Source organism: Oncorhynchus keta, chromosome 1 (genome assembly GCF_023373465.1).
Source record: "Oncorhynchus keta strain PuntledgeMale-10-30-2019 chromosome 1, Oket_V2, whole genome shotgun sequence".
Taxonomy (NCBI): Eukaryota; Metazoa; Chordata; class Actinopteri; order Salmoniformes; family Salmonidae; genus Oncorhynchus; species Oncorhynchus keta.
The window spans coordinates 55833979-55942008 of NC_068421.1; the positions used below are offsets into that span (position 1 = coordinate 55833979).

Consider the following 108030-nt stretch of genomic DNA (forward strand, 5'->3'; position numbering starts at 1 on the left):
AGTACTAAACCATAAAGCTGGTATGTGTCTCTATGGACGCGGGCCTTACTTTTTCTTAACCATTAATCAATTTTCGAGCAAACGGAATGAGCAGCAGCTACGTTTGGTTACATATGGACTGTTAGTGGAATTCCCGCAAGAAAATAATGGTTAATGTGATTGGATGTTAATTATTTGACTAGGGTACCTGTATTGGACATTGTGTTGTTATTTCGCTGAAAACTAGATGGTTTAATTTTATTTTTGGCAGTGAAACAAGGCTACTGTCATGGCTGTTGAAGGAACTGGACCAAGGTGCAACGTGGTGAGTGTACATTTTCTCTCTAACTCAAAATGACGCCGACAAAACTATAAACAAAACAATACAAACCGTGACGCTTCAGGCTATGTGCCATCAAACAACGTTAACTTCCCACAAACACAAGTGGGAAAAAGGGTGCCTAAGTATGGTTCCCAATCAGAGACAACGATAGACAGCTGTCCCTGATTGAGAACCATACCTGGCCAAAACATAGAAATTGAAAATCATAGAAGCACCAAACATAGAATGCCCACCCCAACTCATGCCCTGACCAAACCAAAATAAAGACATAAAAAGTATCTCTAAGGTCAGGGCATGACAGCTACTCAGGCAAGACAAAAAAAACTCACCCAAATGTATAGCCCCATTGGAAAATATAAATGGACTGTTTGAAAATGTGAAGACATTTAAAAAAAAAAAGATATATATATATTTTTTTGTTTAAATGTGAATTACATTTTTATTTGGCGTACCCCCGATGGCATTGTGCGTACCTCCAGTTTGGGAATACCTGGTCTAGGCTATAGATTTGATTTTTGGTCTTCAATGTTTTTTTAAACTTCTGTCATGGTAGGGTTCTTGCTTTTGTTTCACTTTAAAAGTGAATTCTTTGATATGCCTTGATTATGTACTTGATTTATCAGGACTTTATCAAAGCAATCCAATGTCTCCATTTTAGGTGTTCGGAACTTGTACATTGTGAAAATTAAGAAGTGTACAGAGCACTTTGTGCATTGTTAAAGGAAAGAACTGTACAAAGTGAAGAAGTGTACTAAGTGCTCACCAACATGTGTTTGTGCTAGAAAATACTGGTAGGCACTCTGATAACAAACCTAACTGTAACATTGTAAATCTTAATCCCTGAAAGTCTGTGTGGTGTTTAGCAGGTGTCCTCCATGAAACCTGTAGAGATTAAGACCCAATGCTCAGGCACTCGCATGGACCCCAAGATCTCCTCTGGGGAACCCCCCCTTCTTGGCCTTTATCAACAACAATGACCTGTGGGTGGTCAGCATTGAGACCGGGGAGGAGAGGAGACTCACCTACTGCCATAAAGGTTGGTGGAACAGTATTGCTTCCATCCCTCTCCTCGCCCCTACCTGTGCTTGAACCAGGGACCCTCTGCACACATCAACAATTGCCTCCCGCGAAGCATCGTTACCTATTGCTCCACAAATGCAGACCAAGGAAAACAACTACTTGAAGGTCTCAACGCGAGTGACGTCACCGATTGAAACGCTATTAGGGTGCACCCCGCTAACTAGCTAACCATTTCACACCGGTTACACTGGCACGGTACTAACACAATAAACAATTTTGAGACGGATGCTGATTCACTTTCAGAGTTCTGTTATTTATCAATTTGATTGATTTCTGTTAAATGAAAGGTCTACAACTTATCTGAAAGGGTGCTCTTTTAGGTTAATACCGAGAATACACACAGGCCTTCATTTCGTTTGCATTACATTCTCATCAGATATCGCTGTGCGAATATCCTAACAAGAGTGTTCTTTAAAAAGTATGATGTAGTGTTGATATATATATTTTAATCAAGTTGATTCTTGTAAGGTCAAACGAAAGGGCAGCATAATTTTTTAACATAAAGTGGACAGCAGGGGGCAGTTTTCTGACAGTGCATACGTTTCTACCTTTCTTAGGGCTTAGTTTGACTGCTTCACGGGCTACTGATGGACGCCAGCTGCTCCTGAAGGTGACTATCTTTATTTTTCTGGGATGCGTGTCCTTATTCTGCTTTGTTTCCCTCTACCAGAGATATATATTTTGACTGAACAGGATCTTTATTATTGAAGACCAAGTCCACTAGGTTAGGCCATTCTACAATCCACTGTAACACAAAGCACGTTGGCTTTCGGGCATATATTTGCTGTTGAATAAAACGGCCAACTCAATAGGTTCGTCTCGTATTCTTTCAGACCCAGGTGGATGGGGGAGGTGGATGGGGGAGACCCTCCAGTTACTGTACGAGGAGGTGGATGAGTCAGAGGTAGAGAGAATTCATGTTCCCTCCCCAGCCTTGGAGGAGCGCAAGGTCCGCACAGGTCCTCTGTCTCACCCCTATCCCAAATGGCCTTGTTTTTTGGTACTGATTCATAACTTTTTCTTGAACTGTATTAGTTACAATCTACATTTTCATGTGGGGGATATTGTGGCTAGGCAGAGTTGTACCTTGTGTCGTCCTGCTCTCAATTTTCCTTCTTAGGGAGTAAGAATGCTCAAATTACCCCCAAAATGGCAGAAATCCAAACCAACCATCTTGGCAGAGTAAACGTATCTTCATAAGTTGTCATGGTTTTGATCTGTGTTCGTATGTTTGTCTATTCATATTCTGTATGTCTACCTGTGTATTCTGTATGTCGCTTTCTGTTTATATATTTTTGGTCTATGTATTCTGTATGTCTACCTGTGTATTCTGTATGTCGCTTTCTGTTTATATATTTTTGGTCTATGTATTCTGTATGTCCCTCAATGCCTATCTGCCTGTGTATTTTCACCAGATTGTGAGCACCCAGGACAAGGAGCTGGTCCTGCCGGTCACCACCCTGTTCCCCGGGGTCGAGTACATTGCCCGCGCCGGCTGGACAAGACGGCAAATAGTTTGTTCTAAAGACTGGGACAGACACAACTAACCAAACCTATCTATGTCATGGAACGGATTGTATCTGTAATGTAAAGGTGTAATTATCCCTATATATATATAAACCATTGAGTAAAGTGCTTGTAAAGATTAAAAAGGCGCCAAGCCTTGTGGTTTCATCTGCTAGATTTTTGTTTATTTATTGTAGCTTTATTTAAACATGTGAGTTATTAAGGAATGCATATTTACAATGATAGCCTGATCATGTGACTTAGGCCAGCACCACCTGGAGTTCCATTCCATCCCACACTCACCAGCAATCTGGACTAGTCCTCACACAATTGTGCTACCCGCAGGGCTGAAATGGCAAGTTACCCACTCCTGGTGGGCGACAGTTGTCTTGAGGTCTGTGCCAAGGCAAATGACACCACAACCAGAAACCAATAGCCAATCAAGCTCCTCTCCTCTACATGTTTTATTCCATCATGTGTGGGTTGGTTATCTGTTGAACCGCACACATTTCTTCTCTCCAGAAGGGTAGCCTATGTCACGGAGCATGATCAATAAGCTAATTCGACTTACTTTGATTTTAAAAAATTGATTAAAAGTAGCTCTTTCAATTTCAAGACAATCTTTCTCTACGAACTAGGAAATATGGAATTGTTTGAGGATATTTAGAAACGTTAGCCAGCTAATTATTTGATACAGACTTGTAACATATCTCATTGCTCCTCTGTCCAGTGCAAGTCAGCAGAGGCTCCAGCTGGTCCTGCAGCCCCCGGGTCTGTTCATCCCTGTAACTCAGGACCAGGCCCAGGGGGAGGAGAGTGTGGAGGCTGTGCTTGAGGGGGTCCACCCCTTCATCATCTGTGAGGAGATCACTGACATCTGGATCAATGTGAGTTAAAGTAACTCCGGCTTTGGCTCCAAGGCCTAGATTCTGACTTGAGATCTGAGCATGGAACTCAGTATGTAAAATAAATCATCCTGACTGCTTCCAGTGCCCTGATTAGCACAAAGTTGTAGTTACTTGCCTGTATCGGAAATGGCTGTTACTTGTAGTTTTTTGTTGGTTAGTTTGTTGTCACATGAATGTTAAGTTACCTACCTCTCTTCCAGTTATACGTGCTGAAATGAAACGCTTTTGTTGTCTTGAACTTTGAAACCAACGAAGGCTCTTTCATTAAGGGCTCATATTATGTTGGTTCTTTGTTTGTTTCAGGTCTATGACATCTTATCTTTTTGTTCAAACAAGCTATGAGGAGATCACCTTCCTCAGGGTGAATGAGTCCAAAACTTCTGCCATTTCTACAAGGTCACCACACTGTTACAACAGGGCTGTGACCAGTGGGCCAGAGACTACACTCAGACAACAGGCAGGAGAATACACTGTTGTTAGATTTTCTTTCTGGATTCTATTTCTGGCTTAATGGTAAAGATGTGAATAAGGATGCACCTTCCAAAATCATTTTTTTGATAATGGGTAGGTCAACTCATTTAATCTACTCGTTGTTCCCTGCAGATTACTTTAAGTGCCCGATTTAAGGAGGCGGTTATGTTCACTTTTCTACCGGCTTTTCACCCTCACCACAAAAACATGAATGTATCAATGCACAAGATGTTAACATGAATAAGCACACACTTACCTCACAAATTGAGACATCGGAATGGCGCTGCAAATTCAATGTTGCTTCTTCATCGTTTTTGAACGAGCCACTCCAAGGGCAGCTACATATATAACATCAACAGTATCTCCTGTCGCTATTGTGCCCTAAGGGCAAACAAGATCAATAGTATCTGCCCTTACTATACTGACTTCCTAAGAACAACAACATAAATACTATCTGCCCCTTCTGCTCTAGTAACTGCCCCAAGAGCAGCACCATGAACAGTGATATGCATTTGACATCATATTGATGATGTTTTCTTCTCAGGGTGCCAAGGAGATTACATTCTACCAGAGACTTTTAATTTCTCAGGGAAGTCGAGGTTCCCGCTATACGGCATGTTGCGTAAACCACACAACTTGGTATCTGGCAGAGAGCACCACACCATCCCATTTGTGTGTTGAGGGCCCCAGGTTTGTTCAATTAAAATGTTATTATCCTGTAATGTCGTCTGTTTGTGAGAGTTGGGATTTTATATATCTTATTTTATTATTGAACCTTTATTTAACTAGGCAAGCCAGTCAAGAACAAATTGTTATTTACAATGACGGCCTACCCCGGCCAAACCCTGACTCGGACGACGCTGGGACAATTGTGCGCCGCCCTATGGGACTCCCAATCACTGCCGGTTGTGATACAGCCTGGACTCGAGTATAGAACAAGAAGGTCCGCGCAACGTTAAAGCTCCCAGTTCACCGCTTTATTGACAGCGTTTCCATCCGAAGCGGATCTTCGTCGGGTCAAACACACCGAGTGTTCACATCCCAAAATAAACACATTTCACCTCACATGACCATTGCGGACATGACGCATGGTGGGTGCAAACAAACGTTTGTGTATCTCTAATAATTAAATAACAATGAGATGGGTGCATGTAATGGTTCCAGGAAATATGTATTTACAAAATGACCAATTGGGTAACATGGACGGCAAGACAAATCAAAGTTAATCGAGCCAGGGTCTATAGTCGTGTTGCCTCTAGCACTGAGATGCAGTGCCTTAGACCGCTGCGCCACTCGGCAACCCCAAAATGTATAAAAATAGGTTTTCTTAAAGGTTTTCTTATGTATGTTTTTAATGTTGAGCGGGTGTTTTTGTTTGTGCTCCAGGTGCAGTTAGTAAATAACTCGCACAAAGGAGTGAAGTACTTGAGGCTGAACACGCTAGCGTCACTAGGCTACTCCGTCGTTGTCATTTGATGGAAGAGGGCTCAAGTTCGAGGCTCTGAAAAACAAAATGGTAGCACAGTTTTACATCTCCACTGACATCATTGTTGTAGGTATTGACAAAATATGTGATTTCTCTATTGCCAGTTTATCAATCTGTATTAGCAGTGTTGTGTTCAGGAAGGCACAATGTGGCAACATCAAAAAGGACGTTCTTATTGCACAAGCCCAGATGGTACGTTCCCATTTCAACAAAGTTTTCTCCTATTTCGTGCCCTCTGAACAAGACCCAGTCCATGCGAGTCTTAACATTCCTTTCACACTTCTTGTGGGTCTCAGGGCCAGGTGGAGGGGCTGCAGTACTTGGCCGACAAGTACAAGTTTGTTGACCTAAGTCGCGTGGCTATCCACGGCTGGTCCGACGGCGGCTTCCTCTCCCTCATGGGCCTTGTCTACAGGCCCAACATCTTCAAGGTGAGGTGAAAGTTCAAAATCTCCACTGAAGAACTTTAGGGGACTATTCTTTGGACTTGGTCACAATTTCACATCACACGCATTCTGTGTAAAAAAATAAGAATATTGTGATGGCAGGCTGTGCAGTTCTATAACCTCGTACCATGAAAGGGTAGTAATGTGGCCCAGCCCTGGTAAAATCAACAAGCCCAAAATATTGACTCTAAAACTGAATTTAACACTACAAGGTCTTGACTGGTTGTAGCTATGATTACTCCTCACTCTTAACCAGTTAACATTGTAGACTCACAATCTCAAGTGATTTAAGCCTGCTTGACTTGAGCTGTCCTCCAGGTGGCCATAGAGGGCGCCCCTGTGACTGTGTGGATGGCTTACGACGCGGGTTACACAGAGCGCTACATAGACCTGCCTGAGAACAACCAGCAGGGCTGCGAGACCGGCCTCGTCGACCCTGCCCATAGACAATCTGCCCAGCGAGTGAGTCATCACGTTTCATTACAATTGACTGTCGATCTCAGGGTGCTTAACAGGCAGTAAGTAAAAGCAGCAGTAAGCACTCTCCAAAGTGCAGCACTGTCCTGCAGCACTGTCCTGCAGCACTGTCCTGCAGCACTGTCCTGCAGCACTGTCCTGCAGCACTGTCCTGCAGCACTGTCCTGCAGCACTGTCCTGCAGCACTGTCCTGCAGCACTGTCCTGCAGCACTGTTCATCCCTTGTGTTGGTATAGTCCTGATAGGATAGACTTGCTTGGAATGCATTTCAATTAGCTTAGTCCTAGATTTGTTTGTGCTGTAGAGCCCACTCTTATGACAATAACCATAGGAGTTGGCTATACTGCATTAACAGATCAAGGATCAGGCTAATTTTCGATTCGAGTGGAAATACGTTTTCTTTAATATTTTGTTTTCCAATCCAGGCCTAACCGGTTACTTATTTTACACGGATTCCTTGATGAGACTGTGCACTTTTCCCACACCAACTTCCTGGGTTCTCAACTGATCCCCTGGGAAGCCTTATCTGCTACAGGTAGGAGGGTATTGGGTTTAGTTGTTCACATGTACAAGCCCATGTACGATGGGACACAACACACATTATAGTGTTTATTTGCGTGTGAGGCTTGCCTTCAGGGTAGAAAATGAAGAGCGATTGATAAGAGAATTGAATATGTGCGGTGGAACCGTTTCACAGGCTTTAGCTGAAATGTTTGCGAAAACAAACACACTATGAAGAAGAATATGTATGACTCATTTATTTTTCAAAGGAATCTTTTCATAGCATATAAACATCATCTTTGAAATGAGGAAGGACGATGCATCCTTGCCGGGGCTTTCTCTTTCCTCCATATCTGATCCTTTGTCTCTATCTCTTCAGATCTACCCCGACGAGAGACACAGCATCCGCTGCCCAAAGTCTGGAGAGCACTATGAGATTATGCTGCTGCACTTCCTCCAGCAGTACCTCTGAGGTCTGCAGTTGAACGGAAAGAGCCCACCTCTCCTCCCCCATTGCCCAATGTCACCATTCCCCTCCACATACACACACTTTGTGCCCCACCACCTTCCGCCATTTGCATCCGACCCCCCCAACCGTGTCTAGGGTTTACAGAGAATGGTGCGACAAACAGAAATGATCCAGTCAGCGGCAGTCCTGGGGCGAAAACAGCTCGTTGAAGGAGAATGAGAGGTTGAAGAAAAATTGTGCAAGATAACAGGCGAGCCACAAACAGACAAATAACAGCTCAGTACAGCAGTGGGACGCACGACTCGTCGATCCTTGTCACGGATGAGCTATTGCAGCAGACGACACACCGGGTTCCACTCCTATCAGCTAAAAACAAGGAAAAAACGACTCCATTGGGAATGCGATCACCAACACTGGAGAATTGAGTGGAAAAGCATTGCCTGCTCCGATGAATCTCGGTTCTTGTTGCGTCAAGCTGATGGCAGACTTAGGATTTGGTGAAAGCATGATCGACCCATCCTACCTTGTGTCGATGGTACAGGCTGGTGGCTGTGGTGTACTGCTGTCCAATCTGCAGCAACTGTGTGATGCCATCGTGTCAGCATCCAATTTGTAGAATCCACGGCCCGAAGAATTCAGGCTGTTATGGATGCTAAGGAAAGTCCAACCCGGTACTAGATGGGTGTACCTAATAAACTGTCTGGTGAGTGTAGTTGTGTATTATCAGTTATTTCACTAGGGGGAGCTGTAATGTTTGTTTATGATACTGTATTATGCCCTTCTCAGTGCAACCACAGAGTACAACTATATGAACCTGCAGCATCCAGACAAAATAAGTCACAATCGATTTTCTAAGGACTTTCTAAGGCTCAATTTCACCCATACAATCAACCATTTCAAATACAACTCACACTGATATTTTATTTAAGATATTTAGTTTGCGTTATACATTCAAAGCATATATTACTATTGAGGGTATAGATGACGATATGACATTCAGTAACTCACATTTTTACCACAGACTAAATATAAAGAATTGCACAACAGTTGGACCCTTTCAAAGGGTGTAAGTGGTATAACACATCAGTCAGTTTGACTGAAAGAGTATCACTAAAACAGTGAAATATGACATTGATCCTTAGTGAAAGGAATGTTCCTGCAGGATCGCTACACAAAAGCCAAATGTTATTATGAATAATAAGATGTATGATAATTCTGCTAACAAATTGGCAAATGAAGTTCTGAATTTGACCTCACAACCTCAATATTGTTTGTACAATATTGTAAAAAAAAAGTTGAATATTCTTATACTGAAGGTCTAATGAACCTTGACCCACCTATGACTTGACCACCAGTCAATTTGACAGCATCTTTGGTTGTACAGTTGTATGATCTTAATTTGATCACTTTTTTTTTTTTGCAAAATAGTTTGTTTCAAAGACAAATAATCCAAACTAGATATATAAGGTAGTTAAAACATTTCTATCAGAGTAATAACAACTATTGTTACTGTTTTTCAATTGCAGGTCAGTGTGTGAAAGGTAAAGATGATATCAAGTCTTTCATCGTGCACAGCTGGAGTGCTGTACAACTAGTTAGGTCCGATGGCTAAACCCACAATAACAGGTTTTGATGTGTATTCGCATTTACCCTTGGCCATAATGGCCGTAGGATGGAGTAGATTAGGATTTTTGATTAATGTACAAAACAGGGTGATCAAATTAAGATCGTACAACCGAAGATGCTGTCAAATTGCCTGCTGCCATTCACTGACATATTGGATTTTAAAGCATAATAGGCCATTGCCATGAGTAACTACATAAATCTATATTTCAATATGTTTAAAACCTTGTTATTACAGTATTTCAAGTAAAATGTTTAGTCAAAAGTGCCATTGATGGAACAGAACAGCATAAAACTATAGATTGGAACAAATAAACATCCTCTCATCCTCTTTTTTACATACTAGGCTCATCAAAACGAACCCATAAGTGCCTAATGCGTGTCAAAAGCTGTCACCACTTGTTTTGAAAAATGCATCTTCCTCAAAATACCACAATCGTCTGAGCTTGAACTTTACCCTACTTCTCGCACTGCCACTGCTTGTACCACCAGTTTCCAGCTGTGCTAACATAATTGCAAAAGGTTTTGCTAATGATCAATTATCCTTTTAAAATTATCAACTTGGATTGGCCAACACCACGTGCCATTGGAACACAGGAGTGATGATTGCTGATAATGGGCCTCTGTACGCCTACAGTATGTAGATATTCCATTAAAGGTCAGCCGTTTCCAGCTACAATAATCATTTGCAACATTAACAATGTCTACACTGTATTTCTGTTCTATTTTAATGGACAAAAAATGTTTTTTTTTTAAACAAAGACATTTCTAAGTGACCCCGAACTTTTGAACGGTAGTGTACAGTAGTGTACATTAACATTGTTTGTTTTGGTTTTAAGGGATCATTCACTATCTTAAAAACAAAAAATTGCACAAGTTGTTATGCAGCTGAAGAATAGAAGACTGTAGATATACCATTACTATATACACACCATTCCATGAAGCATATGTTTACACTTAATTACTTCACGGAGTGTTGTGGGAGAATTGGGATTTCTGCTAGAACCATACAGCTGTTATTTTCAATGCAGGGGCTAAAAGTCTATTCGCCTCCATCATATCGACCCTTTACCCAGATTCCAAATGTATAGCATCTGTATTCTGCATGTTTTTTCTTTGCTTTCCATAGGCCTTATATCAACTGTATCGTGGATCATCTACTCTAGTCTTTTCAATGTAGAATCCATTTTGTGACCTGACCAAATGTCACAAAAATGTCATGAGCCATGAGATACATGGACTTCCACAAGTCAATGAACACCCAAAATAAAATGTAGATGTGATAGGGACTGCCTCATACCTCAATAATGGATTCAACTGGAATTGTCATACTTCTAAAAGATACGCATTATGAGAGTAATGTCTGCTGGAACAAACGTTGTAATCATCTTGGCTATACACATGTTTTCAAGTCTTGCTCAGTTAATCAAATAGATCATTTTCCCATGATGTTGAAACTGTTGGATTTCTGTGGGATGACATGTAAATACTTTCCTAGTTTCTGCTCTATTTCAGTCACTTTAACCCATTCACCAATTACCTCCAGTGCATTCAACTTTAGTTCACCGCAGCACAGTCCAGACATCTATTTTCTAGGTAAAGTTAATTGATTTATGGTCCTTCCCCACTACTCATTGTCTGGTTGGCCAAGCGATGTGCATGCAACTGTCATTTTACTTTTCATGAGTCTTTTCCCCAATTATAATAAACATAAACCAACATGTAAAGTGTTGGTTGCATGTTTCGTGGGATGAAATAAAAGATCCCAGAAATGTTCCAAAGCTTATTTCTCAAAAATGTTGTGAACAAATTTGTTCCCATCCCTGTCAGTGAGCATTTCTCCTTTGCCAAGAAAATCCATCCACTTGCTCATTTCTCTACCATAAGTCACCTCCAATGTCATTTTAGAGAATTTGGCAATACGTCCCACCAGCCTCACAACCTCAGACTACGTGTAACCATGCCAGCCCAGGACCTCCACATCCGTCTTCTTCACCTGCGGGATCGTCTGAGACCAGCCACCTGGACAGCTGATGAAACTGTGGGTTTGCACAATCAAAGAATCTCTGCACAAACTGTCAAAAACTGTTTTGGTGCCCTGGCTACCACACTGTGAATCGCTTGCAGCAAACCTGTGCACATTACATGCTCTTATCCAGAGCAATTAGGGTTAAGTACCTTGCTCAAGGGCACATCAATAGATTTTTCACTTAGTCGGCTCAGTGATTCAAACCAGCAACGTTTCAGTTACTGGCCCAACGCTCTTAACCGCTAGGCTACCTGCCAAACACAGGCACAGATACTGTGTGTGACGGTGTTAGAGCGAAGTCTTGCATCTCGCTCATCTCAATATCTGCTGCTTGTTGCAATGTCATTTCACTGAGCCGAAATGAAAAACAATTTGTAAAAATTTAAGGGGTCTATTTGTGATATTTATTTTTCTACTTTTCAATATCAAATAATACATTTACATTCACATCTAGCACAATGAAATGCATTTTAGAGCACATGATGAGGTTTCAAATGTCATCAAGATTAAGTTCTTGCCACATATAGATCAAGAGTTATGATGTCTTGCAATGCTCCTGAGGGCCAACATGTAATTAATGTGCCAACTTTGATGAATTATTTCTCAAATATGCTTTTAGATACAGAGTATATTGTTGACATTTGTATCAACAATCCTTCCTCCAAAGGAACATTCTATGGATAATATTTTGTGACAATCCAAAAAATTACGGTCCTTTTTTGTTCTAGTTTTGTTGAGGAATCACCCTATCTGCCATGGTCATTTCAACCCGGGGGTCACCCTCTGACCTGGAGAAAAAGCCAAAACACTCATACTGACCTCGTTTTCTGGCATCCTCCACTCCATCACAGAGGTTGATGGGACTAAGATCTGGCAGATAAGTATTGTGTAAGTATTTTTGCACTGGAAACATTTTGTATTTCACTCAGAACATAGATATACTGTGCATATGTAAGAATATACAGTTAAGGACTTCTAATATCTATCGCTCACAATGTAACTTTCAAGCGCAACTAAATGAAATTGCTTGACAGAAGGAACCCTGGAAATAAAAAAACCTTGGGACACTAGTCAGAGTGGCCTTTGACACCTAACCTACATGAATTTGATTACTCAGCTGACAGACATACAATAACCAACTGTGAATAAACATGGAAGGGACATTTTAAAATGAGATGAGGGAAACTGTAGGTGGTGTAGTAGACATTCTCTGACAGCTCCTCATGCTCTGCCAGTTGTTGTTGATGTTACATTGTGTCAATGTCATGTTGCCATTTTATTTTTGATGGTACTGGGTGTATAGACTGTCGGTGTTGGGCCAAGGAAGTGCGGTAACAGTCCAATGGGTAACAGTTACCCACTGGACCCATAAAAAGGAAGGGGCACACTAACCTAGAATTGGAACAATAAAAACATCTCTTCCTCCTCAGGATGTTGACACAACAGGACATCCCCGGGGGATTTTGATCAGCTTAATATGTTATATCAATATGAATCAAAATGTGTTTGACCCAGCCCCACTTCCTGTCCTTTTCAGTACGGCTAATGAACCATCGCTGATTAACTTTACAGGTCACTCGGTCACTTCTCACATGCAGAAAACAATGCTGTCTTTCAACTGGAAAAAAATAACTATTAGGACACTTTGAAAGATTCAGTGCACTGGTCAGCATACACAGCTAGAGGAAAATCTATATGGCTCAACATAATGACTCAACAATAATGTTCAACATACTTAATAGCAACAGTGAGGATGGGCATTTAACCTATCTCCCTTAAGTGTCACTCGCTCTATTTATCCCCAATAAATCACAGAGAAAGAGTTCTGTGTGCTCACCCTAGTATCCCCTTTCTCCCACTTTTAGCCCTGGCCTCGGCCTTGCGTGCCTTTTGGCAAACTCCGAGCGGGCAAGCATATTTTGGCCCCTTCAGATTATTTCCACTGTACAAACCCTGATAGATGATAGCGGTCATGTTTAAGATCGACAAATCACTTTGCATCCTAAAATAACTATTATTTGTCGATCAGTGAATGTCTCTCTTACTTAAAAGACACATTCTGCTGATTCATCAAAGCAAAGCTGGTTTCAATCAATGTGCATGACAGACCATGGAAGCCATTACAAAACGTTGCTCAGCTATGTGTGACAGTTATGGTCAGCTATATGTGTGGTTCGACAAGGAGAGTTCCCTCCTTCATGTGCTTGTAAAATTGAAAATTTTCTTCAGTGACCAGATTTATCTTAACTCTACCCTTGTAAGAGGTTTTACTGGTCAGTCAGTAGTGCCGTTGTCAAATCTAACTCTGAGAAATGCAGCAACTGTAATGAAATAGGGCCCTCCACTGTTTGGCAATATGGTTGCAGCTAGATCAACAGGGGATATTGTGTTGACATGATGAGTGAAGGAATTGAAGTTTTCCCTCCTCCCACTGTGCAAAACTTAGACTTGGTTAATTCTTTATAGATTATAGTTTAGAGTACATTTCTTTGAACAAATACTGGCAGACTGCAATTTTATCCGAAAATTCCCTTGTTCTCAATTAGTTTTTAAAAGACTAACAGCTGTCTGGAAAACATAACATCTGTCGTTCTTGTTTGTGAAACTGCTATTCAGCAGAATGGAACAGCTACAAGCTCAAGAAGGATGCTCATAAAAAAAGCTGTTGTTTCCCATGTCCCGCTGGCTGCTGCTGTAAACAAAAATAAAACACTCACACACACACCACAGTAAGCAAAATGATGTTGAAGAAACGTCTTTTAGACGTATTTTCCAGACGTTGACATCACGTGCATTCAGGTGCTGAATGAAAGGTTAGAGGATACATTTTTCGAACGTTGAAAAGACGTGTTATACGGATGTCAAAAAATACATATTTTACGGACGTTGAAAATATGATACAGCATTATTCTAAAATGGATTAAATAAAACCTTTTCCTCATCAATCTACACACAATACCCCATAATGACAAAGTGAAAGCAGGTTCTTAGAAATGTTAGCAAATGTATATAAAAAAAACAAAAGTATTCAGACCCTTTGCTATGAGACTTGAAATTGTGCTCAGGTGCATCCTGTTTCCATTGATCATCCTTGAGATGTTTCTACAGTAAATTCAATTCATTGGACATGATTTGGAAAGGCACACACCTGTCTATATAAGGTCTCACAGTTGACAGTGCATGTCAGAGCAAAAACCAAGCCATGCAGTCGAAGAAATTGTCAGTAGAGATCCCAGAAAGGATTGTGTCGAGGCACAGATCTGGGGAAGGGTACCAAAACATTTCTGCAGCATAGAAGGTTCTCAAGAACACAGTGACCTCCATCATTCTTAAATGAAGAAGTTTGGAACCACCAAGACTCTTCCTAGAGCTGGGCACCTGGCCAAAGTGATCAATTGGGGGAGAAGGGCCTTGGTCAGGGAGCTGATCAAAAACCCGATGGTCACTCTGACAGAGCTCCAGAGTTCCTCTGTGGAGATGGGAGAACCTTCCAGAAGGACAACCATATCTGCAGAACTCTACCAATCAGGCCTTTATGGTAGAGTGGCCAGACAGAAGCCACACTAAAAGGCACATGACAGCCTCCTTGGAGTTTGCCAAAAGGCACCTAAAGGACTCTCAGATCATGAGACACAAGATTCTCTGGTCTGACAAAACCAAGATTGAACTCTTTGGCCTGAAAGCCAAGCGTCACATCTGGAGAAAACCTGGCATCATCCCTTCGGTGAAGCATGATGGTGGCAGCATCATGTTGTGGGGATGTTTTTCAGCGGCAGGGACTGGGAGACTGGGTCAGGATTGAGGGAAGATGAGCAGAGCAAAGTACAGAGAAATCCTTGATGAAAACTTGCTCCAGAGCGCTCAGGACCTCAGACTGGGGCGAAGGTTCACCTTCCAACAGGACAATGACTCTAAGCACACAGCCAAGACAACGCAGGAGTGGCTTTGGGACAAGTCTCTGAATGTCCTTCAGTGGCCCAGCCAGAGCCGGGACTTGAACTCGATCAAACATCTCTGGAGAGACCTGAAAATATCTGTGCAGATACGCTCTCCATCCAACTTGACAGAGCTTGAGAGGATCTGCAGAGAAGATTGGGAGAAACTACCCAAATATAGGTGAGGCAAACTTGTAGCATCATACCCAAGAAGACTTGAGGCTGTAATCACTGCCAAAGGTGTTTCAACAAAATACTGAGTAAAGGGTCTGAATACTTATGTAAACGAGATATTTTCATTTTTTATATGTAATACATTAGCAAACATTTCTAAAGAACTTATTTGCTTTGTCAGTATGGGATATTGTGTGTAGATTGATGAGGGAAAAAACAATTTCATAAATTTTAGAATGAAGCTGTAACGTAACAAAGAAAACGAAAAGTCAAGGGGTCTGAAAACTTTTCGAATGCACTGTACACTCTCAATTAAGTTAGCATCATATTACAATAATACCTTCTCATGCCTCTTAATAGGAAAGAGGAGCCGACTGAAGATTGCAGCAGACTATGTATTATTGCTCCCATCTGTTACATGCACTTATGTTAGCTTTTTCAAAAGCTTTAAAACTGGCAGCGATGATGTTTAAATTCGTCCAACATACAGTATAAACCAACAGACCACTTCAACTCCACTAAAATGTTAGTTAAGAAAGTAAGAATTGTTATTTTCTTGCTATTACTGTAATTCAGACAGTTCCTTCAGAAAGCATAAACACCCCTTGACTTCTTCCACATTTTGTTGTGTTACAAAGCGGGATTACATGGATTTAATTGTAATTTTGTGTCAATGATTTACACACAATACTCTGTAATGTGAAAGTGGAAGAATTGTCTTTTTTTAAATAAACACTAATATATCTTGAGAAGATAAGTATTCAACACCCTGAGTCAATACATGTTAGAATCATCTTTGGCAGTGATTACAGCTGTCAGTCTTTCTGGGGAAGTCTCTAAGAGCTTTCCAAATGTGGATTTTCCAACATTATTATTTTCAACATTCTTCAAGCTCTGTCAAATTGGTTGTTGATCATTGCTAGACAACCATTTTCAGGTCTTGCCATAAATTTTCAAGCAGATTTAAGTCAGCCACTTAGGTGCATTTACTGTCTTCTTGATAAGCAACTCCTGTGTAGATCTGGCCTTGTGTTTTAGGTTATTGTCCTGCTGAAAGGTGATTTCATCTCCCAGTGTCTGGTGGAATGCAGACTGAACCAGATTTTCCTCTAGGATTCTGCATGTGCTTCGCTCTATTCCATTTATTTTTTTATCCTGAAAAACTAGCCAGTCCTTAATGATTACAAGCATACTCATAACATAATGCAGCCACCACTATGCTTAAAAGTATGTGGAGTGGTACTCAGTAATGTGTTGTATTGGATTTGCCCCAAACATAACAATTTTTTTTGCAGTATTACTTTAGTGCCATGTTGCCAACAAGATGCATGTTTTGGAATATTTTTATTATGTACAGGCTTCATTCTTTTCACTCTGTCAATTAGGTTTCCTTCCTCTCCGGGAACTGAGTTATGAAGGACACGTATCTTTGTAGTGACTGGGTATATTGATACACCAAAGTGTAATTAATAACTTCAACATGTTCAAAGGGATATTCAATGTCTAATTTTTAAATGTTTCCCCATCTACCAATAGATGCCGTTTTTCATTTTCAATAATTTGTAAACACTTAAACATTTTCCACTTTGACGTTATAAGGTATTGTAGGCCTGTGTCCCCCCCAAAATATGATGTAATCAATTTTAAATTCCGGCTGTAATACAGCAAAATATGTAAATATGGATGTGAATATTTTCTGAAGACTGCATTTAGTTGTTTATCTACCTTAGTTGAATGCACTGACTGTATGTCACTCTGGATAAGAGTGTCTGCTGAATGACCAAAATTGAAATGTAAAAATAAACAATTGCAAAGCATGATGGGTATTATTCTGATGAACTCCACCCCTAAACAAGTACACATTTGGTAGGTGCAGACCAGATCCAAATCTGTACAAATCATATATCTCTAGGCTGTTTCACAAGTTTGAATATCACAGTACAGTATAGCACAGTTTAGAACAGTACAACACAGTAGGACACAGAAGAGTTCAGTACAGTACAATACAGTAAAATACAGCACATATGGTTGGATATAGTAGTTTTATTCAGTAGAGTACATCACAGTACAGTAAGGTATAGTACAACAGAGTTTAATTCAGTAGAGTAAAGTAGGGTACAATACAGTACACTATACTTTACTTTTCTTTACTGTACTCTGTTCTCTACTGTATTGTACTGCACTGTACTATACTCTACTTGTATTTACTGTACTGTAATGTACTCTGTTGTGCTCTACTGTAGTGTACTGTGCTGCACTGTGCTGTCCAAACTTGGAAAACATAGTTTAGTATGAATGTATTGTGTGAATGGTGGTTTCTACAGTGTTATTTTGTATTTCTGTACTGATGTTAATGTCGGTCTGTATTGATGTTTTTGTTCTGTGCTTACACACCAAGATACATTTATAGTAAATTCAATGTCCTATTTCAGTCACCATGAAATGACTTGTAATAGAGCAGATATCCTTTGAACGCTTTGAGGTTAACGCTATTGAATCACATGGAATAAAAACATTATGCAAAAGTAATTCATAGCAACAAAACCTTACTGTTCAGTGATTTATTCTTTATTATGGAGGCATGATTGTTCTAAATACCATATAGCTATTGAACAGAACATATAAGACATCAGGACATCCTTTTCATGGAAAATCAAGGCAATATCCTTTCCTATGCAGGCTGTCCAATTTGTTCTGATATACACTAAATTGGTATTTGACCAGATAAGTGTATATTATTCATACTTTTTTACATACTGTTATCACAAGCTAACTTAATACCTAAACATTCCACTATGCATCAAATAGCTTGAAGGGAAATGATGAACACCTCTTTTTTCAAATAAATAAAGTATATTTCACACTTCATAGACTAACGTTACATTTATTAATTCAAGTGGTAGTGAAACTTTCAAAAATGTTTATGAAAAATGTATAAAGAAGATCTGTTGTCGAAACAATAATAGTTTATGTTCTTATTTTTCTAAATAATAACATATGTTTCTACATTTACATCTGACAATAGACTAGGCCAACAACGTGAGAAAAAAAAATCTTCTCAATTCTGACTCTAAATAAGTATTTTTAGATGTGTTTATAATATATGCAGATATGCAAGTGTATTTCTATTTTGTGTTAAGAAACATAATCAAAAGGGCCTTTATATTATGACTATGGACATGAGACGGTATAAGTAGGACGTCTGCCACAAGTCACTTCCAACCCGTTCTGTCTCCTACTACTTTTATTGGTCACACATCCCCTAGCACCGATTGGATGATTCCCCTGTCTATCATTGATTCAGCCCTTTTGAAGAGTGAGAAAACGTAAGGGTGGCATGTTTTCCTGTCTTCCTAAGTTTATTAACTTATCCCGGGAATGCCATCAGAAGTTAGATTGAACGTTGAAAGAAAGCCATAGAACGTTTGAAAGGTAAGATAAACTAATTTCCTTGATACATATTACTTACATGCACGACTTATTACTCGAATAATAGTCTATCAAGGGGATCAACATTTGCGTAAAGCAAATGGTAGCCTACAGGTAAAGTTGCCGCTGTATTAACCGTATTGAACCATGCCTTGATTGATTTCGATCTCATCTATTACATAGTAACATATTGTGTACAACTTTGATTTTGTGTTTTGAAACTATTCCTCAGAAAATATACTTTTGGGTGTTCCCAACCCATACGAACTCATCATATCCCTGTGTTTCTGTAACCAACTGTATTCTGAAAAAGCTGTAGCCGAACCATATGACACGCAAAGACCCAAACGGCGTTCCATATCTGTCAGAGTTAAAACATCAACTACATACTGTTGTATTTGTGTACGTCATAACGTTGTGCATTTATTTTGCTCACTGTTCAGAGACCGCACATGGACAGACATAATTTATATAATATTTGCGCATAAAGACTGTAGCCTATCATAATGTCTGCCAATAGCCCCATTTGAACAAAACTGGGCTAGTCCAACAACAGCTGTTTTGAATTGAACTAAAATTAATTATACATCGTTTTCAGAGTTAGTTTAGTCCTTAGATGAGAAGAATTGACACACCCCATGCAAGATAACTGTTCAATTAGATATTCCTTTGAGATGTATAGGCTACTGAATGCATAGCATGGATTTATGAAGGTGCTATGTGGATATCTGTTGATTAGTGACATTGGATTTAGACAAGAAGAACACTTGAGATTCTAATCCACTCAGGATAACAAAATCCTTATTTTCCCAAGAAAAAAAATATTTGGAGTGTTAGCGAAACATAGTCATCATCAAACAATGGGACATGACATCGTATGAAAATACCCCATTGTCAGTGGAATACTCCTTTACCCTGTTCATATCACCCCATTAAGAAGTCTGTGGTACTGTCAGCAGCTTTTCTTCACTCTATGGAGGACAAGGGAGTAGTGTTCTGCCTCAATAACACACATAATCATATTATGGTATGGGGATGACTAAAGCCCTATTTATACTTGGTGCTAACATGTGGTTGCCACCATCCGATTAAGATGATCCAATCGGATCAAGAGTTTCATGACTAAACTTGGCATTAAAATGTGTCTTTAACTGTGTTGGCATTGTGACCAGATGTTGTGGTCCCTCTGTATGCAAACTATTTGACAGATTTTGTTTCAAAATAATATATGAATTGAATTGATGTATTTGAAGACTATTATGGTCAATGGTGCCACCTGTCAATGACTTTAGAGGGCAGGATACTGATGATTTAAATGGTTTGACCGCCCAACTCCGTCTACACTTGTGAGATATCCAGACCAGACCAGTGGCGGTGGCACTGACTATTATTTTTCATGAGCGTGGCCTTATTTCTATTATAGCTTATTGGATGACTGTCATTCATATTCCATTCACCCAGTTCAATGTAACAGCGATAGGTTTAAGCTACTACATGATACTCAATTTTCCCTATACCCATCATGAGGTTGCTACAACCTAACCTATGAATGAAAGTTTACAATGTAGGTGCAGGTCGAGAGACACATTTGAGGTGACACATGGACAGACCGTGACATTCAATAGCTCCTTGCACACTCTTGCCTGCATCTAGCTGATTAGTATGTAATCATTAGTCCAACAGTTGTAAAGAGTTTCTATTGGACAAATTCAAGTATGTTTATCCCTGTTTTGTTCTGTTTGCTTACATTTTAATAAATGTTTTTTTTAACAGAACCGGGCGTAATTAATCCCCCCCCCATTAGGCGTAAATACACAGCCATGTTGTATTCCTTTTGTGCACTCTCCTCCTCTCACCTCATCCCTTCGCTTGTGGACTTCAATGCACAACACATCAGCTGTGTGTGACCAGTTAAAAAAAAAAAATCTACACACAACCTACATCGTTACTTTAGATAATATGCTGACAACGTCATCGTCAGCATAGCTAACAGAACTAACACGTTAGTGAACCCACTACAATCATACAGTAATGTTACAGTGTACAGTAAGTAAGCAGTTACACTGGCGCGCCCGGTGGCAATACATTTGTGAAACCAAAAGTTTACCTTGACTTGGAAGAGTTCCGGTGTTGTGTTGGATTGTCATAGCCAGCTAGCTAACATAGCATCCCTCTGTTTGAGCAGGGTGTTTAAGTAGGCTAAACTAGCTAGCTGCATTTGCTAAGTAAGTGAAACTGAAAAGAAAATGACAATCTTTCTTCTCCTTCATTTTGGAAGAGATTAATTTGTTCAAAACTGTTCAACTATTGTCTTTCTCTCTCTTTGAGTCAACTACTCACCACATATTATGCACTGCAATGCTAGCTAGCTGTAGTTTATGCTTTCAGTACTAGATTAATTCTCTGATCCTTTGATTGGGTGGACAACATGTCAGTTCATGCTGCAAGAGCTTTGATAGGTTGGAGGAAGTCCCCCGGAAGTTGTCACAATTGCTGTGTAAGTCTATGGAAGATTGAGAGAACCATGAGCCTCCTAGGTTTTGTATTGAAGTCAATGTCCCCAGAGGAGGACGGACGCTAGCTCTCCTCCGGCTACACCATGGTGCTACCCTACAGAGTGCTTTTGAGGCTACTGTCGACCTGCTTTGCAAAGTAGTCTGTTTAATCAATTATTTGGCGACGTGATTATATTTAGTACAGTTTTATCTAAAAAGGATTACTTTTAAAATGTTTTACCATTTAAAAAAATGAAATTCACTGAGGAGGATGGTCCTCCCCTTCCTCTGAGGACGAGACTCCGCTGATCCAGACACAATACGTGCCTGACAACCTCCGTAGGCGGTCAGGAAGATCTGCTCACAATCAGAAAACGATGTGTCTTTTGATCATCTACACATCATCTACACCCCCTAAAGTGGGCACAATCGGGATAGGGACAACATCTACGTATGTTAGCACCAGGGATTAACAGGGTTTATATGACTACAGCTTTGTGGAATTGGCTTGTTGTGATAACAATTGATTCTCATATGGTGGATTGAGTTGTGCTCTAGACATGGCAGGTCCAGACTGTAATTCATCCACTTGATTGCTAACCATCCCCAAGTTGTCTGTCATGTGATTCTATGCTTTAAGCTGGCTTATTGCCAGTCGGATTCCCCAGTCCATTCTATCTCACTTGACAGCCACGGAATCATTGTTTTGCAACATCCATATGAGTTCATCTTGAGTTCACATGTTGAGAACTGTCACTATGCAGGCTGGTCTCATAGACTAGACTCAACATAGTAAATTAAAATCTGGGCCACTCAAATTAGTATGATATGTTACACTTTTGGTATGGTTACATAAGACAATGTCTAGCAACCCAAAGCTTGTGTTTTCAAATCTCATGAAAAACTTCAGCATTTTAGTTAATTAGCAACTTTTCAACTACTTAGCATGTTAGCTAATTAGCAACTTTTCAACTACTTAGCATGTTAGCTAACAGTTGCCTTAACCCTTTAACCTATCTAAAGTTAGCCACCTAGCTAACGTTAGCAATAGCCATGTAGCTAAGTTTAGCAATAACAAATTAGAATCTGTATTATATATATATATATATATTAGTACGAATTGCAATTCGTAGCAGACAAATGGGAATTCGTAAAATATCATACGACATGGATGATGGACGTCCCCACATTAATACATACCAATCGGAGGGCCTGTTGTCCGGACCTCTACGCAGTCTCTATGGGGGTGCCACAGGGTTCAATTCTCGGGCTGACTCTTTTCTCTGTATATATTAATGATGTTGCTCTTGCTGCGGGTGACTCTTTGATCCACCTCTACGCAGAGGACACCATTCTGTATATATCTGGCCCCTCTTTGGACATTGTGTTAACAAGTCTTCAAACAAGCTTCAACGCCATACAACACTCCTTCCGTGGCCTCTAACGGCTCTTAAATGCTAGTAAAACGAAATGCATGCTCTTCAACCGATCGCTACCCGCATGCCCGACTAGCATCCCTACTCTGGACTGTTCTGACTTAGACTATGTGGACAACTATAAATACCTAGGTGTCTGGTTAGACTGTAAACTCTCCTTCCAGGCTCACATTAAGCATCTCCAATCCAAAATGAAATCTAGAATCGGCTTCCTATTTCACAACAAAGCATCCTTCACTCATGCTGCCAAAATTGCCCTTGTAAAACTGACAATCCTACCGATCCTTGACTTCGGCAATGCCATTTACAAATTAGCCTCCAACACTCTACTCAGACTGCATCCAGTTTGCTGTCACAGTGCCATCTGTTTTTGTTACCAAAACCCCATATGCTACCCACCACTGCGACCTGTATGCTCTCGTTGGCTGGTCCTCGCTACATATTCGTCGCCAAACCCACTGGCTCCAGGTCATCTATACTTCTTTGTAGTTATAGCTCTGCCTTATCTCAGCTCACTAGTCACCATAGCAACACTCACCCGGGGCACACTTTCCAGAAGGTATATTTCACTGGTCATCCCCAAAGCCAACACCTGCTTTGGCCGCCTTTCCTTCTAGTTCTCTTCTGCCAATGACTGGAACGAATTGCAAAAATCACTGAAGTTGGAGACCTATATCTCCCTCACTAACTTTAAGCGTCAACTGTCAGCAGCTTACCGTTCGCTGTACCCAGCCCATCTGTAATTAGCCCATCCAACTACCTACCTCATCCCCATATGTTTTTGTTTTTCTGCTCTTTTGCATACCAGTATTTCTACTTGCACATCCTCATCTGCACATATCACTCCAGTGTAAATTGATAAATTGTAATTACTTTGCCACTATTGGCCTATTTATTTCCTTACCTCCTTACTTCATTTGCACACACTGTATACAGATGTTCCTATTGTGTTGACTGTACTTTTGTTTAACCTATGTATAACTCTGTGTTGTATGTGTTGCACTGCTTTGCTTTATCTTGGCCAGGTCGCAGTTGTAAATGAGAATTTGTTCTCAACTGGCCTACCTGGTTAAATAAAGGTAAAAAGTAAAAATACCAAACGTTACCTATCATACTAATTTGAGTCTCCCAGATTTTGATTTACTCTGTTAGGTCTACCAACGACTGCAGGTTGCCCTATCAGGCTTTCTTTTAAAAAAACGCTTTGGTGGAATTTTCACGTGTGTATGTGGTACATTTTCACAACCCCCTATTACAAAAATCAAAACAGATTATCAAAAAGTCAAAACTATAAGCACATTTTCAATTGACTAAGTACAGCACACAAAATCATAGCCACTTTTTCACCAACCTTAAAACAACCCCCCCCCCAAACCACAAATTCTTATAATTTACAGTGTTAAATAACATGAATATGTGGGAACAGTATTTTTTGTGAACAAATGTTGAATTTTGTCATTATAAAAAGGTTGGTAACTACCATGTGAAAAATCGTGTTGGAAATCTGTTTCAGCTCAAGTCTGCTACAAAACCCACAATGCAATGCTTTCTCTATGGGTTGGCTGGCAAGCTAGCAAACATAGCTACACACAATAATACCAAAGTCAATATCAGGATATGAAGTAGCTAGTTTGCTGTAAAATTGCCTAAATCAATTTATGAGTCGACAATCTCACCATGTTCAACCTGCAGATCATGTGCCGCATAGAGTGGAGTTTGATATAGAACCCCTCAGTGGACGTGTCATAATACCCCATAAAACCGAGTGGTCAAACAGGGAAATGGTTCCAGTCTGTTTTTTTTTTTACCATACATTGTTCCCATAGGGGATTTTAGAAACACTTAAAATAAGGTCTGTGTTTCGTGTAGGCTTACCCTGGCGTGACGTTTTGATAACCATGTAAATCTCTCTCGGACATTATTCAAAAATGTATTGAACTTATTAGAAAATGAATTACATTTGCCCACTAATCATGAACAAAATACATCAGTGATTCATATTTTCCTGCAACTTTCTAAAACGGCACAGGAATGCCTCAAATCAAATGTTATTTGTTACATGCGCCGACGGTGTAGACCTTTATAGTGAAAAGATTACTTACAAGCCCTTAACCAACAATGCAGTTTTAAGATGGGTGTTAAGAAAGTATTTACTAAATAAACTGAAGAAAAAATATTATAATTAAAGAGCAACATTAAAATAACAGCAACAAGGCTATATACAGGGGGTACCAGTACCGAGTCAATGTGCAGGGGTGTATGTCTCGTCTACACGTTGTGTAGCCATTAACGATAATGCTGATGATAACCGTCTGCTGATAGATGGAAAGGTTTTCCCCAAATCCCTTGATTTGAATTGACAATTTTAAGATGCATAAAGAAACTACAACCAGGCAACCAATATGTGTTTCAAAATTGCACAAGATTATATAGACAAAAACTCAAAGGCCAGTAATGTCCTCTATTGGTAGGCAAGTGGCTGCAGTGCAAAACAAGTCTCATACATACAATGTCCACATATTTAGATGTATACAAACAAAAAGCTAAATATACATATCTAACCAATTACTCCACTAAGCGCAGAGTAGCTTTACACTTGGCCAGGAGGCTATCTCAACATTAACCAAGCCTTGCAGAAGTGTTTGAACTTAAGACTGGCAGAAATTGTTTTTATCTCAGCTGGGAGGTTGCTCTACTCTACCACTGCCATATCTGAAAATGTGTTCTGGCCAGTACCGACATAGCACAAAATCTTGTGGCGTAGGAATGAGAGAGCTCTTTAGATACTGAGGGGACTGTACCATACATGTTTTTCTGGCTCAATCCCAGCTTCAGCTGAATGACTCTTTTTATCAACTGATAGCCACTGTATTTCACAGAGTTGAAAGGCCAACAGGGCTAAGATTCAGAATGACCCTTGACATTTTATTCTGAGCTGTCTGTAGCTTGTTCTTGATGAAGTTAGGGGAGCTACTGTACGAGGTAGTGCATGCATGGTCAGTGAGTCTGCACTAACGCTGCTGCAAGTGTTTTCAAGGTCCCTTTATCTAGAAATGTGGCTTTTCTGAACAGAAATGTCACTTCCTGGTTGACCTTGGCAAGTACTTTCTGCCCCATGCTCTCCCCTGTCAGAAAACAGTCTAGTTCACAGCCAAAGTATCTTAACAGTTCTTGGTTGTAACTACTGTCACCAACCGTGGCTCTAAAGCCTGATCTACAGTTGAAGTCGGAAGTTTACATACACCTTAGCCAAATACATTTAAACTCAGTTTTTCACTATTCCTGACATTTAATCTTAGTAATAATTCTGTGTCTTAGGTCAGTTAGGATCACCACTTTATTTTAAGAATGTGAAATGTCAGCATAAGTGATTTATTTCCGCTTTTATTTCTTTCATCATATTCCCAGTGGGTCAGAAGTTTACATACTAATTGAGTGTATTTGGTAGCATTGCCTTTAAATTGTTTAACTTGTGTCAAATGTTTTGGGTAGCCTTCCACAAGCTTCCCACAATAAGTTAGAAGTTTGGCCCATTCCTCCTTACAGAGCTGGTGTAACTGAGTCAAGTTTGTAGGCCTCCTTGCTCGCACACGCTTTTTCAGTTCTGTCCACACATTCTCAATGGGAGTGAGGTCAGGGCTTTGTGATGGCCACTCCAATACCTTGACTTTGTTGTCCTTAAGCCATTTGCCACAACTTTGGAAGTATGCTTGGGGTCATTGTCCATTTGGAATACCCATTTGAGACCAAGCTTTAACTTCCTGACTGATGTCTTGAGATGTTGCTTCAATATATCCACATAATTGTCCTTCTTCATGATGCCATCTATTTTGTAAAGGGCACCAGTCCCTCCTGCAGCAAAGCACCCACACAACATGATGCTGCCACCCCCATGCTTCACGGTTGGGATGGTATTCTTCAGCTTGCAAGCCTCTCCTTTTTCCTCCAAATATAATGATGGTCATGATGGCCAAACAGTTCTATTTTTGTTTCATCAGACCAGAGGACATTTCTCAAAAAAGTGCAATCTTTGTCCCCATGTGCAGTTGCAAACCGTAGTCTGCCTTTTTTTATGGCGATTTTGTAGCAGTGTCTTCTTCCTTGCTGAGCGGCCTTTCAGGTTATGTCGATTATAGGACTCGTTTTACTGTGGATATAGATACTTTTGTACCCGTTTCCCCCAGCATCTTCACAAGGTCCTTTGCTGTTGTTCTGGGATTGATTTGCACTTTTCGCACCAAAGTACGTTCATCTCCAGGAGAAGGAACGCGTCTCCTTCCTGGACTGTATGACAGCTGCGTGGTCCCATGGTGTTTATACTTGTTTACTATTGTTTGTACATAGGACCTTCAGGCGTTTGGAAATTTCTCCCAAGGATGAACCAGACTTGTGGACATCTACAAAAAAAAATCAGAGGTCTTGGCTGATTTCTCTGGATTTTCCTGTGATGTCAAGCAAAGAGGCACTGAGTTCGAAGGTAGGCCTTGAAAAACATCCACAGGTACACCTCCAATTGACTCAAATTATGTCAATTAGCCTATCAGAAGCTTCTAAACCCATGGCATAATTTTCTGGAATTGTTTTTTGATACAGTGAAATAATCTGTCTAAACAATTGTTGGAAAAATTACTTGTCATGCACAAAGTAGATGTCCTAACTTATTTGCCAAAACTATTTTTTTTAACAAGAAATTGTGGAGTGGTTGAAAAACGAGTTTTAATGGCTCCAACCTAAGTGTATGTAAACTTCTGACTTCAACTGTAAATGGTTAATTTCTCTTAAAAAGTTCTAGCATTTCGCAAGTCGGCAATTAGCGTTAAGTGTGTAACCTAACAGTAGAGGCCTTCAACCATAAGTAGCATGCACCCCTACTTAGAAAATGGAAATTGCCACTTTCAATATCCAGACACTCTTTCTGATTGGAGTGGGTTTTTTTTTATTTGCACCTCTACAGAAAGAATTTGATTGTAAGTTAAATTTAAAGTTTGAAGAAACATGCAGGCTAACATTTGTACACTTTCTTCAGTTGCATTTGGCCAACTTTGAGATTGACACAGCATCTCAAAAAGGACTTGTCCTGGAGAGAAGATTTGATTGATACAAGTAGGAACATACTACTTAATGGGCTTTCGTTACACAGGAACTCTACTCAATTGAATCCATCTCGGATATAAGATTGAGTTCCTACTACACTTTCTACAGAGAAATGCTGAATGAAAAATGTCCTAAAAATACCCAATTCTCTAACAAGGTCTGAGGGAGAGAGGCTATTTACTAATTGAATCCAGTGCCTTGAGATGGTGTTTATTCCCCCTCAAAGTATAATCAGCTGCTTCTCACAGGAAGACACAATTTAGGGGCCAGGGCCACTTTTGGAGACACTTAATGCATTTTATGCTGTTGTCGCTGAAGTCCTTAGCTTCATTCATTTACGTTTATCACAGTGAAAGGCTTCCGGGGCCTTTGCACTCCACCTAAGGAAAAAAACAAGGAGAAATACTGTTCTCACTAAAGTCATTTACTTGTATTCAATGTGACTGACTGCTGTAGGCATCAGACCTGAAACATACTGCTATGGTGACCAATGGAAAAGTTAGATTCATAAGAACTGTTTCTGTGTGAGACAGTTGCTTCATTTATTGGACCATTCCAAGTCCATTCCAAGTCTTGTTGACAATATAACAGTTTGAAAATATACAGTTTGAAAAAGTGAAATAGTTAATGTCAGACTGTGTTTTGTATTTGGCCTCCCAAACACCAACCAAAGCCACAGACTTCCCCAATGCCTGATTGAATTCACTTTGTGACATTTTGAACCCAGTAGGGAGTGAGGGGGAAGGGGACTGGGATGTTGAACAAGGAGACCTCAGAAAACAGCATCACCACTGACATGGCATAATGCCTCATTGTGAGGCTTGAATGTGACTGTTTGATTGAGAATCAAGGGGTGTTATGGGATGCATGTGATGTTTGAGACCAAAGTTGATAGTTAAAAGATAGGATTCTAGTCTAGATGCATATTCAAGATTGATAGATTAATATCTAATGTTAGAGCTGAAGCATAACTTGGGATTGCATTGTGTTTATGTGCATCTCGAAATCCCCTCATTGACATCAATGCATGACTTACGAGACAGAGTTATGGGTAAGCGTGCAGCCCAAAGTGCCTAGGGAAACATCTGTATATTTCCAGGTATTTGGGGGTTATTTCCTTAAACTTCCCATGCTCTTGCCTTCATGCTGTTTACACATGTTATATATCCCTGGCTCTAATTGCATGTTTTGCATGAGGTGTCATGTGATAGGATGCTTGTACTCCAGGAAAAGGACAGGACCTGTAGTGGATGTGTGTTTTGCATTTCTGTGTGTTGGTCTTTTGTTATCGTGTCGCAACGAGGTAGATGACGTTGTGTGTTTGTTCAGCTCCTCTTTTTACTTGTTTTTTTTACCTGGCTTTTTCCTCTGGCCTCACAGGAAGCAGCTTTTTGGCCTTAGCGATGGGCTTCCTGGCAGGAGCAGAGCGGCCCTGAGTTCCTGCTGCGAGACAATAGGTCTCCCCGGGGCCGGGGGCTGTTCTCAGACCTGATTCTCTTCAGGAAACAGCAGATTTATCCCAGCAGCTGAACTGGGCCATACAGGGAGTGGGGGAGTGTGGCCCTACCCTATGAGTGTCTCTTTTCTGAATGGGACTTTTCTTATGTTAAGTAGTGTGATGATCAAGATGAGCCTGTGGTTGTGGTGGGGCGGGCTGGAAGGATGAAAGAATAGTCTTGGCCTTGCCCAAGAAGTCCCAATCTGGGTTAATATGTGTGGGCTGAACTGGAGTGACTCATGTATCTGTTGAGTTCGATGCCTTGCTTTTTCTATTGTCAGCTGGACTTGTTGTAGACCCTCCTCTTCCTTTTGAGGGGAAAAGGGAGGTGGTGGCAGGGATGAGGTTACTTTTCCAAATCATGGCTCATGCGATGTAGCCAGCAGCCCTCGACCAGAACATTTTCTGTTGAAAAGCAGTGCTGAAAAAGTCGACTTCAGTGTTAGATTTATGGTGAATGCTGGGGAAACGGCTGCCTCATTGATGACGGTAATAGTAGAGAATCATTATTTTAAAAATGTTAGACAAATATTTACAGAAATCCTCAACACCTATTTGAAATATGTGCAGTTAATTGCATTGCTTAGCTTAAAGTAACTTGGCCTCAATTTGTAGAGTAATCCAGTGTGTCTGTTAACAGTGGGACAGGTTTACAAACTGAAGACCTAGGCCTGCTATTAGTTGTTCCTCACAATGAAATCGGGGAGGGGACTGTGGATGTGTCGCCCTCTGTACGTTCATCACACGTGATATCTCAGACAGCACTGGCACGATTTTGATTAAACTTGGGTAGATGATGTGTCTTACCAGAGAGATCCGGCATATACAAAATGACACTGATGGGCCCAATGCGGGAGCTATAGTAATTAACAGAAATGTGTTAGTCACACGCAATATCTCATTTTTCCCAAGGGGTGGGGGGGGGTGGGACATGTTTACTGTTGCCTTGTTTTGACTTACAGCCATAGGCATTAGTTAAGGTCGTTTATGGGATCATAGTCTACAAGATCGCTACCACAACAGAACGGTGTGTATGTAACAGGCAATTTGTGTGTGTGTGTGTGCTCACTCCTGCTGGTGTGTGTGTGTGTGTGACATGGCTGTGGCTCACTACTGGTGAGGATGAGGGGCGCAGCAGAATGTGGTTTCTCCCCCTGAGTGTGTGGGTTGCCCTGTAATTTGTTGCCTGTCATCAGGACCTGGAAAAAACATATTGAACTGGCCTATTTATGCTGAGTGGGAGCTGGAGGCACTAAGTGAGGAGTAGTGAGGGTGGGATGGGGACTACGTGTTTATGTTACACTCCTCTGATCTGAGGAGCTGGCATCTGGAGCAAATCTGAGGCACTTGGAATTTGGCACGTCCAGTGGGATACTATATTTCAAGAAGCCCAAACGCAGACAGATTCTTTCTGCAACCTAGAACGGAAACATTGTCCACAAGAAGTTATACAACAGCTATTTTGAGTAAATATTCCAAAACAAATCAATGTTTTCCAGTTTACTCAGTATAACTAATGGACTCTAGATAACCACTTGTTCATTATTTTATTGTTCTTAACTGGTGGCTGTGCAGCCGTAGATTCCGTATGTTTTCAGCTAACCTGCGCAGCACCTTGACTAATTAGACTGAATGGTGTGTTCACTCCATTGTGCTAGGGCAAGCGTTCTGCAAACAGCTGGTTTGTATTTTCTTAGCAAGTTGTGGCGAAGTCGTATTAGCCGCTAATCGCTAGTTATCTGGCTAATAAATGTACAGAGTCAGCGCAAACGTAGCTAGCTATACAGCCTAATACCATTGATGGTGTAGGCCTAAATGAGCATGTTGTTTGTGCAACAGTATCCTCTAAATCAAAGAGGAATAGGTGAAGCTTGAATATGTTAGCTACATGAAGTAGCTAAGAAAGAACATTTTAATGTAGCCAATGATTATAGGGTCCCCAAGGAAACACGGACCAACACTTTGGTTCCAACCCTATCACAATAACTTCTCCCTGGCATTTTCATTTGTTGTCATGTCAAAAAACACTGCATTCAAAGTGCCCACTACTATCTTATAACTGTAGAATTAGGAATTTATGAAAATGTAGAAAATTATTTTTTTGAAGTTTAATTGAACAGTATAAAAAAAAATCAGAATGGAGAGACCCATGAAATCACTTAGGATGTATGTGATGCCACCCTAGGGTCACGCACTACTCATAAAGCTAATGTAGAACTTTTATTATTAAAAAACATAAAATACTGTCATAAATGTTAAAAATTCCGTGATTTGATTTTTTTATGGCCCTAGAACCCTGTGTAGGAGGGACAAGGTCTTTCCTCTGGTTGGGGGAACGAAGCAGTGACAGCAGGCATGTCCGGCTGGCTGAAGCTAACCAGAGTCCACTTGACGTCTCACGCTAATGACCAGTGTCTGTGCATGCCATTCTCTTGTGATAAGCTTGCTTTAGTGAGGCAGAGGGCTGGAGGGACTCTCCGCTGCAATCATTTTAATTTGACGCTTTGCTTTGTGGAATATTAACGTAGGCTACGCTGAGCTTTGCTGTCACAGTATCAACAGTATCAACGGCTTCTCTTTGAATGGCAATGAGAGATGTCAGAAAATCCTTGTTTTTGGAGATGTTTTTTTATTTATCCTATGTAATTACAACTACCTTGTAGCCCTCCTCAAGTATCTGAACATGTCCCAGCCTGGTCCATGCTAGCAGGATGTGAGAGGGAATTGTGTGGTGGAATGTGCTTAAGGCTATATGGAAACAGATGTGTGTGTGTGTGTGTGTGGGGTGCTCTGACCCTTTGTCGATCTCTCTTTCTTAGTCGAGCCGTGTATGGAAATGTGTCCCCCAACTGTGAAGTGTGTGTGTGTGTGTGTGTGTGTGTGTGTGTGTGTGTGTGTGTGTGTGTGTGTGTGTGTGTGTGTGTGTGTGTGTGTGTGTGTGTGTGTGTGTGTGTGTGTGTGCGTGCGCCTCTGCATGCATGTGTGTTTCTGCGCTGACCCTGATGTCTATCCATCACTCTCCCTGTCAGTGGAGCTAAGGAGCAGTGACCCAGAACTGGATTGACAGCCAGGAAGACCAAACCAAAGTGAACCCCCTGGCCCAGTGTCAAGACACCTTTATGATTGTTCCACAGACTGTATGACTGAGGTAACTTAACTTCAATACAACTCATTTGTCGATCAGAAATACTACACTAGTAACACTCCAACAGTTTTGAAACATGATGACAGCTGACATAATGGAAGTTTATTACTAAGGAAACCTGTTTGAACAACGTGTTAATTTAACCGTTGGCAAATTCTGTGATTGAGAGCAATAGTTTGGGTTTCCGATCCTAATGTAATATCTGGCTTGTCTGTATTGGCTTCTGTTCATCGTTGTTGTTGCTTTTGTTCTTGGGCCACTTAACTTCGCTTTTATCTGAGCTTTCAGACATAATGCTTGGAGGTATAGGTGATGTCATGGTTAATCCCCTTCTTGACTTCAACACCTCCGACCAAGAAAAAAACTAACCATAGGATTAACCCCTTGTTACCTTCAGTGCCTCTTTCTTTCTAATGGAACATTGGGGAGTGGGTTTCCCAGAGAGTTCGTAGCTAAAGCGCAATGTTATTTCGCTCCACAACCCAGCTGCACAGCCACGAGAGAGTACCAATTATAACATCGATGTTTGTTTGTCTTGTATGTGTGAATTAGCATCATTCGTAAAAATGAACCACTTTGCTCTTCTACTAGAGGTGTGATTCTGGGCTGGTGTGAGAATTAACATACTACTTTAGCGTGAAGGCTTTGAAAAACCCAGACCAATGTGTATTCAAAAACATTGCTAAATAGTCTCTCGTATAAAGGTCTTCAGGTGTCCTTACAGTAAACGCTTTATGGGTAGTTTATAAGAAGGTTTTGTCTTGAATGAGAAAGATTTGCTACAGATAATTTCACCATCAAGCGAAGAGTGTCAAGCTACGATGTCCTGAATAATTTAATTTTAGGCTACAAGCCTCCTTACTTTACCAAATGTCATGCTCTCTTCACCTCTGGGTAACACATGAAAAATTCATACAGGCGTACACTAGCCTCGGTAAAACACATACAGTGCACAGGTATCTGAGTCAGTGTTTCCCTTCTCTTATCAGGTTGTGCGTAGACTCTCTGGGGGCTTCTGCTGAAAGGTCTCAGTCCACAACCATGACTCAGTCTGTGCAGGTCAACCCCAAGTTGCCTGGTAAGCATTTCAGTTCCAGCTGGTATTTATCAAGTCAATATGTGGTAACAATGGATAATGTCTGGGACTTGAAAAACTTAACCAGATTTGATAACTGTTGTTGTAATGTTTTCCTGTGGACTGCAGATCTGGGCGCACCGTTTCTATTCTCCAGTCAGGAAGAGGCGGATCAACAGGGCTCTTATTCGGTCCAAACTCCGTATGGCTTCCAGCTGGACCTGGACTTCCTCAAGTATGTGGAGGAGATAGAAAGCGGCCACCACGTCCGCCGGGCACCCGTCAACTCTCGCAGGTCATCCCGTGGGGTCAAAGTCTCCCAGCGGAGCCCGAATGTGGGGGGAAGAGCCAGCGGCTGGACCTCATCAGAGTCCCTCTCCTCACCCGCCAGCGAAGATGGTCGTGCGCCCCCTCCTCCACCCCCACGGAATCGCATCGGCTCCTCTCCCAGTGAGGGGCAACCCCTGTCCCCGCTATCTGTCCTTAGCCTCCCTCTCTCTGCTGGCGCCAAAGTGCCACCACCACCTCCGCTACGTAACCCCAGGGTAGAGAGGACCCTCCTGGAGACCAGCCTGCGACTGCAGCAGGAGCAGAGCCACCAGCACCAAAATGGCACCTGTTTCCAGCTCTCTGACCCACCAAAGCAAAGCCCCAGGGCTGTGACTACTCATGTTATCCCAGCTAGTGCAGCAGCCACAGTAGATAACCAGCCCTTGCACCTCTTCTCTGCCGCCCCCAGCCCATCTCAGAGTAGTCTGAACAGACCCAGTCCCCATTCCTCCGGTAGGAGCACCCCGGCCTCTAGCACTGGAATGGCTACTCTGCCTCCCAGCCAGTTGCAGACTGTGAGAGAGCAGATGGCCACTGCCCTGAGGCAACTGAAGGAGATGGAGGAGAGAGTGAAGGGCGTCCCAGTGCTGGAGAGAGAGGTGGCCAAGCTACGGGCTGAGAAAGACATGCTCCTACTGGCACTGCAGGAGAAGAAAACCGTGGCGGCCCAACAACAGGCTGCAACAGTAGTGAGCAGTACTACCACCACAATGGTGGACACAGGCACACAGAGTCAGGAATGTCCTCCTTTTCCCCCCAAGAGTCCTAGAAGTCCCAAGAGTCCAAGCAAAATAGGGGACCTCAGAAAGCTGACTGAGAAGTTTGAAGGCAAGACTGTGAAAGATGGAGCACGTTCTGAGAAGGTTGTGGAGAAGAGGTCTGTGGCCGCCGGGGACGACATGTTGCTGGACGCTGGGGTCTTCTACTACAGCCAAGGTGCCAAGGATGCCTCAGAGGGCACGCCTCAGGTGGACGTCTGCGAGAAAGGCGTGGCCACGGAGGCACCGGCCTTCCGTGAGGAGTGGGTGCAGGCTGGGGTGGAGACAGAAGAGGCCTCGGTTTGGGTGACGGAATCCCAGCTGGGGCTGAGCAGTGAGGTCCAGAGGGAGATTGACACCCTACAGGACACCATCAAGTTCCAGCAGGAGTCCATCTTGGCTCTGGAGGGGCGAGTCGGCCAGGCTGACGAGGACCTGGCGGTGCTCAAAGCCCAGGAGGATGAGAGGAAATCCAAAGCAACGTCCGAGAAGGCGGTCCTTGCCAAACCAGACTCAGCCCATGCCCAAGTGGGGACCGAAGCCTCTACAACATCCACGCCAGCTTCACAGCATGTCGCAGTCTCCTGTTGTCCTGAGGTGGTTGACGCTTGTGTAGGTGAGGATTTGAGAGCCGTACATTACGACCAGAGCACTCAGACTGACTCTGTGGAGAGCCCTGCAGAAGAAGAACCAACCCCAGTAGCACTGGTCACCACTGGGAGTCAATGGGAGAATCTGTACGAGGATGAGACTATAGAGCAGAAAGCTCCAGTCACTGCGCTGAAGAAGAGACAGATGACCATTGCAGAGTACAAGGTCACCCCTGAGGAGACGTTCAGTTTAGACGAAGGGAAGGGAGGGAAAGAGGAGGAAACGGCGCCCAGGACACACACAACTCCAACAGTGGTGGAAAGTGAGTGCCAAGTGTATTTATTCTTATACAATAGTTCATATAGAAGATAAATGATTCCTCTACACTAATAAAGCAGGTGTAAACGTAATATACAGGGCCTTTGGAAAGTTTTTAACCCCTTTTTCCACATTTTGTTACGTTACAGCCTTATTTTAAAATGTATTAAATTAATAAAAATCCTCAGCAAGCTACATACAATACCCCATAATGACAAAGTGAAAAAAGGTTTTTTGAAATGTTACATAAGTATTAAGACCCTTTTCTATAAGACACGAAATTGAGCTCCGGTGCATCCTTTCCCATTGATCATCCTTGATATGTTTCTACAACTTGACTGGAGTCCACCTATGGCAAATGCAATTTGATTGGACATGATTTGGAAAGGCACACACCTGTCTATATAAGGTCTCACAGTTGACAGTGCATGTCAGAGCAAAAACCAAGCCATGAGGTCGAAGGAATTTTCCGTAGAGCTCCGAGACAAGGTTGTGTCGAGGCAGAGATCTGGGGAAGGGGACCAACACATTTCTGCAGCATTGAAGGTCCCCAAGAACACAGTGGCCTCCATCATTCTTAAATGGAATAAGTTTGGAACCACCAAGACTCTTCCTAGAGCTGGTCACCTGGCCAAAGTGATCAATTGGGGGAGAAGGGCCTTGGTCAGTGAGGTGATCAAGTACCAGATGGTCACTCTGACAGAGATCTAGAGTTCTTCTGTGGCGATGGGAGAACCTTCCAGAAGGGCAACCATCTCTGCAGCACTCCACTAATCAGGCCTTTATGGTAAGACTGAGTTTGCCAAAAGGCACCTAAAGACTCTCAGACCATGAGAAAGCAGATTCTCTGGTCTGATGAAACCAAGATTGAACTCTGGCCAAGCGTCATGTCTGGAGGAAACCTGGCACCATCCCTACGGTGAAGCATGGTGGTGGCAGCATCATGCTGTGGGGATGTTTTTCTGCGGCAGGGACTGGGAGACTAGTCAGGATCGAGGGAAAGATGAACAGAAGTACAGAGAGATCCTTGATGAAAACTTGCTCCAGAGCGCTCAGGACCTCAGACTGGGGTGACGGTTCACCTTCCAACAGGACAACAATCCTGAGCACACAGCGAAGACGATGCAGCAGTGACTTCGGGACAAGTCTCTGAATATCCTTGAGTGGCCCAGCCAGAGCCCGGACTTGAACCCGATCTAACGTTTCTGGAGAGACCTGAAAATAGCTGTGCAGCAAAACTCCCCATCCAACCTGACAGCTTGAGAGGATCTGCAGAGAAGAATGGGAGAAACTCCCCAAATAGATGTGCCAAGCTTGTAGCATTATACCCAAGAAGACTGGAGGCTGTAAATGCCAAGGGTACTGACTAAAGGGTCTGAATACTTATGTAAATGTCTAATTTTTGTTTTAAATTTGTAATAAATGAGCAAAAAAACTGTTTTTGCTTTGTCATTATGGGGTATTACGTGTAGATTGATGAGGGAAAATGATAATTTCATAGGTTACAGCCTTATTCTAAAAAAAATCTAACAAAATGTGGATAAAGTCAAGGGCCCTGAATACTTTCCAAAGGCACTGTAGAATTCAATGAAGTAGTAGATTAGTTGGGTCACTCACCGAGTATTGTGGCCACAGGTATGCTGAAGTCCATCATGAAGAAGAAGGATGGGAGTAGTTCCGGTGAAGCACGTAGCAGCGGCAAGAAAAGCTTGCAGTTTGTTGGCATTCTCAATGGGGGGTAAGTGGTGCTTTGTCATCAATGAATGAGCAAAAATCTGCACATATTACCATCACACTGATAATACACAGGGCATATTAGAAGAGAAGGATGACCAATGTTAAAGGTAACTAACTAGACATGTACTTCTGTTCAGGTATGAGTCGACATCTAGTGAGGAGGAGGAAGAGGGGAGTTCCTCGGGTGGCAGTGAAGTGGATGATTGCTCGGACAGTAGTGATGGCGAAGATGGAGAGGCAGCTCTGGAGGAGACCTCCGATGAAGAGAGGAACATTAATATGGATGACACCGATAGTGATGATATGGCCTTAGAAGCAGGGACTGGAGCCACTGAGGACAGTCCAGATGCAGTGAAAGAGAAGTATGCTTGATTACAACTACAGCTCATAGACCTGTCATTGTTGGCAGATTACAATTTTAAAGGGATAGTCAACAGAATTTTCAGAATTTGTTGAAAGTTTGCTTCCCTTGAAAGAAGTCTGTTGGTAGTAAAATTTGAATCTTCTATTTTGGTTTATAGCCTTTAGGTGCCCTGAATTCAATTACCGCAGCCAAAGTTATTTCGCAACATCATCTGTGAAGCTATGAATGTGTATATTATTGACATGGAATTATAGCCAGGATGTTTGCACAAAATAATTGTTGAATACGTTATATAGGAGTCTCATCTTACGTTGCACAAGTGTTAGATCCCAGTCGGTCACTATCATAGATAACGTCCATGTCTGATTGCAGTAATCCCTTGTCCTAGATTTGAGCTGAGTGCAAAAATGCATGAGGCTTCTCTCATTCTGAAGAACCACCTGAATGATGATGTCAAAACACTGAAGAGTAAAGAAGTGGTATGTTTCAGCATGCCTCTTTAATTCCTCTGTTTTATTATATCCTGGAAATCTTTAATTTCATTTTCAAAATTAGCTCATACCTGATTTTTGTAAACAAATACCCTGTTAGTTTTTTTCGCAATCCACACAATCTCTCAAGTGTATTTTGAAGTTCCATGACTTGAAGAAGTGGTTGCACGGACATAGTCTCCTTAGTCCAATTCATGCCACACTAAATACGATTATAAACATTTAATACATCACCAAGACTTCTGTTCCAAGTGTTTATAATCATATTAGTATGATAACCTTTTATGTAGCTGTATTCCATCAGTGATCCTATCCCACATCCTCCCTCCATGTAGCTCTCCAGCATTCATACTGTGCAGCTGGAATGGTTCCGCATCTCTAGTGCAAAGATGGCCCAGCCGCCCCGTGTCTCAGACTACCTGATGGCCTTCACTGAGGTCTCCTCTGCCCTGCTGGCCCACGTCATCAACATGACCGATGGCAATGGTAACACGGCCTTGCACTACAGCGTCTCCCACTCCAATTTCACAGTGGTGGGGCTACTACTGGACACAGGTTAGTTGGAGTGAGGAGTGTTCACGTATCTCTGGGAAGTTCTGTTAGGGTCGGGGCTTATGACCTTAGTGAAGAGATCCTGATGATCATAATGAATCATCAGAAGTTTGGTATTCATGGTTTAACTACAGGCATAAAATCACATTAGTTATGCCATGTATTTATCGTCAGGAAGTTTCCATGCCCCGGGGTTTCACCATGGGGTGGGTGTGCTCTGTGCAGGCATGTGTTGTGTGGATAAGCAGAACAAGGCAGGCTACACTGCTATCATGCTGGCGGCCCTCTCATCTGTGAAAGAGGAGGATGACATGGTGGTGGTCAGGAAGCTCTTCAGTCAGGGCAACGTCAATGCCAAGGCCAGCCAGGCAAGTCCTTCTCAAATCACTTCAAATCCAGTCTATCCCCCTCAGTCAGTGTTGCTTGTGTGTGCTTGCTAACACCATGCTAACTGTGCTATATTGTGTTTAGGCTGGCCAGACAGCGCTGATGTTAGCCGTTAGCCATGGACGGCAGGAGATGGTGCGGGCGCTACTGGACTGCGGGGCTGAAGTGAACGTGAAGGATGACGAGGGCTCCACGGCACTCATGTGCGCCAGCGAGCACGGCCGCGCCGAGATTGTCTCGCTGCTCCTGGATCAGCCGGGCTGTGACATCTCCATCGTGGACAATGTGAGTTCCTTGGCTGTCTGTTTACCCTGTACACTCTGTGTCTTTACACGCTTACCTGGCTTCCTCTTTCTGTCCACTTTCTTCATCTTCTACCTCTTTTCCATTTCACGCTGAATTGAAAGAACTAGGCAGGTCAAAGCAAGTACTCAGATAGGCTTTTGCCATATTGTTTTATATGTCCTGTCTTAACATCAGTGCTGCAGATGAAGGAGAGGAGAGCAGGGGAGGAAGCCACTAGATTATTTCGACGCAGCCAAGAAGTGAATACAAAAACATATTACATTTATTTTATAAATCCTTGTTTGTTTCTTTTTTAAGTTAATGCTAATGTTTTAATTCGCAATAAGACAGAATCTTTTTATAATCTGTACACCAGTGTTTTTTCTACAGTATGACTTTACAGTGGATTTTTCTCAGACTAGTTTGAACCTCCAGTCCAGACTGATATATCTAAGAGAGCACATCTGGGGCAAAATGAGTTAGGCATGCAGCACATGGATTGAGTTTCAGTACGATACAGCTAGACTGAGAGGGGCTGGGAAAGTATTTAGGAACATGTTTTTTTCAACCTTGTGACAATTGGATACAGCTAATTCTTCAGGATTGTGAGGCAGACAGAGATGTGGGTTAACCCTTTGCTGGTTTGAAGACCTAGACCAGGGGTGGGCAACCTTAAGGGACACTGTGGGTGCAGGGTTTTATTTCAGCCAACCCGGAACACAACTGATTAATCTACCTGATTTAATCCAATCAAAATTCTGATAAACTACGATTAGTTGGTGTGTTGCTTGGCTGCCTGGAAGAAAAGCCTGTACCCACACTGGCCCTTGCAGTGTAAGATAGCCCACGCCTCACCTTGACTGTATACAGGAAAGACACAGTTCTATATTGCATGAATGGCATATAGCTTCTTATTCTTTCTAAACTGTGTGATGAGGCTGTGAATGGGCAGGAATCTTATCGGTGTCCCACCTCAAAGAGTTTATCGCAAAGCCTGCTGTCCCTTTTGTCTTCCTACCTCTCTAGGACGGCAGTAATGCGCTTTCCATCGCCCTGGAGGCCTCTCACAATGACACAGCTGTGCTACTCTACGCCCACATGAACTACACCAAAGCCCAGGCAGCTGTGAGTTCCCCAGACGCTGGTCTTGAGGCCGAGAGACCTGCCTGGTTTTTATATGACAAACAGCCAGTTTGGCCTTGAATCCAGTATAGGTCACATTCACAACATATCCGTATCATGCGCAATTTTAAGTGTGTAATATTAGCGCCTCGGCTACACTCCAATGTTGGGGTGTGGTATGTTGGCCTAGTTGAAAGATCTTGTCTTGGCATGTGTAGCAGTAGTGACCCCTAGAGCATATTCTTTACAGCTATGTATTTTTACTGTATATTGTAGTTTTTGCCCTGTTTTACTACTATCACTCTGAAAACATTGGTATATTTCTTTCAGGGGACAAACAAGTCTCGAAGCCCCACTAGTCCTCAAAAGACATGGCCTGCTGCGGAGTGATTTACCACCAAGATAGAAAAACAAACATTACTGGACATAAGCGTTGAAAAAGCTCCACTGGAATATTGCAGCTGTCTACATAAATATATGTATTTATATCATGGAATACGTTATTCATTTGTATTGTTAATATAAGATTGTTATTTTTCCATAAATGTCATTATTATATACGATACTAATCTGCATTTGCAACATTTCTAATTCAAGGTCTGCAGCATTTAGTTTTCTATGATAAAGTAAAGCAGACCTCACATTTATTTGCACTCATTTACTGTGTTGAGTTTTAGTTCCCCTCCCTCTTTAACTTACTACCTTCTCAATCTTCATGCCAATGTCATTCAAGTCTGCACTAACTGTCTATGCCTTGTATATTCATGTATTGATTTTCATGTAAAAAATAAACATATATTTACATAACATGTGACACTGCACTAAGCAGATATAGCAGCAGAGGTCCAGATGACTTAAATCGTTTAATGCAAATTAATGTAATAAGATAACATTGTTTAATAGGTAACAGGTAGCACACAGAGATAAATACAATATGTATGTAACTTGTTAGCAGTACAGCTCTATGGTAGCACATTCTGATTTCACATGAGAAACACACTTTTCATGCCACACAGCTACGACCGGAAGTTTTTCTTAGCAGGTTAGGAGACTGAGGTTAAGAAAAGGCTTATTGTTAGCGGAAATGCTCCCCTATCCTGCTACGAAAATAACTTCCGGTAATATCTGTATCTAAGTGGCATGAAAAGAGTGTGTCCCGATTTCACAAACCGGTACTTGATGTATCACTCCAGAACGGTAGGTGTCAGTAATCTAACAACATGGACTGCCTGTCGTGAAAAGGAAAATAAGAAGTATTTTGCCCTTGACAACAACAATGGCGACTGCTACAAGAATTATCCAAAGGCTCAGAAATATTTTATCCGGGGTAAGCCATATAGCTCTTCACAGTGTGTATTTGGTGCAAGTTGTTATTAATTTAACGTTCGCTAACTTATTTCTAGGTCCCCAACGTTACACGTTTGAAGAGTTTATTAAAGCCTGTACAACTTGCTAAGGACGTTATCTAGCTTGTTAGCTACTTTAGTTGGCTAACGAACATTGCATGTTGGCAATATAAGACTCTTTGAAAAGCAAGTTGTTACTTTTAATTTACCTGATCAAATGTACACAGCATGATCTGCAAGCAAAGCTCCAGTTGCGCTATGGTGAGATTGCGAAGAGGTAAGTGGCAAGTCATGCATGTCTTGAATGTTTGCTAACTAAGAATCCATTTAGGCAGGAAGTTTTCTACAGGTTTTGCATGACAAGTACGGATGGTGTTTGCACTGTAGTGTTTGTACTTATGGAATAGGCCTACACTTTGTAAATGCCACACAATCTTAGTTTCAATCTTTTGTGCAGGACCCAACCACCCCCCAAACTTCCAGTTGGTCCCAGTCACAAGTTTGCCTTCAATTACTATAATGGCAGAGATGGGCGTAGAGAGTCTGCACCAGCCACCGTCGTGATGTCCAGTCAAAAGGCCCTCGCTGCTGGGTGAGTGGGACATAAAGTCTGACAGAGTCTATGGCTTAAAGGCTGAGTGGGACAAAGGCTATGGCAGTACATTACATTTTGGGATTCCATCCTCCTCTGGCTAGTCGGGTGGAGGTTGAGAGTGTATATGACTGTTTTACTGTTTGTCCTCCCTCCTATTGCCATAGGTACACCTTCCTGAAAACAATGGCACAATACTTTGAAACCTCTGCCAGTTCATGTTCTAAGACACACTCCAGTCTCCTTTTCATTTGATTTACTTAACAAAAGGCACATCTCAATAGGTGGTCCAGGTATGACAAGGGGCCTTTCCTCTATTGTTCCCACAAGCAAGTGGGGAGGCAGATGAGAGTAAACCCATCAGACCAACTCCTTGAAACTTCAAGAGTTGGCCATTCTAGTTGTGTCAACAAAATAAAAATCGTCATTTTTTAACGCTAAAATGATTCGTAATGCCGGGCATACACAATACGATTTTTGCCACGAATTTGCCAAGTTTTTGCTGTCACAGACACATTTTTGGGGTGAAATCCTATGAACTTGGGCCAGGATCAGTACATCGGGACTCATGTAGTTTGAGCGGGTGAAGGACGCACTGATGGCTGTTCTGTTCTCCAGACCCCAGTTGCATGTCTTGATAATGTTGTGAAATTTTGGTTGTGCATCTTGTAGTATGACCAGTGCTAAGACTCGTTTGGGCAAGGACTACTGCCAATAGGCATGTGAGACCAAAACAATATTGGCGAAGAGGAAAGCAGCAACAGCAACAACAAGCACCATGTGGACCGAGGTGATGGTAGACACATTGGTGGAGAGAACGCCGTTGCCTTTTCAATATTAAAAGTTTTATATTACCTCCAATTCCCTTTGTCGAATAGAAAGTTCATATTGTCCACATCTGCCCAACCATTTGCGGGTCCATATTCTGCCCCTCTGTTTCTTTTTTTATGTTTTTGCACATAAAGAATGTACACACTAATTAAGCAGCTCGCTGTTTGATTGTCAGCATTTTTTTCCTACGACAACAAGAGAAACGCAGGGCAGGATAAACTAGGGAATCATCAACCTGGGGTTGAGGATGGACGGAATTAAGGATTTGGGACAAGGAAATCTGGAAATGTGAGCTAGTCCAAGTTGTTAAAGGCATAATCCACCCCCAGGAATAGACATCATCAAGTTGATGAAAGCCTATGTTCCATCTGTGGGTAAAATAGAAGTTAAGTCATGGTGACCTTTTTTTTTAAGTGGTCCGTCTGAAATCAGGTAATCGTGTAAGTAAGGCATCATAGCTATAGTGTGTTATACCCCATCACATTTCATAACGCTTTTAAACCAATGACTTGCACTCCAAATCATCAAATCAGCCAATAGATGGTATGGGCATACATCCGTCTATATTTTCGTGAAAAAGTAAATATTTTTGTCCAAATGTTCTAAAAGTAGTCAGATCCTTCAAACGTCTCTCGTCTCCTTGCTAGCAGACTCGCAGGCCAATTGCCATAGCAACCACACTGACTCAAACTATAGAGCTAGAAATGCGATCTCTGCCAACTTCAACTTGGTGTAACTCCTAAATTGATAGTGCAGTTTGTTTTGAGTTATTTTACACATAGCTACCTACTTCACATGCTGATATTGACTTTGGTTTTAGTTTTTGTAGAGCCCTGCACAGGCATGATTTTTTTTTTGCCCAAGCTCTACCCATGCTGATTGCTTCTGCCAAATTTAAGGCCTGGTCCTACCAGAAACCCGAAATCAGAAATAACATTTAGTATATCCATTAGCTACTCCTGTCTGTCGCGTGCTCTGCGTAGCCATAGCACCGGCTCTGCTTGGGTTGCTCTGCTCAATGAAGACATATGAGAAAGCAGTTACTTTTCGTAACTCAAGGAACATTATTATTGTCCGTGAAATATATTTTGCAAGGTTGAAGCTCCAAGTGTCTGCAGGCAGCCAGGTGTTCTAGATAGCTACCTTGCTAACCAGCTTGTCTGTCTGTAGAGAGAGCTTTGCATTGTGGGTTTTGTCGTCGACTTGAGGTCAAATATTTCCATAATTTTCACATGTTGCTTCCTACATTATTATTATTATAACGAAATGCACACAAACACAATATTATATTACAATATTATAACGAAATGCACACAAACGCAACATATAATTCTCACATATTTGCATTATATAACTGTAAATCATAAGAATTTCTGGTTTTGAGTGGATTATCGCTTTAGATTTTAGAAGATTTTAGATTTTTGGTGTAGTGTATGCTCAGTAGAGGTCTGCAATGGACTGATTTCATTCATCCGGCCATTCGCACCCGCAGCTTTTCATACCGCACCCGCCCACACCCGCTACCTTTCTGCCCGACTTCCACCCTCTACCGCAAGAACTGGTCCCGTAATCGCAGTCCCGTAATGTTATTTTAGAAGTATGTGGCTCAGCGCTTTAAAATGTTTTAAACTTTTTTGGCGTATATGTGTTTTGTGAGGGCTGCATTATATTTATTTTACCATCTTCTAAATAATGTACCAACATAGTGATTAACTTATGCTTTCATTTTCTTACAGCCAAGCTCTAGAGGTGCCAGCAAAGCGTCCTGTCACACCTGGTAATGTTCCCAGGGAGCTCACACTGTCTACAGACCAGCCATACCTCTGAACAACATCAACAAATGATTTTTCTCCTGACTTACTTTAGGCCTGACATTAGAGCACAATGTTGCTCTCCCTATTGTTCAAAACCTGTAAAATAGTGTGTCGGTGTTAATAAATAAATAATGTAATGTTTGAAGAAATGTTTTATTACCAATTATTCATAGAATTAGCATATTTTGTTTGCCAGTCAATCATAGTTGTGGGTACCTGATTAATATCCCCAAAGTAGTTCATCAACCAAGCCCCACTGCTTCTTGACACAATGGCCACTTAACCTGGAAGCCAGCCGCACCAATGTGTCGGAGGAAACAATGTGCACCTGGCGACCGTGTCACTGTGACGGCCCGCCACAAGAGTCGCTAGCGTGCGATGAGACAAGGACATACCTGCCGGCCAAACCCTCCCCTAATCCGGATGACGCTGGGCCAATTGTGCGCCGCCCCATGGGCCTCCTGGTCGCGGCCAGCTGTGACAGAGCCTGGACTCAAACCCAGAATCTCTAGTCGCACTGCGATGCAGTGCCTTAGACCACTGCACCACTTGGAGGCCCATCACAAAGTGCTTCTATAGAAACCCAGCCCAAAACCCCAAAAAGCAAGCAATCAATGCAGATGTAGAATGCAATGCTTAATTTTCATATTTCGTTTCCTCATTGCTCCTCGTGTTTTCGATGTCAAACACGGTGGGCGGGGTTTTGATAACGTGAGGCAGAAGAGGTTGCCTGATCTTGCTAGCTACGCTCAGACAGAAATACCGGTACTGTTCATTGCATCCACATTAATGTAAAAGTGTTTAGAAAACATTATATTCTTATTTACAATAAAATGACGTGTACATAGTGTCCCCCCCCCCTTTTTGTACAAAGTGCTGTAATTTCTAAATAGTTCACCTGATATGAACACAGACCTGTTTCATGTCTCCCTGTCATCCACAATGTGGCATCCAACCACCTTCTGCTTGATTGTCCACCCGTACGCCTTCTGCTTACCCCCTCCTCGCTCCCAGCCTTCCCAGTTGCCGTGACCACAGGAGGTCCTTCTGAACTCCCTTTTATCCTTGCCCAGTGCGCTAATGCAAGTTTGTCCCACCTTGTCCTCAGTGGCAGTTCCCCACTATCCACCTGCAATGCCTCAACAGGTGTCATCTTGAAGGCACCCACACACAATCTCAGGGCCCTTGACTGTATCCACCTCAGGCACTGTAGTGCAGTTTTGGCTGCCGATCCATTTATAAAGCACCCATAATCCAAAAATGACCTGATCAATGCCTGGTACATACAGCATACAATGTTTGTCTATCTGACCCCCAATCATATCCTGCCACTGCCCTAATGAGGGTCAGCACCTCCCTACACTTAATTTCAATATACTCAACATGTCTCTTCCACATAAGCCTCTCATCAAACCACATACCTTTTTTTGTTCTTGAATGACTTAAATAAATAAAAATAATATTTAAAGTCATGAACTCACTAAATATTTAAACTCACTACCTATATCCTGGCAGTATTGGAAGCCTAACCTCTTTAACCTTCCTCCTAGAAAACACCATGAAGCAGGACTTGGCCCCAGACATCCTAAACCCCCATGTTAGAGACCAATCTTCCACAACTCCCACAGCTTCTTGAATCTTCCTCATCGCATATTTCACATTCCCACCTCTCTTCCATACAGCCTCATCATTGTCATACAAGGCCACACCCACTCCCTGTCCCACCTCCTTAAATACTGTATATCATCAGGGTGAACAATACGGACTAACCACACTTCCCTGAGGAGTAGCATTGTCCACTTCAAACTGCTTTGATAATTCTGATCTAACAAGAAGTACATGATCCAGATATACAGACATCCCGCAATGCACTCAACTTGATCAACAAACCTTCCCTCCATGTGGTATAGTAAGCTTTCTCAATGTCAAAATACACAACACTCATCACATATTTGATTGTCAGGGCCCAGAACCTCCCCAGATTTCATTATGGGAATTAAAACCACCACTCAATATTACCTTCTTACCCCTACACGTTCTATCAAGATTTGCAGGGGTTATAGAAATGAACTAAAACAATGTTACCCCTGTTCCTACATATTTCTATTCCCACACATTCCAATTCCTGTATCTCCAATACTCTGTACCCCATTCCATCTTTAACGAACATAGCACAATACCCACCCCAACCCTCCATTCAATCACACCGTACCGAACTGAAACCTGGAATCAGCTCCAGTTGAGGTTTGAGCCATGACTCTTAGACACACACTACATCTGGCACTACATCCATGTCATATACAAACTTCTTAAATTCCTGCCTGATAGCTATTAAGTTTCTAGTGTTCCATTGAAGGGCGGCAGAAAAAAAACATACTAAATATGATGTTCTAATACTTTATTGAAGAATCTCTACTGTTGACTGAACAATCACCAACGAAGGGGCATAGACTTCTGTTCCGAATTTCGGCTTGCCTCACAAAAACATGTGTGCCCGACCAGCCGGAAAACCCCTCGCCGAAGTCTTAACCGAAAAAAAACATGTCGTAATATACAATGTATGCACAAACTCTGTCAAACTGTTTAGGCTGGGAAGTATGAGGACCCTTTAGACAGAAAATATGTCCAACGCGGCGGGAATATCTGTCTCCCCAAGTGGTACCGCAGCGCCAAGTCGAACTCCAAAAGGCTTCTTAACAGCTTCTACCCCCAAGCCATAAGACTCCTGAACAGCTAATCAAAGGGCTACCCAGACCCCTATTTTACGCTGCTGCTACTCTCTGTTTACGCTGCTGCTACTCTCTCGGATGACACCCATATGGTAAACCCCAGTCAGGGAGATAAATTTAGTGGAAACTTGCCCATTTGTTACACCTCTAATAAGACTGCAATTACCACCAGTTCCATGTTATTACACTGTAACTGAGTTATTACATCTAACTACTTGTTAGTTAATTACACTGTAATAAGGACCCCTTTAAATGAAATGTTGCCGAAAATCCTAACAAATCAGGTAAAGAGCACCATGTGATGCAGAAACATATGTGAGAACTCCTTCAAGAGTGTTGGAAAAGCATTCCAGGTGAAGCTGGTTGAGAGAATGCCAAGAGTGTGCAAAGCTGTCATCAAAGCAAAGGGTGGCTACTTTGAAGAATATAAAATATATTTTGATTAGTTCAAAGCTCTTTTGGTTACGACATGATTCCAAGTGTTATTTCATAGTTTTGATGTCTTCACTATTATTATACAATGTAGAAAATGCTAAAAATAAAGAAAAACCCTTGAATGAGTAGGTGTGTCCAAACTTTTGACTGGTACTGTATATACATATATTTGTGTTGTTGCTTAACAGGTGGGGCTCAAAACAGGAACGACAGGTCTGTTTTGTCAACGAACTCAATGTATTCCAAACACGGGTTGCAACCATGATCCCAATAATTTAGGTAGGCTAGTAAATTATTCACCCTTCTGGTATGTTCTATTGCGAACTACATGGGACTCGTTGTTAACCTACTGACAATTATTTATATATTTTTTTACTTATTAGGTCAAAGACTAAATTAATTGCAATACAAAGCCTGAAATATATTAGCATAACTAGCCTACAAAGAACCACGGTGGACCCAAGGTAAATTGAGAGGCTTTTTCTTCATAATAAAACGTGTCCCACCCAGTGCAACATGCCCACCTCTGCTCACTGGGGCGTGGTTTACGGAGCGCTCTCTGAAATAAACGCTCGTAACGCCGTATTCCAACAGATTGAGTGATCTGCACACAACCTGCACTATCCCGACTCACTAGATCCGCATTTAAAGTGGCAAATGCGCAATTAAAGGGGAATAACACTCAAGTCAAAATGTGTTTGTTTTCTTCCAGACCTAAACATGTTTTTCCTCTGATATGATTTAAGCATGGACTCAGAACCTCAAATTTCGTTGTTTCTCTATTAACAACTATTTTATAACCAGGGAAAATGAAACTGAGAACATAACGTGGGAAAACATAAAAAATAATTTGGGGAGAAAATTCACAGATTTATGTCAAGGACAGTTTCATAAACTGCGTTATTCTCCCTGAAGCAGGTCCTTGCTCCTTCACTGACCATTATATATTGGCTGGCCACGTTCGGCAATGCATGGCAGTGGCAAGCTATTTACGTTACTGCATGCGACTCAACACCAATAAAGGGTTTCAGCTTCACAGACGTGTTCAGTTCAGATTTCGAACACATCGCAACACAACCGTTTTTAACGCTGCTCGTCTTATTATCTCCCGCAACATTACGTCATTCGCATGCGCCTCTGCCTGCAGACAACGAAGGACAGAGCATGGGATATCCTTGTAGAATACTTCTTCTTACTCAGTTGCTAACCTTACATCATATTTGGGGTAAGATAAACTTGCCAGTTACATATTTGCACGTGTTTTATTGGTATTTGTCATTTTGCGTTAGGGGCTCGTGTAACGTTTCCTCGGCTTGTGTAAAGAGATGCACAATATTTCCATCGCCTGATTCGCAGCTGTCTTATGACGTGTAGCCCACATTTCTTACATATCTGCACTTGATAGTGCATGTTATGAAAATACTTGCTTTAAAATGTTTATTGAGTTGCTACTGCACCTTTGGGACTACCCCAAATCGAAGTAATTAATTCAAAGTTTCTGTAGACACTTTTCACATCTCTCTTGCTGTAAGAGTGGGTATAGCCAAAGCTCTCGAAAAACCTTCTCTATGCAGGGTTTTCAGCAGTTAGCTTCTCCCAAGGCTGGCTCCGTGTGAACTACAATTAATTATTAAGAAACTCTTAAGGATCGGCCCCTTTTTAAATGTACATTTTCGTCTAAAATGACACACCCAAATCTAACTGCCTGTAGCTCAGGCCCTGAAGCAAGGATATGCATTGTCTTTGTACCATTTGAAAGGAAACACTCTGACGTTTGTGGAAATGTGCAAGCAATATAGGATATAACACATTAGATCTGGTAAAAGATAATAGAAAGACAAAACCAACTGCTTTTTTTGTACCATCTTTGAAATGCAAGAGAAAGTCCATAATGCATTATTCCAGCCAACATGCCATTTAGATATTGGCCACTAGATGGCAGCAGTGTACGTGCAATGTTTTAGTCTGATCCAATGAACCATTGTATTTCTGTTCAAAATGTTGTATCAAGACTGCCCAAATGTGCCTAATTTGTTTGTTAATAACTTTTCATGTTCAAAACTGTGCACTCTCCTCATACAAAAGCATGGTGTTCTTTCACTGTAATAGCTACTGTAAATTGGACAGTGCGGTTAGATTAACAAGAATTTAAGCTTTCTGCCAATATCATATGTCTATGTCCTAGGAAATGTTCTTGTGACTTACAACCTCAAACACAGGGGTTTGGAGCATGCTAATTAGCACAGGTGGTCGCTTCTGTTTTCCGTAAACGAGCACTGTAAAATGGCCGTGTGAGAACACTAATCCTAACCCTATAAAGGTGTGTAGTAGTTTAACATTTTTGTTTTTTGAAAATGATTTATTGCTGATATCAAAGATCCGTCCCTTATGTTTCCAAAACCTTATCGCAAGCGATGCATGTTAACATTTAGAGCAAGCGTTGGGACTCTTAACCAAAGTCTCCAGAAAGAAGATACCTTAATCAATAATCGCTAAAGGTAGTTATCGTCTATGAATGGGCTTGGGTAGTTTATAAGAAAATTCCAAATTCATCTCTCCATTTGTAGGCATTATAGGGAACACCCTACCGACCTGTGAACAGTCCCAGTTCAAGTGCAGAAACGGGAAGTGCATTCCCGGCCTCTGGGTGTGTGACAGAGACAGAGACTGTGAGGATGGCAGTGATGAACTCCGCTGCAGTGAGTGACAGTGGAGGGGTTTTCCCTGGTCAAAGTCCAGTGGATCATAGAGAGGCTGAATTCCCCAGTACAGAGGGATGTACCTGTACTAACTTGAGAGGTTCCAGTAGCAGGGATGTCAGAGTCCAAAGTCTTTGATTTTGCTGATTTTCATACTTGGCCATATCAGTTGTGAAATTGGATCTGTTTGACCATACTGTAGTATGTACATCTGTGTTATCATTGTGTACTCTGGGTTGTGTTCACTAGACACCAAATATAAGAAAATTATCAAACGGGGAGCGACTGCTTGAACATGTCCTATAAGAAATGCTGTTTTTGCTACAGTGCACTATGAATATGATCCAGATCACATGTACGTAAAATGTATTGATATAAGGGATTAATTGCATATAACAATTTTGTCATTTGTGAAAAGAGAATTTCATTTTGGCTGTGTTTCAGGGGAGCAGACCTGCCCAGGGTTTCTGTGTAAAGATGGAGGCTGCGTTGCCCAGAGTGTTCTCTGTGACAACACTCCGGACTGCCGTGACGGCTCTGACGAGTTAGAAGACACCTGTGGTAAGAGCTATGGGAAAGATGATACCTGCCATGTGGGTTGGGCTCAAGTAACACATAGAACCAATTGCTCTGAGCGTCAGTGTGTGAAGTGCACATTTCTTTATCCATCCGATTTCCTCACAGCCTCTTTCATAATCCTAAACACAATGGGCCACATTCACTAAGCCTTTGCACAAATGCTAACTTTGCTTAAAGCGGCAATCAGCAGTTGAAGCAATAACAAATTTAACTCCCCACCCATTTCTGTAAAAAGTTGAGGGATAGGGATGCAAGGACTGACCATCCAGGATTTAAAATATATCGTTTTAACCATGTTTTGAGGCTATATAGGGTTTGTTTACATCTATTTTGTTTACAAACATTGGAGTGAATCTAGCTTATATTTTGGGGTATGACAGTTGAACAAAGGTCAGGAGGCATTTAAGTTATATTCTTCAATAACCAATGGGTACATTTATTTAATTCACTAGTCCAACAATGGATGAAGCAACTGCAGATTGCCCCTTTAAATTCCAGAGGGATTAAAGCATAACAGTAACCAGCAAATCCAGGTTTACAGAATAAAAAGACCTAAACAGCAATAAGTAAAGCTGAGCTGTGTTAGTACACCAATGACCGAATGTGTAAGGACAGTGTGCAATATGTATGTGGTCGTACGAGACGTGTAGAACATGTATGACTCTGGTAACGTACAATGTATGCATCATGTTATTGAGTGTGTAATGTACAGTCTTTTTATTTCTTAGACAATTTACCCCTTTAGGACATGTTTAAGGTTCATTCTATCCTAGTTTACTATAATAATAATAATAATAATAATAATAATAATAATAATAGGTGCAAACTTTGCGTTTAAAAGCTTAGGAATTATACCCCTTTATTGAAAGTACATGACCACTAATTCCTCTCTATGGGCTCTCACCTTTCCCAGGTTTGCGCCACTGTAAGAAGGATGAGTTTGCCTGCAGCAGTAGCCGATGTGTATCCCTCCGCTTCCGTTGTGATGGCACCGACGACTGTGGCGACGGCAGTGACGAGGCCTCCTGTCAGAACTGTACAGCCGACTTCTTCCTCTGTGAGAGGACAGGGAGCTGCGTTGCCAGGGCCAAGCTGTGCGACGGTCAGCCCGATTGCCCTGACGGGCAGGACGAGGGCGCTGGTGCTTGTCCCTCCGGCCAGCACCCTGCCCCTCACACCTGCTCAATCTCTGAGTTCAGTTGTGGGGACGGCCAGTGTATGCCTCACTCCTGGAGATGTGACCACTCGCCTGACTGTGCTGACGCGAGGGATGAGGATGACTGTGGTGAGAGAGAACGTTTGTCACTTTTTCACATTACATCTCGATCTTTAGGCAGAAAATGGAAGAGTATGGACTGAAACGCGGACCACTTGGACTTGTCTAATTTGAACACAACCATGCACGGCTGTTCTCATCTTTATAGACGAGTAGAGGGCAAAATAGCTTAACCTCTCAAGTTGTAGCCTACTTTAGGGCCCTATAAACTCTGTGATGTGGACAGAATCATGGAATCCAAACAGAATTAAACTATATTGAAAAATGTATTGGCCCTAAGAATGTAATGCTATTGATATTCTATAACTAAGGGCCTTTGAAATATCCAATAAATGTCGTTCCACTTCATGATTGTGTCCCACTTGTTGTTGATTCTTCACAAAATAATACAGTTTTATATCTTTATGTTTGAAGCCTGAAATGTGGCAAAAGGTTGCAAAGTTCAAGGGGGCCGAATACTTTCGCAAGGCACTGTATTTTGGATCTCTGCACTAAAACTAGCTTTGTTTCGTATCCTGTAATTGATTCCCTGATAGCCTATATAGTGTCACATTGTTTGGATAGGTAATGTCCCTTATCACAATAATATCTTTGTGTCTATGCCTTCTGTTTTGTTTGGCATGGTACACCATGTTTGGCTAAAATATTGACTTTTTTAAAGGCACACAGTATTGGTTGACTTATTTGAATGATGCAGGCACATTACGTAAGAAATGACAATGGGCGAATGTTCTCCAACTTGTTTCCGACTATGCTACAGAATGATTATGCAATGTTCCATTGAACTGTCTTGGTCCTGTATTCACTCTTCCCTGTCACTGACCCTGTATCTCTCTCTGTGTAGATCAGGATGAGTGTCTGGTGAACAATGGTGGCTGTTCTCACCTGTGTGTGGACCAGCCGATGGGCTTCCTCTGTGACTGCCCTGCTGGTATGAGGCTGGTGCATGACTCCCAGTGTGAGGGTGAGTGGCCTCTTTTGAGAGACATTGATAGGGCCAAGATTTTTATGGACTGTGTCATGCGAGACCAACAGTCGGTCCCAGGTCATGTGGTCAGGAAAACGAATAACCCAAGTCTTTGGTCACACCAGCACACTACAATGAATCTGTGATAATTGGTTGATTTGATGACTCAAATTACATTTATGGTAGATTCCAATTCAGAGTATGTGACAGAACACCAATGAAACGCAATGAGAGTGAAAAGTGAATGTTTTCCAGTCAGAAATATCCTCTTGAAATAATAAAGAAATACCCCCTTTTTTTCTCAGAAATTGACATGTGTCTCGACTCTGACGTCTGCAATCAGCTATGTGTACATGTCAACGGGACTTTCTCCTGCGACTGCCATGAGGGCTACCTGATGAGCCCAAGGACAGGGGAGTGTAAGGCTAAAGGTGAGGGAAAAATACAGCAAGTTACTGATAGCATATGTTTGCTCACAACGTTTGGAATTTTGTTCACACTGATATGATTGACGTGACTACTTTAAGTTCTGAGATAGTTGAAACATCAAATGGGTAGGGCAGATAACATTTTTTGACAAACTGGCACTTTTTGTTGGAAAATGTATTGTAAGAATATGAATAACAGAGTACACCCACACATACACACACACACAATGGTATGCTTTTTTTTCACCAGGATTTAGGTACATTAAATGTTCAAATATTTTCCTGTCACAATGTAAGCCAGCGCAATTCTTTATCAACCCACCCGCCCAAGGTGGGGGAATTTACACCACTTGACAGCTGTCTTTACCTGACATGATTTTCTATGAATGTCAATGATATACTACAAGTATCTCAACACAAACCTGACCTTCTAAATGTGTGCGGGATAGAGGCTTGAACAAGTTTTTTTTTGTTGAGCGAACAGCATTTTATTTTTGTGATCATCAGAGTAATTAATTAATGATATAGCTTTCTGTTGCTCTAATCTAGTGAATAGGAAGAATAATTACATATTTACAGCCAGTATTCGAATCCAAATGTATTCATGGGAAGGTTGCACCTCCGTCACTCGGCCGCATCACGCCATTGTTATGAACGTTCTAAAGACATCTCAGCCATAGTGACTCCCGAAAGTCGTGCCCAGTCATAACGGGGGCTGCTGATTGCTTTGTGTAAATTACACTATATTGTCTTGGTAATCTGATGATGTTGCTAAAGTAGGCAGATCATTTGTAGGAAGAAACTTTGTCATCATCATCATTATGATGTTGTCAAATTTACTTTAGACGGATAACAATGTCGCCATCCCTACTGCCCGATTTGTGGAATTTGCACCACTTGACAATTTCTATACAGGATTTTATATGAATGTCAATGACTTACAAGTATCTCAACACATACCTGACCTGCTGAATGTGTTCGGGACTGAGGGCTTGAGCAAACAGCTTTTTTGTTGTTGTGATCATCAGAGTAATTAATGATGGAGCTTTTCATTGCTCTAGTGCAGTGGTTCCCAAACTTTTATAGTCCCGTACCCCTTCAAACATTCAACCTCCAGCTGCGTACCCCCTCTAGCACCAGGGTCAGCACACTCTCAAATGTTGTTTTTTGCCATCATTGTAAGCCTGCCACACACACACTATACGCTACATGTATTAAGCATAAGAATGAGGGTGAGTTTTTGTCACAACCCGGCTCGTGGAAAGTAACAAAGAGCTCTTATAGGACCAGGCCACAAATAATAATAATCTATAATTGTCCTCTTTATTTAGTTATTTTACATATAAAACATTATTTGGTCATCGAAAATTGTGAATAACTCACCAGAGGTTAATGAGAAGGGTGTGTTTGAAAGGATGCACATAACTCTGCAACGTCGGGTTGTATTGGAGAGAGTCTGTCTTAAATAATTTTCCACACACAGTCTGTGCCTGTATTTAGTTTTCATGCTAGTGAGGGCAGAGAATCCACTCGCACATCGGTATGTGGTTTCAAAGGGCAATAGTGTCTTAATAGCACGGTTTGCCAAGGCAGGATACTCTGAGATTTGTCAGTGGCTTCTGTTTAAATACAATTTTCACTGAACCTCTTGTTGCAATTCCAATGAGGCTCTCTTGTTCAGATATCGGTAAGTGGACTGGAGGCAGGGCAAGAAAGGGATAATGAATCCAGTTGTTTGTGTCATTTGTTTCGGGAAAGTACCTGTGTAATTGCGCACCCAACTCAGGTGCTTCACTATATCACAAGTTCATTTGCACACAAAAAATTATGTATGATTATACAATGTTGGAAAAACCTGTGTGTTGTCCTTGTTAATGAAGACAACTTCTTAATCCTAGCCTAAATTTTGTACTGTAAATTGAATATAGTTGCAGAGTCCCTGTAATCCTAGATTCAGATCATTCAGGCGAGGAAAACATCACCCAGATAGGCCAGTCATGTGAGAAACTCGTCATCATGCAAGCAGTCAGACAAGTGAAAATGATGAACTTGATTGAACTTCTCTCAATTTAAAGTCTCAATACTTTGCCCCTTGATAACCAGCACACTTCTGTATGTTTTAAAAGCGTTACATGGTCGCTGCCCATATCATTAGAGTGCAGAAACACATGAGAGTTCAGGGGCCTTGCTTTAACAAAGTTAAACATTTTCACTAGTGTCCAAAACGTCTTTCAAGCTGTCAGGCATTCCCTTGGCAGCAAGAGCTGCTTGCACGCGCGTTACTACTCCACTCTCTCCCTGTCATGGCTTTTGCACCATCAGTACAGATACCAACATGAGCAGCAGCTACGTTTGGCCACATACGGACTGTTAGTGGAATTCAAATCAAATCAAACTTTATTCGTCACATGCGCCGAATACAAGAAGTGTAGACTTTACCTTGAAATGCTTACATACAAGCCCTTAACCAACAGTGCAGTTCAATAATAAGAAAATATTTACCAAGTAGACTAAAATAAAAAGTAGTAATAAAAAGTAACACAATAACAATAACGAGGCTATATACATGGGGCACCGGTACTGAGTCAGTGTGCGGGAGTATAGGCTAGTTGAGGTAATCTGTACATGTAGGTGGGGGTGACGTGACTATCCATAGGTAACAAACAAACAGCGAGTAGCAGCAGTGTACAAAAGGGAGGGGTGGTGAATGTAAATGATCCTGTGGCGATTTTATGAATTGTTTAGCAGTCTTATAGCTTGGGGGTAGAAGCTGTCGAGAAGCATTTTTGTCCTAGACTTGGCGCTCCGGCACCACTTGCCGTGCGGTAGCAGAGTAAACGGTCTATAACCTGGGTGACTGGAGTCTCTGAAAATGTTATGGTGCTTTCCTCTGACACTGCCTATTATATAGGTCCTGGATGGCAGGAAGCTTGGCCCCAGTGATGTACTGGGTCGTTCTCACTACCCTCTGTTAGCACATTACGGTCAGATGCCGAGCAGTTGCCTTAAATCAAATCAAATTGTATTTGTCACATACACATGGTTAGCAGATGTTAATGCGAGTGTAGCGAAATGCTTGTGCTTCTAGTTCCGACATTGCAGTAATAACCAACGAGTAATCTAGCTAACAATTCCAAAACTACTACCTCATACACATAAGTGTAAAGGGATAAAGAATATGTACATAAAGATATATGAATGAGTGATGGTACAGAGCGGCCGGCATAGGCAAGATGCAGTAGATGGTATCGAGTACAGTATATACATATGAGATGAGTATGTAAACAAAGTGGCATAGTTTAAAGTGGCTAGTGATACATGTATTACATAAAGATGCAGTAGATGATATAGAGTACAGTATATACGTATACATATGAGATAAATAATGTAGGGTATGTAAACATTATATTAAGTAGCATTGTTTAAGGTGGCTAGTGATATATTTTACATCAATTCCCATTTTTAAAGTGGCTGGAGATGAGTCAGTGTCACGTTCTTTCAAAATCGAACCCAGAAGCAGACCAGGACAAGGAGAGTAGGAAGAAGGTGAGTATTTATTTACAAGTGAATGTGAATGGGTAGATATATCCAGGTGGCGTAGCGGGCAGCGGTGGTGAGTTGATGGGAGTAAATAGGTGGATCCAATGGGGTAGCGGAATCCGACGACGACCAGGCGGGAATGGGGTAAATGATCAGGGTGAGTAACTGAAGACAGAACAAACGGAGGGAAGTTTAAGGCAAGAAATACGTTAAAAAACAACAAAACAAATTCTATCCAACTTGAGGCTGATACTATGGCACAACATACTGTTCATGGCTAACGATCCGGCAGGGAATGGATGTCAGGTCCGGGCTTATGAAGAGGAGAGATGATGATCAGGACCAGGTGTGCAGATAGCTGATGGGATACAGGTGCGGGTAATCAGAACTCCCAACTGGCTACATTGCCCGGCAACCAGACAGGGTGCGTTCCAGGACGCTGGAAAAAACACTCCAGGACAGAACACAGGCAAAAAACAGACTCAGGAAATGGGATTCGTGACAGTCAGTGTGTTGGCAGCAGCCACTCAATGTTAGTGGTGGCCGTTTAACAGTCTGATGGCCTTGAGATAGAAGCTGTTTTTCAGTCTCTCGGTCCCAGATTTTATGCACCTGTACTGCCTTCTGGACGATAGCGGGGTGAACAGGCAGTGGCTCGGGTGGTTGTTGTCCTTGATGATCTTTATGGCCTTCCTGTGACATCGGGTGGTGTAGGTGTCCTGGAGGGCAGGTAGTTTGCCCCCGGTGATGCGTTGTGCAGACCTCTACCCTCTGGAGAGCCTTACGGTTGTGGGCGGAGCAGTTGCCGTACCAGGCGGTGATACAGCCCACCAGGATGCTGTCGATTGTGCATCTGTAGAAGTTTGTGAGTGCTTTTGGTGACAAGCCGAATTTCTTCAGCCTCCTGAGGTTGAAGAGGCGCTGCTGCGCCTTCTTCACGATGCTGTCTGTGTGGGTGGACCAATTCAGTTTGTCTGTGATGTGTACGCCGAGGAACTTAAAACTTACTACCCTCTCCACTACTGTTCCATCGATGTTGATAGGGGGGTGTTCCCTCTGCTGTTTCCTGAAATCCACAATCACCTCCTTAGTTTTGTTGACGTTGAGTGTGAGGTTATTTTCCTGACACCACACTCCGAGGGCCCTCACCTCCTCCCTGTAGGCCGTCTCGTCGTTGTTGGTAATCAAGCCTACCACTGTTGTGGCCACGCAGTCGTGGGTGAACAGGGAGTACAGGAGAGGGCTCAGAACGCACCCTTGTGGGGCCCCAGTGTTGAGGATCAGCGGGGGTGGAGATGTTGTTACCTACACTCACCACCTGGGGGCTGTGGTTGAGATTGCATCGTCTGTGGACCTATTTGGGCGGTAAGCAAATTGGAGTGGGTCTAGGGTGTCAGGTAGGGTGGAGGTGATATGGTCCTTGACTAGTCTCTCAAAGCACTTCATGATGACAGAAGTGAGTGCTACGGGGCGGTAGTCGCTTAGCTCAGTTACCTTAGCTTTCTTGGGAACAGGAACAATGGTGGCCCTCTTGAAGCATGTGGGAACAGCAGACTGGTATAGGGATTGATTGAATATGTCCGTAAACACACCAGCCAGCTGGTCTGCGCATGCTCTGAGGGCGCGGCTGGGGATGCCGTCTGGGTCTGCAGCCTTGCGAGGGTTAACACATTTAAATGTTTTACTCACCTCGGCTGCAGTGAAGGAGAGTCCACATGTTTTGGTTGCTGGCTGTGTCAGTGGCACTGTATTGTCCTCAAAGCGGGCAAAAAAAGTTATTTAGTCTGCCTGGGAGCAAGGCATCCTGGTCCGTGACTGGGCTGGTTTTCTTTTTGTAATCCGTGATTGACTGTAGACCCTGCCACATACCTCTTGTGTCTGAGCCGTTGAATTGCAATTCTACTTTGTCTCTATACTGACGCTTAGCTTGTTTGATTGCCTTGCGGAGGGAATAGCTACACTGTTTGTAACGTCCGGTTGCATACCAGGTGGTGATGCAACCGGTCAGGATGCTTTCGATTGTGCAGCTGTAGAACCTTTTGAGGATCTGGGGACCCATTCCAAATCTTTTCAGTCTCCTGAGGGGGAAAAGGTTTTGTCATGCCCTCTTCACGACTGTCTTGGTATGTTTGGACCATGATAGTTCGTTAGTGATGTGGACACCAAGGAACTCGAAACTCTCGACCTGCTCCACTACAGCCCAGTCGATGTTAATGGGGGCTTGTTCGGCCTGCCTTTTCCCGTCGTTCACGATCGGCTCCTTTGTCTTGCACACATTGTGGGAGAGGTTATTGTCCTGACACCACTGCCAGTTCTCTGACCTCCCTATGGGCTGTTTCATCGTTGTCTGCCTACCACTGTTGTGTTGTCAGCAAACTTAATGATGGTGTTTGGCCACGCAGTCGTGGGTGAAAAGGGAATACAGGAGGGGACTAAGTACACACCCCTGAGGGGTTCCAGTGTTAAGGATCAGCGTGGCAGACATGTTGCCTACTCTTACCACCTGGGAGCAGCCCGTCAGGAAGTCCAGAATCCTGTTGCAGAGGGAAGTGTTTAGTCCCAGAGTCCTTAGCTTAGTGATGAGCTTTGTGGGCACTATGTGTTGAATGCTGAGCTGTAGTCAATGAACAGCATTCTCACATAGGTGTTCCTTTTGTCCAGCTGGGAAAGGGCAGTATGGAGTGCGAATTGAGATTGGATCTGTTGGGGCGTTATGCGAATTGGAGTGGGTCTAGGGTGTCCTGGAGGATGCTGTTGATGTGAGCCATGATCAGCCTTTCAAAGCACTTCTTGGCTACCAACGTGAGTGCCACGGGGCGGTAATAATTTCGGCAGGTTACCTTCACTTCCCTGGGCACAGGGACTATGGGGGTCTGCTTGAAACATGTAGGTATTACAGCCTCGGTCAGGGAGAGGTTGAAAATGTCAGTGAAGACACTTGACAGTTGGTCCGTGCATGCTTTGAGTACACGTCCTGGTAATCCGTCTGGCCCAGTGGTTTTGTGAATGTTGGCTACCGAGAGCGTTATCAGACAGTCATCCAGAAGAGCTGTTGCTCTCGTGCATGTTTCAGTGTTGCTTGCCTCGAAGCGAGCATAAAAGGCATTTAGCTCGTCTGGTAGGCTTGCATCACTGGGCAGCTCCCTAGTTTTCAAATCCTGCCACATCCGTTGAGCGTCAGAGCCGGTGTAGTAGGATTCAATCTTAATCCTGTATTGACACTTTGCTTGTTTGATGTTTCGGGCATTGCGGGATAGAAGGATTTCTTATAAGCGTCCGGATTAGTCTCTTACTCCTTGAAAGCGGTAGCTCAAGCCTTTAGCTCGATGCGGATGTTGCCTGTTATCCATTGCTTCTGGTTGGGATATGTACGTACAGTCACTGGGGACGACGTCATCGATGCACTTATTGGGTCACTGTTCGGTACCTTTTTAAACAGAAGCAAACGAAACAGGGAGGGACCTATCTGAATTTGTCCAATATAAATATTGTTGCAAAACATTCGGTTTGGGCTAATGATTACACCCCTCTTTCTCTTTGCTAATGATGCCAGTGTGCGTTCAGTCTTCAGTCTGTTGCATGTAGAGTATCCTAACCTTAGGCCCTGCATTACTGAAGGTGTGACATTGGAAATTCAAATTGATTAAGCTAATAAACAAAAGTGATATTGGAAAGGGCAGGATACATTTTTTCGTTTGATGTGCATATCTGTTTACTTTCATCACTATTGCCCTTTCCGTCATTGTGCTTGTTGATGTATTTTTGTTAGTCCTGAGTGTCTGGGACTGATTTGAGTGTACTCGCAGGAGACGTGGCTCAGCTGGTGTTGAGCAGTTCTGAGGGGGTGCGCCAGGTCAACACTGCCGGTATGGAGTACAGGGAGATGGCTGCTCACTTACTGGGACCAGGGCCAATTGCTGCCCTGACTGCAAACCGCACTGTCTACTGGGCAAGGCCAGGACAAGGCTCCATCTACAGGTACACATCTCAGAGAGTTAAACACTTTCTGAATCTGGCCCTTGTTAATATCAATATGAATGTTGACCACAGTTCTTTTGCACTGTGAAATGGTACTAGATGTTAGTTCCCATACATTTGATTTGTACTGCGTGCCCTTTAGGATCTCCATGGATGGGAAGCCCCTGGAGCCTGTCCTGCTGTTGAAAGGCCATGGTGCTGTCCTGGGTCTGGCTGTGGACTGGATCCATGAGCTTCTCTACTGGACCAACGCTGATACTCACTCCATCGATGTGGCCCGTCTGGACGTCTCTGCACAACGCCTCCTGATAGGAGGGTTGGCCATGCCCACTGGAGTGGCTGTGGAACCCTTGTTGGGGTAGGCTGGATTGGAAGTTCTCAATATTAGTCGTGGAGACCTATTGTATGCACCGAGGTCATTGTGCTTTAATAAAAAATATTTTAAAAACTCAACTGAGCGTTGGACTAGTAACCGGAAGGTTGCGAGTTCAAACCCCCGAGCTGACAAGGTACAAATCTGTCGTTCTGCCCCTGAACAGGCAGTTAACCCACTGTTCCCAGGCTGTCATTGAAAATAAGAATGTGTTCTTAACTGACTTGCCTGGTTAAATAAAGGTAAAATAAAAAAATGAAAATTAAAACTACATAATCAAATTCTAAATATTAGATATATATATTTGTTTTTACTATGAAGAAATATATGTTTTTTTAAGATGTATTCTCAATTTCAATAAGGGTTTTCAATCTCAAACATGGCCTCCTATTTAAAAAAAATTATAATAAAAAATGAAATCTTATCAGTTCACTGTACCCAAAATGTAAATTACTAGGCCTTTGTAATTTGTGCTCAGTCTCCAGCTTGCACAGAGTTTCATAGGGTTTAGATCAACACTAATTTAGATGGTTCAAAGTCTGTCTTGAATGCCCCCAGTAGAGATGTGGATGTCAAAGCCGGATCCAATGTAGTCATGGAGAGCTCCTGTTTCCCCAGGTTCTTGTTCTGGGCAGAAGGTGGCAGCTCCCCCAGGATCGAGCGTGCTGGCCTGGATGGAGAAGGCAGGCTGCCACTAATCACCTCAGCCATATGGAACCCAGTCGCCATTTCTCTGGGTATGTTTGGCTGTTCTTCTATACATGTGTATTACACCAAACTGGTTTTATATTTCTTGGAGAGTAAGTGTTTTTTATTTTTTTTATTTCACCTTTATTTAACCAGGTAGGCTAGTTGAGAACAGGTTCTCATTTACAACTGTGACCTGGCCAAGATAAAGCATAGCAGTGTGAACAGACAACAACACAGAGTTACACATGGAGTAAACAATAAACAAGTCAATAACACAGTAGAAGAAAAGGGGGAAAAAGAGTCTATATACATTGTGTGCAAAAGGCATGAGGTAGGCGAATAATTACAATTTAGCAGATTAACACTGGAGGGATAAATGATCAGATGGTCATGTGCAGGTAGAGATACTGGTGTGCAAAAGAGCATAAAAGTAAATAAATAAAAACAGTATGTGGATGAGGTAGGTAAATTGGGTGGGTTATTTACCGATGGACTATGTACAGCTGCAGCGATCAGTTAGCTGCTCAGATAGCAGATGTTTAAAGTTGGTGAGGGAGATAAGTCTCCAACTTCAGTGATTTTTGCAATTCGTTCCAGTCACAGGCAGCAGAGAACTGGAAGGAAAGGCTGCCAAATGAGGTGTTTGCTTTAGGGATGATCAGAGAGATACACCTGCTGGAGCGCGTGCTACGGGTGTGTGTTGCCATCGTGACCTGTGAACTGAGATAAGGCGGAGCTTTACCTAGCATGGACTTGTAGATGACCTGGAGCCAGTGGGTCTGGCACCGAATATGTAGCGAGGGCCAGCTGACTAGAGCATACAGGTCGCAGTGGTGGGTGGTATAAGGTGTTTTAGTAACACAACGGATGGCACTGTGATAAACTGCATCCAGTTTGCTGAGTAGAGTATTGGAAGCTATTTTGTAGATGACATCGCCGAAGTCGAGGATCGGTAGGATAGTCAGTTTTACTAGGGTAAGTTTGGCGGCGTGAGTGAAGGAGGCTTTGTTGCGAAATAGAAAGCCAACTCGAGCTTTGATTTTAGATTGGAGATGTTTGATATGAGTATGGAAGGAGAGTTTACAGTCTAGCCAGACACCTAGGTACTTATAGATGTCCACATATTCTAGGTCGGAACCATCCAGGGTGGTGATGCTAGTCGGGCATGCGGGTGCAGGCAGCGAATGGTTGAAAAGCATGCATTTGGTTTTACTAGCGTTTAAGAGCAGTTGGAGGCCACGGAAGGAGTGTTGTATGGCATTGAAGCTCGTTTGGAGGTTAGATAGCACAGTGTCCAAGGAAGGGCCAGAAGTATACAGAATGGTGTTGTCTGCGTAGAAGTGGATCAGGGAATCGCCCGCAGCAAGAGCAACATCATTGATATATACAGAGAAAAGAGTCGTCCCGAGAATTGAACCCTGTGGCACCCCCATAGAGACTGCCAGAGGACCGGACAACATGCCCTCCGATTTGACACACTGAACTCTGTCTGCAAAATAGTTGTTGAACCAGGCAAGGCAGTCATTAGAAAAACCGAGGCTACTGAGTCTGCCGATAAGAATATGGTGATTGACAGTCGAAAGCCTTGGCCAGATCGATGAAGACGGCTGCACAGTACTGTCTTTTATCGATGGCGGTTATGATATCGTTTAGTACCTTGAGAGTGGCTGAGGTGCACCTGTGACCAGCTCAGAAACCAGATTGCACAGAGGAGAAGGTACGGTGGGATTCGAGATGGTCAGTGATCTGTTTGTTGACTTGGCTTTCGAAGACCTTAGATAGGCAGGGCAGGATGGATATAGATCTGTAACAGTTTGATATGGATTTATGGATTTATCGGTGGTGACAGTGTTTCCTAGCTTCAGTGCAGTGGGCAGCTGGGAGGAGGTGCTCTTGTTCTCCATGGACTTTACAGTGTCCCAGAACTTTTTGGAGTTAGAGCTACAGGATGCAAATGTCTGTTTGAGAAAGCTGGCCTTTGCTTTCCTGACTGACTGCGTGTATTGGTTCATGACTTCCCTGAACAGTTTCATATCGCGGGGACTATTCGATGCTATTGCAGTCCACCACAGGATGTTTTTGTGCTGGTCGAGGGCAGTCAGGTCTGGAGTGAACCAAGGGCTATATCTGTTCTTAGTTCTGCATTTTTTGAAGGAGCATGCTTATCTAAGATGGTGAGGAAGTTACTTTTAAAGAATGACCAGGCATCCTCAACTGACGGGATAATGTCAATATCCTTCCAGGATACCCGGGCCAGGTCGATTAGAAAGGCCTGCTCGCAGAAGTGTTTTAGGGAGCTTTTGACTGTTATGAGGGGTGGTCGTTTGACAGCGGACCCGTAGCTGATACAGGCAATGAGGTAGTGATCGCTGAGATCCTGATTGAAGACAGCAGAGGTGTATTTGGAGAGCCAGTTGGTCAGGATAACGTCTATGAGGGTGCCCATGTTTACAGATTTAGGGTTGTACCTGGTGGGTTCCTTAATGATTTGGGTGAGATTGAGGGCATCTAGCTTAGATTGTAGGACTACTGGGGTGTTAAGCATATCCCAGTTTAGGTCACCTAACAGAACAAACTCTGAAGCTAGATGGGGGGCGATCAATTCACAGATGGTGTCCAGGGCACAGCTGGGAGCTGAGGGGGGTCGGTGGCAGGCGGCAACAGTGAGAGACTTATTTCTGGAAAGATTCATTTTTAAAATTAGAAGTTAGAACTGTTTGGGTATGGAAAGTATGACATTACTTTACAGGCTATCTCTGCAGTAGACTGCAACTCCTCCCTCTTTGGCAGTTCTATCGTGACGGAAAATATTATAGTTGGGTATGGAAATCTCAGAATTTTTGGTGGCTTTCCTAAGTCAGGATTTAGACACAGCAAGGACATCAGGGTTGGCAGAGTGTGCTAAAGCAGTGAGTAAAACAAACTTAGGGAGGAGGCTTCTGATGTTGACATGCATGAAACCAAGGCTTTTTCGATCACAGAAGTCAACAAATGAGGGTGCCTGGGGACATGCAGTTGTGAGCTAGCTGTGAGCTAACTGCAAGCTACCTAGCTAGCTGTGAAGATCAGAAGTAGTGGTCCAGGGTATTACGGCAGGAATCCGGCGTTGTTGTGTAGAGACAGTCCGATACTGGTAGACTAGCGAGTATTATCCAGGCTAAAAACAGGGCTGGTATCTGTGCAGAAGGTAAAAGCCGCTAGCAGTGGCTAACAATGACTAAATAGCTTGCAGCTAATTAGCTGGTTAGCTTCTGGAGGTTCTTGAATGTGTTCTAAAATGAAAAATAATAGCGATTCCGCATCACATTGGGTGAGGCAGGTTACCGGAAGGTATAATCGAATTAAAAATCGAAAAGAGATTTGAAAATAAAATGTAAATATATATTACAAAAAATACGAAAAATACAAAAGTACACGAGAGGAAAAAACACGTTTTCACTGCTACGCCATCTTTGGCTTACTAGTTGGCCAAATGTAGTTTTATTTTCGGATTTACAACGACTCTAGGTTATTTTCATAACCCAGGTTATCTGTAATTATGAGTGAGATATCTCACAGTGGGATTCATCAGAATCTATCAAAATTTGAAGAACCAAACACACATCTGTCGGAGACAGACAAGTCCAGTGGCGAATGAGGTGAGCTCCTCCCCTCATAAGGAGCCACTCCCCTGCCCTCTGGTCATTCTCGAGCATGCCTCTTATTCCTTGCTCTCTTGCAAACAGGGAATATCTCACTCATAATATCAGAGAACCTGGGTTACGAAAGTATAAGCTCCGTCAATCCATTAGGGATGGAAAAAGACAATACAGACTCAAAATTGAATTGAATTGATGTTCGACAGCTGACTCGCGACGCAGGTTGCAAAGGACTATAAACTATCACAGACTACAAATGCAAATCCAGCATTATATTTGCATATCACCAGGACATTACCCGAAGCGGTGCCTGAGGAAGGCCGCAGCATCTTCAAGGGCCCCACACACCCCAGCCACGAGTTGTTCTCTCACTTACGGTCGGTTAGACGTATCGGAGCATGAGGTCTGATACCAACAGGCTCAGAGACAGTTTCTATCTAAAATCCATCAGACTGTTGAACACTTGAACTGGACTGACCACCTGCTCAGATTCACCACACCTTAACACACATGCACTCACGCACACATCCACCCAGATATACATACACACACACACCGCAGGTGTCTGACTGACATGTGGTCAACTGTAGCCTATATTCAGTGCTTGACTTGGGCAGGAGCTTACCAGAGCTGAGTACCGACACCTTAAATGTTATGCTGCTTGAGTTCCTGCACCTCTTATAGAATATTAGCTGAAATGTTTTTTTGGAGCTCCTGCACCTAAATATAAACAGTACCGCCACCTATTTCCAGTCCAAGTCTAACACTGCCTATATTCCACATTTTGTTGAGTTTTTTTGGCGCTGTTGCGTTTGATGTAAACACCATGGCAATTATGCACTCCAATAGTAAATATATGCCACATGCATCAATCCACTATAGGCCTATCTAACAATGCATGATCGTCTAGCCCAGGGTTTTCCAAACTCAGTCCTGGGGACCCCAAGGGGTGCACCGTTTGGTTGCTGCACTAGCACTACACAGCTGATTCAAATAATCAAAGCTTGATTTCCTCATTCCTCATGAAGCTGGTTGAGAGAATATGCCAAGAGTGTGCAAAGCTGTCATCAAGGCAAAGGGTGGCAACTTTGAAGAATCTAAAATATATTTTGATTTGTTTAACACTTTTTTGGTTACTACATGATTCCAAAATAGTACAAATAAATAAAAACCATTGAATGAGTAGATGTGTCTAAACCTTTGACTGGTAGGGTATATATTCCGTATTCTGATCTGGACATCCAAATTTTCTTAATTTCTTTAAACTTTCTGGATTATGTGTGTATTGTTTTGTATTGCCAGGTATTATTACTGCACTGTTGGAGCAAGAAACATCAGCATTTTACTTCACCTGTGATAATATCTGCAAATATGTGTACGTGACTAAAAAAACTTTCATTTGATTTGATTTTAATTTGTCTATGATCAACCCCTGATAACTGGGACGTGAAAAACACAAGGCAGGGGCAGAAATATGTTGTTATTTATTCCCGCATTTACGTTATTTTATTGCGATTCCATTGTCCAAACATATTTCTCACTATATGTCTGCTACAGAGGGACAAGAGAGCCATGAGAAAACGAGTTTGATCAGACATGGAAGTAAGTGCTGAAAAGAAATTGGCTCCCTATTTAAAAAGAAGATGGAAAATAAGCTATTAACACTTCCTCTTTGCCTATGTAGAACCATTCTTTATCAGACAGCATATAACTTCTGTTAGTTATAATTCTATGCCAAATGTATGCATTATTTAGTCATTATTGATAAAAATTATTCAACACCTCCCCTTGTAGGGAGGTGCCAATGACACAGAGTTGGTCGCACTTGCACAAAGCTCTCGTTCTATTCAAGTAGATGTGTAACGCGTGTCCTGGACATAGACGGTGGATATGCTCTTCCTCCGTAGACGTGAAGGGCGCTGGGTGGAAAGCCACAAGCTTCAAATCGAGACAATTGTAATTGTCGCTGACCTTAGGCATGAAGGCGGAGGGACCAAGGAAACCTTGGAAAAACCTGGGGCAAACTGTAGGCTCGAATGGTGAATTGACAGTGCGTGGAGCTCAGGCGACCAGTAAAGCTTCTTTTAGGAGAGATCCTTCATCTCCATGCTTTCCAGCGGCTTGAAATGCTGCTGTGAAATAGCCTCAAGCACAATAGACAGATCCCAAGACGGAGCTAAAGGCTTGGAAACTTGACGTAAGCGACACGCTCCCTTCATGAAACGACACAAGGAGTTTTTCCCCACTGTGTTATTGTCGAAGCCTATATGACGGAGCTAGATAGACCTTAACAGTGGAGAAATCCTTTCCTCTGTCCAAAAAGGTCCAGCAAAAACCATAAAACCTTGAATACAGAGCATTGGTAAGGAATTATCTGTTTTTTTGTCACACCACTTGTTTCCATACAGTGAGCATGTAGAAGGGGCCCTGGCACTCTGGATAGTCTCTGACTCTGAGAGGCAGGCCTGTTGGATCCAGATTTAACCTCTCACGAGCTGGGCCCTGGTGTCAGGGTGAGGGTGGAAAATCTCTTGGTTCGTTTGGGTCAGAAGATCTCTGCGTAACAGCAATTGCCAAAGCTCGCCGTAGAGCAGGGGTGTGATCTCCGCAAACCAGGGCTTCCATGGCCATCGAGGGGCTATCACGATGTAGGGATGAGCCGTGTGTAGTGAGAGTAGGTGTGTTCTTCACAGAATAACGCTGTGTAAGTGTAGAGAGCAAGGGCCACCCTTGGGCTTGATGTATGCTATCACAGTCGTATTGTCCGTCTGGGCAATTCAGGAGGGTCAGTCACCACCTTCCTCGTTCACACCACCCTTAGGGGAGTGCCATAAACGAAGACCAAGGGGTTCTTCCAGTGACGCAGAGCCGAGAGACATGTTGAGGTCCCCCTTATCTTTCGATTGAGGTGAGGTCGTATACAAAGTCTTTGGGCAGACACCCAACGTTGGAGGTCACTCATTCTCAGTAGGTTAAGGGATACTACTGAACCCAGCACTCAGAGACCGGCTTAAATAAGCTAAGTAGCCAATAGGCAGAGCGTAGTGGTTTCTTGCATCAAACTACACAGCAACATTTTCAATGTCAAGCCCCGCATGTTTTCTTTTCAAAAGTCTCATGGAATGTAGGCCTACATTTAACACCACACACTGGCTGCTACCCGAAACACAGAGGAGGAGAGCTCTAAATCCTGCTCTCGACCGCATAACCTAAGTGGCAAACCTATGAACCCTTAAGCAGGAAAGAGGAATCACGTCTTGCTGTGGAGACCTTGTGTCCTTAAAATGAGGGTAGAGGCTCGACTTTTCTGTCTTCCGAGAGACGTCTGATTGGTTCTTTGAGCTTCTAGAGATTCTGGTGAATCCCGCTGTGAGATATCGAAACAAGTAATTGAAAGAAAGTAATTGAACTGTTTTTGATTTACAAAACACTGATGTAATTGATAAGATAGATAGTACCACTAAAAAGTCAGAGTTGAATAGCGTGTGTTTTTCCTACAGACATGCCTCGACGGCTCCTGTACTGGGTTGACTCAGGGATGCGCACCATCTCGAGGGTCGGGTTCGACGGGCAGCACCGCAAGACCGTGGTGGAGTCCAATGGATACCTGGACAGGCCCTTCGGATTGGCAGTGTTTGAGGTATGGACATCCAAATGACACTAAGGTCTTATTCTGTAGACCTTCCCCTGTTTCCTTTCCTTTAGTCTTTGAAAACTCATGATCACAGATCTGGAAAGACTGAAGTGGGGGGAAATAGTACAAATGTGGCTTACACCACAAGGGCATACTACAATAGAGCATGTTTCTGGTTTAGAATCCAGCCCTGTAAAGTTAGAAACACAAAAGTTTGATAGAAGCATGCACTCTGCTGTGCCCTGTTCCCTCACTTCTCTCTTCTCTCTATGTATAGAAGCATACACTCTGCTGCGCCCTATTCCCTCACTTCTCTCTATATGTTTACTACAGCTAACAGGACACGTGTATATTGCTGAGAAGCACAGTGGCAGCCTCTTTAGTCATTCTGCCCAATATCGGCTCGGTGCCCAAAGTACAATGTTTGGGATGCAAATCCTAGTGTAATTTAATCATTGTGACTGATTGCATTGTTGAGTGTGTGCCAGACCTATTGTCTGGAACAGGTTCACTAAGCTTCACCCAGTATATGCTCCCAGGTGGCACAGTGGTATAGGGTGCTGCATTTTTTATATATTTTTTTACCTTTATTTAACCAGGCAAGTCAGTTAAGAACAAATTCTTATTTCCAATGATGGCCTAGGAACAGTGGGTTAACTGCCTGTTCAGGGGCAGAACGACAGATTTGTACCTTGTCAGCTCGGGGGTTTGAACTTGCAACCTTCCGGTTACTTCCAACGCTCTAACCACTAGGCTACCCTGCCACCCCAGTGTTAGAGGCATCACTACATTCTACACACTACGTTCAAATCCAGGCTGTATCACATCTGACCATGATTGAGAGTCCCATAGGGCGCCGCACAATTGGCCCAGCGTTGTCCGAGTTTGGACGCAATGCAAAAACACATTTTTTAAATATACAATGGTTGGTATTCAAATCCTAGTTTGTGTCATTGAACTAATATTGCATTGTTGATTCTATTCTCTGGAAAAAGTTCACCAAGTCTTCACAGAAGACTGAAGTGGGGGGAAATGGTACACCTTACATACTCGCCATTATTGTAAAATGGCATCCAGGGCAGAAGGTTTCTGGTTTGGATTCCAGCCCTCATTAATTATTCCATTGTTTCATACACTCTAAAGTGTGGTATTCTGGATGTCGCCATATGTTCACTACTCTCTCACGTCTCTCAGGGACATGTATACTGGAGTGAACAGGACACCCACTCCATATGTAGTGCTGACAAGCACAATGGCAGCCTCTTTAGAGTCATCCTGCCCAATATCGCTTCCCCAGGCGGCTTGGTTCTCATTCACCCGGTTCTTCAACCAAAAGGTATGCATCTGTCAGCCCATCGAGTAAACGTTGATAACTATGCTCAAGAGACAAAGGTTTGGATTCAACCTTAGTTTGTGTCAATTAGTCTAATGTTATCTGACTGATGTTATCTTACTGATGTTCCCAGGCCCTGCTGTGTGTGGAAATAACGGTGGAGTTTGTCTATATGAGTGTGTGTCAGACCTTTTCTCTGGAACAAGCTCCTCTCCCAGCTTCACCTGCATTCCTCCAAAAGGGAGTAACGGTGATGATGATGATGGTGAGTATGTGAAAGTGGAATGCATTGTGGGTATTACACAGTAGGGATTCATATTTTCTGGAAAATCTCAAAATATTTCTTCCGGGAAAATGGCAAGCCCTTCCCAGGCATCCCGAGATTCCCGTTCAAACTGGAAATGCTATTTAAAAGCATAATTATAATTATACCACTGTAAGTTGAGAATATACAAAGGAATCTAATTGTTTTTTTTTGTTGCAAAGTCACCACGCTATTTCATTGATGTAGCCTAGTTTTAAGGGCTCCTGAGTGGCGCAGCGGTCTAAGGCACTGCATCTTAGTGGTTGAGGCATCACTACAGACACCCTGGTTTGATTCCAGGCTGTATCACAACCGGCCGTGATTGGGAGTCCCACAGAGCGGCGCACAATTGGCCCAGCGTCGTCTGGGTTTGGCCGGTGTAGGCCGTCATTGTAAATAAGAATTTGTTTGGAAAATATTATCAGTTGAATTACAGCCTGGAAATGAACTTGTATTTAGCCTACTATTGACTGTCAGCCAGCGGGAGGGCCCTTTGCTCTTCCATTGCACCTGGCTATCAGTTGAATTTGGGAAGGTTGTGGCTGATTTTTACTTTATGATAACCCAGTTATTGTGGGGATTTTGCCAGAGGGTACACACTGTATCCAATGCTGCACTAAACAAACCGATAAGCAAATATGGGCTATAGCACCATGAGATTCAGCACCATGGATAGTGCCGTTGTTGATCAATTCCCTGTGAGTCAAACATTTTGGCTAAGGGATCTGTGGAATAACTTTAAAGTGTGTAATACAACACAATGTCATATTATCCATCTACAATTTATGTTGTTAACCCTGGGAAAAATGGGCCTGAGAGGCTCACAGGGATATTGTGGTCCTTCTGTAGCTCAGTTGGTAGAGCATGGCGCTTGTAACGCCACGGTAGTGGGTTCGACTCCCGGGACCACCCATACGTAGAATGTATGCACACATGACTGTAAGTCGCTTTGGATAAAAGCGTCTGCTAAATGGCATATATATATATATTGGTATCCACAGTACTTCACTAATTATACATTTTTTGACTCCAATACTTATTTTATTCCTCAAAAATATATATCACAGGAGGTTGGAAGCACTTCGTGGTAATGGCTGGAGCGGAATGGTATCAAACACTATTCAATTTTCTCCGTTCCAGCCATTATTATGAGCCGTCTTCCCCTCAGCAGACTCCACTGATATGTACAGTGCATTCGGAAGGTATTCAGACCCCTTGAATGTTTGCAAATGTATAAAAAATGTTTGCAAATGTATAAAAAATTCTAAACATAATATTGCATTTACATAAGTATTCAGACCCTTTACTCAGTACTTTGTTGAAGCACCCTTGGCAGCGATTACATCCTCGATTCTTCTTGGGTACAACGCTACAAGCTTTGCACACCTGTATTTGGGGAGTTTGTCCCATTCTTCTCTGCAGATCCTCTCAAGCTCTGTCAGGTTGGATGGGGGAGCGTCGCTGCTCAGCTATTTTCAGGTCTCTCCAGAGATGTTTGATCGGGTTCAAATCCGGACTCTAGCTGGGTACTCAGACATTTAAAGACTTGTCCCAAAGCCACGCCTGCCTTCTCTTGGCTGTGTGCTTAGGGTTGTTGTCCTGTTGGAAGGTGAGCCTTCACCCCAGTCTTGAGTTCTTGAGTGCTCTGGAGCTGGTTTTCATCAAGGATCTCTCTGCACTTTGCTCTGTCAGCTTTTCCTTCGGTCCTGACTAATCTCCCAGTGAAAAACATCCTCACAGCAGGATGCTGCCACCACCATGCTTCACCATAGGGATGGTGCCAGGTTTCCTCCAGACGTGACAATCTTGGTTTCATCAGACCAGAGAATCTTGTTTCTCATGGTCTTGAGAGTCTTTAGGTGCCTTGGTTGGCAAACTCAAAGCAGGGCTTCCATCTGGCCACTCTACCATGAAGGCCTGATTGGTGGAGTGCTGCTGAGATGGTTGTCCTTCTGGAAGGTTCATCTTCTCCCTTGATTGCTCAGTTTTGTCGGGCGGCCAGCTTTGTTCTTGGGGAGTGTTCTTGCTGCAGAAATGTTTTGGTATCCTTCCCCAGATCTGTGCCTCAACACAATCCTGTGTCAGAGCTCTAGGGAAAATTCCTTCGACCTCATGTTTTTTTTTTTCTTCTCAACTCTGGGACCTTACATAGACAGGTGTGTGTGCCTTTTCTAAATAATGTCCAATCTATTGAATTTACCACAGGTAGACTCCAATCAAGTTGTAGAAACATCTCAAGGCATATCTATTGAAACAGGATGCACCTGAACTCAATTTCGTGTCTCATAGCAAATGGTTTGAGTACTTATGTAAATAAGGTATCTGTTTTCCTAAAAACCTGTTTTCGCTTTGTCATTGTGGGGTATTGTGTGTAGATTGAGAAATGTTTTATTTAATCCGTTTTAGAATAAGGCTGTAACGTAACAAAATGGAAAAAATCAAGGGGTCTGAATACTTTCCAAATGCACTGTAATTTAAGCTTTAATAGTGCAAAGATTTCTCTCTGCCTCATGGCAAAATGTGTATAATTGCAGGATATTGGCTTTAAAGCTGCAGCAACAAAAACATTTCTCTGCCCCATGACGAAATGAATTGCAGGAAATTAGCTTGCATACTGCAGTCTTTTCTTTGATGGCAATATATGGGCCTTTAAAATGTTATTTCCCAGGGCCCATGACTTGGTTTGTCCGGCCATGCACTGCCAAAGTCATAGTAAAACTCCTTTATATGCTATTTTTTTGTTGTTATCCCCTGATGAATTTGCTATCACAAAAAGGGTCCTCGGCTCCAAAACGTTTGAGAACCCTTGCGCTCGAACACCTCAAGCACAGAGACTCACAGTCGTGTGATTCACAAAAATGTAATGATGACAAATACTTTACTCAGTTGGTCACTCCCATAGAATTCTATGGTCAGACCACCTAAGGCCAACTGAGTGTTTGATATCCCAGGCGTATGTATGCGCTGTGTGCAATAGCCACGAGGTTAAAAGATAGTCAACAATGCAAGTTAAACGCCATGAAAGTGACAACAATGCAAGTTAAACGCCATGAAAGTGACGTTTTCTAATGGGAACTTGACTTTGTGTTTAGTAGCATAAATAGGGGTAGGGTTGTAGAGAATCAAAGGACCGTGAATATAATAAGAAACCTTAGGTGCTGGCTTAAGGCCGGTAGCAACCACTACAGAATGTCCGGTCAGAACAAGGAGGAGGTTAAGGGAAGTTTAATGGAAGAAGATGCACACATCCCACACACCCACATCTGACCACTGATGGTTCAGATAACTGACATTAACTATGTGGTCGTTTAAATGCACGCAAAATTAAACATCAGACATACAGGGATTCAGTCCACAGTAGAAAAAGTTCAGCAGGAGGGAAAACTGTGGAAGTGCTCATCAGGATGGGGAAAGCACGTTTTTGACCACACAGCATGCTGGGGTCATAGAATAACTGCAACTAACGTCCCGGGAATCAAGGCCACTGATAGGCTGAATGAGATGTGGTGGTAAGTATTTGGCGTAACCTTGACCAATAAGACACTAACAAACGTGTGGGTCCTCTGAATGGGAGACTAAGCTGTCCGAAAGAATAGAAAATAAGGGGGGAAAAATGCAAAGTAGCTTTTTAGCACAACTGGTGCGGCCAGTTGTTGCATGTACAACTTCCTGTATTACGATTGGCTCTCGTACGCAAGGTTAGCAACAATAGCAAAAACATTAACAATACAAAAGCTATTCTCATCCTTGAAAACTGATGTCTCATAACCTTTTGAAAATTGCAGTTGGTGAAACATTTTCCATTTGTTATTCTTTGTGATTACTTGATTGCGGAATTGTTATTTTCCTTTTTTAGATACAGTCGTTTCTCACACTCTTCCAGGCCCAGCGCTGTCTGATACAACCTCTGCCGGAATCCTTTCGCTCATCGGTAGGTTTTGTAGTATATTTAGCAATGAATCCATTACATTTAGATCCCTTACAGTCTGTTTATATCATGCTATCTATGGAACTGTACTGGAGAGAGATGATATTGCTCAGATGTAAAGAAAGATTCAAATGATGACCATTTTATGTAAATATGGGTATAAGTGTCAGTACTTATGGTTTATAGAAATAGCAGCTTAGGGTTTATATGCAAAAAAAAAAAACGGTAACACTTTATTTTACGGTACACATAAGTAGCCATTAAGGCCTTTATTATGTCTTATTAGTCCTATAAGGTGTGCCCCTTTCTGTCCAATGTGGTCCTTTCTGGACAATATTTCTGCAAGTAAGAATAAGGCAACATTTTAGTATAGGGAACACATCTTAAAGCACTATGCCTTAGTTAGTTCCACATTGAGACAGCATACTAAGAGTCTGTTTTTTGTTTAACTTGCTCTTAAAGGTCCAGTGCAGCCATTTTTATCTCAATATCAAATTATTTCTGGGTACAATGAAGTACCTTACTGTGATTGATTTAAGTTAAAATGGTCAAAAAGGGGCCTCCTGAGGGGCGCAGCGGTCTAAAGCAATGCATGGCAGTGCTTGAGGCGTCACTACAGACCTGGGTTCGATCGCAGCCGGCCGCGACCGAGAGACCCACGAGGATGCTCACAACTGGCCCATCCCACCAAAACAGGCAAAAATTTCAGGCCATCTTTTCAAACAGCTCTTACACTAAACGGGCATGATCATAAATTCACAATTTGACAGTATTATTCCAAACTCCATGTGGAGATGTATGTAAAACACAGGAAAATCACGTTTTTGACTGCACTGGGCCTTTAAATACTGTGTCTTTTATTATGACTAACAATTGGGTTATTAAGGATTGTCCTTTTAACACGACTTTGAATAAGAATGCACTTAATTATGCCTAATATATGGCTAATAAGACATAGATATGACTTATTACCTTACTTATACACATGCTTAGAAACTATAAAGTATGTGTACCTTTTAAAATAAAATGCAAAGCTAACCAGTCTATATTTTCTACCCAGTTGTCCTGAGTGTGCTATTGGCGGGGGTGGTGTTGTGGTGGTGGAGGGAGGAGTGCAGGCCCTCCAGGACACTCGACCTCCAAGACTTCTCCCTGAAGGAGTCCCAGGACCCCCTCATCCAGGCACCAGCCAGAGGCATGGAGGTTTGTCCTGTCAAGGTAAGCCCCGCCAATGAACAAGACGAGTCCGTGGGATTCCTAGGTAAAACAGATAATAGATCTCAATAAGAATGAAAGATAAATGAATTCCTTTATAAAGTTGGATTTCCTTTTAATAAGTAAAGGATGAATTCCTTTAATGTAATTGAGTGTGTTTACATGGAAACAAATAATTTGATATTAATTGATTATGCCGGTTATGGCATTAGTCATATAAACACTTTCATGTTAATCGGTGTAAGCATACGGCGATTAAAACACCTGGTTTTCTGAGCAATCTTTCTAATTATTAGGACATGTAAAAGCCTTAGTCAGAGTTATAGCAGTGTATATGATCTGCACATGTGCAAGCACGAGCAGCGTGAGCTTCCTCCTTTTGCACGAGTGAGTTCAGAAAAACTGAAAGTATGCATCTTAGAGTTTTCACATACAAACGTTATATGTCCAAACTAAGAATCAAATATGCCTCACAAAAATAACATGGTCTGTGTGGTGGAACGTTTATTTTGATTGGCCATTTTCTGCATTTATCAAAGTCCCATCAGGTAGCCTGATTTCAGACTTGTCCATGTAAACAGGATTGTGAGGGAAATCGTTCTTCTTGCAAAGCATGTAAACTTTTAAATCAAACTATTATATGAATCGGACTATTCACAATAATTGACTCCAAGGACCCTGGTGTCTTATACCGTGCCTCACCTGACAGACTGCCCTCTGTTAAAATGCTTAAGTGGCACAAATTTCACTGTAAGGTTGTATTCGGCGCACGTGACAAATACACTTTGATTTGGTGAATGTGATCGCTATGCTTATTAAACTGCAATCTTCTCCTCAGGACACTTTGCTTAAGCTGGACTTGGACCATTACTGAGTGTCTTAAGTCACGTGTAAGAGTCACCGGTGTCCAGCTGTGCTCCCACCCCTCCCAGTGCCAGCAGTCCCTGGAGTCTCATCAGGTTATCTGGCCAAAGGGAGTGAGAAGAAGAGAGGAGGCGTCTTACAGCACTTCCCCTTGATGACCAGTGGTCCTCCCAGGGCCTCATTCAACCTCAATGTTGATTTCATTTGAGTTGTGGCTCATTTAAAGCCTGGATCAAGTCCACCTCGGTTTCAGTGAAGGCTAAAAATGTACTTTAGAACAATTGACTTGAAAATTACTTGAGCAACTTGAACAAGATTTTCTGTGAGGATTTGTGTTTTCTAACTTGACTGGAGTTTAATTGGAATTGACCCCAGCCTTGGGGGTCCTGGAGCATATCAGTGATTAGCTACAGATGTCCAGCCTATGAGATACTGTACCTCTCATGCATACACTTGAATTGTGACAAGATCTGAATGTTTTTTTGCAATCGGTTGGCTAGTCTATACGTTCAAACTAATCCCCATATTTCGTCAGGGCATGGACTCTACAAGGTGTCAAAAGCATTTCACGGTGATGCTGGCCCATGTTGACACCAATGCTTCCCAAAGTTGTTGCAAGTTGGTTGGATATCATTTGGGTGATGGACAATTATTGATACACACTGGAAACTGTTGTGTGAAAAACCCAGCAGCGTTGCAGTGCTTGACACTCAAATCGGCGCGCCTTGCACCTACTATCATACTCCGTTCAAAGGGACCTAAGTATTTTGTCTTGCCCTTTCATCCTCTGAATGGCACACATACACAATCCATGTCTCAAGACTTGAAAATTATTCTGTAACCTGTCTCCTCTCATTCATCTACACGGATTGAAGTAGATTTAACAAGTGACATCAATAAGGGATCAGTCTATGGCATGGAAAGAGCACGTGCTCCCAATGTTTTGCACACTCAGTGTATATGTTTATATGCAGTGCATTCAGAAAGTATTCAGACCCCTTGACTTTCTCCATATTTTTTTACGTTACAGCCTTATTCTAAAATTGATTACTTTTTTTTTTACATCAATCTACACACAATACCACATAATGACAAAGCGAAAACAGGTTTTTAGATATTTTTGCAAATGTATATATAAAAAATCTGATATCACATTTATATAAGTATTCAGACTGTTTACTCAGGAATATCTCAAGGATATTCAATGGAAACAGGATGCACTTGAGCTCGAGTCTCATAGCAAAGGGTCTGAATACTTATGTAAATAAGGTACTTCAATTTTTTTATTTTGTAATACATTTGCAAAAACTTTTTTAAACCTGGGGTATTGTGTGTAGATTGATGTGGATTTTTTTTTCTTTAATCAATTTTAGAATAAGGCTGTAACTTAACAAAATGTGGGAAAAGTCAAGGGGTCTGAATACTTTGTGAATGCACTGTACATTGATTCACACACACAATTAATCACTCTCCATTTGTTACAGTATTATGCAAAACTATGAACCAGGCTAACAGTTTGGAGTGTAGAATATCTTGTCATTGATTCATCACATAATATCAGTATATTTCAAGAGACATGGGTTTTACGTTCTGCTCCTAGTTACATGCACTCTCTACTCTTATCTGGTGTTCTGGAATCAACTGTAGTTGAGATGTGTTTCACTGTAACGTGGCCTAAGGGTCTAAGGTGGCTCTGACGTTGAAGTACAGCACTCACTCAATGCTGTAATCGAGTCATTCACATTGATCTGCCTGGTTTAGATCAGTTGCTGTGTCTTCCTTGACAATGTTATGCCTTTTTGTTTGATTAATGTAAATTATTTGCTGTCCTTTTAAATAGTTTATTAGGCTTTTTGTTATTTGAGGTGTCAGGCAAAACATGTCATGGCCACAATAAAAAGCACAGTATGTCTGAAATCTATTTTGCTGATCTTAAATTCTATAAATATAGTTTTAAATCCGTGGAACCTTAAAACTACGGAAGAGTATTAGGTCCAAGTGAAGAGAAAAAAATAATAAAACGGTGATGGTGGTAATTAGAATTGTTTTAATATACGCATAGTACCTTCTCTTGAAACAATTCGAGAGTAAAGTCTGAATGGATTGTTGAGAATAAAAACTAAATTACATTTCGTGAATAAAGTGGCAATATTTCGATAAAGCTGCACACGCTCCCACACACACACACACACACACACACGATATCCCCAAAGCAATACCATTCTAATGGCTATAGTGGGTGGGTTGGTTTAAGCCCCATCTGATACAGCAATTCTACGGTCCATTATTGTGACTTAACAGCTCCAGCCACTACTAGTAGCCTCTAGGGTGAGCAAAGTGGTAGCTTAAGTTAGCGGTGTAGTTGGGTAAAATAGTTTTGGGATAACTTATGCTTCCTTCATTCCTCCCATCCTTGAAGACATGACCGATAGTGAAATGAGATTTTACGCTACGCTACCAACCATGTCAGATCAGTGGTTATTTCTTTTTTATTTCCTATGATCATTGATCTTATAGGCCTATATTTAGATCAATTATTATTTTACCAAAAAAAGGGAGAATCCATCCATGAATATATTCACACAGTGCTTTTTAAGACGAGCTGCTTTGCACATGCAGGAGGGGTCCTTGCTTTGCCTCTCCTAACATAGACACGTTTGCATAAAATACCTGTTTCATTCCGCCCGCAGCCTATACTTTCACTTGCCCACTGTAATGTACTATTAGCCTACAGGTTAGGGTACTCTATCTAGTGGTCCGCTATAGGTTTATAATGGCCTTCAAAATATCAATGTTGCAGCGAATTTGGAGAGCAGCTGGACATGGGACACATACTGTACACACGCATAGCCCCCGGTCTCCAGGATCCCAAGATAATTTGTTTCATTGGGCGCTCAAGTAGGCTACTAGCCTATAGTCGTTAGAAGGATCGTTGCCATGAGGGGAAAATGCTACTCTTAATAAAGCACCGTGGCTTCCTGAGTGGGGCAGCGGTCTAAGGCACTGCATCGCAGTGCGAGAAGCTTCACTACAGACCCGGGTTCGATCCCAGGCTGTGTCGCATTCGGCCGTAACCGGGAGACCCATGAGGCGGCGCACAATTGGCCCAGCGTCGTAAGGGGAGGGTTTGGCCGGGATGTCCTTATCCCATCGCGCTCTAGCGCCTCCTTGTGGCGGGCCGGGCGCATACACGCTGAACGGAGGACATTGGTGCGGCTGGCTTCCGGGTGAAGTAGGCAGTATATCAAGATGCAGTTCCGGCTTGGTAGGGTCGTGCTTCGGAGGACGCATGGCTCTCGACCTTCGCCTCTCCGAAGTCCGTACTGGAGTTGCAGCGATGGTACAAGACTGTAACTATCAATTGGGGAGAAAAAGGAGTAAATAAAGCACCATGGATAAACTCGTTGCCATTATGCACACATTCTTTGTTCCCCCCTATTCTGAACTTCCCTTATGTCACACTTTCACTTACATGTAGATTTTTCAGCATTAATATTTCTATTAAGACCTATTTTAAATATTGTTGAATAGATTCAATTAATAGATTTAAAAATATACACTTCCTTTTTGCTAAATTAATTTATTACTGATAGAATACACTGGGCAGTTATGACAGCTGGCCCAGTAGCAAGGTATGTTGTCACACAATATGGGGCAGGTTGTCACAATGTTATCTGTGTTGTTAGTAAAAACAGTTGAAGCATTATGCATCACTTGATACTATTTGAAGGAAGAATGTTCTCAATAAATGCTAACTACATGATTGCAAGTATATCTTATTTCACTGCTTATTGGAGATAATTGCACTTTATTGTGGTAAATCCTTATAAATGAACTGAACACAATAAATTACAATGTCAATGTGTCTTATGCTTAAGGTGCCACGCAGATGTGCAAGATCAAGAACAAACCGCCTACGAAGCTGGGCACAGTGTGCAGTTTGACTAGTGATATTGATATTCCCTAGGGCTGCTACTGTCGTGGACGACTCAGAGTTAAAGTAAATGAAGCAATTTTTATTAACGCGCGTAGAGGTTCAAACTCAATACAAGCCTGATGATACTCAAAAAGGGAGGTTCCCTTTCAGTCCTTTTATACTGCTACACAAACAGGTCATAGAAACATGGTTGGTTCCCTGTATGTGACTGATTTATACCACACAAGGCTTATTACCTTAACTAAGATATTGTATCACTCCTAGTTCCCAGAGCAATGTTCTGGGTGTACTGCCAAATTACTTATAAGTCATAGTGTGGTTGAATTCTTTGTGCAGTCAACCGACAACAAAATGTCCATCAAACTACTGATATTCCCTAGGGTTGTTCAGCATTCAAAATGACTTCTAGATCAATGAAAAATATAAACGCAACATTTTAGAGGATTTTACTGAGTTACAGTTCATATAAGGAAATCAGTCAATTGAAAGAAATTCGTTAGGCCCTAATCTATGGATTTCACATGACTGGGTATATTTTTGTATTTTAAATGTATCCATTATTTTACCAGGTAAGTTGACTGAGAACACGTTCTCATTTACAGCAACGACCTGGGGAATAGTTACAGGGGAGAGGAGGGGGATGAATGAGCCAATTGCAAATATAGATATGCATCTGTTGGTAGGGCTAATCTTAGCAGTTTAGTAGGGCTAATATAAGCGGGCTAGTTGTCTAGAAACCTTGCATGCTGATGTGTAATAATAAATTCTTAAAGTATTTGCTTGTAAATTGACAGAAAATGTCATTGAAACCAGTAGTTAAGAGTGCAAAAGATTTAGTTTCACTTGAAGTTATACATTTAAAGGGATTTCTGTTGGCGTTTACATTATAGGGAATATGCTGGCTTGCCAGGTGCTCCATATGATGTCAAACCCTGCAAAAAAAAATGTTTTTCCAGGCATGACTTTTTACATTTTTCAAGGAACATAAATGGAACCTGGAAGAAAACCGGTTAATAATGTTATTTTACGTTCCAGGCATTGTTTCTAGTCCCACAACAAAATGTAACAAAGTGCCTATACAAAGCCCTCACTCTGTCACTCAGAAACATATTCCAGTCTGACTGCAAGCTTAAAATATTTGCTTGTACGTGTCTAGGGCAAGCATTATTTAGAAGATGTCTGTCATAAGATGCCCAGGGCACAAAGTCTCCTCCTCAAACCTCTCTAGCTCTCCCCAGCCGTAAAAGTGCAGTCACATCTTGCGCCATAGGTTGCACTTGTCTGTCCAACACGCATGTAAACTACTAGCATGCCTGCTCTATCCTCACTGATTGGTGAAGTAATTTAATGGGCTAAATGTAAAACAAGTTTGATTTCACAGGTTAAAAAGGGAACAGAAAGGAATGATATTAACCCGTCGTGTTTTGGGGTTCAAACTTTATTTTTCTGATCGTAACAGTGGAACGACACAAACGAAAATAGTGGTTCTGTTCTTAACAAAACGGTTGGAAAATATTTTGGGTTGTAAACCCTTGGTTTTAATAAATAAAGAATGTAATAAAAGTGAGGTAACTTTGTATCAGGACTTTTGATGTGTTCACCGATACTAATGCGAATCCATATGTTTCATGTGGTAACGTTTGTTACCTACCCATTAAGTAGGCTGCTGATAACGCAAATTCAGGTCCAGTAGAGTGGTTTAAGGTGGTAGGGATTACTGAATGATTCGGTTACTGAATGATTGTCAGTGGCACCAATGACTCTTAACTGTCTATGGCTGCATTCTGCCCCTCTCTTGCCACAAACTGAAACTCAACTACAGTGTTCCCAGTTCAAATTGAATTTGAAGAGGTTTATTATATGACTGTACCATTTCCATAATTCAAGTCTGAATAAAAAAAATCTCTGCCATTGACTGAGGAAGATGAAAGTTAACTGGTTCAGGATGTGGGAAATTGTCACGAGATGAGACAACAATGCAGTGAGTGAGAGATATGGGATCTGACTGTGGCCCTGCTCAGACACAACTCCTAGCCCCTACATAAAGGCACTGGAATCTGACTGTGGCCCTGTTCAGACACAACTCCTAGCCCCTACATAAGGCACTGGAATCTGACTGTGGCCCTGTTCAGACACAACTCCTAGCCCCTACATAAGGCACTGGAATCTGACTGTGGCCCTGTTCAGACACAACTCCTAGCCCCTACATAAGGTACTGGAATCTGACTGTGGCCCTGCTCAGACACAACTCCTAGCCCCTACATAAGGCACTGGAATCTGACTGTGGCCCTGTTCAGACACAAACCCTTGTCCCTATACTAGACACTGGCCGTGTCCGAAATCTGGCATCTGGCTTGCTTACTACTACTACTACGAGTAGCTTAGACTACTGGGTGTACATTAACCGAGTAGCAGATCTAGCTAATGAATGTCTACAAAGCCAGGGCAGACAGATGGATGACGTGGGTTTTGCGGTCGCCCCAAACATGAACTGTACACAGCATTCGGATGCAAGCCTAGGAAGAAATGGACAGTGGATGAAGTCCAGGAATTGAAAGACTGCCATCAAAGTGGCAGGTGGAAACAAAACATATTGACATTACAGGAAACCAGAAGAGCGCTCAGTTCCCTGTTCCTATCTCAGTGGTTCAAGGAGTTCAGAGTGGCGATGATCAGGTGACAATGACAAAACTCGCAACACTGCTAGAACAGTTTCTCAAAAACCCAAACTCTGCTCCCCCTGCCACGACAGGGTCTCGCAGAACTGCACTCCTGTCTCCCTTCCCACATGCCATATGTAAAGATGTGGCTCACTCCACTGTATTAATGACCGCCTGTGCTTCAAATGTCACATTCTTGGCCGTCAAACTGTAGACTGCCCACAAAAGCAGGAAGTTTGAAGAGAGGCGCCAGCCGATCAGCGGCCACAAAATCAAGGTCCAGCTTTAAACGAATAGTTCTGCACCTCGAGGGGGAAGGTGCAGATAAAAACGGAGTCCTGAAACAGAACCGTCTTCATACAAAGAGAAACACCAAGGCGACACAAATGTGATATATCAACGTACTCAGAGACTAGTAAGGATTGTTTGTTCTATGCACCAGTGACCATGCAGGGCTCAGTAGAACTAAAAGGACTCGATAGTGGTTCAAATGCCCGTGCGCTAAGTGAATCTGCCGATCATACATTTGCTTCAAAGACGTCCGGACTGAAAGCCAAAAAATGTCCACTCCTGTGGTACCTCATTGGATGTGGAGGACAACAGGTTGATCTCAAATGTGAATATGAGCTCCATATCGAATTAATGAACTGTATGAAAGCTGGTGCCAGTCTTAGTTGTGCCAGGACAAACTGACGACGTGATCATTGCAACAGATGTAATGAAACGTGTCCTCCATCAACTGAAAAGTACAGAGGGATACTGGGAACAATATCACAACCAGACAATGGCCTTTCTGATGAATCAGATACACTTTTAAGCATACTGGCAAATGTTGACTGTTAGCAAGAAAAAGTTGTGAAAGTTGCCACTGTCGTTCTCAACCTGTGTCTGGTGTAGGTTGAACATGGGGTAGGCTGAAGAGAAAAGTGCCCTTTCCATTGGCAGTACTGTAATTGTAGAGCACACAACGTCTTGAGCAACACAGAGGAGTGTGTAAGTGGGTTGTACCGTATGCCTGCTTGTGGGGGTGACAAATGGATCTCCATGAAGGCGGTTAAGACCGCCCAGTTACACTGAAGCACAATGCAAAACTGGCATAAGTATACCCCTGTATAAGATTGGAAGATCTTGAGTTAAACAGCTGCTGTGGTCACAATGTGATGATTAACAAGATGTCACGGAAGGTCATTTGAACCACACGTGAACAGGAAGAAAAACGCATATATGCGGATGTGTTGAAAGAAATGGTTCTGTTTTTTTTTTCTTTTTTCGGTGTCTGATTTCATCATTGTTAAATGCAACATACCAGTTGGTCTGTACAGGTGATGTGTTTACTGTTTTACGCTCTCAGACAGTTCCTCCATTTGGTGTTTCAATAATTTCATCTCACTGTCTTCCATTGGTTCTGATAAGGAAAGGACCAAATTGACAGCATTTGTCACGTTCTGACCTTAGTTCCTTTGTTATGTCTTTGTTTTAGTATGGTCAGGGCGTGGGTTGGGGTGGGTAGTCTGTTCTTTTTTCTATGTTGTGTTTATGTGTTTGGCCTGGTATGGTTCTCAATCAGAGGCAGGTGTCGTTCGTTGTCTCTGATGTAGAATCATACTTAGGTAGCCTTTTCACACCTGTGTTTTGTGGGTGATTATTTTCTGTTTTAGTGTTTCACGCACCTTACAGGACTGTTTCGGTTTTCGTCTATTTTCACGTTGTTATTTTGTATTTTCAGTGTTCAGTATAATAAATCATCATGAACACACACCACGCTGCGCATTGGTCCGACATTTCATACTCCTCGTCAGAGGAGGACGAAGAATTACGTGACAGAAATGGAGGTGAAGTCCTCACATTTGGTACATCTACAGAGGTTCTACAGAACTAGGCTTAATCATCATGCACGTTCCATTTGATCCCATATAAGGTCTGTCTGTAATGCCTAGCGATGAAAGTAAATTGTCATACATCTGGAGAGCAACACCATTTAACATTTGTATGGAGTTGTAAAAAAAAACACAACTACTTACCCACTCCTGGACATCAGTGACTCACTGCTGTACCGGGCCATCATTCACAGACATTAGGTTCTTCAGAACTTCAAGACTCTCCTTTTCCTTCAGAAGTTTTTGCTTGGTCTATGAGGACAAACAAATTAAGAAAAATAATCTGAGAAAATGTGGCATGATGTGTCATCTTGTTAGCAGACAGTATCTTAAACATGACTATTAAACTCATTGCAAAGCTCACAAACATTAATGTCACTAATTAGAAAGCAGTAGTCCCCAGGACATTTACAGTATTAGCCAAGACTTCCTTCTCGTCTTGTGCACCAGTGACATGGAATAGTCTACAATCCATGCTTCATCTAGATATGTTAGTGCCACTGAATTAATTTAAAATATTGATGGGAGACTCTGTTACAGGGGAGTGTAAATGCTTTTTTTTAGGCTGGATCATGTTGTATTGTATTGTTGTATGTTTTAATTCTGTAATGTATTGATTGTTGTTGCCTTCTTGGCCAGGTCTCACTTGAAAAAGAGACTCTGGGTCTCAATGAGCTTTTCCTGGTTAAATAAAGGTTAAACATTTTGATGCAAATTCACGACTGTTTGCTTAAACTATCTTTCAAGGTTACCTCACGGAATCATTTGCTCAGGGTAGCACTCATATGGGTGAAACGCCAACTGCGCTGGTCCAGTGCTCTGTTGAAGGAGTCACATTTACAGAGACGAGTGCAGTTTTCATTTAAAGCAGAACGCCACCCAGTCATTAATTGGTCATGAAATCTAGACTACGTAGCTGACACAAGTGCTAGGACAGGTTTTTTTTTCAACTTTAAAATGTATCCTTTAACCTCACTGACAGCCACATACACAAAGCTACACCCAGGCAAACCAGTTCCATGTATTGCGACAGCTATTTGCACCAAATACAGTATATCTTCAAGATGAGGGCGTTTGCCTGTTCAACTTCCTCCCCAAGTGTACAGGCTGCACTCTCCTGGTTGGCCCCTCCCCATTTGATATATGTATTGGGTGAGAATGAACGTGATCTTCTTACGAAGAAACAATGTACCTATGACACTGATTACAGTGTACATATGACACGATAATTCACTACTCACTAGTGGGATTGAAAAGACTTGTATAATACCTCACACTCCACGAGCTTTGGCATGAACCACAGAGAGGAAGGGCTTTATCTCTAGCAAGTTCTCCAGCTCACGGCAGGCTCTGCAGTCCTTTTGTAAATATAGTTACACACCAAATTGTTGTAAAAGAAGGTGGCCGTGTTGCCCACTTCCCTCTACAGCTGCAAGGTGTACACATGTATTTCCCTCTTGAACATGTTGGGGGAGAAGTCCGCAAGTTGTTTACATACTGATCTCATATGTATATACTGCACTCAATACCATCTACTGTATCTTGCCTATGCCGCTCTGTACCATCACTCATTCATATATCTTTATGTACATATTATTTATCCCCTTACACTTGTGTCTATAAGGTAGTAGTTTTGGAATTGTTAGCTAGATTACTTGTTGGTTATTACTGCATTGTCGGAACTAGAAGCACGAGCATTTCGCTACACTCGCACTAACATCTGCTAACCATGTGTATGTGACAAATAAGATTTGATTTGATTTGATTTGAAGTTTTGAGCTCGATTACCTGGAGGCCTCGTTTGCTTCCGCAAATTCGGCTACACCACAGACACCATTTCCAGGGACGTTGGAACACACACACACACACACACACACACACACACACACACACACACACACACACACACACACACACACACACACACACACACACACACACACACACACACACACACACACACACACACACACACCCCTAGACATTACTCTGCATGATCCATGTCTTCAACACTGTTATAAGCCATCAGTGTTTTATCCCTTGCTAAGCTGGCTGTTGGAGCTGAGAAAACAATACACAGAGATATTAAAGGTATGACATGCTAGAGCAGGGGTGTTCATTATTTTGGCCTTGGTGGGCCAAATAAATACATTCGGGAGCAAGTGAAAGCAAGTCATGTTGTGGGCCACATCTGGCACATGGGGCCCACTGAGGCCAGTCCTTTGTATTGAATAATGTAATTCTTGAAAAATCTATTGCCAACATTACACCTATTAATCTCTTACCGGTAGAAGATGATGCATGGAACGTTTGTGTGACTACTGTGCCTCTGCTGTCCATCTCTCTCCAAGGGACCCTGGAAACAGTTGCTTTTTTTGTTTTCTGTTTCTTGGCCTAAAAAAAGTTTAATTTATTCATTTGGATTGTCATTTGCTGTTGCTTATGCGGCAGCTACTCTTCAAAGGGTGACACACAAAAAAGGGCCCTTACATACTTTTTTTGTTAACTGATTAATTAAAGTATTTCACAATAAAGGAAAATAAAGGTTTCTCAAAAGGGGACAAAGTCTACACATCAAACTGCATTTTTTATTTTAATCACATTACCGGTTCTGGGCTTGCCCTTGTCTCAGAAGCTCTTCCAGTTGATCCTCATAGTCTTCCTCTAAAGACGAAGCCATACTATGTGGCTGTTGTGATAGAGGTAGACAGGCAAGTAGACAGACATATTGACAGATAAGTATGGCAAACACAGACAAAACAGGCAGGCACACAAACTTGCAACTAAGGCAGACAGACAGGTGCATACAAAGACAGGTAGGCATGCAGACAGACGGAGAGAGACAGAGAGAGAGAACATCTTGTAAAAGAGCTTTTGAGTTGGGTGTAGAAAACCAGTGAGATACGAAGAGAGACTAAGAGAAGATAGAGAGTGGGTAAGAGGAGAGAGAGAGAGAGAGAGGGAGAGAGAGAGGGAGAGAGCGTGGGTAAGAGGAGAGAGAGTGGGTAAGAGGAGAGAGAGAGTAAGATAAGCTAGAGAGAGAGAGTGGGTAAGAGGAGAGAGAGAGTAAGATAAGCTAGAGAGAGAGAGTGGGTAAGAGGAGAGAGAGAGTAAGATAAGCTAGAGAGAGAGAGTGGGTAAGAGGAGAGAGAGAGTAAGAGAAGCTAGAGAGAGAGAGTGGGTAAGAGGAGAGAGAGAGTAAGAGAAGCTAGAGAGAGAGAGTGGGTAAGAGGAGAGAGAGAGTAAGAGAAGCTAGAGAGAGAGAGTGGGTAAGAGGAGAGAGAGAGTAAGATAAGCTAGAGAGAGAGAGTGGGTAAGAGGAGAGAGAGAGTAAGAGAAGCTAGAGAGAGAGAGTGGGTAAGAGGAGAGAGAGAGTAAGAGAAGCTAGAGAGAGAGAGTAAGAGAAGCGAGAGAGAGAGAGAGTGTGAGTAAGAGGAGAGAGAGCGAGAGAAAGAAGGAATAGTTCTTAAAAGAGCCTTTTTTTGTTTTGGTTGTAGAGAACAAGGAAAGTGAATGAATAAATGAAGAATGAAAGAAGGTAGCAATCCACAGATACAGTAGTCTGCAAAGAAACAATGAAAAACACAGTGAATTTATGGACAAGTAATGTTGTCTACTGTAGCAATTTATAACTTGCAGTCTATATCAATAATTAGGCACAACATTTTTAAGACACTTTTAGAAGCTGTCCACCTAACATTATGATGTTTATTTCTGTCATTGCATTGTTGTTGTTGTCACTGTTGTTGTTGTCATTTGTGCTGTTGAAATGCAATTGTTATTAACATAGAATTAGGAAAATAACTTAGATTAAAAAATAGGCTAATGCTTCAACAACAGGATATTTCAGAGAAGGTGTAGTATTTATTAATCAATTAAAATGTTACATGCAAATAAAACAGAATAAAAAATGACATATTTTACATATTGACCCAGAATTACAGTGGGAAATGTAATCATGACTAAACCCTGGCCATTTATACAATTTCTCTTCTCAAAATCTGATTTTAAACCTGAACCCTGACCTTAACCGCACTGCCTATTGATCTTAAATTAAGACCAAAAAGCACATTTTTGTTTTCAAGAATTTTTGATTCTTCAAATTAGCAACCCTTTGCCTTGTTGACAGCTTTGCACACTCTTGGCATTCTCTCAACCAGCTTCATGAGGTCGTCACATGGAATGCATTTAAATTAACAGGTGTGCCTTGTTAAAAGTTCATTTGTGGAATTTGTTCCTTCTTAATGCATTTGAGCCAATCAGTTGTGTTGTGACAAGGTAGGGATGGTATACAGAATATAGCCCTATTTGGTAAAAGACCAAGTCCATATTATGGCAAGAACATCTCAAATATGCAAAGAGAAAAGAGTCCATCATTACTTTAAGACATTAAGGCCAGTTAATGCGTACAATTTTAAGAACTTTTAAAGTTTCTTCAAGTGCAGTCGCAAAAACCATCAAGTGCTATGATGAAATTGGCTCTCATGAGGACCGCCACAGGAAAGGAAGACCCAGAATTACCTCTGCTACAGAGGATAAGTTCATTAGAGTTACCAGCCTTAGATGGAAGCCAAAATAAATGCTTTACTGAGTTCAGGTAACAGACACATCTCAACATCAACTGTTCAGAGGAGACTGCATGAATCAGGCATCTGTGGTCAAATTGATGCAAAGAAACCACTACTAAAGGACACCAATAAGAAGAAGAGACTTGCTTGCGCCAAGAAACATGAGCAATGGACAATAGATCGGTGTAAATCTGTCCTTTGGTCTGATGAGTCCAAATTTGCGATTTTTGGTTCCAATCGCTGTGTCTTTGTGAGATGCAGAGTAGTGGAACGGATGATCTTCACATATGTGGTTCCCACCGTGAGGCATGGAGGAGTTTTGGAGGTGCTTTGATGGTGACACTGTCTGTGATTTATTTAGAATTCAAGGCACGCATAACCAGCATGGCTACCACAGCATTCTGCAGTGATTCTATCTGGTTTGCACTTAGTGGGACTATCATTTGTTTTTCAACAGGACAATGACCCAAAACACACCTCCAAGCTGTGTAGGGATATTTGACAAAGGAGAGTGCTGCATCAGATGACCTGGCCTCCACAATCACTCGACCTCAACCCAATTGAGATGGTTTGGGATGAGTTTGACCGCAGAGTGAAGGAAAAGCAGCCAACAAGTGCTCAGCATATGTTGGAACTCCTTCAAGACTGTTGGAAAAGCATTCCAGGTGAAACTGGTTGAGAGAATGCCAAGAGTGTGCAAAGATGTCATCAAGGCAAAGGGTGGCTACTTTGAAGAATCTCACATCTAAAATATATTTTGATTTGTTTAACACTTTTTTGGTTACTACTACATATATGTTATTTCATAGTTTTGATGTCTTCACTATTATTCTACAATGTAGAAAATAGTAAAAATAAAGAAAAACCCTTGAAGTAGTAGGTGTGTCCAAACTTTTGACTGATACTGTATATGTAAACTCAGCAAAACAAGAAACGTCCTCTCACTGTCATCTGTGTTTATTTTCAGTAAACTTAACATGTGTAAATATTTGTATGAACATAACAAGATTCAACAACTGAGACATAAACTGAACAAGTTCCACAGACATGTGACTAACATAAATGGAATAATGTGTCGCTGAACAAAGTGGGGGTCAAAATCAAAAGTAACAGTCAGTATCTGATGTGGCCACCAGCTGCATTAAGTACTGCAGTGCATCTCCTCCTCATGGACTGCACCAGATTTGCCAGTTCCTGCTGTGAGATGTAACCCCACTCTTCCACTAAGGCACCTGCAAGTCCCCGGACATTTCTGGGGGGAATGTCCCTAGCCCTCACCCTCCGATCCAACAGGTCGCAGACGTGCTCAATGGGATTAAGATCCGGGCTCTTCGCTGACCATGGCAGAACACTGACATTCCTGTCCTGCAGTATATCATGTACAGAACAAGCAGTATGTCTGGTGGCATTGTCATGCTGGAGGGTCATGTCAAGATGAGCCTGCAGGAAGGGTACCACATGAGGGAGGAGGATGTCTTCCCTGTAACGCATAGCGTTGAGATTGCCTGCAAAGACAACAAGCTGCATTACAACAGGCCTACAAGGCCCCAGTCCAGCCTCTTTCAGCCTATTGCGGACAGTCCGAGCACTGATGGAGGGATTGTGCATTCCTGGTGTAACTCTGGAAGTTGTTGTTGCCATCCTGTACCTGTCCCGCAGGTGTGACTTAAATGTAATGTAATGTAAATGCGTGAGGATCGGATGTACAGATCCTGTGCAGGTGTTGTTACACGTGGTCTGCCACTGCGAGGACGATCAGCTGCCCGTCCTGTCTCCCTGTAGCGCGGTCTTAGGCTTCTCACAGTACGGACATTGCAATTTATTGCCCTCGCCACATCTGCAGTTCTCCTGCCTCCTTGCAGCATTCCTAAGGCACATTCACACAGATGAGCAGGAACCCTGGGCATCTTTCTTTTGGTGTTTTTCAGAGTCAGTAGAAAGGCCTTTTTAGTGTCCTAAGTTTCTATAACTGGGACCTTAATTGCCTACCGCCTGTAAGCTGTTAGTGTCTTAACGACCGTTCCACATTGTTTATGGTTCATTGAACAAGCATGGGAAACAGTGTTTAAACCCTTTACAGTGAAGATCTGTGAAGTTATTTGGAATTTTACATATTATCTTTGAAAGACAGGGTCCTGAAAAAGCGATGTTTCTTTTTTTGCTGAGTTTAGGACCGCTATTCCATTGGTAGCCTATGTAATGTAACCTAAGGTAAGGTAATTTATCATGCCGAACAGGTCAAAGCATACTGGTGCAAATTTGCAATCAAGACGTAGGATGCTACATGTCCCACAATTCGTACTATATTGTACGACCACTATTAATGTACTGTAGCCTAACATAACGTGACATATCATACTAAATGGTGTGTCTCGGATTTCTGAAAATAATAATACTAAATGCTCTGAGACCAGGTTGCAACCAATCAATGAGTCTATACAGTACAGTGGCGGCTGATGAGTGGAAGACGGCTCTTAATAATGGGTGGAACAGAGCTAATGGAATGGCATCAAACACTTGGAAACCATGTGTTTGTTTGATGTATTTGCTCCCATTTCACTATTCCATTCCAGCCATTACCACGAGCCCAACCTCCCCAATTAAGGTGCCACCAACCTCTTGTGATACAGTATAATTAATTTAAAAGTTTAAAAAATAAAAAGATGTACCAATGCATATTGCCCCTTTAATGAATACATTACATTTATCTTAGCCTGTGATTCGTGGAAGGGTTGAGGTGACGCAAGGCGCATATTCAGGAACATTAAATGTAATAAGTAAGTGTTCAGAAGGATACAACGTTTTGGAACGCTATATACAACAAGCATGCATCACTGACATGCAGAATAAGTAATCACATCGGCTCTGTTTGTGGTATTTCTATCTGCAACGTTCTAGAATGCGTTCGTACTGAACGGTGCCCCTGGTGAATAACGCCCAGCGCTAAGAGGTAAGTGTATTTATAATTTTCAGAGTGAGCCAAGTCAACACCAGACGTTCTGTCGGAGGGGGGAAAAGGTAAGAAACAAGTGCATTGTAAATATGCAGATATGCTTTTCTATGGCAATGTATTAGTTGTATAAATTCACCAGATTACAAATACATATAGGCGACTATATTGGTTTGTTTGTTGGCATAATGTATACGAATTTAATCACTAAAAAGTAATGACAGATCAATTTTATTGATACGAACAAACAAATAAACTGCGTTTGGACGTTCCAATACAATTAGAATAAAGTCGTGCAGATCCGTAGGCTAAGCTACCCAGAGAGAAGTTTAGGAACTATAGGCATGAGCCACTATCAATTGTAGGCTAAGCCTTACAGTGAAATACCTACTAGTATAGAGGATATTTGCTTAATTACTGTGACAGAGGCACATGTGGTTATTATAAGAAATTGTTAGCCTATAAATTCACAGTTGGATTAAAACAAAGTTTTAAAACGGGCAGACGGTTTCAGATTGCACACGATTGACTGGGGGACACCACTTTCCTCTTATTGTCAATGAATTAAAGAAATTCACCTACACTACAACACTGTCACAATCACATTGGTTAGTAGCTTAATATGTATTTATAATTTTAATTATACAAGCACTTGAACAGTGTGTGTGTGGGCATAGGGCTGTCAACAGGGGTGGACTGGGACCAGAAATCAGCTCTGGCATTTCTAACACACCGGCCCATATCTTTCCTTGAGGCCCCCCATTATTAACCAGAAAAAAAGTCGTAGCTGTATTGAAGTGGCATGTTTTTAGGGAATCTCGGTTGTTTTGACAGCGCCTAAGGTTGAACTGCGTTAGAGCTGTCAAATCCACAAGCGGCTCCTGGCATTAGGTCTATACCTAAAGCGGACATTGCCATTGGCTGCATGCTGCCAAATGAAGAGAAATCCCATTCAACCTTGTTTACAAGTTTGAACACTTGAATGTGAGATATAATGTAATCTACACCTTGATTAGGCTGATAGAAATCCAAATGCGTTAGTTGAATGTTCAATTTGACCGTCATTATTTGACCGTCATTATTTATAGCCTCCACTTTCTCTTTCTAAACTTCTAACGTGAGTGGTATGGGTGTGGCTTTTTGTGGCCATGATAAAGAGCAGCTGCTCATCGATTTGACAGCTCCAATGCAGTTAGGTTACACACAACCTCCGACACCACCAAAACATCACCTGTGCGAGTTTCGGCTATTGCCGGTTAACAATAGGAAAAGGCAATCTTTCCTCACTTGGTAACGGCACTGGGGACTTTATGTAGCAACCACCTAGTAGACCGCATCTAGTAACTGCTAGTGGTGAAGGAGAGCAGGCTACCAAGGTAGAGGGGGAGTTTAGGTTACCCAGAAGGGCTTTGTAGATGAACCATAGAGAATGAAAGGGGCCTCTAATGGCAAAAAGGCAATTTTAGCATGAGCAGCGCCATTGAGGGCTTCAAACCATGCTTCCGCCATTTTAAAGTAGTCAATTTAGTCAACTGGGTGGGGATTCTTATAGGTTGTAGCCTCAATGGCGCTGCCCATGCTGTAACAGACACTATAATAGCACAGACATAAAGATGAGTCCTCTATTGATCTATATTGGATGAACCACCATTTGATACAAGGCGCAAAGGTGGGTGAGAATTTATTTAAAAAACGCGGAGATGCATGATAAACAGTCTCTTTAACACAGAAGAGGCTGCATGCAGATCCAATAAGTCGCCACAATCGATTACAGAAAGAAAAGTGTCTTGAAAAAGCCTCAAACGGGAAGAAAGCCTTGATACGCCAGTAAACACCCAACTATAAGCAAACTTCTGAAATTGTTGTATGGCATTAACCTTTACTTAACAATGCTATCTATTTTTCTTGCTGTTTTTTTCCCCCAGTTGTTTGAGAAATTGCTCATCCACTTTGCAAAACATGTCTTGATGAACGTCCAGAACTGTCGGCTTGTTCCACTTATTTTCACCAGACATGACAACATTGGATCAGTTGCCACCCTATTGCCTTGCATTTCCATTACTGCAGTCCTATGATGCAATTGAGAAAATGGAATGCATATGCCAAGAACTACCTAATACTGATTTTACACTTGATCTCATTTGAGTTGATATTTCATTATTGTCACACCCCTGCCTAACCCCTGAAGGACGTCATTGTCCAAAGGTTGAAAGGATTTGAATTAATAGTACTATTCTACATCATAGAAATACATAGTTGATTATTGATTTATAATCCCCCAAAAAAAAAAAATGAGTAGACGTGTATACCTGTCACTATGCATCACTTTTATTTATTATACTTTAAAAGGGGAAATGAATGTCCATTTTGTTTAGCCGTTGATTCTCTCTTTCTTTACACGGCCTGTCTGCTGTGTTTGACCTTTTTATCTGAACACTCTAGTGTAAACCACAGTGCCTCAGGAACACCCCACCACCCGCTCAGCTCAGAAAGGAAACTGTTGTGGTTCACTGCACAATAACGGTTAGACGGGGCATTCTTTGTCTTTAGGAATTCTCTGTTTGTTCTTTGTAAATGTTTTCTTGAAAATGTTCTCTTTTTAAATTCATAATCAGAGGATGAACACCTGTGTCTTTCTGTGAATCTAATGCTGACTGCATGTTTATAGAAATGTTCTTTTATGCATTCGTGTGACAATTTCTTTATTTCAAATTGAATACTATTTTCCTCAGTAATGACTGTCTCAGTCATCTTATGTTTGTCATACTGTAGGAAGCATGTTGTTTAAAAATATTCTGCAGACATATTTTGGGCATAGAACTGCAACAATGTTTTTTCACTTTACTAGTGAAATAGTAATTGAAATTATTAAACGTCAATGAACGATGGAGATTAAATGGGTTTTCTGCCCATGATATCGTTTGTGGTACTTCAAAGCATTTTCCCAATGTCATTTAACTTGGTTTCATAATATAATTTCTTATTTTTGTTAAATTCAGTCACCAAATTTCTCAATTTATAGTATGTCAACCAATCAGAGCTTAAGACTGTGTCATCTAAAATAGTTGTTCTTTGTACAGGGACAAGAAACACAGATGTATTTGTGGCCCATTTTAAAAGCAAGTCTTGTTTTTTCTCATTACAGAGCAACAAGGATGAGAAGGTCTTCTCGTTTGCTTGAGGTGACAGCTTTACTTGTAATAGGCATTCTGTGCCTGGTCATCATTTTTTTAAAAGAGTACATTCCCCCTGATGAACCCCCTAACCATGTCCAGATAAACAGAATGCAATTAACCTACAAAAACAGACCTCGGAAACCAACCAGTGAGAGCGCAGGTGTTTTCACCTGGGGCCATTGTCAACGGAATGAGTCTGCCGCCAATGTGTCAGGATTTTCCACTCTGCCTGGTCACATCCAAAACTTCCTCTTCTATCGTCATTGCCGCCACTTCCCAATGCTGCTGGACGTACCTGATAAATGTGGAGGCCCTCACAAGTCTGCTGACGTCTTCCTTCTGCTGGTCATAAAAAGCTCACCTGTGAATTACGACCGCCGTGAGGTACTACGGAAAACCTGGGCCAAGGAGAGACTGCAAAACGAGGTGTGGATCCGCAGGATTTTTCTCTCTGGAACCACAGGGACAGGCTTTGAGAAGCGCACGCTAAACAAGCTTTTACGACTGGAGAATCGTGAGCATAATGATATCTTGCAGTGGGACTTCAACGACTCCTTCTTCAACCTCACCCTGAAGCAAATCGTGTTCCTAGAGTGGATGGACAAGAACTGCCGCCAGGCCAGATTTCTCTTCAACGGTGACGATGATATCTTCGCCAACACAGATAACATGGTGGACTTCCTTCAGAGCCAGAAAAACAAAGATGGTGACAAGCACCTTTTTGCGGGCTATCTAATCCGCTATGTCGGACCCATTAGAGAGTCAGGGAGCAAATACTATGTCCCAGTCCAGGTTCAAGAGTCAGACTCGTATCCCCCTTATTGTGGTGGAGGGGGCTTCCTGCTCTCTGGATACACAGCTATGGTCATTTACAAAATGTCCCATACCATTCTCATTTTGCCAATTGACGACGTCTACATGGGAATGTGTCTGGAAAAGGCTGGTCTTAGTCCAGAGTCCCATTTTGGTGTCAAGACTGCTGGACTGCAAGTCCCCTCCCAAAAAGTGGACGCTTACGACCCTTGTTATTACAGGGAAATAATTCTAGTACACAGATTTCTACCCCATCAGATATATATTATGTGGCATGGAATACATGAACCTAACTTGAAATGTGGGAATTTGCAAGGTTCACTTTAACCCTTGAAATCAGTCGCCTGCTCAGGTTTCTTTTTCCAATCTTTTTTTGCCAAGCAATTACTGAGGTGTGCTCTCTCAAAGCAGGTGTTATTCCTGCAGATGTTTGAACAATGCCGGATCTATTGGCATATGGCAGGTTACTGTGAAATTTGACAGCTGGCACTGTTATTCATGTAAATGATTAACACATTGATTTATAATTCCCCCCAAAAATGAATAGACGTGTATACCTGCCACTATGCATCACTTATATTTATTATACTTTAAAAGGGCAATGAATGTCCATTTTGTTTAGCCGTTGATTCTCTCTTTCTTTACACGGCCTGTCTGCTGTGTTTGACCTTTTTATCTGAACACTCTAGTGTAAACCACAATGCCTCAGGAACACCCCACCACCCGCTCAGCTCAGAAAGGAAACTGTTGTGGTTCACTGCACAATAACGGTTAGACGGGGCATTCTTTGTCTTTAGGAATTCTCTGTTTGTTCTTTGTAAGTGTTTTCTTGAAAATGTTCTCTTTTTAAATTCATAATCAGAGGATGAACACCTGTGTGTCTTTCTGTGAATCTAATGCTGACTGCATGTTTATAGAATATACTTTTCTATGCATTTGTATAACAATTGTGAACAGATCCGTTTGTCCGTCGCACCCTAACACAGGTTGGAGACATAAAATGAACAGACCAGAAGCAGTGGTTGTGGGTTCCTTCTCTTTTGTATCATTTACTAAACGGGTCTTCTTTCGCCCGACAAAATAACTCCAGTACAGGGGACATCCAACGCTGAAACACCAGCGTAACAAAACATGAACTAAGCTGTTGACCTAAAGGCTGTGGCCAAAAAGGGAAAGCAAAACCATAAACAGCAACTCCTGTCTTAGACTATCGTCTATACGTAACAGTTACAGGAGGAACGCTTCTCTCTATCTAAAACCTGCCTAGGTTAACAGAGAGACAAGGTGCCCAGTCACAGATGCTTTCTCTGAGGTAGGAAAAACCGACGCCCTCACAGGTCCCCGTCTCTACTTTCAATCGTCCCCCAGCTCCTCTCCTGGCACACCGATATAGGAGGAAGACACAAAGCAATTAGTGAGCCCAGCTGTGTACTAATTGGCTTCACACTGAGTACCTGTCCCCTGAGGAGGGTGCTGTCATTTAGTCTTCATCTGGCTGGTTGCTGAACTCTCACACAGTGTTGTTGCAAATTGCGTGTGTGATTTATTTGTCTTTAATCACACACACAAACACGCACTTTTAATTGTCATTTCGGTCATTTGTGTGGTATTACAAAATATTTGTCTAATGTCTCCAGTCATGTAAAACTATGTACAATTGCATGGAATAATTTTATATAAAGGTCTATTCTTTCCCAGAACCGCATATAATAGATGCATGCAATGCAATGTTCCAGGTTTCCACTTCATTACTATCGCAATCTGACCATGTCAGAATCAGATCAGTGATTTAAAGAAGGAAGGCATAGAAGCACAATCATTCCATCTCATCATTGATTCTGTTTTGAAAGGACGATAATTATTCAATGCCAGTGAGTTACAACTGAACATGTATCTAACTTTAATATTTAGCCTTTTTTCATTTTCTAATTGGTTTATTTTAATGGATTAGGGACATATAGAAATTAACATTAGAAACCGGTATTCAAATCATAGTTGAAGCAATTTTTCAACGCTACTTGTGATACAATTAGCTGATTTTCCATGACCACACGCACTTTTGGGCTGGTGTGGGAGCTTCCAGGGAAAAAAATGATCCGTTGTGTTAGAAATGCCAGAGCAGTCCGCCCCTGGGTCGGGAAGATCAGATCCCAATACTATTTTAATCATCTACACTTGTCCCAAAATTTGGGCACAGTCAGAACATGGACAAGATCAGGACAAAGGATGCATGTTAGCACCAGGTATACATTTTAGTATTTGTATTTATTATGGATCCCCATTAGCTGCTGCCTTGGCAGCAGGCCCATACTCTATTGCCACATATCTACAACGCAAAATTCATGTGTACGTGTGTGTATAGTGCGTATGTTATCATGTGTGTATGCATGTGTCTGTGCCTATGTTTGTCACTTCACAGTCCCCGTTGTTCCATAAGGTGTATTTCTACCTGCTTTTTAAATCTGATTCTACTGCTTGCATCAGTTACCCGGTGTGGAATAGAGTTCCATGTGGTCATGGCTCTATGTAGTACTGTGTGCCTTCCATAGTCTGTTCTGGACTTGGGGACTGTGAAGAGACCTCTGGTGGCATGTCTTGTGGGGTATGCATGGGTGTCCGAGCTGTGTGCTAGTTTTTTAAACAGTCAGCTTGGTACCTTCCGCTTGTCAACTCCTCTTACAAAAACATGTAATGAGGAAGTCAATCTCTCTTCCACTTTGACCCATGAGAGATGTACATGCATGTCATTAATGTTAGCTCTCTGATTACTTTTAAGGGCCAGCCGTGCTGCCCTGTTCTGAGCCAACTGCAATTTTCCCAAGTCCCTCTTTGTGGCACCCGACCACACGACTGAACAGTAGTCTATGTGCGACAACCAGGGCCTGTAGGACCTGCCTTGTTGATAGTACTGTTAAGAAGGTAGAGCAGTGCTTTATTATGGACAGACTTCTCCCCATCATAGCTACTGTTGTGCCAATATGTTTTGACCATGACAGTTTCCAATCCAGGGTTACTCCAAGCAGTTTAGTCTCCTCAACTTGCTCAATTTCCACATGATACATTATGAGATGTAGTTGAGGTTTAGGGTTTAGTAGATGATTTGTCTCAAATACAATGCTTTTAGTTTTGGAAATATTAAGGACTAACTTATTCCTTGCTACCCATTCTGAAACTAACTGCAGCTCTTTGTTAAGTGTTGCAGTCATTTCAGTCGCTGTAGTAACTGACGTGTATAGTGTTGAGTCATCTGCATACATACATACACACCCTGGCCTTACTCAAAGCCAGTAGCATGTTGTTAAGTAAAGATTGAAAAAAGCAAGGGGCCTAAACAACTACCCTTGGGAATTCCTGCTTCTACCTGGATGATGTTTGAGAGGCTTCCATTAAAGAACACCCTCTGTGTTCTGTTAGACAAGTAACTCTTTATCCACATTATAGCAGGGGGTGTAAAGCCATAACACATATATTTTTCCAGCAGCAGACTATGATCGATAATGTCAAAAGCTGCACTGAAGTCTAACAAGACAGCCCCCACAATAATTGTATCATCAGTTCCTCTCAGCCAATCATTAGTCATTTGTGTAAGTGCCGGGCTTGTTGAGTGTCCTTCCCTATATGCGTGCTGAAAGTCTGTCAATTTGTTTACTGTGAAATAGGACTGTATCTGGTCAAACACAATTATTTTCTAGAAGTTTAGTAAGGGTTGGTAACAGGCTGATTGGTCAGGCTATTTGAGCCAGTAAGGGAGGGTTTACTATTCTTGGGTGGTGGAATGACTTTAGCTTCCCTACAGGCCTGAGGGCACACACTTTCTAGTTGGCTTAAATTGAAGATGTGGCAAAAAGGAGTGGCAATATCGTCCGCTATTATCCTCAGTAATTTTCCATCCAGATTGTCAGACCCTTCTTCCACATTTGACTTTACGTAATTCAAAAGCACAATTCTTGTCTTTCATAATTTGGTCAGATATACTTGGATGTGTAGTGACAGTGTTTGTGGCTGGCATGTCATCCCTAAGTTTGTTTATGTTGCCAATGAAAAAGTAATTAAAGAGGTTGGTAATATCAGTGGGTTTTGTGATAAATGAGCCATCTGATTCAATGGATGATGGAGCCGAGTTGGCTTTTTCCCCAAAAATGTAATTTTAGGTGCTCCAAAGCTTTTTAGTATCATTCTTTTATATAATTGATCTTTGTTTCATAATATAGTTTATTTTTATTTAGCTTAGTCACATGATTTCTTCATTTTCAGTACATTAGCCAATCAGTTGGGCTGCCAGACTTATTTACTATACCTTTTGCGCCATCCCTCTCAACCATACAATTTTTGAATTCCTCATCAATCCAAGGGGATTTAACAGTTCTTACAGTCATTTTCTTAATGGGTGCATGCTTATTAGTAACTGGAATAAGCAATTTCATAAATGTGTCATGTGCAGCGTCTGGTTGCTCCTCATTACACACCACAGACCAACAAACATTCTTTACATCATCAACATATGAATCACTACAAAACTTATTGTATGACCTCTTATACACTATATTAGGCCCAGCCTTTGGGACTTTGGTTTTCCTATATACAGGGGGTACTTGGTACAGAGTCAATGTGCGGGGGCACTGGTGTCGAGGTAATTGAGGTATGGCCATTTTTGTAGGGGTTGTTACATTTTTCGTAAGGGAAGTCTTTTTAAACCTCCATTATTTTATTTTCTTCCTGCATTGCAGTAAAGTTCTCCTGCAACAGGGTTATTACATTAAGATCCTACATTTGTACTTTGTCTGTTATGCAGTTGGAATTGAATAACACGTTTTATTTAATTTGCTTGATTTACTTCATTTACAGTGCATTCGGAAAGTATTCAGACCCCTTCTCCTTTTCAACATTTTGTTACATTACAGGCTTATTCTAAAATGGATTAAATAACAAAGTAAAACTAAGTAATTTCACAATAAGCTTTGATAATGTGTTGCTTTACTACTAGGATATCGGTCCAAATAATAAAAATAAAAAATTCTATAGCCTATTCCCAGGATGTTTTATGAAGAAATTCTAGCATGTCCTTTTGAATATTGGTTAATATAACTTGTTTCTTGGTTTAATACCAGAGCATGTCGTCATTGGCTAGATGAAATTGACGTTTTCTTTAAGGATGAATTAAGTCAGCATGCACTGTAGGTGACGTCATAAGTGTCTGCTTCCATCCGAAGCTGCAATGTTGACATATTCAAGGAAGAAGCATTTTCCAGTATAAGGAGTACCCAGCCCTTCAAGTCATTCCTGATGAGTCATAGGTTTCTGCTGCTGCCAATGTTTTCACTGGCACTCCCCTTACACGATTTACCATCCTGTAAAGAAGTGGGTATTTTTACAGTCTGTACATTTATTTTTTATTGTTTTTAATAACTTGCCCATGGACTGCGGTTGAAAATTAGCCGGCTGGCTAAAACCCGGCACTTTTACAGAAACGTTGTTTGTTTAATGTGCACTGCCCCCCCCCCCAAATAAAAAAACTAAACTCAAGTGAGATGTGTGGCTTATGCACATCCTGGTTTGGTGACGTTGAAAAGTTACTACACAAGGTAATAATGTGTTGTAATAGCCTCATAAGTACACTGTCAAGTATTACATAGCCCTGAAGATCTTTAACCCTAACAGCTATTCAAAATGCACAGACAGTGTAACTGTGCACCTCTCTAATACCTAAATAAAACAAACAAAAAAATAAGTAATGTAAAATATACTGTGTCCGTCAAATATATATATATAGTATGTATAAGCTGGAAGGCGAAGCCTAAGTGTTACTTTCCATTAGTTTACTCCAATTTGGGGAGGGGTTGCCAAGAGTGTGCACAGCTGTCATCAAGGCAAATGGTGGCTACTTCGAAGAATCTAAAATATATTTTGATTTATAAAAAAATAAAAATAAATGGTTACTACATGATTCCATATGTGTCATTTCATAGTTTTGATGTCTTCACTATTATTCTACAATGTAGAAATTAGTAAAAAATAAAGAAAAACCCTTGAATGAGTAGGTGCGTCCAGACTGCTACTGTACTAAAAAAATCTCTATAAAGATCTGTCAATTTAAACAGGAGCTTTTTTTTGCAGTGGATCCCTGGCATCGGTGGATGTCGCACTTCCACAACTCCGGTGACAGAGCTAGAGCGGTATTTGTCAGACCATGAGACATCTTGAAAATCGGTCTTTGCACAAAATTGTCTGAAGTGTCCGAACAGTTTGGTCTACAAACTATTATTACTATTACTATGTGGTTCTCCATTTTGCCCCCCCCCACAAGTTCTCCATTTTTTCCCCCACAAGAGTCTTGGTACCCATCTGAAGTTGGTAGAACCGATCTGCCAACTTCTGTCTGTAGTGTCTGAACAGTTTGGGCTACACACTAATATGAAACCCCTGTGGAAAGGTGAAACTCTCACGAAAACATTGGTTTTGCTCTAGGGCCTCAAGACTAGGCTGAGTTTAAAAAATGAATGGAAGTACAGTGCATTACAGCCTTATTCTAAAATTGATTAAATAGCTTTTTTCCTCAATCTACACACAATATCCCATAATGACAAAGCAAAAAGAGGTAAAAATACTGAAATATCACAATTACATAAGTATTCAAATAAAAAAAATAAAAATGTATTAGTCACTAACCAACAATGCAGTTTAAAAAATACAAATAAGAATAAGAAATATACTAGTGATGCAACCAGGCAGGATTGGTATATCTGGTATATTTCTTATTCTTATTTGTATTTTTAAAACTGCACGAGCGTCAGAGCCGGTTCTAGTACAATTCGATCTTAGTCCTGTATTGACACTTTGCCTGTTGGTTCATTCGATGGCATTGCGGGATTTCTTGTAAGCTTCCGAGTTAGAGTCCAGCTCCTTGAAAGCGGCAGCTCTAGCCTTGAGGTCAGTGTGGTGGATGTAGCCTGTAATCCCTGGCTTCTGGTTGGAGTATGTACGTACGGTCACTGTGGGGACGACGTCATCGATACACTTATTGATGAAGCCAATGACTGATGTGGTGTACTCCTCAATGCCATTGGAAGAATCCCGGAACATATTCCAGTCTGTGCTAGCAAAACAGTCCTGTAGCTTAGCATCTGCTCCATCCGACCACTTTTTAATTGACCGAGTCACTGGTGCTTCCTGCTTTAGTTTTTTCTTGTAATCAGGAATCAGGAGGATATAATTATGGTAAGATCTGCCAAATGGAGGGAGAGCTTTGTATACATCTCTGTGTGTGAAATAAAGGTGGTCTAGAGTTCTTTTTTTCCCCCTCTGGTTGCACATTTAACATGAAGGAGGGAAAAAAGTAGAACATACGTCAATGACCAATCCTCGTCACCGAAGTCGCACTCAACGACCCAGTGGATAGTGAGCCCGCCCCCGGAATCCATTCCTTCCAGGCTATAATATCGGGGTTCACATCCATTTCCTCTTTCCTCCTCTGCTCTTCAGCGAGCCCAAACCCAAATATGTTATGCCTCGTTCCCTCCTTCAGGTAACAGTAGTAATATTCAGAACTGTTCATTCCCTTTCAGTTGGTCACTTGGTATAACATACTATGGGACCATACATTCACGCTGCAAGCCGGCTCAGAGGGTGACAAATTAGGAAGCCCAAGGCAGCCCAAGGCAGCCCAAGCCCACACAGGTTCCAACGGCTCCAAAAAGGAGTTACAGATGCCACATTTTCCCTAATACTTACCTGAGAAGCCTGAACTGTCAGAGTCCCATATAGTGGACCAGAACATGCTGCAACTGAAACATATCCCCACAGAATAATGCTGCCACCACCATTCTTCACCTTAGGGATGGTGCCAGTTTCCTCCAGATGTGACGCTTGGCATTCAGGACAAAGAGATCAATCTTGGTTTCACCAGACCAGAGAATCTTGTTTCTTATGGTCTGAGAGTCCTTTAGGTGCCTTTTTGGCAAACTCCAAGTGCGCTGTCATTTGCCTTTTACTGAGGAGTAGCTTCCTGGCCACTCTACCATAAAGGCATGATTGGTGGAGTGCTACAGTGATGGTTATCCTTCTGGAAGATTCTCCCATCTCCACAGAGGAACTCTGGAGCTCTGTCAGAGTGACCATCGGGTTCATGGAGGCCACTGTGTTCTTGGACTTTCAATGCTTCAGAAATGTTTTGGTACCCTTCCTCAGATTTGTGCCTCGACACAATCCTGTCTCAGCGTTCTACGGACAATTCCTTTGACCTCACTGCTTGTTTTTTTCTCTGACATACACTGTCAACTGTGGGACCTTATATAGACAAGACTGTGCGTTTCCAAATCATGTTCAATCAATTGAAAATAATTTAAAAATTATTTTAGAATTAGGCTGCAACATAACAAAATGTGGAAAGTCAAGGGGTCTGAATACTTTCCGAATGTACTGAATAATAGTGTATAGACAATATGGACAGTATATGAATAGAAAAGGTGTGTACAGTAGTAGTTATATAGGATGAGCATAACTAGAATACAGTATATACATATAAAGTGGATAAAACTGTGTGTAAACATTACTAAAGTGACCAGTGTTCAATAATTATGTACTGTACATAGGGCAGCAGTCTCTAAGATGCAGGGTCGCGTATCGCGTGGTAGCCAGCTAGTAACGGTGAATAAGGTTCAGGGCAGGGTACTGGGCAGAGGCCAGCTAGTGGTGACTGTTTAAAAGTATAATGGCCTAGAGATGGAAGCTGTTTATCAGTCTTTTGGTCCCAACTTTGAACCCGAGTGGCGCAGCAGTCTAAGGCACTTCATCTCAGTGCTAGAGGTGTCACTACAGACGATACCAGGCTGTATCACAACTGGTCGTAATTGGGAGTCCTGTAGGGCGGTGCAAAATTGGCCCAGCGTCGTCCGGGTTAGGGTTTGGCCGGGGTAGGCTGGTTAGTTAAATAAATGTTAAAAATAAAAAATAAAAAACCTGTACTGTCTCCGTGGCTCGAGTGACGAGGTCCATGACGATCTTCTTGGCCTTCCTGTGACACCGGGTTCTGGAGATGTCAAGGACGGCAGGCAGTGTTCCCCATGTGATGCGTTGGGCTTTCCGCACCACCCTCTGGAGAGCCCTGTGCTTGTGGATGTTGCAATTGCTGTACCAGGTGTTGATATAGCCCAACAGGATGCTCTCAATGGTGCATCTGTAAAAGTTTGTGAGGTTCTTATGGGCTAAGCCGAAACTCTTCAGCCTCCTACGGTTGAAGAGGCGCTGTTGTGCCGTCTTCACTGCACTGTCTGTGTAAAGGGATCACTTCAGGTCATCAGAGATGTGCAGGCCTGGAGAACTTGTAGCTGTGGCCTTTACTGAAACTGCCAGTGAGACGGGTGAAGCTAATAGTACAGAAAGAGAGAATGAGTGGGTTACAGTGGCGACGAAAAGGGGATCAAGAGAAGGAAAGCTGTGGTGGAAAATAGGAAACCACTAGACTTGCTTTTAGTCGGGGTGAGGGTTTTAAAATCAATGCTTCTTGGGAAATTCATTTAAAGTCTCGAGGAAAATCTGGAGTGTTTTGAAGGAAAGTGTGAAGTCGGCGAAAGTCACAAGAAGTGATCTTATTTAGATTTTTTGTGTGTCTGCCGAGCAGAAGAAGTGTGTTTTAAGACTCAAAAATATATCGGAGTGGAAGGTTTCTTGTATAGATTTTCGTAGCCGGGCAACTATCAAGGGGATTATTTCTGGGGTGGCACAAGAAATAAGGGCAGAGGATATTATGGAAGACACCGATGGAGTGGTTGATGCACGTTGACTGACCTGTATGGTGGATGGAGAAAATATATTAACTTCATCCATGCTACTGTTCTTTGATGAAGAGTCTCTCCCTTCTCATATAAAGTTAGGATTCATGATTTTGTACATGAGCTAGGATTCATGCTTTTTGTGCATAAGCCCCTTCAGTGTCTTAAATGTAAAATATTTGGTCATGTGTCAAGTGTGTGCAGAAGGGAAGACTATCATATGCCAGATGAAGTGAAATTCTGCAACTGTGGAGGTGAACATGCGCCTGAATTCCTGGAGTGCCCTGTTAGGGTGAAGGAGAATGAGGTGGCAAGGGTAGGGCATGTCCAGCGTGTTTCTTATCTGGAGGCGGTGAGACGATTAGAAGGAACGAGTGGCGGGGAAGTAACAATGGTTGTAGAGCTAACATGACCAGAGTTCTTATCAACTGAGGGATAGTGAAATTATACATTTTTAACAGGTGGACTTTGTATTATTTATTGCAATGGGCATAAACTGTACAGCACACGTGGAGAAGAAGTCTAAGAAAATTGAAATCATTGTGAATGCCACTG

General features: G+C 42.1%; 4 protein-coding genes, 2 long non-coding RNA genes and 1 pseudogene across 12 annotated transcripts; 6 read left to right on the plus strand and 1 right to left on the minus strand.

Moving 5' to 3' along the window:
- Positions 1-222: 222 nt before the first annotated feature.
- LOC127932531 (uncharacterized) lies at positions 223-2012 on the plus strand. The gene is made up of 3 exons (XR_008145909.1): positions 223-304; positions 1189-1358; positions 1960-2012. It is a non-coding gene; the product is annotated as an uncharacterized LOC127932531 (long non-coding RNA).
- A 246-nt stretch (positions 2013-2258) lies between these two features.
- On the plus strand, positions 2259-10013 carry LOC118398141 (dipeptidyl peptidase 9-like; annotated as a pseudogene).
- An 8647-nt stretch (positions 10014-18660) lies between these two features.
- Positions 18661-41341, plus strand: LOC118388487 (KN motif and ankyrin repeat domain-containing protein 2-like). Of its 4 annotated transcripts, XM_052528409.1 has the most exons (13): positions 18661-18859; positions 27132-27264; positions 32409-32527; positions 33514-33602; positions 33729-35600; positions 37232-37334; positions 37471-37695; positions 38086-38176; positions 38524-38743; positions 38966-39108; positions 39212-39412; positions 40439-40537; positions 40865-41341. In XM_052528409.1, exons 4-13 carry the CDS (start codon positions 33566-33568, stop codon positions 40922-40924), a joined length of 3051 nt encoding a protein of 1016 aa, XP_052384369.1. In that variant the 5' UTR covers positions 18661-18859; positions 27132-27264; positions 32409-32527; positions 33514-33565; the 3' UTR covers positions 40925-41341. The 4 variants fall into 4 exon arrangements, with proteins under 4 accessions (XP_052384369.1, XP_035633516.1, XP_035633544.1 ...); XM_035777623.2 differs by lacking the exon at positions 27132-27264; XM_035777631.2 differs by lacking the exons at positions 18661-18859; positions 27132-27264 and adding an exon at positions 29707-29868.
- A 357-nt stretch (positions 41342-41698) lies between these two features.
- ndufa7 (NADH:ubiquinone oxidoreductase subunit A7) lies at positions 41699-45266 on the plus strand. Its single transcript, XM_035777663.2, has 4 exons — positions 41699-41861; positions 42108-42157; positions 42338-42472; positions 45040-45266. The coding sequence occupies exons 1-4, from the start codon at positions 41811-41813 to the stop codon at positions 45128-45130; spliced, it is 327 nt and encodes a 108-aa protein (XP_035633556.1). The 5' UTR covers positions 41699-41810; the 3' UTR covers positions 45131-45266.
- A 4045-nt stretch (positions 45267-49311) lies between these two features.
- Positions 49312-79648, plus strand: LOC118388510 (low-density lipoprotein receptor-related protein 8-like). Of its 3 annotated transcripts, none has more exons than XM_035777685.2 (15): positions 49312-49506; positions 50849-50980; positions 51425-51541; positions 52473-52844; positions 53680-53799; positions 54108-54233; positions 61577-61748; positions 61891-62106; positions 62740-62858; positions 69950-70089; positions 71278-71419; positions 71550-71681; positions 75604-75651; positions 76709-76866; positions 77702-79648. In XM_035777685.2, the coding sequence occupies exons 1-15, from the start codon at positions 49446-49448 to the stop codon at positions 77735-77737; spliced, it is 2091 nt and encodes a 696-aa protein (XP_035633578.1). In that variant the 5' UTR covers positions 49312-49445; the 3' UTR covers positions 77738-79648. The 3 variants fall into 3 exon arrangements, with proteins under 3 accessions (XP_035633578.1, XP_035633569.1, XP_035633586.1); XM_035777676.2 differs by having other exon boundaries at positions 49313-49506; positions 75577-75651; XM_035777693.2 differs by lacking the exon at positions 50849-50980 and having other exon boundaries at positions 49315-49506; positions 75577-75651.
- On the minus strand, positions 75919-88970 carry LOC118388526 (uncharacterized). Of its 2 annotated transcripts, XR_008145920.1 has the most exons (6): positions 88808-88970; positions 88487-88595; positions 88190-88262; positions 86346-86453; positions 76688-76905; positions 75919-75987 (listed from the first exon to the last, which is right to left on the minus strand). It is a non-coding gene; the product is annotated as an uncharacterized LOC118388526 (long non-coding RNA). The 2 variants fall into 2 exon arrangements; XR_004826573.2 differs by lacking the exons at positions 88190-88262; positions 88487-88595; positions 88808-88970 and adding an exon at positions 86954-88177.
- Positions 88971-93725: 4755 nt separating this feature from the next.
- Positions 93726-98723, plus strand: LOC118383428 (N-acetyllactosaminide beta-1,3-N-acetylglucosaminyltransferase 3-like). Its single transcript, XM_052528499.1, has 2 exons — positions 93726-93787; positions 96865-98723. The coding sequence occupies exon 2, from the start codon at positions 96875-96877 to the stop codon at positions 98033-98035; it is 1161 nt and encodes a 386-aa protein (XP_052384459.1). The 5' UTR covers positions 93726-93787; positions 96865-96874; the 3' UTR covers positions 98036-98723.
- Positions 98724-108030: the final 9307 nt, after the last annotated feature.

Bases quoted from the DNA above. Each gene is read 5' to 3' on its own strand.
- LOC118388487 (XM_052528409.1), top strand. From the start codon at position 33,566: ATGACTCAGTCTGTGCAGGTCAACCCCAAGTTGCCTG. The intron at 35,601-37,231 runs GTGAGTGCCAAG...TTGTGGCCACAG, and splicing joins AACTCCAACAGTGGTGGAAA to GTATGCTGAAGTCCATCATG. The intron at 38,177-38,523 runs GTATGTTTCAGC...CCCTCCATGTAG, and splicing joins CACTGAAGAGTAAAGAAGTG to CTCTCCAGCATTCATACTGT.
- LOC118383428 (XM_052528499.1), top strand. From the start codon at position 96,875: ATGAGAAGGTCTTCTCGTTTGCTTGAGGTGACAGCTTTACTTGTAATA.
- ndufa7 (XM_035777663.2), top strand. From the start codon at position 41,811: ATGGCGACTGCTACAAGAATTATCCAAAGGCTCAGAAATATTTTATCC. The intron at 41,862-42,107 runs GTAAGCCATATA...AAATGTACACAG, and splicing joins TCAGAAATATTTTATCCGGG to CATGATCTGCAAGCAAAGCT. The intron at 42,158-42,337 runs GTAAGTGGCAAG...TCTTTTGTGCAG, and splicing joins TATGGTGAGATTGCGAAGAG to GACCCAACCACCCCCCAAAC.
- LOC118388510 (XM_035777676.2), top strand. From the start codon at position 49,446: ATGGGATATCCTTGTAGAATACTTCTTCTTACTCAGTTGCTAACCTTA. The intron at 51,542-52,472 runs GTAAGAGCTATG...CACCTTTCCCAG, and splicing joins CGAGTTAGAAGACACCTGTG to GTTTGCGCCACTGTAAGAAG. The intron at 61,749-61,890 runs GTACACATCTCA...CGTGCCCTTTAG, and splicing joins GGACAAGGCTCCATCTACAG to GATCTCCATGGATGGGAAGC.